Source organism: Leucopleurus acutus, assembly GCF_964270905.1.
Source record: "Leucopleurus acutus genome assembly, chromosome: 20".
Lineage (NCBI taxonomy): Eukaryota > Metazoa > Chordata > Mammalia > Artiodactyla > Delphinidae > Leucopleurus > Leucopleurus acutus.
The window spans coordinates 26,947,357-27,075,856 of record NC_139162.1 but is presented as its reverse complement, the minus strand read 5'-3'; the positions used below and the strand labels follow the sequence as shown (position 1 = coordinate 27,075,856).

General features: G+C 47.6%; 3 protein-coding genes across 7 annotated transcripts; 1 reads left to right on the top strand and 2 right to left on the bottom strand.

Annotated features, from left to right (window-relative positions):
• Positions 1 to 9,967: 9,967 nt before the first annotated feature.
• On the top strand, positions 9,968 to 29,065 carry MMP15 (matrix metallopeptidase 15; the record flags this gene model as incomplete). Its single annotated transcript, XM_082862899.1, has 10 exons — positions 9,968 to 10,129; positions 20,788 to 20,936; positions 21,605 to 21,730; positions 23,505 to 23,812; positions 24,149 to 24,310; positions 25,246 to 25,499; positions 25,861 to 25,999; positions 27,012 to 27,162; positions 27,295 to 27,410; positions 28,483 to 29,065. 10 exons carry the CDS (start codon positions 9,968 to 9,970, stop codon positions 28,947 to 28,949), a joined length of 2,034 nt encoding a protein of 677 aa, XP_082719025.1. The 3' UTR covers positions 28,950 to 29,065.
• Positions 29,066 to 68,321: 39,256 nt separating this feature from the next.
• CFAP20 (cilia and flagella associated protein 20) lies at positions 68,322 to 80,482 on the bottom strand. The gene is made up of 6 exons (XM_082862923.1): positions 80,205 to 80,482; positions 71,537 to 71,616; positions 70,713 to 70,824; positions 69,687 to 69,875; positions 69,220 to 69,330; positions 68,322 to 68,709 (listed from the first exon to the last, which is right to left on the bottom strand). Exons 1-6 carry the CDS (start codon positions 80,286 to 80,288, stop codon positions 68,704 to 68,706), a joined length of 582 nt encoding a protein of 193 aa, XP_082719049.1. The 5' UTR covers positions 80,289 to 80,482; the 3' UTR covers positions 68,322 to 68,703.
• A 9,135-nt stretch (positions 80,483 to 89,617) lies between these two features.
• CSNK2A2 (casein kinase 2 alpha 2) lies at positions 89,618 to 127,985 on the bottom strand. 5 transcript variants are annotated; one of them, XM_082862904.1, is made up of 12 exons: positions 127,872 to 127,985; positions 126,940 to 127,051; positions 118,249 to 118,350; positions 115,638 to 115,688; positions 106,028 to 106,087; positions 100,952 to 101,035; positions 100,030 to 100,140; positions 99,072 to 99,173; positions 98,099 to 98,199; positions 97,124 to 97,272; positions 95,608 to 95,701; positions 89,618 to 89,966 (listed from the first exon to the last, which is right to left on the bottom strand). In XM_082862904.1, exons 1-11 carry the CDS (start codon positions 127,973 to 127,975, stop codon positions 95,625 to 95,627), a joined length of 1,053 nt encoding a protein of 350 aa, XP_082719030.1. In that variant the 5' UTR covers positions 127,976 to 127,985; the 3' UTR covers positions 89,618 to 89,966; positions 95,608 to 95,624. The 5 variants fall into 5 exon arrangements, with proteins under 5 accessions (XP_082719030.1, XP_082719031.1, XP_082719029.1 ...); XM_082862905.1 differs by lacking the exon at positions 89,618 to 89,966 and adding an exon at positions 91,191 to 91,345; XM_082862903.1 differs by lacking the exon at positions 89,618 to 89,966 and having other exon boundaries at positions 94,476 to 95,701.
• Between the last annotated feature and the right edge of the window lie 515 nt (positions 127,986 to 128,500).

Below are 128,500 nucleotides of genomic sequence, written 5' to 3'. Positions count from 1 at the left end.
CCCGCGTGCCACAACTAGAGAGCCCATGTGCCGCAACTACCGAGCCCACGTGTTCTGAAGCCCGCGCACTGCAACTACTGAACCTGTAGAGAGAAGCCCACAACTATAGAGAAGCCCGGGCGCCACCATGAAGAACCCGTGTACTTCAAGGAATGATCCTGCGTGCCACACCTAAGACCCGATGCAGCCAAATTAATTAATAAGTTAATTTTAAAAAGAAAAGAATTTTCCTGAGTCCCGAATGAAAAAGGAAAGATTTCTTGAAGATTTATTCAGTCTTCAATTGAAGATTGTTCTGGGAGCATACTCTCCAGATTCCCCAATTTATGTCAACTTATCCACCTATTGGCTGGCCCTGGGGATACCTCCCTTTGGCTTGGAAAGGCCAAATGGAGCACCATCCCTGAAGACCCTCAAGGGTCTCAGATGACCCTGATTCTCATTGGAGAACGAAGGAAGTAAGAGGAAAGTTACCAGGAGCCATCCCTCGGGTCCCTCTCACCAAAACTGGTCGGCTGTGTATTCAAAATTGTAAACAGCAAAGAGATGAACTGTGGCTGACCATCACCATCAATTAGGAACAACAGGAAAGAGCATCTGGGGCTGGACCTGACCTCCCTAACAGCCTCTGCTCTGGCCACAAGCTTTGTACACGGCCTCAGACCAGAGCTTCATGACACGTTACAGAGAAATAATATTAACTGGCAAAATGCAAACATGTCTGAGCTCCAGACATTAGCCCAGCATTATGAAGATGTTATTTCCAGAAAATTGGAAAATACACAACACAAGCTTATGGCATTTCAGTTAAAAGAGCTAGAAGGACATGAAAATTTTAATCTATGGCAAGCTCCAAAATCACGGTCTCCTATGGATCAAGACCCTTGCTGAAATTGTAAGAAAAAAAGACATGGGTCTGGGAGTGGCCAGACCTCGAGAGGAGGGGGAAGCCTACCGCTTAAGATAGAAGTCGATCTTTCCATGCCCCTCCACAGGATTCCCCAATAGCACTGAAGGCCAGAAGGCGTTGAGAGGCTCTGCCCGATAATCCAAGATTAATCAGACAGGAAACGTCGAGTCCACTTGCAGTCCATGCACAACTCCCATTTGGATCATCAAAGCCCCCAATGGGCAAGGATGTTCATTAGTCCAGATCTGAGATTTATCAAAATCGTGAAACTCAGATTTGCCCTGGTGCCCAATCCTGGCCCTATCCTGTCTGCTATTCCTCCCAACACCCAATATTTCCCAGCCCTCAATTTGTGTTGCGCGTTGTTTAGGATTCCCCTTTATAAGGAATCCAGTACTTGTTTGCCTTCTCCTGGGATAACCAGTAATATACCTGGACTGTTATGCCCCAGGGATTTACTAAGGCTCCTACTTCCTTCTCACACACCCTGAACGCCAGTTTGAGGGACTTAAATTCCCAGGAGACTCCACTTTAATCCCGTATGCAGATGACCTCCTTCTATGTTCTGGCAGTTAGGATAACTCCTTTTGGACGCTGAATACCTTTTTAAGGCATTCGCAAGAAAGAGCCGTGAGGTGGCTAGAGACGAAATTCAGATATGCTCTCTGTGTGTCTGATATCTGGGTCATGATATTTCAGCTGCAGGGAAAATGATCACAGACTGAGCCTCTGCTATTCAACATTTTCCTCTCCCTGAAAGAGAAGGGCAACGGACAGGGTTTTGGGGTCTTGTGGTATATTGTAGGCCGTGGATACCTAATTCTCTATGATTGCCTTACCCCTCTATGCTGTGACTGGGGAGGCACCCCCCAGACCCAGTAGTCCAGGACCCCCTGATCCAAAGATGCTTTCAAGAACCTTAAGGGCTCTCTGCTTTCACCTCCCACCCTTGAACTTTCCAACGACTCCCTGTCTTTTTCCTTGTTTGTGCACGAATGAGAGGGTCATGCCCTCAGTGTTATCCTAGAAGCATAATGGACACCAAAGACCTCTGGGATATTATAGTTTGGCCTTTGACCCAGCAGCTAAGGCATATCCCCCTTGCCTGTGAGCCATGGCTACAACCACCAAACTTGTCCAGGCTACCTCTGACTGAGTATTAGGTCATCTGCTTAACATACATGTCCCTCATGCTACACAGACCCTATTGCCTAATGAAAACACACAGTACTTTTCTGCATCTCGACTTACCTCTTATGAAATCTTACTACTCTTGCCCTCTCACATCACAATACGTCACTGTCAAAACCTTAACCCTGCTACCTTGCTTCCTTTACCCACTGATGGGACGTCCCGTGACTGTGTCGTTAACACTAGATCATTATCCTGTCCTAGGCTAGATTTAGCAGAAAAACCCCTCCCGCAAGTTGACCTCACTCTTCATGTTGAAAGCTCCTACCTCCGGAAGGGAGATGGGGCCTTCCAGGCTGCATATGCCATCACTGATCAATATAAACCTCTAGAATATCGAGCCTTGCCACATGTCAGATCAGCCCACGTAGCCAAGTTAAGTGCTCTTACTTGGGCTTGCCTAAGAGCATAAGGAACGAAGGTGAACATCTATGCTGATAGCTGCTACGCCTTTGGGTTAGTGCTTGATTTTTGGTACATGATAGAAACAGAGAGGATTCATGACAGCAGCTGGTACCCCAGTCAGAAATGAGCCCCAAATAGCAGAACTTCTAGAGGCATTGTTATTGTCCCAGCAGATCATGACAGCTAAAACTGAAGGACACAGCACAAAAACTTTCAGATGAGGCCCAATAAATAACGATACATTAGCAGCACCTTCCCCAACCACCCAAGAAATCCAAGTGGTTTCTAAGCCTTGGGACCATGCCCCCTGCATCCTGCTTCAAGGCCCCAGACCCCAATGGGATTATTCACCTTTTCTTGAGGGAGAGCACTCATTTAGGATGACTCCTAAGGAAGTCTTAAAAGCGGTCCACATGGCCTAAATAACAGCTTCAGACTCAGAAAGAACTGGATGGGGAAAAGCTGGCTGTTCAAGCCATTCAGATGGACTTTGCAAGCACCCAGACGGCTGCTTGGTAGCTCTTAAGTATCTCTCTTGAGTCACTGTGTGTGGTTTATATGACATGACTCACATGCAACGGACAAGATGCAGGATGCATTACACAGACAGTAGTTTGGACCCTTTGGCTTTTATTTGGATCAAGCAGTTCACTTGCCTCGACTGCCAGTAACATGACCCTGGCAAACCTGTAAAGGTGGGGCAAGAAGGGAGGCACCACCCCCTCAGATCTTCCTTCACTAGCAAATAGATTTTATCCAGTTACCAAAAGCACAAGGCTACCAACGTGTTCTCACTGTCGTCTGCCTGTTTTCTAAACGGTTAGAGCCTTTCCCCTGCCCAAATGCCTCAGCAGCATCAGATGCCAAAGTGTTCCTGCAACAAAGCTTCCCCACTTGGGGCATCCCCTCTGCCATCTCTAGTGACAGAAGATCACCTTTCATCGGTAAAATTATACAGGAAATTGAAAAGGCAACACATTTAGTCAAAGACTCCACCATCCTTACCATCCTCAGCCATCAGGTGCCATAGGAAGAGCATAGAAACAGCATCCTCAAGACCAAACTGGCTCCACTGTCTGAAGGACTGGACTTACATGGCCACAAGCACTGCTCCTTGCTCTTAAGAGTCTCAGATCACCACCCCTCTCTCCAGGCAAGCTATCCCCTTTAGAAATGATCACAGGAAGGCCCACAAAGATGCCTTATTCATCTTGTCTAGTGGAAGAGTCTAACTTAATTCAATGCAACATCCTTAGATACTGTCAAGGATTAACAAAATATACTCGATCCTATAATCAACAAGTCGAGACTTCCCTTGATTGCCTTCCCTTTAGAACTTCCTGATCCCTCATGTGCTTTACAAGTAGGCCATCTGGTATTCTAGAAATGCCACCGTTAGAAAACCAATCTTGAGCCCAAAAGGGACCTTATACTGATTTACTCGTTGCTAACACTGCTGTCAAATCACAGGGTGTTCAACCTTGGGCTCATGTTTCACAACTAAAGAAACACAAGAGTCTTTTTTTTTTTTTTTTTTTTTGCGGTATGCGGGCCTCTCACTGTTGTGGCCTCTCCCGTTGCAGAGCACAGGCTCCGGACGCGCAGGCTCAGCGGCCATGGCTCACGAGCCCAGCCGTTCCGCGGCATATGGGATCTTCCCAGACCGGGGAACGAACCCGTGTCCCCTGCATTGGCAGGCGGACTCTCAACCACTACGCCACCAGGGAAGCCCAAGAAACACAAGAGTCTTATACAAATAACTCATACAACTCAATGTCAAAAAAAACCAAACAACCCAGTTAAAAAAAATTAGTAGAACTGAATAGACATTTTTCCAAAGAGGAAATACAGATGGCCAATAGGCACATGTAAAGATGCTCAACATCACTAATTATCAGGGAAATGCAAATCAAAACCACAGTGAGATATCACCTTATGCCTGTCAGAATGGCCATTATCAAAAAGAACACAAATAAAAAATGCTGGAGAGGATGTGGAGAAAAGGGAACGCTTGCACACTGTTGAGGGAAATGTAAATTGGTGCAGCCACTGTGAAAAATGGTATGGAAGTTTCTCAAAAAACTAAAAATAGAACTATCATATGACCCAGCAATTCTACTCCTGGGTATATAGCTGAAAAAAACCAAAACACTAATTTGAAAAGATATGTGCACCCCAGTGTTCATAGCAGCACTATTTACAATAGCCAAGATATGGAAGCAACCTAAGTGTCCATCAATAGATGAATGGATAAAGAAGACGTGGGGTATATATATATATATATATAATGGAATACTACTCAGCCATAAGAAAGAATGAAATTTTCTCATTTGCAGCAACATGGATGGACTTGGAGGACATTATGCTAAGTGAAATAAATCAGACAGAGAAAGACAAATACTGTATGCTCATATGTGGAATCTAAAAAATACAACAAACTAGTGAATATAACAAAAAGAAGCTGACACACAAGTATAGAATACAAATTAGTGGTTACCAGTGGGGAGAGGGGAGGGGGAGAGGTAATATACAGGTAGGGGATTAAGAGGGATAAACTATTAGGTATAAAATAAGCTACGAGGATATATTGTACAACGTGGGGAATATAGCCAATATTTTATAATAACCATAAATGTAGTGTAACCTTTAAACATTGTGAATCACTATATTATACACCCATAACTTACATAATATTACTGTACATTGACTAAACTTCAATAAAAATAAAATAAAATAAAAATTTTTTTAAAAGAAATACAGGGCTTCCCTGGTGGCTCAGTGGTTGAGAGTCCGCCTGCCGGTGCGGGGGACGCAGGTTCGTGCTCCGGTCTGGGAAGATCCCACATGCCGCGGAGCGGCTGGGCCCATGAGCCATGGCCGCTGATCCTGCGCGTCCGGAGCCTGTGCTCCGCAACGGGAGAGGCCACAACAGTGAGAGGCCCGCATACAGCAAAAGAAAAATCAGACTGTGGAAGTATTCCAGGTGGGACTTCAAACTGGGTCTCTATTGAGAGCCTCCATAAGCAGATGACAGCCAGAGCAGAGAGTTGCCCCAAGAACCTTGGAACAGTAAATGAGGTCAGAAGGGAGTCAATTTCCACTCAAGACCACAAAACAAGACCCACCTGGGTCCCTCCCCTTTCTCCTCTGCTTCTTACTCTTAGCATTTGCGTGGAGACCCTCCTGCTCTTCCCACAATAACCTTCTGCCTTAACTATGACTTCCTCACCTGAGATGAGTCTCCACCTTCATTTCTAAATTTATGAGTTCCTGCTCCTCTTCCACGCCCTGCTTTTCCCTCTCTCAGCAAGACTATTTTGCCCACAGAACCTGTAAGCTTGGCTAAACTAGTTGCCACTTCCATTAACGCCACAGACTATTGGTACTGTCCTCCCTTTCCTGTGCGCACATCTGATCTGGCATTTCCCAGATCCCTTGATCAATCAGGATATCTATTTTGCTAAAACCCTCCCTCTCTTTCCCTCCACCATTTTTTTTTTCGGCTGCTCTGTGTGGCATACGGGATCTTAGTTCCCCGCCCGACCAATGATGGAACCCCTGTCCCTTGTAATGGAAGTGCGGAGTCTTAACCCCTGGGCCGCCAGGGAAGTCACCCCTCCACCATTTTATACTGTAAGAAACCCCTGCACCTATTCCAGTCTATCCTCACAAGAGTCAAGTCTGTTGCCATCGTCATTTTACCACAGGCTCCCTTCTGAGAGTGAGCATTCACCATTATACTTCCTTAGCTGCCACTAGATCAAACATAAAACCCCCAAGCCACTATAGGAACCCTGGATATCCCTCACATGAGTGGCAATGACCCCACTGCCCCTCCCAGCCTAATTTCTGGGACCCAGACCAACCCCACACGACTACCTTCAAACAAATCTTTTCCCCACCCTAAATTTAGCACCCTTTGGTTACCCTCAGCCATCAGGTAACTATCTCTATGGCCCCTCGCTAACTCCAGATGATTCTTATTTTGTGCATGGAACCCAAGTTTATTGCTGTTACTTGCCAACTGGGCCAGATCTTTCTACCTTGCCAATCTTACCAATCCCTTCATCTTACTCTATTCCCCACAACCTCCTTCCTCTCTTAAACTGTCTCTAAAACAATCACTCACTCCCTCAGGTTCATCTCCTCTCACTGTAGGAACAAAAGGTATCCAGGATCATTGTAGATGATCTTGGTTCCCGGGAAGACAATTTAGAAAAAAACAGCTACAGAACTGGGCCTACATTCCATCCACAACCTCACTATTTTGGGGGGAACAGTTTGCCACCTTTTGGGTACCATTCCCAGGAATCTATAGCCTGGCTCAAGAAGTTAGACTTGGGACTTCCCTGGTGGCGCAGGGGTTAAGAATCTGCCTGCTGATGCAGGGGACACGGGTTCGAGCCCTGGTCCAGGAAGGTCCCACATGCCGCGGAACAACTAAGTCTGTGTGCCACAACTACTGAGCCTGTGCTCTAGAGCCCATGAGCCACAACTACTGAAACCCACATGCCACAACTACCGAAGCCCATGTGCCACAACTACTGAAGCCCACGTGCCACAACTACTGAAGCCCACACACCTAGAGCCCATGCTCTGCAACAAGAGAAGCCACCGCAATGAGAAGCCCGCACACCACAACGAAGAGTAGCCCCCACTCACCCCAACTAGAGAAAGCCCGTGCGCAGCCAAAACTAAATAAATAATTTTTTTTAAAGATGAATAAAAACAAAAGAAGCTTGACTCAATGACAGAATCATCTACTCATTGCTGAAGCAATTCACCCTGTCCCCAGATAACATCACCACTGGCCTGAAATCAGTGACTCACCAACAATGAGAAACCCAGTGTGCTGTTCTCCATACCTGCATTGCCCTTGATACGACCCAAAAAGGGGGCACGTGTACAGTGGTTGGAAGCAACTGCTGCACCTTTGTCCTCAGCAATCTACCTGACATCTCTGCCATAACCAGGAAGGTTCGAGCTGTGAACGAAGTGTGTGCATCACCGCGGTCGCGCTGACACCACCCACTGAGGAAGGACAACAGGTCCTGGGACTTCTGGTAGATCCCTGAAGGTCTCCAAAGTTGGGCACAAGGACCAATTCAGCCTCTAACCTTCATCTTTCCATTTATCTTCAAGGTATTCCTCTCATCAAATGTCTGTGGATCCTACAGTACAGCAATTAGCAACCATCAAGTCTCAACAGATGATTCAGCTGGTTCTAAATGAATAAAAAGCAATAAAATGAGAAATGGATGTATATTGATCAGAGGAAAGAATGCCTCTCCTTCCCTTGAATAAAAGTGGAAAGTGAAAAAGACCCTTTGCTTAACCAAACTTTAGTCAGTCTCCCTTGAACCTTCTCCCCAACACAACCCATCTCTGTACTTCCTTCCAGAATCCAGTTTTAGCAAGAATCTTGCTAAGTCAGTTTAGCTGAATGCCCCACCCTTGATATCTGATCAAACGCAGCATCCCCACTATGCCCCAGGGGATATCTGTTCACCCTCACCTGCCTTCAGCCAGAATCCCCCCAGACTTGATGTCTCCCCTTAGTAATTTTCCATCCACCAATGCCGCCCCGCCCCCCACTTGCTCCTTGGCAGTAAATCCCCACTTGTTCAGTTGTATTTTGAATCAGGCCCAGTTCTATATCGGAGTCTCTATTGCAATCTTTTTTTTTTTTTTTTTAATAAAATCTATCTTCATCACTTTACTGCCTGTTCTCTTTAACAGGGCTCTTTTTCTTCACCTGGCAGGTCGGTGAACAGGCCATTTCTGAAGCTCTGCCAGATCTCTGTGGATTTCCAGGACGTGAGGCCTGCCGGGCGACCTGAGGGCTTACATTAAGGAAACCCGCCCTCAGGTAAGGAAAGCTCCCATTTCCGGGGCTGGGAGGTGGCGTCGGAGAGGGACGGTCTCCGCCCTCCTGCCCTCCCGCGGGGGCCTTCACCTCAGGACTCTGCCCCTCCCGGACTTCCCTTGGTCTGGATGCGCAGCCTCTGTGGACCTCAGACACAGGCCTCCTACCTCAAGCCTTCAGCATCCAAACCGACCGGATCTCAAGCCGCTCTTGGAATAGAATTAAACTAGCACTTTAAGCTCCGCTCTGCGGGGAGTTTTGCCCACCCGCCCAGCACCCTGTGGGGCTGCATTGTCACATTTCATTTGCACAAAATAGTGTTCTTTGCTCGGAGACCTAATGTGTGCTAGGCCAGCAGCCAGAAGTATATCTAACCCCCCACCCCAGCCCTTTGCCCTGCGTTCCAGATAAGGACTTGGAGGCTCAGAAAAGTTAAGTAACTTGCCCACCTCCATACAGCAAGTATGTGGCAACCCAGGACTGCAACCGCGTCTCTGTCGCTTGGCACTGCCCATCCAAGGTACCCAACGCTTCACTTGGCAACTGAGAAAAGTCCTAAAGGGCCAAAGACACCCTGAGGCTTTTGAAAAGAGACCTCAGGCCAACAAATCTCTAGATTTTTATCTTTTTTCTTCTTTTTTTTAGCCTAAGACCAGACACTTGGGTCTCTCCTTCTCGGCTCTCCCTGCTCACCGCTGCCTCAGTGTCCCCACCCACCCACTAGGCGGGAGAAAGAGGCGTCTTCATTCCTTTTTGCCCCTCCCTCTGTGGGGCGGGCCTCTTGGGGGTCAACCCAGCTCCCCAAAAGCAAGGAGGGGAGTGACGGGGGCGGACTGGGGAGGATTCCCGCCGTCTGGGAAGAGTAAAAGGGTCGCCTGTCCGGCTCCACCGCCGGCACCTGCTACCAAGAAGCCTCTGGCTGAGGTACCGCCCCCGGACCCCGCCTGGGTCCGCCCGCCACGAGAGCACTGGCCCTTTAAGAGCGGCGGTAGTGCATCGCGGGGAGGAGGGCCGGGAGCGCTCGGGGTTGTGCGGAATTCGCCGGGAACGTCTGGCGCCGGCTCTCTGGCTCGCTCACTCGCTCCGACCGGCTCCCTGCGCCTCATCCCTGGGCTGCGCGGGGACCCGGGCCCGGTCGGGCGCGGGGCGAGCAGGATCCACGGGCGGGAGGCGCGCGCTCTGGGCAGCGCCTGGCCCCGGACATGGACAGAAGGAGCTGGGCGCGCAGGGGGCGCCGCGGGACCGGGCGGCCGGAGCGCTGAGCCAGACAAAGGCTCAGGAGTTGCGCTTGCTCTCGAGAGCCGGGCCGCGGGCGCCGCGGCTGCAGGACCCCGCGGCGGGCGGCTCCGGCCCGCCCTCTCCCCCGTGGGCAGGCTCCGCGCGCCCGGCCCTGCCCGGCCCGCTTTTCCTCGGGCGTGGGAATTTGCCGAGGAGACCTAAGCGGCTCCGCGGTGGCCGGGACCTGGAGGTCTGCCTCGCGCCCGCCGGGCGGGGAGCCAGGGAGCGTCGCAAGTTTCCGAGCCGCGTGCGTGGACCCGGCGAGCGGGCGAGCCGCGCGTGCAGCAGCGCCCCGGGCCAGGCCGGTCGCCGGAAGCATGGGCAGCGACCGGAGCGCGCCCGGACGGCCGGGCTGGGCGGGCAGTCTCCTTAGCGGCCGGGAGGCGGCTGCGCGGCCGCGACTGCTGCCGCTGCTGCTGGTGCTTCTGGGCTGCCTGGGCCGCGGCGCAGCGGCGGAGGACGCAGAAGTCAATGCCGAGGTAAGGACCCTCGCCCAGTCCTTTTGCCACGGCTTGGAGGACTTGGGGCTGGGGGACTTGGGGTGGGAAGGAAGCCACGCCCGCAGCCTGAAGCGTGGAGAGGAAGGGCGCGGAGATGAACCCCAGTCCCGGAGTTGGGGGCGGGGAAGAAAGGGGACCCGGCAAGCTGCCCCTCCCCAGCTAGCCCTTGGTGGTGCACCTCTTCCCAAACCCTGGAGGGCGTAGGGCTTGCGCCCGCTCTCTACCCCTACAGCCCCGCCCTGGGCACTGATCCTTCCCAGCCCACGTCCCGGGAGCCGCTTCTGCCGCCCCCAGCCCTTGCTCCTCTCCTTCCCTCCCTACCGGACTCCTGATTCCTCGAGAGCTCTGCGGATGCACGGTGACGTTCTTTGCGAATGGGAAGGGGGCTGCTCTGTGTGTGAGGGGGGTCTTGGGCACAGCAGGCAGCGCTCCCGCCTAGATAGACTCTAGTTTGGGTGACACTGAGCCTCGCGCGGCGGGCTGGGATAGGGGGAGGGGGTACGAACCTCTGAGGTAGCCCATTCGGGTTGAGGGGGCGCTTTGGCGACTTTCTCAGACTCTTGCGCGCAAGCCGCGCCACGGCCAGATGGCATCTAAGAGGGAGACCCGGTCTCACCCGGCGCTTCCTCCACCAGCGCCCCTACGCCAAGGCCCGGGCCGAAGAGGGTGGACCCCGAACATTTTTCACCAGGAGCCCGGCAGACGTCCCTACCGGGGCCCATCTCTGGAGCGGTCCCGTGGGTGATTAGGCGCCGCCTCCTGGCGCAGAGCTGCGTCCAGCCAGCGCCCCCGGCTCCATGGGGTCGCCGAGCGCCGTCCTCCGGATTAGGGACAGTGAGGGCACTAGCTCCGTTGACCCAGAGCAAAAGCGTAGCCGTTTTTTCCCGACTTCTAAGACCCTGCTCCCCGCCCAGGAGAAGGGGAGAGGTTTGGCATGGTGGGGAGACACCCCCCTCAGCGCGTCCCCGGTAGGCTCGGGCCTCGGTGCCCTTGCGCCGGCCTGGAGCCTCCTGCCGTCCGGGCTGCTGCCCTGAGTGACGTTTCTATTTGCAGCCAGGCCGGTGCTCCCTCCCAGCTCTCAGCGGCTTCCCCACCTCCCCGGCTGCCTGGGAGATTTTTCCGATGGAAGCCTGCCCTTCCCCGCCCTACTTTAATAAAAGCACTGAGGAAGGGCAGGGAATTCCTCCCAGCTCAAGTTACACCTCCCAGCCAGTTCCCCACCTGCTCTGCCCTCCCTCTTCGGCCCGGCCAGGGAAAGCTACAGGGAGCCAGGCCCTGGCAGGAGGCAGAGTGGGACCCCAGGCCATCCCCAGCCCAGCTCCACCACCCCACCCCCGATTCACACAGGCATGCAGGCAGGGGCTTACTGGGGACCCCTGCTGGTGGGGATTGCCCCTCAGCCTGCATCCAGGTACTAGGCAGAGAGTGCTGTTTGGGCCCACCTGCCACTCTCTGGAGTTGAATACCAAAGAATTGCAAGTCATAGACCCACCCCCGAGGAGTTTATAATCTATACTTAGAAACGGCATCTCCACACAGAAAGCAATTGCAGACCAAACTGGAATTTGGTAGCCAGGTATTGTGATTTGGCATTTTAGATGGCCAGGAGCTGGGGCACTGGGACCTGTGGTCTGAGGGCCTTTGTTCTCTCTTTCCTTTGCTTCTGCTCCTCCATCACCTCCTCCTCTCCCAGCTGCGGGAGTACCCAAAGCCCAGGGCCTGCACTGGGCCACAGACCATGGCCATGGCCCTATGCCTGTGTGGCACTGACTAGGGATTCTGTGACTGACCTGCAGCCCCTCCCCTCGGGAGAAGCTTGGGTTGGGCTATTGTGGGAAGAAACTCTGGAAAGTACAGGGCACCCTTGAGTGCTGGAAGCCAAGGCAGACGCAGGATTAGAGACCGGTGGGCTATCCCAGAGCCTAGAGTTGGCTTTGGAGTACAGGCTGTTCCATGGAGTCCCATCAAGTCTGGCCGGATCTGGGCCTAAAGAGTCAAATGGCTTCAGCAGCCAGCGCATTTGCCCGGAGGCTGTGAAAACTGTCCCCAGGTCCATGCTAACCAAGAACCAGCATCAGAGATTCCTGGGCCTGGCTGCACCCTGTTTCTAGAGGCTCTGTCCCTTGGAGAAGGGTTTTGGTTCTTGACCACAGCTCCAGACCTCCAGCCAGGTCAATGGCTGGGACTGTCTCTGAGCAGCTTAGAAACTGAGGCAAGGCCAGCCCCTCTCCCTCTCTCTCCCTCCCAGGGCAGAAACCAGAGGCATCTCATCAGACGTGTGCTAGGAGCCAGTAGACACCGGCAGCCTGCCAGGCCTCAGCCTGGAGAAGGCTGTCTTCCTTGGGGAAGCCACCACTGAGCTACTCTGCCCTGTCCCACTCCCTCCCTTGGCTGTCAGGTCCCAGTCTCCAGCCATTCTGGCCCACATAGACCCAGGCCCCACCTGACTGAGGTGCCAGCTGCAGCTCCTGGCCTCGCTGACCTGAGAGTCCAGGCTCTCCTTCAGATTTCTGTCTTGCTCTTTCTGGCTGTAGCGCATACTCCACTTAAGTGCCTTTGATTTTTCACCAGAGAAGCTTTGGCTCTCCCCACCTCCCCCTACCCCCCAGACACACCTCTAGGCCCTCAGCCCACCCACGCCTCCGCATGCAGGTGACTCAGGCCGCTAGAGTTCAAAGGTGTGGTGCCACTGCCACTAAAACATGGACACACCTACCTCCTTGCCCCTACCTGGCAGCTCAGCAGGAGAGCAAAAAAAGGGGTAGGAGTCAGCTGGAATTCTGCTTTTGACCTTCAGGTCTGACTGTGGCGCCGCAGCCCCAGGCTTCCTGTGCTCCAGTCTCTGCCCACGCCTCCATGCTGGCCGCTGGGGCCCCACCGTGTGCTCCTGTTAGTGCCCTTTCCTAACTGGAGCAGAAGCAGCAGGGGCCCCCGTGCCCACCTGCGAAGAGAAGGGGTTAATGTGAGGGCTTGTCTTTGGGAACCTACAGAAGCTGAATCTTCTCGCCTTCTTTCTCCCTTTCTGCTTTTTAATCTGTTCTCCTCTTATCACTAACAAGCTACTGCTCTCCATACTTTATTTCAAAACCCAGAGAGAACTGGGCTGACTGGTGCTGCCAGGAACTTGGGATCCGACTGGGCTGTGCCCTTCATGCCCAGCCCTTTGCCGGGGCCCTGTGTTAGGTCTGCCCTGGGGTCCAGTCAGTTAGCTTCCTCCTTGCAGAGAACAGCCCAGTGTGTGCTCCATGTGTGTGCATCACCTGGCCTGCCCATTCTGACCCCTGGACTCAAGACGCCTTCCTTTGCCCCACCTCAAGGAGGGTGGAGAGGAAGCAACCTAGAAACACACCCAGACCCCCCTTAGAAGACTTCCTGCAAATCCCTCCAAATACTACCCATGTTCTCTGATGCCAATTCAGAATAGCAATGCTGCCCGGCAAGGAAAATCCTCTCCCTGCCAAGCACTTGGTTCTGGTCACTCCTCCATGCCCCCTTTGTTGCTTGGTCCAGATGCCCCTTGCCATCGACGCCTCTGCCCAGCTGGAAGTTTGACTTCTGCCTGAGGCCAGCTTGCGGTGGTTGTAGTGGTGGCCACTGCTTCCCACCTCCAATTAAAGTTGGTGCTGTAGGCCTTTGGGAGGTGATTAGGTCATGAGGGCAGAGCCCTCGTAAGTGGGATTAGTGCTCTTATAAGAACTGCCTGAGGGGACTTCCTTGGTGGTGCGGTGGTTGAGAATCCGCCTGCCAATGCAGGGGACACAGGTTGGTGCTGTAGGCCTTTGGGAGGTGATTAGGTCATGAGGGCAGAGCCCTCGTAAGTGGGATTAGTGCTCTTATAAGAACTGCCTGAGGGGACTTCCTTGGTGGTGCGGTGGTTGAGAATCCGCCTGCCAATGCAGGGGACACAGGTTCGAGCCCTGGTCCGGGAGGATCCCACGTGCCGCGGAGCAACTAGGTCTGTGTGCCACAACTACTGAGCCTGCGATCTAGAGCCCGCGAGCCACAACTACTGAGTCCATGTGCCACAACTACTGGAGCCCGTGCTCCGCAGTGCATGGGGGCTGCCGCGGTGAGACGCCTGCACACTGCAACAAAGAGGGGCCTCCGCTCATGGCAACTAGGGAGAGCCCGTGTGCAGCAATGTGGAACCCAACGCAACCAAAAGTAAATTAAATAAATAAATTTAAAAAAAAAGATAAGGGGGGAAAGCTCCCTTGCCCCTTCTACCATGTGGGGGCACAGCAAAAAGTTAGCAGCCAGGAAGAGAGCCCTCACCAAACCAGACCATGTTGTCGCTCTGATCTTGAACTTCTTGCCTCCAGAACTGTGAGAAATAAATACTGTTATGAGCCACCCAGCTCATGGTATTTTCGTTATAGCAGCCAGGGTGGATTAAGGCAGTTGGCATCTTCAGTATCGTCCCAACATTCATGTAGTTCACACAGCTGACCACTCGGGCAGGGGTCAAGCCCCATGGTCAGCTCTGCCCTGGGCGTGGAGATGTGTTCTGTGAGTTAGCAGAAGCAGAGAGGGCTTGGGGGCTCTCTGCTTAGATCCTTCTCCAGCTCAAAGAGGGCCCAGGGAGGAGTCCACAGATGAATGTGAGGACCTGGGACCCTGCAGGTAGCTGAAGACTCCAGGCCTGAGGCACACAGTAGGTGCCTTCTGACTGGACAAGCCCCCGCTGAGTTAGAGCTCATATGAGGCCGTTCCCCAGAAGAACAGTGGTTCTGGGGATGCCTGAGCCCTTTAGGGGAGGTAGTACAGATTTTGCAGCCCCGGGCAGGTACAGCAGAGATGTATGAGGTGGTCCTGGATCAGAGAGACAAAGAGGGATGCCTCTTAACCAGATCCCATTTCCCTTGTGGGAATAGCAGGAAATGAGCAAAAAGACCCAACTCAACCTCCAGTATCTGGACAGACAGATGGGGACTTGAATCCCAGCCATCAGCCAGCCCTCAAAAGATGCCCCACAGCCACGGAGCCTGGAGGTCAGGGTCTGGAACTGCTCTCTAGGATTTGCCCTTAGCCCTGGACACCACCTGGTCCTCCCAGAAGCAGCTTCCCCCACCCCCCAGAGGGGTGGGAGCCCAGCTTCGTGTCCACCACACATGGGCCTGGCGCCTGGTACATAGGAAGCGCTTACAAAATGGTGACAAAATACAGTGACCATGAGAAGCACATGGCATTTGCTGTTGTGGGCAAGTCACTGACCCCATCTGAGCCTCAGTTTCTCATTTGTCTACAAAATGAGACTAGCAATAGTATCTACTGGATAGGGTTACTGGGGAAATTCGGTGCGTTTATGTGTAAAATGCCGAATGCTATGTACGATGCCCCTCACGTGGGGCCCATGGAGGATCAAGTGTTATTTTTGAGCACCTTCAACATACTTGCTGCTATCCTGGGCAGGGCCTAGGGGTGTTTTATAAGCATTTTCACATTTAATCCTGTATTAACTGTAAGTTTAGGTGCAGTCATGACCCCATTGTACAGAAGAGGAAGCTGAGGCCTTGAGGTGAGAGACATTACCCGATTCCCCAGCCTGGGTGGTGGCAGAGGAGCCTGAGCTCCCAGCCCCCAAGCTGGGTTAAAGGCTACAGGTCAGAGCCCAGGGTGTCATCCTTTGGAAGTGCCGCCAGGCAGGAGCCTGCGGGGCCTGAGCCAGGTGGGAAGGAGGGTGTGGAGGTAGAGCCAGGGCCCGCCCCCAAGCAAGTGAGCCTGGAGCCCTACCCCTGCCTGTCCAGCCACCCAGGCTCTGCCTGGAAAGCAGCCCCATGTAAGAGACGACACCTACAGGGGGTTTCCAGGTGAGGCCCCAGGCCTGGCCCTCGGCCAGCCCGAAACCACTAGCAAACAGGACCCTTTTCCCCAGCCCTGCCCGCCCACTGGCCGAAGGACCCAGCTGATTTTCCCTCCAGGTTAAGGAGTGCGGGGCAGGCTGGGAGGCCACAGGGTAAAGAAGTGGCATCCACTTCCTTCCTGCTTCCCTGGCTGGACGTCCCCCACCCGGCCTGCTCTCCCCACCACCCAGAGCCCCTTCCCCACCTGCAACTTTCCCGTCTTGGGGTGGGTTAGATTTGAGCCCCAAATGAGCAAGTGTGTTCTTCCAGAACTGCTTAAATATGGACTATGCTGCCTCTAAAGGGAGGAAATGATCCACTAAGGACAGGCTGGGCTGGCTTGGCGCCCCCTTCTTCCCTGGCCTCGGACTAGTTATGCCGTCTGCGGGCACAGTGAGGACCTCAGGACACCATGAAAGGTCTGCGTCCATCGCTGGCGCGCCTGACAAGACGCCTTTTGTGCCTGTCTGGGCAGCCCTGCTAGGGTCTGCTTGGCCTGCAGAGAGAGCCATGGGTGAGTGAAGCAAAGCAGAGCCAGGAGAGATTTTTCTTATCGCACAGGGTCTGATAAGGCCGGGTGGGAGGCGGCTTGGTTTGTCTGAGCCCCAAGGAGCTGGATGCGTCTGCAGCAGCACGCTCACCCTGCCCCCACCGCTGCTTAATGCACAGTATTGATCGGGCAGCTCCTTCCCAGACACGCCCACCCCGTGGGGAGGGCCTGCCTCGGGGTTGTCTCGGCAGTCCTGGGGGGCAGCCCTGCTGACGTGGCCCAGCGCCCAGACCCAGCCGGAGATGTGGAGTGTGGGGAGGGCTGGGCGCCCTCCCCCAGTGCCGTGCTGGGCGCTGTTCCCGAGAAGGGCCAGAGCCCAGTGTCCCCTGCCTCAGGCCCAGAGGAGCTGCTGCTGCTTCACAAACAGCCTGGTCCAATAGCACTGCTTATGGGCTCCGGTTCTAGCCATAGACCAGCTGCGTGACCCTGGGTGGGCCCCTCACCCTCTCTGAAACTTGCTGTCTGTGTAATGGGGATGGGGTACTTGTGAGCATTGAATGGGGTGACGAGAGTGGACAGTCTGGCCTCCAGCAGATTCTCAGCCCCTGGCTGCTGCATTTCTGTCCTCTCCTAGGGGCCAGGGGGCCAGGAATTCCCCCTCAGACTCTTGATGGCTCTACATCTCTTTGCCTGGGGCCAACCACTCACCTGAAGCCTCTACACACACTTATGGGATGGGGTCTGGAGCTTGAGAAAGAAATGGCTGAAAGAACCAGGGTGGGTGGGGTCTCCTGCAGCGGCCTCCCTCCCTGGGCTGCAGGCAGGAGGGGGACTCGTGGCCCAGAGCTCTCTCTGCAGAACCCTTACCTGCCTCCCACTGGACAGTGGTCCTCATGGAGGAGGGCCCACCACTCTGCTGCTTACTGACCTCCCTGAGCCTCAGTTTCCCCAGCTGAGCAACAGAGCTTCACTGCTTGGCTCACCCCACCTGTGAGACTCGAGGTGACTGGACAGAAAAGGAGACACCTTATGGAAGGAGGAGACACCTTATGGAAGGGACAGTCTACCGGTAGGAGCAGCAGGGGCTTGAGCACAGCCCCTCCCCGACTTTGAGACCAGGGGTCAGTCATGACCTTGGGAATTGCTTCCTGCTTTTGTCCCAGGGCTGCAGAGCCCCTCAGGAGGCTGGAGTTAGGGCAGCACCTGCCATGCACCTGTGCCCCCATGGTCTTTCCCCTCCACCCCCAGGGCTTGTCGAACTTAGCAGAGCAGTAAGGTGATGAGAAACTTCTCCTGGACACTGGGGGAAAGAAAAGCCCCAGCCCCGCGGGCAGTGTAGACTGACTGGCGCGTTGCCCGTCAGGCGGGCTCAGTCAGCTCCTTGTCTTCCGGGGCCTCAGCTGCTCTGGGCCAAGGCTGTATTTCAGCTTAGCCCACTCATGTCACCAGTCCTCAGCCTCAGCTTTTTACCCAGCAGTGGCCGAGAGACATTTGTCATCAGGAAGCCTTGGCTGATACCGAGATGGAAGCTTCTGGCTTCCCTGGGACTCAGAGGGTGTTTGTCTGTGTGAATGAGGGTCCACAGGCACCCTCGGGCCTTTCCCGTCAGCCCCCTGAGCTGTGCCCAGTATTGAAGGGGCCCCTCTGCCCCATCCCCCACCGGGCTCTGGAGCTCTTCACTGCAGACAGGCCCAGCTCCCTCCCCTCCCCAGGGCCCCAGCCTGAGCCTCCCCTGCCCTGCCCTCCTCCTGTCACTCGCCACACTGCTAATCAGTCCCTTGGTGGCCTGTGATTGCGCTCCCCAGGATATTTTTACCTTATGCAAATAGGTGATATAGAGGTGCCCTCATCTGTCAGCAGCAGCCCCAGTTCTCCCCCCACCTCCAGCTGGATTCCTTTCACTGTTAGAGCTGGCCGAGCATCACAGCCTTGCCTTCTAGATCTTTCCAGGCTTCTTCAGGCAAACCGTGTCCATTAAAGGTGGTGGACATCCCCCTTCACAGACACACAGGAGCCTCAGGAAAGGTTTCCATGCTTGGGAAGAATGGGGAGGGCGCCCGTAACACTGCCAGTGTCTGGTGGAACTGAAGGAAGGGGGCCCTGGGCAGGAGGGGTGAGGGGGGTCCATGGGGGATGCCACAGGGTGCTCCTGCCTCCCCCAACTGCCCTGCCCTCACCCAAGGCTGCCTTGTCGGAGCCTGGATCCTTCAACCCTGTCGACCGACACAACAGGCTGCCACTCTAGGAACAACCGGGCAGTGCCCCTGCCCCCACCAGCCTCTGTCATTAATACCATGTTGACTGAGCACTTTCCCCTGCCCAGCACAGTGCCAGGGGCTCCTGTGGACTTGCCCATTTCATCTTCACAGAAATCCATGAGATGAGGCAGGTCTTGATTCAACCCCCTTTTACGGACTGAGGCACAGCGAGCAAAGTGGCTGGGCCAGGATCTGTACCCGGAGCCGTGGTCGTTTCTCAACTCGGTGTCTGCTGCGTTGTCCTGCGAGGCCTCGAAGTTGTGGCTGGGCATCCTCAGGCCCTGGCAGTCTCCCCGCGCCGCCCTCGTTGGCTCAGCCTCCGCTCCCTCCAGCAGCAGCCTGGGCGGTGCTGAGCCGGGCTGTGTGGGCAACCCATCCATACCAGGGGCCTGGGCAGGTGCCAGGGCTGGGCTGGCGAGTGGCACTGCGGGAAGCCAGTACCTTTGGAGCTGGATGTGACCCTGGTGGCAGACAGATGTGAGCGTGGCCCAGGCCAGCTGACACATCGCTGTCAGCCCAGAGCAACTACCATGTCCAGCTGCCATCCTGCCCCGTGGGCCCTTGATGTGCAGCCCTCACCTTCCAGAGCATCTCAGAGAGCAGGCTTTTAGGTCCCCTCACTCTGGGGGTTTCCAGAGACCAAAGATAGACAAGGAAGGGTTCAATGGACATGCTTCCATGTAGCCCAGGCCCACAGCAGTCCCTGCCTCTGCTCACCAGCCTCCCACAGTGGTCACCATGTTCTCGTGGCCTTGGGAGCACCGGGTGGGCAGGGCAGGGTTCCCTTCCTTACCACCACTCAGCTTGGCTCACTGGGGATCCCGTCCACCGGTTTTGACTGCAGTGGTCCTGTCTGCTCACAGACTTGCCAGCGTGAATTCCTCACTCTGCGTGTGCACCGGGTCTCCCCAAGGAGATCATAAACCCCTGGAGGTCAGGACACTTCAGCCGCCTCCTCCACGGCCTCCAGCTGGCATGGCACCTGGCACCAGACAGGGTGCTCAGAAACACTTGGCAGGATGGCTGGCTGGGTGGGCCGACACACAGACAGATGGGGGTAGATGGATGAAAAGACTTGCCCAGCAAGTCTTGAAGGGGACGGGCACCTCCACTGTGTCCCAGCTGCTTTTCCCAGGTCCATCTCTCTCACCCCACCCCCTGACAACCCCATGGCTCCCGTTTTGCACACGAGGACACTCAGGCCCGGAGAGGAGAGTTTGTGGCAGAGCAGAGACTGGACTTCAGGCCTCCTGTCCCACCCTCCTGGGCCTGGGTGGGCGGCCTGAACCCACCTGCTTTCCCTCCGGAAGGTTCAGGGTCTGTTGGGGAGCAGCACCAAGGGGCGGGTTTTCCTACTTGGTGAGAATTAAAGAGCTTCTGAACCCTGTAGGGTCCCCAGTGGTCTGCCTGGAATGGTAGAAGGCCCCACCCTGGAGGGGCCGGCACAGTAATAAGGACGGCAACTGTGGACTGTCCTCAGAGACACAGCTTCTGTCCTAATGGGGGAAGGCAAATAATAAACACCTAAGTGAAACATACAGCGTGTCAGATGGTGACAAGTGCAGGGAAGCAGGAGAGGGAGTACAGGGTACAGCGGATGGGTGTCTTTTTTACATTTGTCAGAGAACACTCCTCCAATAAGGTGATGAAGCAGAGATCTGAAGAAAATGAGGGCATGAGCCATGCAGATTTCTGTGGGGAGAACACTCCAGGCAGCAGGAAGAGCAAGTGCAAAGGCCCTGAGGCCTCACAGGTAGTTCCTGTGAGAATTGGCTTTTCCTCTGAGATGGGAAGTCTTTGGAGGGTTCTAGACAGAAGACTGACCAGACCTGACTTGTAAAGGCCTTTTGTTCCAGCTCTTGTGTGAGAACAGACCGTAGGAAGTGGAAGCACGGAGAGCGTACAGAAGCTCACATGGTCACCTGGAGGGAGGTGGTGACGGGAGGTGATGGTGGTGGAGGTGAGAGGTGGTGGGATGCAGGCCATGCATGTTTGGAGGTAGCGGAGCCAGAACCTGCTGACCAGGTCATGGCCTCTCCTTTGCAGAACTGGCTGCGGCTCTATGGCTACCTGCCCCAGCCCAGCCGCCACATGTCCACCATGCGCTCCGCCCAGATCCTGGCCTCGGCCCTCGCCGAGATGCAGCGCTTCTACGGGATCCCCATCACGGGTGTGCTGGACGAAGAGACCAAGGCGTGAGTCCCTCGGTCGGGCCATTCCCAGACCCCACTGGCACCTGCCCTCCTTCTGGCCTGCTCTGATGAAGGCTTGGCATGTGGAGTTTCCAGAAAAGAGTGGCCTAGATAAGAGATGGCATATGGCTTGATCCTCCGTGCTAGCTCTGATTGGTTGGGAATGGCTGCCTGCTGCCTAGTGTTGAAAAAGCTCCTGAGGCCAAAGCCCAGTTCAGCAGCAAGGAGCATAGGATTGATTAGTGATGTCTGCCACAGGCATGGGAATGGGGAGGTGCAGCACACATGCACACATGTGGTTGCCTAGCTAGGCCTTGCTCTGAATCTGGCAGAGGTGATGTGACCCAAAGCCACATCCTTGATGAGCACGCACAGAGCATAAGGTATCAGGGATAAGAAGCCTCAGGGTAACTCTCCTCCCATTCCTGGGTGATAGTGCTGAAAAGGGGCTCACCTTTGCAGAGCCACTGCTGGGCACCCAGTCTTCTAGTACAAGGTCACTGTACCGTTTTCCTGATAAGGAGCTCGAAGCTGAGAGAGTCCCTCACCCCCTCCACACCCATATAAGGGGCAGCTGGAGGCCAGTGGGGGGAGGGTGGGAGACGGTGGACTGCCTGGAAGAGGCAGAGCCCAGCAGGCAGGCGTGTTGAGGGGAGGCTCTGTGCACCTAGGTGGATGAAGCGGCCCCGCTGTGGAGTACCAGACCAGTTCGGGGTACGCGTGAAAGCCAATCTGCGGCGGCGGAAGCGCTACGCCCTCACCGGGAGGAAGTGGAACAACCACCACCTGACCTTCAGGTAGGGAACCTGGCTGCCCAGGGTGGCGTCCCCCCAGGGTACCCTCCAGAAGCAGCTGGCCCCTCTCTGCCTGACCTGAGGCCTCAGGCTTCCCAGTGGGCTCCTCTGGAAGGCTTCCTTTCCCAGCAGCCCACTGCAGGGTGTCCGGCCTAGCCATCCAATCTTGCCAATCCCGCTCCTATGCTGATTAGATCGGTCACCCCACTCACCCACCCACCCCAGGCAGTCTCCCTCCAGAGAAGGGCAGGACCTTTGAACTGCTTCTGCTCTGTCCTCCTTCCCTCCATCCCCTGACCCGCCAGCAACCTAGGGCTGGCCTCACCTGCCCAGATGGGCTCCTGCACCAGTGCAAACTGGGGGCTTCAGGCGTCTGAAGGGTAAGGGAGGACTGGGGTGGCTGAATCCAGGCAGATGCAAGCAGGCAAGCAGCAAGTCACCTGCGCAGACCCTGGTTCAAGCACCCTCCTCCTTTCCACTGAGTCCTTTGGCAAGAAACCCCCCTGAGCCTTGAGCTCTGTGGCAGGCCCCAAGGGTTCCCCTTCCTGTTCCAATCCAGCCATGACCCCACCCGCAGCTCCATCTCCTGAGGAAGAGCAGCCCACAGGGTCACATAGACCCAGGCTGCCAGAGTGAATTCATGATCCATGAGTTGATTCGTGATCTTTGATGGAGATCTGTCCAGCACATGGACTCTTAATCTGCTTTATGTGGGAGATAACAGGCTTCATCATGTTCTGTGTGTGTGTGTGTGTCTGTGTGTGTGTGTGTGAGATGCTTGTTAATGTTTAACATTTACATGTTCTCAGAATAAAATTATGTAAGAAAGAAAAAGTCAGAATATGTACCCTTTATAGGCATCACAGTTTTGTTTGGGTCAAGTGTGAGGCAGAGTTGCCTTTAGTCTGTACTCTTCAAGGCTGTGGAAATCTAGAAGGACAGATACTTATTATTAGGGGCTGGTACATTTGCTTAATATTTATCTGCAAGAATGATAGAATTGTTTTTAGGAGAATATGCATAGTAGGGTAAAATATAAAGGGAGAAAGAGCTCTTTTAGAATTATACATAGATTTAACCTACTAAATTGCAGAACGCTTGTAGTAGAGAAACAGCATGGCATGTTGGAAAGAGGTATGTTCTGGAAGCCAGCAGTCCTGAGTTTGAACAGGCTTCATCATGCTTTTGTCATGTGCAGGCTCATATATGCCCATGTTCTACCTGAGTTCAGTCATTTAATCCTCCCAGGCGCTCCATGATGAAAGCGCTGTCCTCCTTTTCCCACTTTACAGGTGATGAAACTAAAATTCAGAGAGACTAAGTCACTTGCCCAAGGTCACACAGAAAATGTTAGAGCCAAGCCTTGAACTCAGGTCACCCTCACCCTGGAGCCCAACATTCAGAACCTCTTGGCCTGTGTTTCCCAAACCTCAGCCATTTGCATCCCACTTTCTAGGTCTTTCTCTTGGCTCTGTGTCACCTATACTTTTAATTACTTAATGTTTTTCTTTCTTAAAATAAGCTTATTTGGCACATTGCAACCTTATTCAGTAATCTCCTAATGAATTCCTTGGCTTCACGTTAGTTCTTTTTTTTTTTTAAATTCATGTCAAAGTAAACTAACAGTTGATATTGATGAGCATTGTCCGTGAACCAGCTCAGATCTTATCCCCTTTCCTTCAGACCGTGTGTCCCCGCCCCCAGCCCAGTGAGTGCTAGCAGTGGACAGCAGCCCCAGGCCCTGTGTTCACTCACACCTCTCTCTGCCCACCTGCAGCATCCAGAACTACACGGAGAAGCTGGGCTGGTACCACTCGCTGGAGGCGGTGCGTCGGGCCTTCCGCGTGTGGGAGCAGGCCACGCCCCTGGTCTTCCAGGAGGTACCCTATGAGGACATCCGGCTGCGGCGGCAGAAGGAGGCCGACATCATGGTACTCTTTGCCTCTGGCTTCCACGGCGACAGCTCACCGTTTGACGGCACAGGTGGCTTTCTGGCCCACGCCTATTTCCCTGGCCCTGGTCTGGGCGGGGACACCCATTTCGATGCAGATGAGCCCTGGACCTTCTCCAGCACTGACCTGCATGGTGAGAACAGCTGGTCAGGGTGACAACAGGGGAGGCGAGCTGGAGCCTCAGGGCTCAGAGGAGAGAGCATCCCCTGTGCAGTCCTCGGGAGCAGTGACGCTTGGTCTCAGTCTCCTGCCCATCATCTCCAAGGGGGGGTGGTAGGGAAGGGAAGGGATCATCGTACCCATTTTCCAGATGGGGAAGCTAGAGGCCCAGAAGTCAGAGCAGTTTAGCTTCTTCTAAGAGTAAAGCATGGCCAGGCTCTCTGGCCCCCTCAGCCCACCCCAGCCCTGTCTGGGGTGTCCAGGTCCTGGGCCAGGTCAGAGCTGACTGTGCTGCCTGCCCCCACTACAGGGAACAGTCTCTTCCTGGTAGCAGTGCATGAGCTGGGCCATGCCCTGGGGCTGGAGCACTCAAGCAACCCCAGCGCCATCATGGCACCATTCTACCAGTGGATGGACATTGACAACTTCCAGCTGCCTGAGGACGACCTCCGGGGCATCCAGCAGCTGTACGGTGAGCGGGCAGCATGGGTGTGGCCGTGGTCTCTGCACGCTGCTCTCAACTCCCAGCCCTATGAGGCGTAGGTACTACTGCTACCCCCATTTTGTAGACGAGGAAACTGAGGCCCAGAGAGGATTAGTGGTTGTCCACATCATTCAGTGAGTAAATGGTGGTGCTAGAAATCAAACCCAGGGCTGGCCAACTCCAGGACCTGGCCCTCCCTCAAGGCCCTCACCCAGAGCTTTCATGATGGCCCCAGGGCTCCTCACTGCCCCCCTTTCCTCCTCAGCCTGAGTGATATTCTTATTAAACCGAGGGTGTCCCTGGGGTCCCAGGACCCCATTCCTACCACTGTCACTCCCAGCCCGTGCCTGTCCCAGGCTCTCCACTGAGTGTTGCTGGTTTATCACTTCCCAGTGCCTTTGAGGCAGGTGGCATCCCTGCCGTCCCACTGCCACCAGGCCCCACCAGAGAAGGCCTCCAGTGGGGAGGTGTCCTGGGGGCCAGTTCGGTGGGTCAGGGCCACACTCAGTGCCCACCCTCAGCCCTCACTGTGTTCCTGGCCACCTGGGAACCAAGTTCTTCCCTCTGCTTGTGTCCACTGTTTCCTGGAGCCTCCACTGGAGCAGGCTGGCATCCTGAGGGGAACATCACCGAGCGGGGGTGGAGCCAGCGGCAGCCTCAGGGGCGCAGTGACCCAAGCCCAGTGTGGGGAGGTCAAGGAAGGGGCTGTGTGGAGGAGGATGGAGGTCCTCCCAGGGCTGATGGCCGTGCAGGGGAGGGGTCTGCTGTGGCCAGATAGGGCCTTTTGCCTGGGTGGGCTGCCCATGGAGCACAGGTCTCCCCAGGCTAGGGACCCCAGGCTCCCAGGGCTCTAAGTAGGAGACCCTGGCATCCTGGCTGAGTTCCAGGGCTACCCCCTCACTTCCCCCTGCTGCCCTCCGCAGGCACCCCAGATGGCCAGCCACAGCCCACCCGGCCTCTTCCCACTGTGACCCCCCGGCGGCCAGGCCGGCCAGACCACCGGCCCCCCAGACCCCCTCAGCTACCTCCCCCAGGCGGGAAGCCGGAGCAGCCCCCAAAGCCAGGCCCCCCAGCCCAGCCTCGAGCCACGGAGCGGCCCGACCAGTATGGCCCCAACATCTGCGACGGGGACTTTGACACAGTGGCCGTGCTGCGTGGGGAGATGTTCGTGTTCAAGGTCTGGCCCTGCCTGTGCCTCCCCAGCCCCTTGGCCCAGGCTCAGAGCAGAGAGCACCCGCCCACTTCTCCCCCAGACCCTTGCCGCGCCTCCACCCCCGCTTCACTGAGCTGCCCCTGGGGAGCCATCAGACCCTAGACCAAGAAGAAACCAGCCCGAGGGACAAGAGGATTGCCCGGGATCGTACAATAAGCCTAGGAGTCCACACCCCACCCGGGCTCTCTCCCTGGTGCCGCCCTGGCTTCCTAAGCCACCTCCCCCTGGACTCTCCCTGACCGGGGAAGGGGTGGGTCGAGGAGGGCCTCCCCCCAGGCCAAGGCAGCAAGCCTGCCATGCTCGCTCACACCCATGCCCTCCCCAGGGCCGCTGGTTCTGGCGGGTCCGGCACAACCGGGTCCTGGACAACTACCCCATGCCCATCGGGCACTTCTGGCGTGGTCTGCCCAGTGACATCAGTGCTGCCTACGAGCGCCAAGATGGGCGTTTTGTCTTTTTCAAAGGTGAGCTGGGGCAGGTAGGAGGGAGGGGACTGGGCGGCCTTCCTGCCCTGACCTCTGGCCTGACCTCTGACCCAGCCGGGACTGAGGGAGGAGGAGAGGGAAGGACCGTGCACATCTCGTCTTGTTGCCCACTGTGGGCTTACTCGGGGGAGCCGAGTCCTTCTGGCAGCAAGGCAGGGGCTGGGGATGTAGACAGAGACCAAAGGACTGGGCGGCAGAGGCTGCTCTGATTGGAGGCAAGCGTCCATCTTCTGCAGCACAGGGCCTCTGCCCCATCGCCCTCCTTCCTTGCATCCTGTGCCCCTTCCTTGCCCCTTCCTCATAAGAATGGGTCCCCGAGCCCACTCTGGGGCAGGATTCCTGAGTCTGTCTGTGGAGACAATGGCGCTCCCTCCCCTCAGCCCTCCCTCTGGGGCCTGCCTTCCTGGGGAGGGCCTCAAGGGCAGCACCCCTGATGGATCAGCTGTGTCCCTAGCCCCACTGGCCCGAGCCTCAACCAGGCAGGAACTCCCCGAGGACAGGGCTGGGTCCACACTAAAAGTAAGGAGCCCTGGGCCATGCACTGGGGTGCCCCAGGGATGCAGCCCCCAGACCCAGAGGCCAAGCAGGGCTCCCCCTCTTTCCTCTCTCTGTATAAGAACTGTGTGGGGGGTGGATGTTCAAGTGGGAATGGAGGCCCGTATACAGTGCGACTGTGTGTGGTGTGTGTACAGGTGTGACCTGGCAATGTGTATGTGTGTAAATGGGTGTGTCGCAGGTGTCCATGAGTGTCCACTGTGTGTGATGCAAGGGTGAGTTGTGCTGTATGTTGTCATGGGTGTGTAGGTATCAGTGCCTGTCCTGTGTACGAGTGTGTGTGTGTGTGTGTGTGTGTGTGTGTGTGTGTGTGTGTGGTGAGTGTGGTAATGGATGTGAACAGATTTGGGAGCCCAGAATATCCCTCCCGGTGCCCCCTTCCTGCACACCCCCCACTGGCCCCAGGCCTGTCCTCACCCCCACGCCCCTCCCACAGGTGGCCGCTACTGGCTCTTCCGAGAAGCGAACCTGGAGCCTGGCTACCCACAGCCACTGACTAGCTACGGCCTGGGTATCCCCTACGACCACATTGACACAGCCATCTGGTGGGAGCCCACAGGTCACACCTTCTTCTTCCAAGAGGACAGGTGAGCACCCCTCGAAAGGGAAAAGGCCCGCACTGGGCCCTCACCCTCAGGCCTGCCCAGAAAGAACCCATGGCCCGTGCGGACCGGGCTCCAGTCTCCAGCTGGCCCGCAGCCCGGTGCTTTTGGTCACAGGTATTGGCGTTTCAATGAGGACACGCAGCGTGGAGACCCCGGCTATCCCAAGCCCATCAGCGTGTGGCAGGGGATCCCCACCTCCCCTAAAGGGGCCTTCCTGAGCAACGATGCAGGTACCGGGGCCAGCCCCCTCCCAGTCTACCCAGCACTCACCCTCCCCCCTCCTCCATACACAGAGAACAGGGCTTGCCTGAGGTCACCAGCATCGAGATGGAATGCATGGGGGACACAGCTGTGCCAGACTACCATTTACCCCATTTACAGAGGCCAAAGAGAGCTTGCGTAAAGGGCCCCAAGTCCCGCAGTGAGGAAGTTACGGAGTCCAGCCAGACCTGCCTTTGTCCAGAGCTGGTGCTCAGAGCTGCCCCGATCCCCACAGAGCCTTGGGCCTGGCGGGGGTGGGCGGGGAGCTTGGCTCAGAGCGACGGGAGCGGGAGCCCTCCTGGGGTGCCCCCTTGCCCGCTTGGCAGGGAAGCGTGATCTCTGTCGTTACAACTGAGCAACAGGGAGCTGTGCCTTTTATCTCTCCGGCAGGGTCTCTGGTGAGTTTAAGAAAACCCATCAGCCCTGGTTCTCAGCCTCTGGGTTCTCGGCCTCAGGGGAGACCCGGCTGGCTTTGCTAATGCTCGGGTGGGTCACACAGCTGCCGTGCGTGTCACACAGCTTCCATGCGTGATGGTTTCACTCCGCAGCTGCTCTGACCTCCTTGTGCTCAGCTGAGTACAGACGCACCTGGTGGTTCAAACCTGGCCCTTCCTGGAGTTAAAAGGGATGTGGGTGGAGTGCCCAAGACCAGAGATCTGGTCCGAGGCGGCATCAGTCCCCTCTCCAGGTCTGATGCAGGCTGACTGTGTGGCCTTGAGCAAGACACTGGCCTCTCTGGTGCCGGAAGAAGCCAGGCCTGGGTCCCCTGACTGTAGCCCACAACCCAGCAGGCTACCGGACCCTTCTGTGCGCTGCCCTAGTCAATGTCAGCCCAGCCGGGAAGCACGGGATTCTAGTCGTGCCCCTGACCTAAACCCTGTTCTTCTCTGAGCATGGTCTGGCTCCTATAAGTTGGTAAGCAAGTGAGAAGGATGGTGTTTTAAAGCTGGGGCCCCTTCAGCTCGCCCTGGTCTTCTTCGAGGTCTCTGGCCGGTGGGTGGGCCCCGGCCTGACACCCCTCCGGTCTGCTTGCCCTCGCAGCCTACACCTACTTCTACAAGGGCACCAAATACTGGAAGTTTGACAACGAGCGCCTGCGAATGGAGCCCGGCTACCCCAAGTCCATCCTGCGGGACTTCATGGGCTGCCAAGAGCACGTGGAGCCGGGGCCCCGATGGCCTGACGTGGCCCGTCCGCCCTTCAACCCTGACGGGGGTGCAGAGCCCGGGGCGGGCGGTGACAGTGAGGAGGGCAACGAGGGCCACGAGGCGGGCCCCGGCAGCAAAGAGGGGGACTTCGGGGAGGGGACGGACGAGGACGGGGGCAGCCGCGTGGTGGTGCAGATGGAGGAGGTCACTCGGACGGTGAACATGGTGATGGTGCTGGTGCCGCCGATGCTGCTGCTGCTCTGCATCCTGGGCCTCACCTACGCGCTGGTGCAGATGCAGCGCAAGGGCGCGCCCCGCATGCTTCTCTACTGCAAGCGCTCCCTGCAGGAGTGGGTCTGACCCTCTGCACCAGCCCGTCCTGCTCCTCACGGTGCTAAGGGGCCGGGCTGGCTGCGCCTGTGGTTCTGAGACAGCTCCTGGGGCCTTTCATCCAGAGCCTTTAGTGGTTCCCTCAGCCCCTGGGTGGGGGCCCCTCCAGGCCCTCTAACATCCCTGCCAGGCCTGTCCCCTTGTTTATTTATGCCCAGGTATCTTTTTTTTTTTTTTTTTTTGCACACTAATTGAGCATTTCTTCCTACTTTCCTGACCAGGGCGGTCCCTCAGGGCAGGGGGTTAGAGTTTTCTAAATGTAGTTCTGCACCAGACAGGGAATTAGGCTCCCACCCGCTCTGGCTTAGCTAGAGGAGCAGAGGGTCAGAAGGCCCGGCTGGAAGAGTGGCCAAAGGACTGCTGGGCTGTGCTTCAGCCTGAGCCCCAGGGCCAGAACCGAGGGCTCTGCTGGCTTTGGAGCTTGGTGGGGCCTAACTGGTCTCCAGCCCTCTGAGTCTCTGTGGTCTTAGAAAGAGCTTTCACCCGGTGGCAGCCCCAGGCCAGAGGGGGCAGAGGGGGAGGTGGCCCGCTGATTGAGTCCTGTTGAGGTCTGGTTCCTTCCCACCCACCTCTGACAACTCCAGCAGCCTGGTTCCCTGTGCCTAAGAACCTACCCTGCCCCTGGCCAGCACAGGGCCAACAGCCCCCAGCTCCCCTGGACCCCTTGAGCCCACACCCCCTTCCCTCTCTGGAGAAGGGGCCCTGGGCCTGCCTTACCAAGGACCAAAGGGGGTCTGCCGAGGCCCCTTCCCCAAGGGTAGCACCAGCCTCGGCCCCAGGCTGGGTCTCCACCCCCGCCCACTTTCTCCTCTCTGAGCCGTGACCCGACTGGGCTCTTTCCGTGAGCCTCCTCCCTCCCTCTGTCACCCACACCACCATCCTCAGAGGTCTCAGAACCCCAGCAGCCTCAGGCTCAGCTGCCAGTGTCCTGGCTCTCCCGGGGAGAGACGGGCGGATGGGCGCCCAGGCTGGCACGGTAGGTGTCCACAGACACGTGCCCACCAGCCTGGGGGTGTTCCTCCCTGCCAGCTCCCTGTCCCCCAGGGGCACTGGTAGGGAGAGGCCAGCAGCTCATCCCCTCACACAGGCTGTGGGACAGGGCTGTGGAGCCCCCAGAAGAGCCCACTAGTGGTAGCCTGGAGATCCTCCCCGTCCTGGGCTCAGCCCTGAGCGTGGAGATGATTCCTCCCTCTTTTCCTTCCCAAAGTAAGCAGGAGGCGAGGCTGCTGTGGGAAATGGTACTGTACAGCCGGCTCTGTCCCCTCTGCTTCCCTGCAGCCCTGAGCAAGCAGGTCTGCCGCCCAGAATCCCTGAGGCCCCTGCGGGGAGGGGCTCCTCATGGGCTGGCCCCGGTGCGGGTCCAGCAGCTTCCTCCCCGCTCCATCCTCAGAACCACCGGTGAGCCAGCCAAGGGGGGTGGGGAGGGAGGGGGTCAGTGTCCACCCCCATACGTTTCTTTCTGTAAATAATCTGCACTGATTAAATCCTACGGCCGGCGAGTGTGCCTCCTTTGTAAGAGGCCTTGGGCTGGAGCTTACAGCTGGAGGGGCTGCAGGTGACTAGGGTGGGGAGGGCGTGGTCCAGGCTGGGATTAGGGGACTTGCCCCCCACCACGCCAAAGAGACCTCGTTCGCAGTTCTGCGGGGGCTCCTTCCCGATGGCCCTGGAAGGGGCAGAACTCGGGTAGAGTGGGAGGCGGCTGCCCTCAATAGACCAGAGGGTGAGGCAGGGGACCAGGGGTGGCCCTGCTGGGGTCCGGCAGAGAAGGGGTGGGGAACTTACTGGCCATTCCTTCATGGTGAGAAAGGGCACCCAGCTTCCCGCACACCCTGCACGTCTAGGAAGGGTGGGATAACCAGTCCAGGCCACCCAGCCTTCCCACCCATCCGGACTGGTTCTAGGCAGCCTGAAGACCCAGCTTGGACAGGAAGAGATGAGAAACGATGCCACTGTGGATTCCAGAAGTTCCCCTCATCCACAAGCTCTGCCCGGAAGGTGAGGGGCCACCCAGGACCTGCCCTCTTCGAAGAAGCAGAAAACCTCGCCCCGGGCAGGGGGCAAACGATGCCCAGGAGTGCAGGAGACGGGCGTCGCTGCCCTCGGGTCTGAGCTTGGCTGGTGAGCCTCGCACTCCACGCCCGACCTCTGGGCCCATCCTGTTGGGCGCCAGCCTGGGCACCCAGGACTGCGATGCTCAGCCCCGCAGCAGGCCAGGCCCCCAGAGCTCCTTAGGTAGGGTCCTCCAGCCTGCTCCAGGCCCACCCTCCCCCGCAGCTGCGTGCCCCCTTCATCCCGCCCTTTCCTCTCTTTGTGTTGAAAACTGGCTGAGGAGATTAGGAAACGCTGGCCCTCGGAAGCCCCAGAGGCCACTCAGGCTCAACTAGGAAACCGCCTGTGTGCTTCCCCCAGCCCAGGGGCCTTGGTGGGCGGCACGGGGGGGAGGGGAGATGCTGCCTCGTCAGCCTTCCTGTGGCAGCAGCCGCGGGGCCCCACCAGGTCTGCCTCCTGCCTGAAGCCTTAGGGTCACCCAGAAGCCCAGAGGTCACCAGGCAGGAGGAGGGCGGTGTGGGGCACGGGGACGAGAGAGGACAGGATGAAAGGCCTTCTCGCCGAGCTCTTCCGTAGCCGGAGGGGAGACTTAGCAGACGCCTCACCTCCTCAGGAAACCGCCTGAGGAGCCTTCCAGCCCCAGCTCCCGGCTAGAAGCTCAAAGAAACCCGTTGGCTCAAGGAACAGCCCATCTCACGAGCCCAGTTTATCCTTGCTCAGGGGCCCAGGTGTGTGGAAGTTTCTGAGGCACGAGGGGTGGGGGAGCGCCTGGGCCCTGTCTCCCCCTCCCCAGCTCCAGACAGCCCCGCAGCCCCAGTGACCCCTCCTCCCCAGGATTAAACAGAAGCCCACATCTTTAACATGGCTTGTTTTTTTAAATCAAGCTGTAACCTAAGCTCACCTTGGGCCCCTCCCAGCCCCCCATTCCCTCAGCATCTTTTGTTTCTTTATATTTTTGCTAATTCCCAAGTAAAACAGGCAAGACATTACAGATAAACAAAAAGAAGAAAAAGGTAAGTTGCCATCACTCCCCAGCCAGTGCGGACAGCTGGTGTGTTTCCTTCCAGCCTCTTTTCCTCTGCTTTTGCACAGCTTGGGGTTTTTAGAGTCCAGAACGTCATGGGCTTCAGCCCTGGTGCTACCGGTACTTAAACCTCAGTGGAGGGGATCACATGACCTACCCCACTGGCTGCTGGGAGGATGATCGGAGGACACTGGCTGTCAAGTGCTGGCGAGTGCTCAGTGTGTGATCACGACTCCAGTCGTCTTGCATGCTCCCTTGCTTACATTTCACTCCCGAGACGAGCGGGGCTCAGAGAGGTGAAGTGACTTGGCCAAGGTCACACAGCCAGGAAGTGGACGATTAGAACCCAGACAGAATGACTTGCACAGCAGCCCAGCACCCCCACCCCCACGCTGCTGGAGAATCCAGAAGGGATGAGGAGGCCCCTGACCACCCTGGCCTTCCCTCCTCACACGTTCTAGACATCGAAGACCCCAGAGCCACCAACAGAGCCTCCTTTCAGGCTGGGGCAGGGCTGAGCTGGCTGCTTCCTCCCCCTCCGACTTGGCAGAAAAGCCTTTTTGTTGTGGCCCACATAGAGGCCATTCTCCTCCGGCTCATGGGAAGAAATGGCCAGCTTCCTGCCCATCCACAGCCGCCCAGGCGTCAGTGGACTCCTTCGTGTACATCCAAGAGGAGCAGGGCTTCCTGCCCCTCCAGGTCCTCCAGTTCTGCCTCAGGGGCCCGAAGCTGCCGGACTTTGCCCCTCGATCCATGAAACCACACAAGGGGGTTGGACACAGCCTCCTCTCAGCTTTCCTGGCGAATGCTGGGGATTCCAGGCCTCAAGGCACTCTCAGGACACAGCAGTACTGCCCTCGGCCTACTGCTCAAGTGGCCTCATGACCCACAAAGCGCTGGCAGAGCCCCTGCCAGGCTGCTTGCTCTGTCCCAAATGTCCTGGCACTTGCTTGCCTCTATGCCTTTGCTTGTGTTGTTCCCTCCTGCTGGAAAACCCTTCCCTGCACATTTTATCCTATTCAAATTGCACAGATCCTTTAAGGCACAGGTTAAGGCTTGCCTTTTCCAGATTTTCACCCTCCCTCCTCAAGATGATTGTTTCCTTCCACCCTTGGCTCACCCAGCATTTGCATCCTAACCATTCCTTGCCTCTGAGTCCAGTCTGCCCATCCTAACAGGCACCCAGATGCTGAGTGTGACTCCATCACTCACAGGCTGTGTGTCCTTGGGCAAGTCACTTCACCTTTCTGAGCCCATCTGTAGAATGCGGCTAATAGCCATGCCTATTTCATTCAGCTGTGAGGCTTGATTGAGCGGATCCATGTAAACACTTAGAACAGCCCACAGCAGGCTCGCAATAGTTTGTTACTCAGATCTCTGTTTTAGGTGCAGGTACCTAATGGGCACTAAGGAGGCATACCTCCTTGCCTTCCTCTCCAGGAGTATTTGTGGGACGGGGTCAGAGGTCGACAAGCCCAAGGACAGGTGCCAGGAAGAGGGACATTCCTCTCCCACCAGCTCCCCCCCTCAGCTGCCGTGGCCTCACCCTGCCGACCCTGGCGGCCCAGCTCCTCCTCACCCGCAGCGCCAGCCCTTCTTTCCAAATCTTGAGCACGAGGCCCCGGCTCAGGTTTTCTCCCCAAGTGCTCCTGTCACCTCCCACCCCTACATTTTTCACCCACCTCACTCTGCCAGAAATAGCCTCCAAACTCCCCTTCTCTTGCAGCCAATCTAACAGGCCCCTCCTGGAAAAACTATATCATTCCCCTGCCAGCATGGATGACAGCAATAAACTGGATTCCATTAAGAAATTATTGAGTCAGTGGAAAGGGAGGGGCAGCTATACCCCAATAATTTCATCAGAAAATTACACAGCACCATCCTAAAACCTGTCGACTTCAGCTAGATTAAGGTTCCTTTATAGATGGGGACACCGAGGCCTGGACAGGGGGCGGATTTGACCACAGTCACTCACTCAGTCTTTAAACTGATGCCCAGGCAGGACTCCTCGACCCCCACCCTCTCTCTCCATGCACAGCACGCCACCTCCCCACCCCTCATGGGGCCTCCCTCTTCTGCACTTTGGAAGAACTGAGGGCAAGGTGTTGTGGTTAATCCAGCTTTCCTGATAAAGCCATTTCTGTGCTTCGTGCGCACATGAAGCACAGCCTTCAACAAGCTAGTGGAGAGATCTGCCCTCTGCAAATAGCCCCCCATTGTCCCATGAGAACAAGACCCCGCTTCCTCCCAGTCCGTGGATTCTGGTAGAGCTGGCCCTATTGCCTTGGTGGCCAGATGATCTCGTGACCCAGAATCCAGCCAATCACAACCCCAGTGCATGATCCAAGGGTGGGTAGAAAACCCAAGCCTGGCCAATCAGGGACTCCCTGCGACTTCTGGAGCCCCAAAGAGAGACAACCCCTCTGTCTGCTGGGATTGCTGAGCTCCTGGAGTGTGACTCTGGAGCTGCTGATGGGTCATCTCGCCACCACACAAAGAGAGCCTGCCTCAGAGCAGAGCCAGCAGAGGAATATAGAGCCTTGAAGATTCTGGAAGGCACCAGTTGAGCACCTGGATCCAGCTGTGCCTGAAGCTCTTTCAGTTACATGTACCAATAAACTCCTTTTATTTCTTAAGCCATTGTGTGATTATTTTGTTTGTTTGTTTGTCCTCACTGATGCCCAGGGTGCCCTGAGTTCCAAATTTGTGCTTAGCTTAACACATTCTTCTTGCAAATCTAGGACTCTTCTCAGGAAAGTGCCAAACCCCAGGACCACAAGCCACCCATCTCTTCAACACTTGAATGTTTACTGAGAATGTTTACTGGGGTCCCTGGCACAACTCCCAGCCTCAGTAATGCTGCCTAAGACAACACAGGACACCTGAGTCTTCACAAGAGGCCCTGGGAATCACGTAGCCAAATGGTAGCAGGTGAGGGGAGTGGGGAGGCTCACTTAACTGTTACATGGGCTTTTTCAGATTGCATAAGGTAACAGACAATGAGAAAGCCACAGGAAAGCCAAAGCTGTCTATGAAAAATGCCATCAATATCTACTCTATCGCCAAACAACTCAAACAAAAATTGTTTGTTTTTTTGGCTGAGCCATGCGGCTTGCGAGATCTTAGTTCCCCGACCAGGGATCAAACCCATGCTGGGTCTTAACCACCGACCACCAGGGAAGTCCCCAACCTTAACAATTTAAATGTAAATCCTCCAGGCTTCCCTTATGAGTACATATTAATATATTTTATTTTCTAAAAGTAAGCTCATACCAGGCATGGTTTTTTTTAACCTGCCTTTTTCATTAATATAGCATGAAATTTGGATGAGAAACTTCACCTGCAGGAGACTTTCACTTTATTTGTTGCTTGAATTTTTCTGAGGATGCATTGTATGCCCATCATGATGAAATAAGTGAGTAAACAGTATATCTTTAACCACTTTCATGTCCACAGGTTGATTTCTACAACATGCTTTTGGTGGATACATTCTGCAGATGCCCCAAAGGAGATTCTTCAACCCACGTCTGGACAGTTACAGATAATATTTTGGAAACATCCATAATTATAGCAAATAGTTTTTGAGGGCTCATAACTGCACCAGACTTTATATGCTTTACTGACATTAATCCTAATAAGAACCCCACAGGGCAGTTCTTCTATTTGTACTTCACACCAGAGGAGCCCAAGGCTCAGAGAGGTGAAGGAACTTGCTCAAGGTCACACAGCTAATCAGTGGTAGGACCTGAACTGAAGCCGCACCTGCTCTCAATTGTTCATTTATTCGATGAACATCTACTGCTGTCAGGGGGCAGGCCAAGGATCCAGCAGGGAGCTAACACAGAAACCCTCCCTCATGGGGCTCACATTCGAGGGAGATGAGCATCCCAGGCAGAGGAAGTAGCCAGTGCAAAGATCCTGAGGCTGGACAAAGCCTGACGAATGTGAGGAACAGAAAGCAGATAAGGAAGGTGAAAAGGAGAGAGAAAGAGAGCAAGGCCAGGCCACGGGGTCAGGAGTTGGATTTATTCTAAGCTTGACAAGAAGACTTTGGAGTATTTTAAGGAATGGGGGGGAGGAGGTGGGATCTATGATTTTAGAATATTTCTCTGCCTACTGTATGCTTTGCTAAACTACCTTTGCAAACATCCATGATTCTTGCCTTTAGAGAAAGTTCTAGATATGAAAACAAAGTGGAATCACCAGCCCACAGTGTTCTAAGCTTTTATTACATACTGACAAATTACCTTCCAGAAGGAGAGTAGTACCTGTTTCTACCCCTCCCACAAGTGGCTGAGTGCCCATCCCCCGACCCCTCACACACCTGGAATGAGATCACTTTTATCAACATGATTGGGGGAAGCAATATTGTTTTGTTGGTTTTACCTGCAGTTCTTTGATTGCTGCTGAGTTTGAACATTTTTCTTATCTTAGTTGTTAACTGTTTAGAGGATTTTTTTTAGGGGAGGGGAGGAAGGCCTGCTTATGCCCATTGCCCAGTTTTCTTTGGGAGCGTTTCTTCTCATTGATTTATGGGAACCTTTTATAGTGTGACAAAATTGACCCTTTGTCAATCAATCAGTTTTAGAGCCAGGAAGTTCCACAAATGGGTAAACTGAGGGCGGGACAAGAATGGGTACTGGCTCTCGTCCATGCTCTCAGTTCTCTGGGGCCATGCTCGTTCTGGGAAGATGCCTCTGCCAGCTGTGTTCATTGCCTAGAGAGATCCCCTCCACTCCTGCTGGCCCCTCCTGGTGTCTTTCCCTGCTCCACCCTCAACTCCCCACCAGAGCCTCTTAAGGGTTCCTGGTGGAGAGCAAAACATTCTGCAGACAATGGCTGTGTGTGCAGATGATGTCACCGATGGGGGAGTGGGTCCCAGAGAACAGAGCTTAGTTTCCTGGGCGGGTGAGGGTGAGGGAATGGTGCCCCTGTCCTCCCCTTGTCCCCAGTTACCAGGAGGGTCCACAGAATTTGATTGGGAGACAGGCTGCATACACACCCTGCCCCAGCAATCTTCCCTGGGCGATGCAGGACTGCAGGGGCATGAAACACGAAAGGGGCATCAGAGAAGGGCAGTGGGGTGAACCAGAAAAAGTCCTAGATCAGGGCTCAGAAATCCTGGGTCGGAGACCAGCTCTGTCTGAGCTACTCTTTGAGCTCTCAGCCTTTGCCATGAGATGGGGGTTGTTTCCAGAGCTGGTGCTAAGAATCGGTGAAATGATGCACTTAAAAATGTGCAAACATGAAGCTGTGCTTACTGTGGTGGCATCAGTGCTTTTGCCTGCCCAGCACCCATCCTCCCATCTCTTGGCTCCTTTAGGGAGCCATCCCTCTCCCACTCTGAGTTCATGAATTGCAGAAAGGCTGCCCCTCCCCCCCCAACTTCAGGGACAGGTGAGACCCAGGTGGAGGCAGTCCCCTATCCCCTCCTCCATCCCTACCAGGGATGGGCTATGTCCAAGTCATCTCTGGCCTTTGTTCACACATAGAACTACCTGTGTGAAAATGAGCAGCACACAAAGAAACAGAGACGCAAGACAGAAAGATGGCATTGTTTGAACCCCTGGATACAGCCAGACCCGACAGCCATCCCCCTTACTCTTGTGAGAGCCAATAAATACTCTCTTTGGTCAATTCAGTTTGAGTTGGAATTTCTGTGATTTGTAACTCAAAAAAAAAATACAACCGAACACAATTGTCACTTAATTCAGTCTTTCGTCACCCAAGTCTGGGGCTCAATGAGAATAGATTTGTCTCAGGTCACATACCACTTAGCTGTAGCGTGTTAGAAGCCCAGATGCACTCCTCCTCAGCCACATTCCCCTGCTGGCCTGGTCAGGATGTACAGCCCCGTCACTCTCCCTCACTTCCTTGAGAATTCACAAGTTAACAAAAGGCTTTATAAACAAGTGATCTTGCTTGGTTTCATAAACAAATCAAGCAGAGTTTGGGTCTGCCTCTAGGGTGGCAATAGCACCCCACTGGGCCAGTCTTGTGCCTCAACTTGCACTGTAGAGTCCAGTGGTCCTGACCACACCTCTGTAAGGCACTAAAACTACATTTTGTTGGTCCTGTGTGAAGTGAATTCTGTATCCTGCCTGGGCTCGAACTAATACAGCAGGAGAGAAGCTGAAATTCCCAGATCCCTGGACATGTGTGTTGTCTATTTTAATACTTGCTTCCACATTGCCCTTCCAGGTCGCACGACAGTTTGCCTGACTGGGCCACTGGGTAACCTTGCGGAGAGATGCGGATGTGGGGCTCCCCCCATGGGTCCGGGCACCTGCCCCTGAGGCGCAGCCTTGGGTTCTGAAGCGAGCGTCCTGGCTGATGAACAGTTGTACACTGGGGCACCCGCAGCCACCTCTGGCTGGACACATGCCCAAGAGCACATGAGGGGCCCAGGCCCTGCCAGCCACTAGCGGCCACTGCCAACTGAGACCAGCCTGGAGCGCCTTCCCCTCTCCTGTTCAGAGGCAGGACAGAAACCTGACAGGCGTGTTTTCACCAGCGTGAGAGTTTCGGCCCCTCTTTGGGGACTGTTTGTGTTTCGGGTCACGCTGTTGGTTGCCCCACCCCCTTCTTTCCTCTGCCAAAGTGACACTCCCTGGGCTGCCAGACCTCCAGGAAGCTGGCAGTTCCTGCCCTGAGCTGCCCAGTGGGAATCTCCTTTTCCTATTCCAGGCACTTCCATGTCCCCTGTTACATTTCATTCTCTCATCACAGTCCAGCAAATGGGAGGTATAGCCTCTACCTTACAGACAGGGAGCTGAGGCCCAGCAAGAGAAGGCAGCTTGCCCAAGGTCACACAGCAAGTTAGGGGCTGAGAACGTGAAAACTGACCCCCAGCCCAGTATCCACTCCCCACCACCCAAACCCAAACTCAACCACCAGACAAGGATCAGGCCTGGTAGCAATCCCCCCTCTCCAGTCCGTCCATTCATTCAACAAATACTGAAACTTCCCGGGCACCAACTGCAGAGGGTTGGCCCTGGACCAAACCCCGCCCACCTCCTGTTTTTGTAAATAAAATTTTGTTGGAACACAGCCATTCCCATCCATCTGTGTATGTCTATGGCTCCTTTCTGCTACAGGCAGAGTTCAGTCAAAACAGAGACCGTCTGGCCCCCAAGCTTAATATATTTACTATGGGGCCCTTTACAGAAAAAATGTGCCCAGGGCCACATTATGACTTTCTAGGTACTTCTGCACCTTCATGAACTCTTCCTTATAAAAAACTATACATATGCTTATATATATGTATGAATCCGAGTCCCCCTAAAACCAAATCCCCTTACTGAATTTATGATTAATCTCTCTATCCAAAACTTGATTCCCCTGCTGTCCCGCCTGATCTCAGTCCTATGCTAACTGAACCCTGATCAACCAGCGTCAGATGTCTAAGATTGCTGTTGTCCATAACATCGTTAATGTCCTAAAACTGCTGTTAGAGATTCATCATTAATGTACAAACTCGGGTTCTTTCTCCAGGGCAAGAAGAGCTCACAGACCAGCTCCCGCCACCCGCCTCAGCCATGGACCACCTGGCTAGAGAATCGTAAGCCAGAGACATCCTGACTCCCAAAAACACGATTAAGAAATGTCACAGAAACGTCACAAGATGATGACTAATCCCAGTTCCTTTGTCCTTAACCTTTAAAACATCCTTAACTCGAAGACCAAGATGGGGTGGATCTGAGACTTGTCTCCCACTCCCTTGCTTGGTACCCTGCAAATAAACCCTTACTTTGCTGCAGACACCGGCTGCACCGTGGGTACACGAGTCCTTGCTCAGTTACATACACATAAAATTATAGATATAGCTATAGATATATAATTATATTTTATGACTGCGTTGGTATAAAGACAAATATAATCCAGGCATGATTGTATTCTTTTTCTACTGTTTTAAATCAATTCCAACATTTCTATGCGCCGCTAGAACTCTTGTGGACCTCAGGCACTGCACCTGCTATGCCTCACAGAGACGTTAGCCCTGAGAGTTGGCCATAGGTGGGTCCCACACTGCTGAGAGTACAGCCCCAAAAGGAGACACCCCAGTGTTTAGCCCTCACCTTGGTCCTTACCCCAACAGTAGAGGTTGTAGGGAGAAGTTTTGACAGCTTTGAAGGGAACAATTCAGGACTCAAAGTGATTGCATACATTTCTTAGGATGAAAAATTTTATTCCCTTTCAAATTCTTATATTTTGTATTTTTCAATTTTTAAATTACTTTTGGGGGATAAATAATAAATGCACACAGCTTTAAAAATATTTTGAATGCCCCAAATGATTTGCAAAAGAATATAACGCTCCCTTCCACTCCTGCCCCCCCATCCCCTTCCTACCACTAGTGTGATTCCTTCCATGCAGACTGCATATTCAAGAAGAGATGTGTGCACAGTTTAATGCACATGCTGTTCCATTCCCAGCTTTTTTTTCATCTTAAGTCTACATTCTTATGCATAAATTCACCGTCTTTGTTGAATAGCTATTTAGTATGCCACTGAATGAATATGCCACAATTAGGATGTGCAGGTATTTCCAATATTTTTCTATTACAGCATTGGAACAGAGACTACTTCTACATAGACTGGCTATGCCTGGATATTAGGCAACGTTTTTTCCTCCAAAAAAATCTCTCAGAAAAGAGGGAGTTCCCTTTACTGTATATACAAATTCCCATTACCTGATGCTTTCTGATTCCTTTATTTTAAACAAGGAAGTACTACTTGCGGAAGATACAATAGCCTGAAATGACCTCAGTGAATTCTAATTTGGGATGTTTATGGCGGACACCCAACAAAATTGGTTAGAGGGGGAAAAGGAGGCAAAGGCATTTAACACAAATGCCATAATTTTTCCTGGGGATATGACTTCACAACTGCAAATGTTAAAATAACACTGTAAACAAATCTTTTAAAGATCACTTTAGAAAGCCATGCTTTAAAATTAAGAATGTCCCTTCATCAGACACCATTAAGAAAATGAAGAGGAAGCCACAGATCAGGAAAAGATACTTGCAATCTGTATGGCCAGCAGAAGACTTGTATGCAAACTATATAAAGAACTTCTACAAAACAATAAGGAAAAAAAAGCAGATGATACAAAAGAAAAATGGATAAAAGACTCGGTCAACACTTTATTAAAAAAGGATATCCCAATAACCAATAAACATATGAAAACATGCTTAACTTCATTAGCCATCAGGGAAATGCAAATTAAAACAACAATGCAACACTACTATCTACCCACCAGAATGGCCAGAATGAAAACAGAAGACAATACCAAGTGTTGACAAGGATGTGGAGCAATCAGAACTCTCATACCCTGCTGGTAGGAATACAAATTGTACAACTTTGGAAGACTGTTTGGCATCATCTGTGAAAGTTGGACATACGTATATTCTCTGATCCAGCAGCTTCGCTCCTAGAAATATACTTAACAAAAATGCTCGCACATATTCATGAAAAGGCATGTATAAGAAAATTCAAAGCAGTAGTACGATATTGTGATAGATAATAAAAAACATACCTTTGGGGCTTCCCTGGTGGCGCAGTGGTTAAGAATCTGCCTGCCAATGCAGGGGACACGGGCTCGAGCCCTGGTCCGGGAAGATCCCACATGCCGTGGAGCAACTAAGCCCGTGCGCCACAACTACTGAGTCTGCGCTCTAGAGCCCGTGAGCCACAACTACTGAGCCCGTATGCCACAACTACTAAAGCCCGCGCGCCTGGAGCCCGTGCTCCGCAACAAGAGAAGCCACCGCAATGAGAGGCCCTCGCACCGCAACAAACAGTAGCTCCCACTCGCCGCAACTAGAGAAAGCCTGCGTGCAGCAACGAAGACCCAACGCAGCCAAAAATAAATAAATAAAGTTTTAAAAAACAAAACAAAAAAAACATACCTTTGGTCTTCCTCTGAGTTCCTGGCACATAGCTCCTAAATTCCTTGGAATTTCCTAAGTGATGAGAGTGATAAAGGTATGTTGTTATGCTATTGAAGTGACTTTTGGAAAGCCCCTAGGTTAGGTAAGATTGGGGACAGGTTGCTAAGGGAACCAACCACATGATTGGAGGCTTGGAGTTTCAGTCCCACCCCAACTTCTGGGGAGGAAAGAGGAGCTAGTGATTAAGGTCAACCACCAATAGCCAATGATTTGATCTATCAAGCCTATGTAACGAAGCCTCCATAAAAACCCCAAAGGGTGGGGTTTGCAGAACTTCCAGGCTGGTGAACACATATAGATGCGGAGAGAGTGGTGTACTCAGAGAGGGCATAGACACTCCGAGTCCCTTCCCACATACCTTGCCCTATGCATCACTTCCATCTGGCTGTTCCTGAGTTATATCCTTTTATAATAAGCTGGTAATCTGGAAAGTAAACTGTTTCTCTGAGTTCTGTGAGCCACTCTAGCAAATTAATTGAACCCACGTGGGGGGTTCGTTAGAACCTCTGATCTATAGTTGGTCAGTCAAAAGCCCAGGAGACAACCTGGGCTTTTGATTGGCATCTGGAAGTTGGCCAGGGGAGTGGGGTGGGTTAGGGGAGGCGTCTTGTAGGACTCGGTCCTTAACCTGTGGGATCTAATGATATCTCCAGGTAGTGTCAGAATTGAGTTGACTGCTTGGTAATGTTGAAAAACACACATCAGAATTGGTGTCAGAATTTGTAATAGCCAAAGACTGTCAACAACAGTAAAATGGATCGATTGTGGTATCTACATACAAATACTATAGAGCATTGAAAATGAACAAATTATAACAGCATGCAACGGCTTGGAAGAATCTCAGAAACATGAGCGAAGGAAGGTATACATAAAGGAGTATAGGCTGTATGATTCCATTTATATAAAATTCAAAAATAGGCAAGCTAGCCACGAGGTAGAAAAAATCTAAGTGTCCATCGACAGATGAACAGATAAACAAAATTGGTGTATCGATACAATGCAATATGATTCGGCAACAACATGGATGAACCTTGAAAACACTACACTAAGTGTAATAAGCCAGACACAAAAGTGCAAAGACTGAATGATTCCATTTGTAAAAAATATCTAGAAGAGGCAAATTCATAGAAATAGGAAGTAGATTAGAGGTTACCAGGGGCTGGGGTAATGGAGAAATAAGGAGTTATTGCTTTGTGCTTAGAGTCTGGGGTGATGAAAAAGCTTTGGAAACAGATAGTAGTGATGGTCGCACAACAATGTGGGGGTAATTAATGCCACTGAATTCACACCTAAAAATGGTTTAAATGGAAGCTTTCTTCCCTCCCAGTTATATTGAGATATAGTTGACCTGCAGCACTGTATAAGTTTAAGGTGTACAACATAATGATTTGACTTACATACATCATGAAGCAAGTACCACAGTAAGTTTAGTGAACATCCATCATATCATGTAGATACAAAATTAAAGAAATAGAAAAATGTTTTTTTCTTGCGATGAGAACTCAGGATTTACTCTCTTAATAATTTTCATCTATAACGTACAGCCGTGTTAATTATATTTATCATGTTGTACATCACATCCCTAGAACTTATTTATCTTATAATTGAAAGTTTGTACCTTTTGACCACCTTCATCCAATTCCCCTTCTCCCCACTCCCTGCTTCTGTTAACCACAAATCTGATCTCTTTTTCTATTGTTTGGTTTTGAAATATAATTGACCTACAACACATTAGTTCCTATTATACAGCATAGTGATTCCATATTTCTATACATTTAAAAATGATCACCATGATAAATCTAGAAACCATCTGTTACCATACAAAGATATTACATAATTACTGACTATATTCCCCGCACCGTACATTTCATACCCATGACTAATTTATTTTGCAACAGGAAGTTCGTACCTTTTAATCTCCCTCACCTATTTTTCTCATTGCCCCCCTCTGGCAACCACTTATTTGTTATCTGAATCTATGACTCTGTTTCTGTTTTGTTATGTTTGTTCATTTGTTTTGTTTTTTAGATTCCACATATAAGTGAAATCATACCATATTTGTCTTTGTCTGACTTATTTCACTTAGCATAATACCCTCTGGGTCCAGCCATGTTGTTGCAAAGGGCAAGGTTTCATTCTTTTTTATGGCTGAGTAATATTCCATTGTATATATACACCACATCTTCTTTATCCATTCATCTATTGATGGGCACTGAAGTTGCTTCCATATCTTGGCTATTGTAAATAATGTTGCAGTGAACATAGAGGTGCATATATCTTTTCTAATTAGTGTTTTCGTTTTCTTTGGATAAATACCCAGGAGTGGAATTGCTGGATCCTTCAGTAGTTCTATTTTTAACTTTTTGAAGAACCTTCATAATGTTTTCCATAGTGGCTGCACCAATTTACATTCCTACTAACAGTGCATAAGTGTTTGCTTTTCTCCACATCCCTGTCAACACTTATTACTTGTTGTCTTTTTTTTTTTTTTTTTTTGCGGTATGTGGGCTTCTCACTGTTGTGACCTCTCCCGTTGCGGAGCACAGTCTCCGGACGCGCAAGCTCAACGGCCATGGCTCATGGGCCCAGCCGCTCCGCGGCATGTGGGATCTTCCCGGACCGGGGCATGAACCCGTGTCCCCTGCATCGGCAGGCAGACTCTCAACCACTGCGCCACCAGGGAAGCTCTACTTGTTGTCTTTTTGATAATAGTCATTCTGACAGGTGTGAGGTGATAGCTCATTGTGGTTTTGATTTGCATTTCCCTGACAATGTGATGTTGAGCACCTTTTCATGTGACAATGACAAAAAGTAGCATCAGCAGAAGTGTAATGCAAAAAGTAGAACATAATTGTTTAATGTGATAGAGGGGACAAAGCTGTATTTCTAAAGTGATGTTTTATCTAATATGTGATTTTTAAAATATATGTATAAAAATTAATACACTAAATATTTTAAGTATTTGACTATTTAACCTACATACCTAAAAGTTATAAATACAAGCTGGTCCATGAATGTGTTGTTGGTTTTTTAAAAATTATTATTATTTTTAGTTGTGGTAAAATACACATAACATAAAATTTACTGTCTTAACCATTTTCAAGTTTACAGTTAGTTCAGTGGTATTAAATACATTCACACTATTGTGCAAACATCACCACCATCCATCTCCATAACTTTTGATCTTGCAAAACTAAAATTCTGTCCCCCCAAAACAATAACTCCTCATTCTCTAGTTTCTCCCAATCACCATTTTACTCTCTGTCTCTATGATTTTGACTATTTCACATAAAAGTGGATCATACAGTATTTGTCTTTTTGTGACTGGCTTATTTCACATAGTATAATGTCCTCAAGGTTCATCTACATTACAGCATATGTCAAATTTTCCTTCCTTTTTTCAGGCTGAATAATATTCCGTTGTATGTATAGACCACATTTCGTTCATATATCCATCCATCCATCAGTGGACACTTGGGTTTCTTCAACATTTTGCTTATTGTGAATAATGCTGCTATGATCATGGGTATACAAATACCTCTTTGAGACCCTGCTTTCAATTCTTTGTGTATATAGCTAGAAGTGAAATTGCTGGATTATATGGTAATTCTATTTTTAATATTTTGAGGAACCACCATACTGTTTTCCACAGTGGTGGCACCATTTTCTATTCCCACCAACAATGCACAAGTGTTCCAATTTCTCCACATCCTTGTCAAAACTCATTGTTTTCTGGTTTTTGACAGTAGTCCTCCTAATAGGTGTGATGCTGTTTTTGGTTTTGATCTCTTTGGGAAATAGAAAATTGTCATATATTTGAGCAATATGCTACTTTCTAACATACATGCGCAAGTATGCATATGTGTGGAATAAATCCCTAGAAGTGAAATTCCTGGCTCAAAGGATGTGTGCACTTTATTTATTTTTTAAAAATAAATTTATTTTTTGTATTTACATTTTTTATTTTTGGCTGCGTTGGGTCTTCATTGCAGTGTGCAGCCTTCTCATTGCGGTGGCTTCTCTTGTTGTGGAGCACGGGTTCTAGGCCCAAAGGCTTCAGTAGTTGTGGCACGCAGGCTCAGTAGTTGTGGCGCACAGGCTTAGTTGCTCCACGCATGTGGGATCTTCCCAGACCAGGGCTCGAACCCGTTTTCCCCTGCATTAGCAGGCGGATTCTTAACCACTGCGCCACCAGGTAAGTCCATGTGCATTTTAAAGTCATCAAATTGCCCCCACTGAGGTTGCCCCAATTCACACTGCTACCAACAGTGTGTCAGAGCACCTGTTTCCCCACACCCGAGCCATCGCAGCACATGATCAATACTTCCATTCACTAATGCGTCTCCTAGTGCCTCTGGTTCTACTGTGGAATGAGGTCCCTCCACCCTTCCTTCTGGGCCACAGCAGTCACCCACACACAGAGCCCTGTTTCATGTCCCAGATGAGACCCCCCTCCTCAGTCTCATTTCCTCCATACCACCCTCCACACAGGCAGCCAAAAAGATTTTTCTCAGGTCCTGTCCTGTCTGCCTCTGGGGAATCCCACACCTCCCCATTCCCACCTGGTCCAGCTCAAATATACCTTTTGTGAATCCTGCTTAGATAAGACTCCAAACAGAATGATTTATTCCCTCCTCCTGTGCTCCTACTGTTTATAACTTTCTATTTAAAGCAGAGCTTGGTGCTCAATATGATCATTCACTCATTCATTTAACAGTTATTTACTGAGCATCTTCTGTGTTGCCAGCACTGTTTTGTGCATTAGGAATAGAGCAGAGAAAACTCTGTCTTCATGGAGCTTACATTCTAATAGGGGAACAGACAATAAAGATCTACATGTAAAGTAAACTACACATCGTATACCTGAAAGTAAGGACTAGGGAGAAAAATCAAGCAGAGAAGGAGGATTAGGAGAGCTGGAATGGTGTGTGTGTGACTTTAAATAACGTGTCCAGGGATGGGAATTTCCTGGCGGTTAGGACTCAGGACTCAGTGTTTTCACTGCCGGAGCCCGGGTTCGATCCCTGGTTGGGGAACTAAGATCCTGCAAGCCGCACGGTGTGGCAATAAATAAATAAATTAATTAATTAAACATCCAGGGAAAGTCTTTCGGAGAAAGTAAAATTTGAGCAAGGACCTGAAGAAGATTAGGAAGTGTGGTAGGTTGAATGGTGGCCCCAAAAGATATGTCTACGTCCTAGTCTCCAGAACCTCTGAATGGAAGCTTAATGGGGAAAAAGGTTTTTGCAGAGCCGTTAGAGAATGAATTTATGTTAAGTAACCAAATTTGTGGTAATTTGTTATGGAAGCCCTAGGAAACTAATACAGGAAGCAAATCTTGTGGAAATCTGGGGTGGGGAAGAATGTTCCAGGGAGAGAGACTCTCCAGGACAAAAGCCCTGGGGTGGGGATTTGGTAGTTTATGGACCACCAAGGAGCTGGAGCTGCTGAAGCAGACTGCACAAGGAAAGTGGTAGGAGTGAGGTTAGAGCCTAGGGAACCAGATCATGTGAGACCATGTAGGGTCTTGCTGGCTTTGACCCTGAGTGAAGTGGAGCCCTGGCCGGGTTTTGAGCAGAGAAGTGGCATGATCAGACTTACAAAGACGTAAATGAATGCATAGCAGCCACCATATTACATCCTAACTGTGTCCATGACTGCTAAACTCTGAGCAATTTGAGGGCAAGGGACTATAGTAAATTTTTTTGCATCCCTAGGGATCATCACTAATAATGAAAGAGTTCCTACAAATCAATGAGAAAAAGACCAAAAAATAGGCAAAAGAAAAATTCAAGTGTTTAACAAACATGAAAAGCAACCGGATCAATTGCATTCCTAGGAATTTATCCAAGAGCAATGAAAGCATGTGTTCACAAAATATTTGCATATGAATGTTCATAGCGGCTTTATTTATAATAATGAAAAGTTTAAGCAGCCCAGGTATCCATCAACAAGAGAACTATCCATACAGTGTATCCTTATCCATGTATGAAATGTATCCATACAATTGGCTATCCATTTGTATATCCATACAATATACATTCAATCAATATTGTATGGGTATTTGCATGTCCATACAGTGGAACATTATTCAACAATAAAAAGTAACTAACTATTGCAATGACATAGATGAATCTCACAAGACATAATGTTGAATGAAAGAAGCCACAGGGGCTTCCCTGGTGGCGCAGTGGTTGAGAGTCCGCCTGCTGATGCAGGGGACACGGGTTCGTGCCCCGGTCCAGGAAGATCCCACATGCCACGGAGCACCTGGGCCCGTGAGCCATGGCCACTGACCCTGCGCGTCCGGAGCCTGTGCTCTGCAACAGGAGAGGCCACGACAGTGAGAGGCCCGCGTACCACACACACAAAAAAAGCCAAACACAAACTAGTATGGGCTCTATGATCCCATTTATAGGAAGTTCCAGAACAGCCAAAGTTAATCTCTGATGAAAACATAAGAATGGTGATTGCCTCTGAGGAGTCAGAGCAGAGATTGACTAGGTAGGGACAAGAGAGAGTTTTCTGGGGGTCACGTTCTACAATATATCATAATAAAGGTCTGGGTTACACAAGTGTATGCATTTGTCATAACCAATCAAACGATACACTTAAGATTTTTGCATCACCATGTGTAAATTTTACATAGAGGTGAGGAGGGAGAGCGATAGACAAAGATTGAGCTCTAGTTAATGATATACATGCTCGAGTGTTTAAGATGAAGTGTAGTGACGCCTGTAACTTGCTCTGAATTGTATCAAAAAATAAAGACGGATGGATGGATGGATAAATTGATATGTGCTAAAGCAAGTCTAGTAAAATGTAAATTGCAGAACCTACATGATGGGTAAATGGGTGTTCACTGTACAATTCTTTCTACTTTTCTGTATGTTGAAAATTTTCATAATAAAATGTTTTTCTGGGGAAAGAGGCTCAATAATCAGGGATGTGTAAATTATGAGACTATCTTCCACCCCTGGGATCAAATTACAAGACTATCTTCTACACTCTGGACTGCCAAAAATGTTAAAGACTAGGGATACAGTGGGCACAAAAGTGTGGGGTTTCTCACACTGCAGGTGGGTGGAACCATGGTGGTGCCCCTGCAAAGCCATTGGCCCTGACACCCCACGTGCTTCCTTCCTGTCCCCTTCCTGCCCTGAGCTTCTTGTCCTTTACATACGTTGTATACAATGTTGTATCCTGTTTTCCCCTCAGCTTGGATTATCAACATTTCTCCACTTCTCTAAAAACTCTTAGTAAACATTTTACTTAAAAGAAAACAGGTATTGCAGGATTTGAGTGCTTTGTTTTGATTTTTTTTTTATGGTTACAAAGTTCATTGTAGAAAAATTAGAATGTTCAGAAAAGAACAAGGAAGAATAAAAATCCCCTGACACCCGTTGACATTCTGTTGGTCCTCTTTCTTGTCTCCTCTGTGCACATGCACAGGCGCGCAAACATACACATGCACACACAGAGATTTTTACATTTGTGTGCATTTTAACAAAATAGGGATCCTATTGGACATCATGTTTTGTTATTTGCTTTTCTTAATAAAATTCTTCTGGGATGTGGTTTTATAGGCTGCCTGGTTCTCTAATGAGGGACTCATTTTTCTCCATTGTTGGGGTCCAGGTAGGGTCAGCCTGCTGCTTGCTATGCCCTTTCAGAGCCCAGGGCAGAGACAGGCCCACCGACACCGGCTTAGAGATGTGCAGGCTCCTTGGGTCAGAGCGCCTGGCAGAAGTACCTTCTGATCCTGAGGGAGTCCCCCTGGCCTGGCCTCTGGCCCCTGGTCTGGCTGCCCCAGCTGCTCCCATCACCACCTGGTTCCAAGCTCAGCTGGGAGCGAGCCGGTCACCCCTCCTCCCTCGGGGTTCCGCTGCCAGTCCTGGCATGTGCTGGCCTGTCCTGAGTTGCCCTTGGCTGGGCCAGGTCGGGTGAGGGTGGACCCAGAGTCCCCCTGAGGACTGTGAGAAAAGTCAGGCATTTGAGGCCAGCGGTCAGGGTGTCTTGCTTCAGCAAGGCCTTTGGCTGAAGAAGCATCCTCGGTCCAGCCCTCAGCCTGGAGGAAACCCCTGTGCCCCAGGCTTCATTGTATTGTCAGGATTTCCTGTTTCCTGGCCACCTAACCTATTTATGGGCCACAATGGCCCCTTCCCTGGGGAGGCCCCTACTGTACGGGCCATTCTCCACAGGCCTCTGCGCTTGGCCCAGACCTCCCATGATGGCCCAGCCTGGCCTTTCTCTGGGGTAGGGACAATAAATGCGTGTCACCTCACGTGCTAATTCAGTAGATTGATAGAGCCTGCCAGGCACAGTGTGAGGCTTCTGAGGCTCTATCTGGGCTCAGCAAGTCTGACAGTCCATCAGCCGTGAGTGCTGTGTGGGGCTGGGTGACGTGAGCTTACAGCATGGTGACGGCAGCCCCCTGCCCAGGCCCTAACTCCCTTTCTTGTCTCATCTCCTACCTCACTGCCATGCCCCACCCCTCCAGCCACAGGTCCGCTCTCCCCTTTGAACACGATCTGCCTTTTCCTGCCCCAGGGCCTTTGCTTTTGTTGTGTCTCTGGCCTCTCATGTCCTGAGCAATTTAATCAGGCAAGATTTATCAAATGAAGCAGACACTCTTCAGCTCAACAATTCTTACTCAACCTTCAAGGCCCTGATTCTAATGTCACCTCTTCAGGGAGGCTTTCCTGTGCCCCTAAGACTGGTCCCCCATATGCCCCTTCCCCAGCCCTGGTACCATGCTATAGGAGAGGCCACCAGGTCAATTTTCTGGGTATCTGAGATCAAGTTCTCTAGAAGCAGAGCCTGAGATGCAATTTTTATGCAAGTGGTTTACTGAGATCCTCAATCCATGTGAAAGTGAGGGAAGCAGAGAATAGGGCAGAGAAAGAAGCCAGACAGGGTGTGGTTTCAGGAGAAATCTTGCCTCAGCCTGATCCCCGAGGACTCCAGATTGCGAACGGTACCAAAGACATTGTGGACTCCAGAGGCCAAGGGACCTGGCTGCTAACCGCCCATGTTGGTCAGTCACTGCTCATAACGTCCTGAACATCTCCAGGTGATGCGGCTCCCGTCAGCCAAGGGCAGCCTCTGGAGGGGGTGAGCTGAGAGCAGCCAATAGCACAGCAGCTCAGGGATGGGAGCACCAGCCCGGGGATCTGGGCGGACATGATCAGCGCCTGCAGCAGGGAGTACCCCACCAAGTGGGAGCTGCCCACAGCAGGTGTGGCATCTGAGGCACCCAAGAGCCCAGAACTGGGCACCCAAAGACAGACGTGACACGTGACATACTGCTGAACCCAGGGAGGGCAGCAGCTTCAGGGCTGGTACTGACTCTGTGGCCTGAGCCCGGGTATGTGGGGGTCACCCCCTGCCCCAGTGCCTTCCCAGCAGGCCTGGTGTCTGTGCCCCTGGGCCTCATCTCCTCTGGCTGTGTCCCACCTCCCTCCCCTGGGTCGTGTTGGTCGGCCCGGCTGTGTGTCCAGCAGGCTCTAGGGGGACCACAGGCCTCTGTGCCAAGGATGTTCTGAACCTCTCCCCAGCCCTGTCCACCTTCCACTCCTCTCTCTGCCCTGGGCACCATCCCTACACAAGTCACGTCTAGATGGGTAAGCAGCTCCCTAAATCCCTCCTCCTTTTGGAAGCCTCCCCAGACCTGGACTCAGGAAAAAGGTGATATTGGGGAAGGGGCACGGTTCTGGCTGCTTCCTGTGCCCTGGTGGTGGTAGTGGCGGTGGTGAGGGTGGTCTCCAGGCTGACCAACCAAGGAGCTGGTCTCAGGGGCCTCAGTCATCCAGCCAAAGGCCATGGTGTTTAGGCCATGATGAGGGGGTCAGGGTACAGAGCTGGGGTCTGGAGAAGAGCTGGCTCCCTTTGAGCAGCCTGCGGGAGGAGGAGTTCACCCGCTGGAAAGGGGTGGGACCAGGAAGGGTGTCCAGAAGCTTCACTCAGCATCCCTACCCTGCTGGGCCCTGTGTTTGGGGAGGGTGGTGAAATGTGGTGGGGTTTGGGCCAGGCAGAAGAGAGTGAGGAAGGGGAGTGTGCCTGTGTTGATAACCCCTCCAGGAACAGGTTCATGCTTACAGGAAGGAAGAGAGAAAAACAGCCCACAGCTGGGACCACCAGGCAGGAAGCTGGAATCCCAGCTCTGCTCCCTGTGCTTTGCAACCTGAAGCTCTGGGCCCCTGGGCCTCAGGCTTTTCAAATTAATGACAAGGAGTTGGACCAGGTGGCCTGCGGGGACTCTTTGGGCTGGAACAACCTGCCGAAAGTCCCTAAGTCAGGAAGGGCCCCCGGTCCCTGGGAAGAGGCAGCTCTTCAAGGGGCGGGACAAGGAGCCTCAAAGCCCAGGATGGAGGAAGAGGCACCCAGGGACCTTGTCAATAACTGCATCAGTCAGACCTGGGCTCCAGTCTCAGGGCAGCCACTTGCCCCCTGTGGGCCATTTACATCTCTAAGCCTCAGGCTCCTCACTGGGAAAGGGGGACAGTAATAACAGCACCTGCCTCAAGGGTCGGTATGAGGGCAACGGGTACCCAGGGCCCTCAGGGACATGTTCCCGCTCCCCCACCGTGGCTCTGTGATCCTTACATCAGCCCTATTAGGGAAGCAGGACAAGGCTAGTGCCTATATTTCAGATGACAAAACTGAGGCTCCAGGAGCTCAGTTCAGGCTGCCTCCTTCCCTTTGATGCACCCTGCCTCTCCCACCTCCATGGCTGCAGGCGATGTTGGCCAGGCCATGTGTGTGTGCACACGTGCACATTCACATGCACACACACTCACATGCACCCCCGCCCCCTCTGCAAGGCCACCCTGGGCTCAGCACTGCTGAGGTGGGAGATGGGAGCAGAGCATGGTGTTTCCCGCTGCTGGGCTCCTCCTGCCAAGAGGGGAGGAAGGAAGGAATGGCGCTGGTGGCAGGAGGGGGATAGGATGGGGGTGGAGGGGTGAAGTGGCTGCCTGTTCCATGGAAGGATCCATTTTTCCCTCGAAACACTCCTGCCTTCCACCCCCTCCCCCAGCTGCCTTTTCCTGGAACAAAGGCTGGGGGTGGAAAGGAGACGGTCCCAAGACCCACCTGGACAGATGCACTGTGACTTCACCAGCCCAGCTTGGCCCCAGAGCCTGGCCCCAACCCCATCCGGCAGCCCAGATCCCTGACCACCTCTCTGCCTCATAGAGGGAAACCGAGGCAGAAGGTCAGAAAACCACCTTCCTCCACATTGGGTCCTGTCAAGCCAGAATAAAACGGTGCAGCCCACACCCTTTGAGGGGTCATGACGGTCAGTCCCCTGCCTCAGAAAGGCCAGGGCTCCAACGAGGGGGACACTTCCCTTGGGGGCCTGTTTTGCTCTTCATCAAAAAGTTCCTGCTTATGTCCAGCCGATCATCCCCAGTGGAGGACAGACTAGCACCTGCCATGCCCCCGCCTCCCTCCCTGGCCAGCAACGCCTGGGGTGAGGGTGCAGGGTGTGGGCCGAGCAGTGAGAAGGCGAGGCCAGTGAGCACTGGGGAGAAGTTCTCTGGCTTTTCACCTGCTCTGCTCTCTGCTCCGCGTGGCTCTGGCCTAGCTCTCCCTCATCCTTTCTTTCCTCCCTATTCTCCCCCTCCCCCCACCCCCGCTTTCCCCCCTCCTGTGTGTCCTCCCTCTCTCTTCCTCTGAATCACTTCTTGTCCTCTCTTTTCTCTCTTGTGTATGCGTGTCTCTCTCTGTCCTGGGCGCTCTCTCACTTTCACTTTCCTTGGCTTTCTCCTTTGCCGCTTCTGCCCCTCTCTCTCCTCCTCTCTCCCTCCTTTGCTCCCCCCTCCCCGTCCCTCTCTCCCCTTGACTTTCCAGCACTCCCCTGTCACAGATGCAGCTGTCCTGCAGGCATCTCCCCAAGCTGTTCCACCAGCTCCTCAGCCTGCCCCTCCTCCCCCAGTGCTCCCCCAGGCTCTCACCATACCTGTGCAGCCCCTGCATGCTCCCCACTTCCTGCCTGTCTCCCTCCAAAGGCAGACCTCTGTCCAGCACAGAATGTCGGAGCTGGAGCTGCAGTGCGAGGGACCTGACATGGGTTAGGGCTGAGAAATCGAGGTAAAGACTAGCCAGGAGCTAACAGACCCAAGACGAGGCCAGTTGAGGCAGCACCCCAGAACAGCAGAGCTCGGGGGCTCTGAAATTACCAGCACAGCCCCTGCACTTTACAGCTTGTAAGTCGGGGCTCCCACTGTGGGCTCCTAAGTGGGCAGCCCCAGACTCAGCAGGGCAGAGCTCCCTATGCCAGGCACTCCTGGCTGGTCAGTGCCACCCCAGCAGGCAGCCCTGCAGCCCAGCAGCCCAGCAGACTGTAAATCACCACCATTGTCTGGCCTGGCCCCAGTCTCGCCTGTACTTTAAAAGGAAGACAAGAATCTCCCTGCACGCGGCCCCCCTGCCTGCCAGCCGAGAGAGGGCTGACGCAGCAGAAGAGAAAGGGGGTCTTTATGCCCACGGGCAGGAGGGCACCGCATCCCTTCCCAGTCCCCCTACAATGCCCTCTGGTGAAAGGAGCCTTTGTGATGCTCCCTGAGACTGGCCAGAGCAGACACAGTGCCCTCCCCAAACAGGAGACAGTAACAGGCAGCTGGGGGGCTCTCTGTCCTGTGGGGAGGAGGGTCACAGGCCATACTGGGGGAGGCCTCTGGGCCCAAGGACCTGAGGAAGAAGCCATGTGATGGCAGGAAAGGAGAGAGGAGACACTCAAATTGCAGCATGCGGAAGCGAGGTTAGAGCTGTCGTGTCCTGTGTCCACATAGGCCCTGACCTTTCGCAGCTGCGGAGGAGTGAATTCCTGTGGAATTGGTCACAGAGGAGGGGCAGCTCCCCTGCCACCCAGTCTCACTGACCACATTCTCACCTACTCTACCTCTCACCCACTCTGCTTTCATTGCTTCTTGAGTCACTTTGCACAGCCCAGGCAGGTACTTTGCAATGCTGTTCCTTCCACCTGGAACACTGTTCCCTCCGTCTGCACTGCTCATCACCTCAGAGGTGCCCACTTTGACCTCTCCTCTGCCCCTCTGGGCTAGCTCTACTTCCCCTTATCCCACCTCCTCACCTTCCAGCCTACCATGTCATTTGTTATGTCTGTTTTTTTGTGTTTTTTTTGTCAGTCTCCCCAGCTGGAATGTGAGTTTGGTGAGGAAACTTACATTCATTTTTCATTTATCTCTTGTCCCAGTGCCTGACACACCGTAGGTGCTCAATGAATATTTCTTCGAATGAAGGTATAGATCATTTCACTTCCCCTTTCTCCTACCCTGAGAGGGAGGCACAATGGTTCTCCACCTGGAACTGAGGGATACTTCTCAAGTTACGTAGTGAGAAAGAAGTGGAACTGAGGGACTTCCCTGGTGGTGCAGTGGGTCACTCCACGCTCCCAATGCAGGGGGCCCAGGTTCGATCCCTGGTCGGGGAACTCGATCCCGCATGCCAGAACTAAGAGCCCACATACGGCAACTCAGAAGTCCACATGCTGTGGCTGAGTCCGCATGCTGCAACTAAGACACGGTGCAGCCAATACAAATAAATAAATAATAAATATATTTTTTTAAAGTGGAACTGGGATTCAGATTCAAGGCTATTTGACCCCAAAAGCCATGCCGTTAACCCATAGCTCCCTATCTCCCTGTGACAGCCACCCTCATGTGCTGGGACCCTGCCTGGAGGGACCCCAAGGAAAGAAGGGCAGAGAGAAGGGCTCAGCCCTCAGAGAATGTTCGGATGGCCCAATCCCTCCCTTACAGGTCCAATGGGGGCCCAATGCCAGGTCCTCAAGCAGAGCTCTGTCCCTGTGAGAAGAGGGGAGCAGCTCCACGACTCCCCTGCACCTAACCCCTGCAAGTCTGACCCTGCCCAGCTGTGCATCATTAGGCAGGGTTCCTACTGCTTCTGGAAATTTAGTGCCCCCCCCCACCTCTCCCACCCTGTGTAAAGTGGGGCAGTAACACCTGCTCAGCAGGTGCGTCTGTGAGGAGCACAGGTGAGAATGTACAGAAAGGGCTCCTGGGACCCGACTGTAAAGCCACAGACCCCTCTGCAAAGGCCTGAAGCTGGCAGGAAGCTAGGGGTGGGAAGGACTCCAGAGAAAAGGCTTGGTTCCCTCAGCCCCTGGCTGGAGGAAAAGGCTGAGCTCGGGGCTGCCAAAGCCATGAGTCAGCCGTCCCTGAAAAGCCAGGCAGCCCAGGGCCCAGCAGGGAGTGGAGGGCCAGGGGCCCTGGGGCCTGCTCTGTGGATGGGGACAGTCTCCCCAGGGAAGGGCAAAGCCATTCAGGCCAGGAGCCATTGGAATCCATCTCTTTCAATCCTGATCCAAGGACCTGAGTGATGCTAACAGTGGTCCCTGAAAAAGGGACTTCCTCATAAAGGCCAAACGTGGGGCTGCCTGACCCCTCCAGACTGCCTTCATGCCCCCCTTCATCTTACCACTCCATCCCCATGAGCCCACAGTGTCCCCCAAGGCCCCTCCGAGCCAGGGCCCCCAAGGCCCCTCCGAGCCTTAGGGGACGCAAGCTGGGTCCTTCACTGTGCAGATGGGGAAATCGTCCCAGGGAGCAGCAGTGAAGGCCTGGGGCAGAAAGAGACAGGGCCCAGCTCTTTCCGCGCCAGGCCTCGCACTTGGCTCTGCTTCGAGGACAAGCCGCTCAAGTGCAGCTGTCCATCACAGTGCCCAGTCGGCTGCTCTGGCACAGGCAGGCTCGGAGCCCGGAGTGGAGACCCCATCCAGGGCGCCCTCTTGCCCCATCTCTCACCCCACCCCAGCCACATGGAACTTCTTGCAGTTCCTCAAACTGGCCAGGCTCTATCCAGTCCCTTCTGCCTGGAAGGTCATCTCCCCTTTCTCTTTCCTGGCCAACCTGTGCCCATCCCTCAGCTCTCCTACAAACAGTAGACACAGCTTCCTCCAAGAAGTGCTCCCTCTCCTTCTGCTTCCCTGAAGCCGGGGCTATAAGGCCCTCTCTGGGTTTATACCCATCGTAGAAGCCACTCTGTAGGGCTGTGGTTCAGCCCCAGATCCCAGCACTGTGGCCAGTACACAGCAGGAGCTCAGTGTTTGCTCAGTGAAGCGGACTGTGAATGAGGGGAATGAGCTCCTCATGATGGAGGGTCTCTAGGATGGGGGGCGGTCCCCAGGGAGCACTGCCTTCTTCTCTTTCGAACTTCCCCGCTCTGGCCACTTAAGATGGCTGGGGAGATGGAGGAATCCCTGGGAGAGGGAGGAGGCACCACTCTCTCCCCAAGGGTCGCCTCCCTCTTGGAAGGGCCAACTCCACCCTGCTCTGTTGGGCCCACTTCTCACTTCCGTTTCCCGGGCCCCTGCTGCTAACTGTCCCCTCCTCTATTCCCCTGTTCAGATTCGAGACAGAGGGACCTGATGGCCATGTCCTGGGTCACTGACCAGCCCAAGAATTCATCAGCCAGGGGCCCAGGCTCCATATCCCAGGCAGCCAATAATTCACTAAAAAAATCTGTTCATTCATTTATTCAAAAAATTTGCTCTGAGCACTAAATCTGTGCTAGGCACTATCCTAGGTGCTGAGGATACGGCAGGGAAGAAGACGGAAGTGGGCCCTAGCCTCTCGGGCACAGTCGAATGGGCTCCTCTCTCCTCCCCACATTTCTGGAAGCCTCTGCCTTCTCCCTGATGAAGATGTCTTCGTTTCTCCTCTCCATGGAACCTCTCTAAGCAGGCAGACACACCTGGGCCAGAAGGAGGCCAACCACAATGACACCCATGAGGCTGATGAACCGAGACAAAGACCGTCACCCTGACAACTCCCGCCCAGGAGTGCTGGGTCTTGCCCTAAGCACGGTTCCCTCATTCTCTCAGCAAACCCCAGCCACAGCACTATGAGGTGCACATCGCTACTGTAATTCCTGTTGCTGTAAAATGGGAAGGTCCAGTGAGGTGAACTGTAGCTGAGTTTACAGGGCCGGTAAGCAATAGAGCCAGGATTCAAGCCCACGCTGGCAAACGCTACAGGGAAGGGCTTAATCACTGGCCACTTGGCTTTTCCAGGCCCAGAGTGGGCACATCCATTCATCTCACTGCCCTACAATGACCCCGCAGGCGGGAAGGGCAGATGCCCCAGAGCATCTGGTCTCCATCAGACTTGCTTTCTGCTGGGAGGGCAGTGCTGGAGAGGGCCTGCCTGGAAGAGAGGGGACGGTGACCAGCCAGCCCAGTCCCTTACAGGAAGCTCATTCAGTGGGAGACCCCTCCCACCACAGCCCCAGTCTCGGTCACAGGGACTCCTGTGGCACAGGGGCCTATTTTGGGGAGGCTGTGTCCAACTTCCCCATCCTCTCCAGCCAAATCCAGAGTACACTCAAGACATGGGCTCCGTTTTTGCATCCCCCACCTGAGGCCTGCTTCCTCCCTGGTCCATCACTCTCCTCTACAGCCCCCATCTTGGTGGGGACCATGTCCTCCTGCCCAACACCCCCTATAATTAATCGTGGCTCTGGTCCCATTGCCAGGCCCGGACAGGGCCATCTACCTCTCCTGGTCAGAAGCCAGTGACCAACTCAAAATAACTATTTCCCTTCCCTCCAGCACAACTGTCTTTCCTGGGGAGGACAACAGCTGCAAGGGATTAGGTATGGGGAATGGAACCCCACCCACCGAGCTGGAGGCCGGGGCCGGGGGCGTGGTGTGAGGGTCCTGCCCCACCCCGGCATCCAGCACCCAGGGTCGCCTCGCCCCCCGAGTGAAGTCCTCTTCGCCAGGAGCAGGAAGTCAAAGAAGGGAGCTGAAGGACGGCTGCCTCCCTCAGCCCAGCCCACCTGTGGCCAGGACTGGGCCCCCAGCCTGAGGTTGCTGCTTGAAAGTCAGGCATAAAGGAACTGCATGCTCTCATTGCAGGAGGAAGCTGGAGTTCCCACTTCCGGGCCTTTGCTCCCACTGTTCCCTCCGCCTGGACCACCTTTCCTCCTTTGGCCTCCTGGCCACACAAAGTCCTCCTCCACAGAGCCTTCCTCGATCCCCCCCGCGCCTCCAACAAAACGCAGAGACTGGAAGTTACACCTTTTACCTGCTCACACAACCACCTCTAACGGTACTTCTGCCAGGAACAGACCCCCTGGTGAGGGCGACTCGGTGAGAGGGCAGAGACACCCTCAGCTGGAGGAGATGGGGGGCTCCCTTGGACCCCGGAGTTGAACTGAGCTGCATAGGCCTCACTCTGAGCAGTGACACCTCATCCAAGGCCAGCTCAGCCAAAGGACAAGGGGAGGTGTGACTGGGCTAGGGAGGGCCCCGAGAGAGCTCTGAGTCCCCAAGGCAGGGCTGTGTCACATGAGCGCCAGCCTCGGTGCACATCTCCCCACTACTTTTGGGGCTGCTGCTTCTCTCTCTGGATGGCCCCCCTGTACCTGTGCCACTCTGCCCTGGGGCCACTCGAAGTTCACCTCGCCCCCCCACTCCTCCTCCCTCTGCAGACACCCCATTGTCCCTGCGTCCCTTTCCTGAGGCAGCCTGATGGATGTTGCTTTCTCCCTGCAGATCTTGGTTACAAGGGCTCTCAAAGCCACACTTTCAGGCTAGCCCCTCCCTAAGCAAACTCGAAAGAGGGAGAGGGAGAGGGAGAGGGAGAGGCAGAGGGAGAGGGAGAGGGAGAGGGGGAGAGAGAGAGAGAGAGCGCGCGCGCTGGCGTGTCAATACACCTTCGTCTGGCCGGTCGCACTTCGCCCCCCCACCCTCAGCCTTTCATGTCTGAATGAGGTTACACAGTGGCTAAGGTCAGTGACCAAGGTCAGGAGTGAAAGATGATGCTCAGCATTCATACAGTTTTGAACTTGCGTCCCACTCCCAAGGCTCATCACCTAAAATGCACCCTAAGTGTTTGTAACTAATCCTACAATCCCTTGCGGGTCAAAGGGGGGTCCATGGCTCGGAAGCATTAGCACAACCTGTGACCTTATTAGAAATGCTGCACTTAGGGCCTCCTACCAGATCTGCTGAATCAGAACTTGTGTTTTAACAAAATCCCTAGATGATTCCTATGCACATTAATGTCTGAAAAGCCTGCTCAGATCCATTTTTAAGGAAGTGATTATATTACATTAAACGTTTTTTGGTAGTGGTGATAAAATCTTATTTTGTTTAATGCAAGCATTTGAAACAGCATTGTCCAATCAAAACTTCCTGTATCTGCACTGACCAACACGGTGGCCATTAGACACATGTAGCTACAGAGCACTTGAAATGTGGCTAGTATGACAGAAGAACGGAATTCTAAATTTACTTAAAATTAATTAACATTTAATTTAAATAGACACAGGTGGCTACTGGTTACCACATTAGCATGAATTTTCAATCCACTTCACTTTCTATAGGTCTGCCAACCTAGGAAACTGTAGCCTGGCTCCCTTCTCCGTCTCCACGAGGATTCGCACAGCCCTAAACTCCTTCCTTGTTACAGTGTGATATTGCCATATAGGAAGAAATACCTATCTTGGTTTTTATCCCCGGCTCCTGACCAGAGCTCCTAAAACCTTTGTAATTTCCTAAGCAATAAGGGTGCCAGGAACATCTTTTGTTCTGATATTTGGTCTTTGACCTCAGTTCCTGACACAGAGGTCTAAATTCCTTGGAATTTTCTGGGTGATAGGAACGTCTTTTGTTCTAATGAAGTGACTCTTGGTGGGTTCCTGGATGGGAGCTGTTACCTGAAAGACCAAGCCATAAATCAGAAGCTCGGAACTTTCAGCCCCCCTCTCCATCCTCTGGGGAGGAGAGAGGGGGTAGAGACTGAGTTAATCATGAATCACGCCTACATGATGAAGCCTCCATAAAAATGCCTAAAATACAGGGTTTGGGGAGCTTTTAGACTGGTGAACACATCCACTGTACTGGGAAGTTGGTGCACCCCAATTCCACAGGGGTGAGCCATCACAGCAAATTATCAAACCTGAGGAGTGGGTCAGGAGAATTACCAATTTGTAGCTCAGTCAGACAGAAGTGTGGCTAACCTGGGGACCCACTACTTGCAATTGGCCTCTGAGTTGCAGGGTAGGAAGTCTTGTGGAACTGAGTCCTTAACCTGTGGAATCTGATGCTAACGCCAGGTAGACAGTATCAGAACTGAATGGTAGGACACCCAACTGGTGTTGGAAAATTGGTTGGTGTCAGAAGTATTGTGTGAGTAGAGAAAGAAACAAATTTTTTCTTTTATATGGTTTCACAAATAAGGCAGGAAACTGGTGCCTCTGAGGCCCATGGAGCCACCAATGGGAGGGGAGGGTGGCAGCCACCATGGGTCCACACCAGGTGAGCTCAGCCTCCTGGGGAATGGGTGATGCCCTGAAGCACCCTTCAGGCCTCAACAGTTTCCTCAGGCAAGGGGAGTAGAATGGGACAAAGCTAATGTCCAAATTCCACAGGGAAGGCCAGTGGCCCCTCTGAGGCTCAGCTGCCTAAGGAAGCTCCAGCTTCTCCATTTCTCTTACTTGAGGTTGCTGGGATTTCCTGGGCATGAGGACTGGTGTAGAGCTTTGGGTGTAGGGCATCTCCCCTCCCCCACTCATCTGCCAGCACACGGACCAAAGTGAGCACAACCCTTGGGAATGAATATTTACTCCCTACAAGTAGTGCAGGGATATCAGAAATACCATTCCATAAGAAATAAATAAGATCCACACATGGCCAAAAAAAAAAAAAAAAGAAATATCTTTCCACTGGAGAAATGAGTCAATTCCAAAATACGTGACTGAACATTTTACAGGTATCTCTGTCCCCATTAAAATGGGGCATAAGAACTTGGCAAGTGCAGCCATCTAAGACCTTCAGAACAGTATAGTCTGGAACTCAGGACCAGCAGCTCATCCCTCCTCCTGCCCACACACTTAGCAGAGAATCCCCATGTGATCCTACTGTCCACATATCCCCACATTCCCCACAGAAGTGCACCAAGAGAGAGCGAGCAGACACTTCACCGAGCTTTGGCAACGGGTGGTATGAATCTTTTTTGCATGCTCACTTGTCAGTTTTGTACTTGTGTCCTGAGACGTGCTTTCATAGCACACCACAGGGTAGCCAGTTTGGAGGGGAGAAAACTCAGCTTCCCACTACCTGTGATACAGGCTCCTGAGAGAGACCAGGACCGACGTGTTGGCTTAGGTCAGTTTCCAACACCAAGAGAGGCCCCAGGCTTGCAAGGATGCTTTAGGCTTCAAGTGAACATGAGGACAGCCCTGGAGGAGGGGAGGCGGCTTTGAGGGTGACTTGGAACCCAAAGGCTAGTGTGTGTGTGTGTGTGTGTGTGTGTGTGTGTGTGTGTACTGATTCTACTGTATTTCCTGATTTTACTGTATTTCCTCCCAAATACCAGGAGGATTCACAACGTAAGACTTTATGGAAAAAAGGGTTGGGGGAAACCCATGTGATGAGAAAACTTATGAAAGCCCTTATTAATATTTATTACCCTCATGCAATAAAACAGCAGAGGCTCTCAGTGACATTTTACACCCTTTACTAAGGGGTTCTGTCCAATGTGTTTCCATATCCCACCCTTGCACACTGTTTTGCTTTGCTTCAGACACCATGGATACCAAGCACAATTTTTCCAAGGCTCATGCTCCGTCAGATGCTCAGCGTCTTATGGATTTACAATTTGGAGGGCCTCTATTGCAGCCCAGGGATGCTCATGATTTGTATTACAGGACTCCATATTTTCACGTTACGGAAAAGGTACCGAGATGTAAGTTACACACTAGAATTTTGTATAAAGGGAACTTAAGGATTTCAGAGGTAGTGGAGTTGCTATCTGCAAACGTGCCAGGGTGGGCTGCTTTACACTCTCCTTCCTTCCCGGCATCTGGCTTCTCAGCACTCAAGAGGTATCACATCAACTCTTGCTCGCTCCAACTTGGAGCAGCTTCAAGTGACAGAAACACCAAAAATCACCAGGGGACGACGTTAACATGCAGATTTCTGGGCCAGATTTAGATCTCCTGAAAGAGAATCTGCATTTTAATGAGCTGGGCCCCAAGAGCTGCATTTTAATAGATCAGGGCTAAGTAATCTAAATTTGACTCTTTTTTTTAATTGAGAAACATAATCGGAAGAATATATTCAACTGTGTGTGCAATTCAAATAGTAATGAAGCAAGCGTCCATGTGTAAACACTGCCCAGGTTAAGAAATAAAGCACTGATGGTCTTTGGACGCCCCCTAAGTGCCTCTCCCAACATTTGTATCCCCATCCCCAACCCCACACCTCTAGGCAAAAGCACACTCCTGAGTTTTCAGATACTCCGCCCTCCGCCTGTCACTAGAGTAGTCCCCAAAGGAATACGTTCCAAGACCCCCGGTGGATGCCTGAAACTGCAGATGGTACCAAACCCTATATATGCTACTTTTTTCCAATATATACATGCCTATGATAAAGTATAATTTATAAATTAGGCACAGTAAGAAATTAACAGTAACTAATAATAAAATAGAACAATTATAATGATACACTGTAATAAAAGTTATGTGAATGTGGTCTCTCTCAAAATATCTTATTGTACTATACTCACCCTTCTTTTTGCAATGTGAGATGATAAAATGCCTACATGATGAAATGAAGTGAGGTGGGTGACATAGCATTATGTCATTATTATACTACTGAACTTCTGACAATGTCAGGTGGAGATCATCTGCATCAGGTGATCTTGCATCATTGAGCCATGACAATGTCAATGGTGGGTGTTAAGAGCAAACCATGTTGATGGTTTGGGGATCCCAGGTAGGGCAGCACGAGATTTCATCATGCTACTCAGAATGCAGCACAAATTTAAATTTATGAATTATTTCTGGAATTTTCCATTTAAAATTTTCGGACTGCAGCTGACTACAGGGAACTGAAACCAGGAAAAGCAAAACTGCTGATAAAGGGGGACTACTGTATAGACTGTCGTTTATAAATGCATCCTAAACAGTATATTGTTTTGTCTATTTAAAAATTGTACAGAGGGTTTCCCTGGTGGCGCAGTGGTTGGGAGTCTGCCTGCCGATGCAGGGGACACGGGTTCGTGCCCCGGTCCGGGAGGATCCCACATGCCGCGGAGCGGCTGGGCCTGTGAGCCATGGCCGCTGAGCCTGCGCGTCCGGAGCCTGTGCTCCGCAACGGGAGAGGCCACAACGGTGAGAGGCTCGCATATGGCAAAAAAAAAAAAAAAAAAAAAAAATTGTACAGAAGTGGGCTTCCCTGGTGGCGCAGTGGTTGAGAGTCTGCCTGCCGATGCAGGGGACACGGGTTCATGCCCCGGTCCGGGAAGATCCCACATGCCGCGGAGCGGCTGGGACCGTGAGCCATGGCCACTGAGCCTGCGCGTGCGGAGCCTGTGCTCCGCCAACGGGAGAGGCCACAACAGTGAGAGGCCCACGTACTGCAAAAAAAAAAAAAAAAAAAAAAAAAAAAATTGTACAGAAGTGGAATCATCTTTACTATATTGTGCCTTGCTGTTTTCACTGCATTATGGTTGTGTGGTTCCTCTTTTCTTGCACCTAGCTGTAATTTGCCCCTTTTTCATCACCGTATAGTATTACACTGGGTGAAGATAATACAAATGATCTAATGTATCATTCACAGACAGACATTTCTTCCAGCCCAGCTCTGAGGTAAGTTTCTTGTGTTTTATCATAAGGCTAATTTTGTTAAGGAGGAAACGGCGGGTCAAAGAAGTCACGTGATTTAAGAGCCTAGCACAGGAGTTAAACAGCCTGAGTTTGAAACCTGCTTCTACCACCACTGTGTGAGCCTGGGCACATTAATCCCTGTGCCTTAGTTTTCTCATCAGTAAAATGACAATAATAGTTCTTGTTCCAGTGTTGTGATAATTCCGTAAAACAAATACATGTAAAGTAGTTAAAACCTGGCCTGGGGAAACTAAAAATAGAATTACCATATGACCCAGCAATCCCACTACTGGGCATACATCCAGAGAAAAACATAATTCAAAAAGACACATGCACCCCCATGTTCATTGCAGCACTATTTGTAACAGCCAGGTCATGGAAGCAACCTAAATGCCCATCGAAAGATGAACGGATAAAGATGTGGTATATATATACAATGGAATATTACTCAGCCATAAAAAGAAATGAAATTGGGTTATTTGTAGAGACGTGGATGGACCGAGAGACTGTCATACAGAGTGAAGCAAGTCAGAAAGAGAAAAACAAATATCGTATATTAACACATATATGTGGAGCCTAGAAAAATGGTACAGATGAACCGGTTTGCAAGGCAGAAATAGAGACACAGATGTAGAGAACAAACGTATGGACACCAAGGGGGGAAAGCGGGGGTGGTGGGGGGTGGTGTGATGAATTGGGAGATTGGGATTGACATGTATACACTGATGTGTATAAAATGGATGACTAACAAGAACCTGCTATATAAAAATAAATTAAAAAACAAAACAAACTTGGCCTGGCCCATTCAAACACTTTCAGTTCAGGAATGGGAACAGTTTGAATTTCCCATGAGCCTATGTTACTTTTATGATCCATTAGTTAAACACAAATCTTTGCCCCACAGCTTTCTATCCTCAGCCTCAGGCCCTGAAGTTCAGCTAATGTGCAACCACGACGGGACAAACCAGGCAAGCCCTCGCTGCAGAGGCAGAACTGAGTCTAGGCCTCCTGAGCAGCCAAGTCTGCCCTGGCCCAGCCTCCAGGCAGACATTATCTGACCCGTCAATGCCTCTACAAAAAGGATACAGCCACCACATAGGAAGCAGGGGGACGTCAGCACAAGGGAGGACAGGGATGGCATATGAGTCCCATCAGGTGATCCTCACCCGTGTTCTACTCCTGCCACTCTGACAGGAGCCGGCCCAAGCCTCTCTGGGCTATAGTGTCCTCATCAGTAAAACGGAAGAAGGGAGGGCTCAGACAAGAAGGGCTCCTGACACTTGAGGCTTTTGGCTAAAGCTGCCAAGGATCTAGGGAAATCACCTTGGGGGTTGTTCTCCGGCATACTTGCCTCCTTAAGAAATGCCCCGGGAGGGGGCTGGACTGGCACGGTCAGTATTATTGGCTTGGTTGCAGGCGAAGCAATCAACGTGCTGGTAGCAAATAAGGGCCACAGTGGATCTGCTCTCCCCCAGGATGGGCCCTGCTGAGAATGACTGCATGCCTGTCCCCTCAAGTTCATGCCAATTAACGAACACTCTCATTTGGAAGACAACGCCTCCTGCAACACACCGTGACTTCAGAGGAGCTGGGTAACGCAACTCTGCCTGCTGCAATTTCCTCAGTCTAAGGTCACTCTGGCTCCAGCTCCATGAAGGAGGAGGGCTCCAGCCCCTGCAGCCTGACCTTTCCTTCCTCCTTCCCTTGGCCTCATAATTAGTCGTCGTCATCTTCCTGGTGAGCTGGAAAGCTGAGGGCAGGGGCCATGCAGTCGTTGATGCCACAATTCACATTGGCCTGGGTCCAGCTTAGATAATACATCCCATCACCCTCAACGCCCCCTCACTTCCTCTCGGATGGATATGTGAAGCATCTGGGAAGCCAACAGCTGCCGCCTTATACCCCAAAGAGGGTGGTGAGGTAATCCCCATACATAGTCTGACAAGTGCCGTGGGGTGAAAGGGGCTCTGTGTGGAGGAGAGTGCATTACTGTATTTCTCTGGACTTCCAGGAGCACTCCACTGATGTCCTGGCACGGGAGAGAGATGAAAAGTTAACCGGGCTTTCTCGCCTCCACAAAAGCATCTTTCATCCCACAACAGACTCCAGATTGGAGGGAAGATTTCACCACACAGTGGCCAGAGACAAGAAGCTCTGTTGAAGTCCCTGACCACCCAGCCCCACCCATTTCTGAGGACCCCTCTGTAACCCAGAAAGCTTGGGAGACAGACACACGGAGTCTAACAATGGGAATGCTAATGTGTTTCAGGATGGAGAAGCGGGCCAATATTCAGATGTGACTGGAGTTGGCCCTGAGAGAGCAGGCTGTCACCTGGGCTGATGGGTGCTCTGCGATGCTGAATGATGGTGACTCTCCAAGGAGAGGGGCAGCATCCACGGTGAAGGCGGCTCCAGTGCAGCTGTTAGCAGGAAGAGGAAGGCAAAGTCGTCTTGACTGAACCCACCTAAGTGCCAGGTCCTGACGACTGCGAGGGGAAATGAGAACTCAGTGAGTGCCTAAGGCAGCAGTGGAGCACCTTTCCCTCCAGCCCTCCCACCACTGCAGCCCTGCCCTCCTCAGAGATTCGGTCATGCTTACCCAGAGCACACTCTGGAGGATAAGGATGCGGGAGAACAGTGCTCCTTGTCACTTAACTTCTCAGGAGGCAGCAACAGTAATGACGAATTCAGCACTGTGTTTTTACCTCTAGTCAAAGTCAAAACAGCCAGTGCCCACAATTCCAGCCTCATCCTGTGGGATGAAACCAAATCCAGAGGGAATGTCGGGGAGAGCACAGTATCCAGGATGGCCTTTTGTTCTTTTTTGACTTTGAAATTCTTATCACATAAATATTACCTTTCAAAGAAATCGTCTATAGTACAAAAAAAGTACGTAAATGATACAACCATTCTCTCCAGAAGTAATCACTGTACAGTTCTTACGTGTCCTATGAGATCATCTAGGTGTACCTACATATGCTCTTATCCACCCCCAAATGGTTTTCCCTCCAGAAATATTACATACAGTAGAGTTGTATCATATAAGTGTTTAACTTTTGTAAATTTAACTATTTGTGCCAGGGTCATTTCACTAACCAAGCACATGCCCCAGAATAAGCGTGAGCAGGGAGAGTGGTGCAAGATTTCAGTTCTCTCAAGTGAGTCCAGTGTTTAAAGAAACATTTTTCCTTCAAGTCCCTAAATTCAAGGCAAGTACTTCATCTGGAGCTCAAATTGGGAGATGGTGATCTGTTCCAGTGCTGAGGAACACTAGATGTGCTGATTGTTACAAAAGGGCAAGTGAGGCTCCAACAAGACACCTTCCTAAGGTGTTTAAGAGCAATCTGGAATATATGCCGTTTTGTCTAAAGCTCCACTTGGGACCCACCCCTCAGTAAGATGATTCCACTGGTGATACACTATTCAGTTTCTTTCCATTTAGTTTCTCTTGGAAGTTGTTCCAAATCAATTTCTATAGATGTCTTGTTCTTCAAGTGCTTATTGTAAGCTATTTCACAGCATGAATGTATGGGATGTTCTTTGGAAAGAGTTCTATTTTCATACCATAAAGAAAGAGAAATGTCACCATTAAAAAAGACACAAACTAAGAACAAATTTACAAACCAAGAATATAACATTTTATTCATTTCTGGATTATGAGTATTACACAGCATATACATATATTTAGATAATATATAAAACAAAGAACCAACCATAGGAAGAAATATTGGTCTGAAATTACCTTTACGGGACATCTTTAATTCTGTAAGTTCATGGTAAATGTATCTCCCCACACACAGAGGCAGGCAGCAAGATAAACTCTGGCATTCATGTATCAAAGGACAGCTTATCCCCCACTGTACTTACAATGCACGGCACGGTCACTGGTAGCCACAACCAGGGACGCCAAGGAGCAGGTAAAAGAACTGCAGCACAGTGAACTAATATAAATATTTGTTTTTTGCATTGTCCTCCAGATAGTTTCCTTTTTAAACTAAGAGTCACATCCAGGGTCTATCCCTTGAGTGGCATTCCAGTTATTGCTGAAGGGGAAAGAAAAAAAAATAGAACAAAGGCATCAGTTTAAGTTATTAGAAAACAGACGGTCAGTGCCACTGACCCCCTACCTCTAGTGACACTCAAGGGGATGCTGGACTGTGGGGAGATGCATGTGTGTCACCAGTGGGCAGGCATGTAAGCACCCATCATCGTGTCAGAGGGGACAGATCGGCTGATAGTAATTTGGGGCTGATGAAGAGGTTCAGATGGAGATATTCTGCAAGGAAGGCCTGGGAGCAGGAAGCAGAAGGATGCCCCCCAGGAGAGACGGTATCACTTCATGGAGGTGAGACAGCAGTAACAGAGCATTTCATGGGATCATTCCTGATTCAGTGCTGGTGGTGGAAGACCTAAGATCTTATGATGTAAAAGTCCTCCATACTCCATGTCAACACAGAGAGGCTCTGCAGCTGAACTTGTAGAACAGAGCACTTTCCAGGGACACAGCTTCTACAACTCACTGTCTGGCCTTCCTCTGAGGAAAGCTGGCTTACCTTTGCCTTATTCTGAACTGGGAGATACAGTTTGAACTCTGCTGGCAGTTCGTCTTCTGAGTAGAGTCTGTCTGAGAAGTAAACCCGTCGGATGCGACAGTTTGCATGGATCTGTGGATGCAAGACTTAAAATAAGTCTCAAAATATGATTGTCTTTCCTCTTTTCCTGATGTTCCTTGAGCCCCCCGCATGGTGCCGTCAAAGCTTCACCTCTGTGGCATCTCCTCAGCGTGGCTTAGGGGTAGATTTTGACAAGAGGGAGATTTTACTTGCTGTATTCTCCCACTGTATCTGAGCAGATTCCTGAGAAGGTCCTGGGCCTCTCTGAGGTGAAAGCCCCCTGGACCGTGACTTGGGAACTTTAGCCAGAAACCCGCACTGTTCTGTCACCTGGGTCACAAGCCAGTAACAAACAGAGCCTAGACCCCTCTCCCATTTGGGGCTCCATCTGGAAAAGGAGCCAGTACCTGCACCCTGAGGGTCTCAATGTAATTTGTGCCATATGCCCGCCGAGTGAAGTCTGACAGGTTGAACTGAATCTGGTTCCAGCCGTCATCCAGCCGCATGGGCATGGTACAGATGAAGGGTTTGACCCTGGTGGTGCTCTGGTAGTTACTTGCCCGAAACCGCCGACGCACATTCTTGTCATCTAGTACCTATGAAATATAGAGAAGAATCACATTAACTCCATCTTGGAAGAAGCAAACAACCTTGATAAGACGGGGACTTGAAACTCCCACAGCCTGGTTTCCCAAGGCTGAGACCCAAGGGAGAATAAACAAACCAGATATAGGTCACACTGGATGCAGACGGCCCGGAAGTAGCTAGTTTATCTTGTCTGTTGCCAAGACAACACCAGCTGCTTATGACATATGACACATGCATCAGGCCCCCAGACCATAGCATGATTCCATAAACATTCTTCCCTTTGAAAAATTAAAAAAGCTAGACTTGAGACCAACAATAGCCCAGTATTAAATAGTAACTTCCCAAATGGACACTACTCTAACCCTCAAGCTTTGAACTCTTGTAGCTATTGATTAGATTTTCTAGATGCTTACTGCTTCTTTTAAAACTTGGCATTAAACTTTGATTGATAATACCAAAATAATAATGCCATAATAATAATGCCATAATAATAATGGTTGCGGGCTTCCCTGGTGGTGCAGCAGTAGAGAGTCCGCCTGCCAATGCAGGGGACATGGGTTTGTGCCCTGGTCCGGGAAGATCCCACATGCCGCGGAGCGGCTGGGCCTGTGAGCCATGGACGCTTAGCCTGCGCGTCCGGAGCCTGTGCTCCGCAATGGGAGAGGCCACAACAGTGAGGCCCGCATACCGCAAAAAAAAAGGTTGCATCAAGTGTACAGCAGAGGCAGAAAAGAATACATACAAAAGGATAAAGATACTTTCCTGCGGCCACTTTTCTCCTATAAATTGACAGGACATCTCTTTGGTATAGCCAAGAGTGTAGAGATTCATGTGCACATACTTACCTGTACTTCAAAGGTAAAATATTTCTTCAGGTTTTTGATAATCATGACAAGGAAGGGAAGTTTAATTCCCAATGTTTTCTTTGGGTCTGCAGGACATGTGATATATGTGGTGCTGTAGAAAGAGGAAACACCAATAAACACACTACTTGCCTTTTCCTTTGTGGTATGCACAGCAATAACACTCAGTCCAAGAGGATAAATTGGAAGGCAGATCTAAAAGATCCAGATATGTCATCCAATGATCCCTCAACCCTTAAGTTAAGCTAATGTGTTAAAAAAAAGTGCTGGACTCTGAAACAAAAGTTTAACATAGCACTAGACATCAACAATAAAATATCTGAGAAACAAAGCCAGACCAGTGGATCTGCAAGTTCTTCCAGTGAAAAAAGATTTAATTCTGGTCTAAGAAACTATCAAATGATAGAAAACCAAAACTAAGACCATTGTAACACTGAAAACTACCCTGGCCATCCACTGGATGATTACTGTAAACCCATACCTCCACATAAACACATCTGGGTTAAATATTAATAACTAAGACTTATACAGCACTGACTAAGTGCTAAGCAGGTTTTAAGTGTTTTATACACATTCACTTACTTAATCTTCACAATAATTCTACAAGGAAGATGTACTGTCATTATCCCTATTTCACAGGTGAGGAAACTAAAGCCTGGGGGATTAAATAACTTGCCCAAGGTGAGCTCTAAGTAGCAGAGCTGGATTCACACCAGGCAGTCTGACTCTGCAGTCCATGCTATTAACCTCTATGAATGTACTACCTCCTGGCATTCCATGTCTCTGGGAGAAGAGTGGCAACCTACCTGACATTTGTTCCTTCAATCTCTAGCACCAGGGACTGGATGTCATTATCGGTGATTCTTTTGATGTGGCCATTCCGTACCTACAAGGGATGAAATTAAACTGGTTAGTACTGAAATATCGACAAATAACTCTGTTAAGATTTTGAAGGCTGAATGGGACTATTTAAAGCAGCGGTCTCCAACCTCTTTGGCACCAGGACCGGTTGTGTGGAAGACAATTTTTTCACGGACCGGGGTTGGGGGTAGAGTGGGATATGGTGGTTCAGGCGATAATGCCAGCGATGCAGAGCCGCAGATGAAGCTACCCCGGCTCGCCCGCCGCTTACCTCCTGCTGTGCGGCCCGGTTCCAAACAGGCAGCGGACCAGTACTGGTCCGCGGCCCAGGGGTTGGACACCCCTGATTTAAAGAAAACCACAGTAGCCCAAAGGGCATAACACAGAAGTTTGTGACACGATATGTGAAAGTAAGCCATGCTATTACCTCTGTACAGGGCCCAATCAACCACCACAGGAGTTGCAGGCAATTTGGCAATCTATAAATCAGGACAAATTTCTTCCCAAAGAAATCAACTCAATTTAGATCCAGCTAACGTTTACCAAGCATCTACTATACACTAGGAACATTCCTAACAACAACGAGCTCAGTCCTAACAACAACAACAAAAATCACAAGGTCGTTGGTGTTGCTTCCACTTTACAGACGTGGACACTGACACTCAGGGAGTGCAGACGACAGACCCTAAGTAAGAGGGGCAGGATTAACGCCAGGCTTTCCACTGCCCTCCACTGCCTCACATAGTTCTCTGGCCAGAAAGGTCAAGTGCTGAGTGTCACTGAGAGGGAGGGTAGCAACCAAAAACCGAACGTATTACTACCCCAGGTTTACTTCTACTTCATGCTTCCTTGTCTTCTTTTCCCTAAGTTTCTACTTTTTCAAGTATGAATTCGAGTCCCATCTGTGCCGCACACAGAAGCCTTCTTTAGCATTTTCAGCCTACACTGACCTCTCTTCTCTCTGATTCATTTTTCTTGCTCATGTAGCCTAGACTACATAATTTAGCACTTCATCCTACATTGTTTTGCATTGTTTGCTGCATATGTAGGGGGAATATGATGGAGAGGAATCAATATTCGATACGGATTCCTCCTCTCAAAACATATTTAGGAAAGCACAATTATCTTCAAGCATTACATCCAAGCACCTTATATGGACAGAGCAGAGACATGCAAAGGCACTTCTGAGACAGGGCTGGACTGTTAGGGCTGAATGTATTAACACATGAAAAAGATCAACCAGGTTTAGAACCTGATGCATCAGAATGACAAGCATGTGGTTTTTTACTAGGTATAGTGAAAACGGCTGCCTGTGCTGTCATATTCAACAAGTCATCATGTGGCTTTCCATGAGACTTGCATATGGGGAGAGAATACAGCGTTGAGTCTGATAGTTGTATTGTTCAACACAATTATTAATAACATGGCATTCTGTCTTTAGACATCAGTCTCTGCGTGCTCTGTTCCTGTTAATTTGATCCACTTGTGGTGTGCTTGGTATTCCCCAGGTAACATCTGATATCACTGCCCATCTTTTTCTGCCAGATGCAACTGAGTCTTGTCTCCTCAAAAAAGTATAAGCTGAAGGGTAAGGACCAAGTATTAAACATCATTTATATGTTCTATAGTGCTTAGTACTCTGCTAGGCATAAACTAAGCATTCAAATATTTGCTGACTTCTGGAATCTGTCATCCTAAGAGTTGGCACATATGAAGAGATTCAAGGAGGATTTTTCAAAAATTCCTGGCCACCATGGGCTATTATGGGAAGCCAGAGATCCTAAGGTATATCACGCTAGTGAGGTTACTAGCATAAAGAATGCCTTCCCACAAATCATCCTTTGGTACCCACTGTCAGAGACAGAATGCTGAGTGGATGGGCCCCAGATCTCTGCCAGTGTAGCATTTCTGGATTCTCAAGTCACAAACATCACACTGAAGTGCTTCTCAAACAAAGCTGGCGACATCCAATGCCCTCCTGCTTTGAATTCTGGGCCTCTTTCCAAGGGAGATTAAAAGCACAAAGACTTGGATCACAAAGACTTGTAGCACATGCCAACACTGCCCACCTCATTCCCCACATAAATGCTCCCAAAGTGGCAATATTCCTCCTCTATTTGCTAGCCCACAGCTGCTGTGGAAAATCAGGCAGACTTCTTGGTAAAGGAGGAATTCATCAAGAAATTTTTCCATATAATATGTTGCAGGCAGACTGATAAGAGCTGACAGTATCCCAACAAGATGCAAATACTAATTATATAACATACCACTAATTATTCTCTATAACTTCATTCTTTCTTAAAAAGGTACCGAATGCAACAAACCAAACAGATGGTTAAATTGAAAGGATTAAGTAATTAGGGTCCAAAGACTACTATTGTTAAAAGGCAACACGTTGCAATTTAGCCAACATTGTAAGTGGGACCTCAGATCTTACATCCTGGAAGGTCTCTCTGACTACAGTCATGGGAAGCCTCCCTCAGCTCCAGAAAACCCAGCCAGGTTTCACAGGGAGGAAATGTTAAGGACGTTTGCCTTCTGCCCATCTCAAAGTTTATAGCACTCCAGTAAATGTGACTACTCAGGTCTTTACAGAAGAAAACAATGCCTTACACTGCACACAGAAGCCAACAGACTAAAAGCCAAAACAGACTCTGTGTATTCTTACACTTCTGTCCCAGGGGCAAACTAACTTTCAGTTGGACTGTCAGTAACTTCTTAAGAGAAATTCCTTTCACAACACATAAACTACCACACGCACAAACTTAATTCTTACAAAATTAATTAACATAGCCCGTAAAACACGAGAACCCAGAGGGGGAAAAGGCAGCTTTTTCAAAGGAATGCCCAACAGTCTCTCTAGAGTTTTAACCTGCTTAGTGGTGAGAACAGTCTAAATAGAGCTTTGCCCAAGGAGAAAGTTCAGTCCTCAAAGAAGAAAAGTATTCTCATATCACAAGCTGCCAGAGCTTTAAAATCAAATTAAGGTGATTTCTTAGTGAATTATGATTTTTCTTCTTTATTAAGTTCAAAGGGTTGTAAATACAAATTCACTGGAAGAAGACTGGAGTGGGGCCAGGGGTGCAATTAACCAGAGATATGGGTGGGAAACATCCCCAAACTTCTCTCTAGGCTCTAAAACTACGATCAAAGGAGAAAGAGAGGTGGACAATTTGGGGCAAGGCCTCCCAACCACTCTGGCAATCTGGCTGTCACTGCCTTAAGTTGTAAAGGTCTTCCAGGAAGCAAGCCCCTCCCCAGTCCAGCTTCTGACAAACATGTATAACAAGACACATGGACTCAGAAAGTATCAACTTCCTTTCCTTAGCTTCTTCCAGTTCAGAGGCCACTAGGCAGGCCTGGCTTTGAAATGAAGATAAAATGAACTGGTCAGCATTTATTGCACATGGTGGAAGTAGGTTTTATTTTACTTCCCTCTCTAAATTAGAAAGTGCCTATTGTTTTTGACTTGCTAATTTTTTTATTTCATGACACATTCCTGTAGTGTGGCCTATGAGTGTTTTATTCCTCCAAAATAATGATAATAAATAAAGCCAATCTTACATTTTTTAATTTCATGATCTCCTCCCCTCCCCCACCCCCGGGCCCCAACCATGAGGTGGAGGTACTTTAGAAGCTTCAGAACCCAGGCTACTGGCAATTAACAATCAGAATGGTTCTCAGCCTCTGCAGGCACCAAGAAGGGAACCTTCAAGCCCTTTTTTGCAATCACTCTCCCAGGCTTTCCATGGTTGCTGGGACAACTAATAAAGAACACTGATTTTTTTCCCCCCAATGTAAGCCCCAGGGAGGAGAGTCAAAGCTGAGCGGGGAAAATACTACTGGGATAGGGAGGAAGCTGGCCAATGCTCTATATTTCGTCAAGTGCTTTAAAAATAACACGAGTTGTATCTGTTCCCCACTCCCACCTTTCTTTTTTGTGGCTCCACCCACTTATCCTGGCAGACAGCTGAGCCCTCAGCCATCTGGCATCCTAGTCTTAATGACACATGTTCCAATTTACATTAAGCCTTTAGAGCTGTCCATTTCAGCAGGAAAGTTTCTGCCCTGAGCTAGGGGCTGGGCTCTAAGTCAGAAAACAGGCAGAGGGAGACCTCTGTGGGGAGAGCTGGGCATAGCTCTGTCTCAAGCCCTGGGCCTTGTAGGCTCCAGTGGAGTAAAGGCTTCTCTTCCTTTGCGGCACGTAACAGGGACTATCCAAACAGCAGACAGGCAACTTTGGACATTTACAAACAACCCTTTAGTAAGAACAATTATATGTATTGCTAACCAGTCTCTTCCTAAGAATGCCTTGAAAGGGCAAGTGTAACTAAAACCCAGGCCTTTGCCCAATTATAGTAAAAGCTATTTTTTGGAAAAATGAATAACATCCTCAGATTGACCCAGGGATAATCTGAAAAAAAATAGTTTTAGTACTTTCATGTCCAAATGCTCTCAATTCTACTACTAGAAATTTAACATGTACCAACAAGGTTTGCTAATTAAAAGTTAGGGTGTGGGAACTTTTTTTCTGGAGAGAGACTTTGTTCATTTTTAAAATTAGGAACTGGGAATGGGAATCTAATATTTTCCAGCAACAGCCACAAAAACTCTGGTTCTAATATTTCGTTTGGGAATGGGAAGGATCAGCAGCAGAGAAAGACAAGGTGAGCAGAAAGAAAGAGAAGCTTGTATGAGTTAACAATCTCATGTAGTAGATTTTTAGGGTATTACCAGTAAAGTCTGAAAGTTACATGTTTTACACAGGCATAAGTGGGAAAAGAACCTCCTGGTATTTTCTTTACAAACCGGAAGTAATGTTTACATTAAACATAAAAAGTCCTTTAATAATGTAGTATTTGCTGATCCCGGAAGTTAAGGGAGCATTAAGAAATCCCTAATTTCTGCTAAACTCTTGGTTTGAAAAATTACAAAGGTCTCTATCAGGAAGCTTACTGTCCAGCCAGGAATACAGATCTTGAGAAGCTAATTTCAAGTATGATGAGAAGGAAGTAGAGGTTCTATAAGTGGATATAAATTAACTTAACCTGAGGAGGTACCTTTGAGCTGAGACCTAGAGACTAATGAAGAAGGGGTAGGAGTGGGTCCCAGGAGAGGGGCCGGCAAGTACAAAAGCCTAAAGCAGGAGAGAACAGACTTCTTTCAGTTCAGTAGGAGGTCAATACTAGAAGGGAGATCCTGGGGGACATCAGCCTGGAGAACTAATTAAGCAGGTACCAGACCACAGTCTGTGTGGCCTTAGAGCCATGTTAAAGTTTTGGATAGGGAAAGCCATGGTACACTGACTAAATTATTCTCATTTCAGAAGTCTGGAGTTACTGTACTTCCTATTCCTAGGCATCTGAATATTGGGCTCAGTTATAAATTTTTCACTTACTCTTGAGCAAATGCCTCAGTTCCCTGCCCTATTTAATAATGTGTGCCATAACTGTTGCTAAGCATTTATATACATCTTCATTTAATCTCCATAACCATGAGAAGGAGGTGGATTACAAGATGAGAGAACTGAGTAGTTGAGTACTTGCTCAAGGTTACACAGCACAGGACATATGACAGAGCCAGGACGCAAATCCAAGGTGTCTGACCACACTCTGGCACTGGAGTTTCAAGGTAAGATACTATTCTTCCCCCTAAGGAACCTGTAGTCTAGTGGGAGATATACAATAAATAGGCAACTGCCATTCAGCGTGATATAGAGCGCCACAGGAGCACACAGGAGACATAAACATTATTACATTGGGAACTTAAGTTAAGCTGAGATTTGAAGGATGAGATGGGGGGAGGGGCTGAGAACTTCAGAGTGTCAGATAAATGCAGGTATTGCAAATGTAGCCACACCCCCAAAATGAATTTGCAAATTAACTGTTATTATGAATATGGCATTCACTCCTCATATTCATAAGGAGACACAGAGCCTAAATGAAGCCAAACCTAAGTTTTCAAAGACTGCTCTTCACCGTAAACAAATAACAGAAATTCTCTCTCCATAAACTCAGGAAGGAGAATAGTAAAGTTTTGTGAAATCAAAATATGTAACAACTAAAAACAGGCACTTATAGCCAATATGTACCTACTAGCAGAGGGTAGGGTCATTTCTAGATAAATGTGGACAGTCCTTCCCTCCCTCCATCAAACTTTGCCCTTATTACAACTTTGCCTTATTCGGAATCATGGGAGTGGGGAAAATGTCTTCTCTTCCCTAACTTTGTATCTCCCCAAATCTATACAATGCCTGTCACTTTGCTGTTGCTCAATAAATCTTTGATAAGAATATCAGTTCCCAGTGTTTCCCCTTCTGGACTGGATTCCCAACACTTTCTGAGGACTTTATAATACAGCTGAGTAAAGGAACACATACACCAAAGCCTATGGATCTGGCCCCAAACTTTCCTTTCTTCCTCCCTTTCCTTCTCTTGCCTCAAGGGGGAAAAGTTCACAGATAAACACTTTTCAATCTAGTCTAAATAAGAAGAGTAGAAACATATAATTTATTTTTACTATTATGAGAATTTTGCTTAAAATGAGTGTTTGCTTAAAATGAGTGTTCCTCTAAAGGTTTTCTTTGCCAAAATGTCTGCTTAATTTACTCCATGTAACCCTGCCAGTCGATCTTCTAACAATGTTTTCACACAGGTTTATGTTATTAGGGTACCATCCGACCTCTAGTGGCGTTGTTAAGGGACACAGTGCACCATGGTTACTCTGCTTTTATATTCCGTGTGCAAACATGTTGACTACTCAAAAAGCTGCATTTGAAAAATAAAACACACTACAAAAGATCAAGCCCAGAAGGGTTAAAATGGGGCAACTCTGATAAAAGTTTCACCTGATAGAAATGCTGAGGCCTCTCTACCACTGGAATTCTTTGTGTTGGTAAGTTCTCTGACCTGCTCTGAAAACCTCTCCTCCTAGATCAAGCCCCATTCTCTATATCAATTGCCTCATATTGACACTTTGGTTACAATCCCAAATTCAACTGGCATACAATCCACTCTCTCCTTGCCTTTGGACAGTCCAAAATTAAGTCAAGCCACAGCTGAGAAGCCATCATCTTTACAAAGTTCCCAGGTACACTCATTCCGGGTTCTCTTTGTAGAGGTACAATTTCAGAGTTTAAAGTGTTTTTTATTCCAATGTGAACAAAACCATGGAACTGAAAAACTCAGTAAAATGTAGGAAAACAGTTAAGGAACTGCTCTCTTGGGTAATAAGTAACTCTTGGCATTAGCTCTAGTTTGTGGACAGAATCACTGTGAAAGAGGAGAGCTGGTCAGATTTCTCACACATGCATAAGGCCAAACTCATTACATTCAGATCTTTCAACTATCTTATAAAAATGACATTGTGAACACACCACCCCCAAAGCTGCTCTCAGAAAGCAGAATTCCCTAGTGACAACAGGCAGAAGGCTGTCCATGTTCTCTCCTCATCTCTATGTGGCCCCAAACCTTCATCTGTGGATAAGGGAAGACAGGGAATTGTTCTGAGATGATATCCAAAATTCTTGGCCTCATTACCAATGAACTGCTTATTTAGATTATCCTACATTCTTCTCTATAAAAACAGCATTCAACATACCACCTCTCTCCATTGTCCCCGAAGGAGTGCAGTACTAAGGTTATACCCTAAATCACCTGTCTTCCAATGTACAGTGCTTTATATTAACTTATATTCAAAAAAGGTACGGATGACTGGGAATTTGCATGAGAAAGGAAATATCAAAGTAATTAAATGCAGACCAACTCATAGATTGCTAGGCACACGTGCCCCCAATCAACATCTCCAAAAAGTGGACAGGGTCCCCATCTCCCAGAGTCAGTGAAAGTTATCATCTAGTGGATGCCTGAATAAAGAGGATGAGGCTTGTACCTGGCGTTCAGCTTGTTAACCCAGACAACACTTTATCACCATTTTGCAACCTCTCTGATGGAGATCAGCCACTGAAGGCAGAGTACAGACCCCAAGTCACAGTGAGTGTGGAGCAGGTGCCAAAGGCCACCGAATTCCGGCTTGGCTGGGATCAGTGGGAGGAAGGGAGCAAATGAATGAAACCCAAACATAACTGAGTTCAGGCTGTGCCTCTATAAGGGGGCCTGGAACAAAGGCTCTGTGTCTAGTGCCCAGCACAGTGCCTGGCACAACACAGGATATCAGTAAATATTTGTGAAATCAGTGAACAGCGGTTCCTTTCATCTGCGCGTTCCATTCCACAGCGGTTCCTTTCATCTGCGCGTTCCCGAAGCAACCTCACGTGAGTTTACGCTTTTCATGCCGTGAGACGCGCACTATCGACCCCACCATATAGATGCGGAAACCGAGGCTGAGGAACCGACGGGCCCAGTCAAGTCTGCCGCGAGGGGCAACTGTCCTAACCACACTACTGCCGCAGGACACTTAAACCCCAGGCACGCCCACCCCACAATGCAGCCCCCGCGGCTTACACGACGCCCCCACCTCGCGCCTCAGTCACGCCAGGCTGGGGACAGGAGACAGCAGAGACCGCCCGGCCTCCCCCAGGCGCCAGTTCGACACAACTACCCGCTACCCCGGGCCCAGCCCCGGGCCCCCGCCCCGCCGCCCTCAGCCCCTGACCTTTTTGTCCCAGATTTGCAGGGGCTTGCTGCCAATGCTGTAGAGGATAGAAAGGAAGCCGCTCTGGAACGTGTTCTTGAACATCTCGCCCGCGGCCTTCTCCTCAGCCGCGCCGAAGACGACCTAAATACTGGCACCAAGTGGTGAAGGGAAAACAGGGAGCTGGCCCTAGTCCGAAGAAAGGACGCTGCACTCCTGACCTCCCGATCGGTAGCCACAGACAGCTGGACTTGGACACGCGACGCTGCGTCCGTGAACTTCAGCTCCCATAAAAACTAAGCCACCTCAACACGGAAACCACAGCAACTGCCTCCCGCACCGTTCTCCCCTCCTTAAATGGAGGCGGTGGCCGCCCGCCGCCTGCGATGGATCCCTCCGCCCCCTGAGAGCGCTGAGCCCAATCCCGCCACAGGGCTCACAGACTTCCTGTTCCTTCCGCTTAAGCCCCGCCCTAGTTCCGCCTCCTCGTGAAAAGAACTCCTTTGCCAAGGGACTATTTTTCCATCGTGGTCCCATAGCTGCTTTTAGAAGGCGGAAGGAGACAGCATTATAGAATATCTCGTTAGAAGCTACGTAGTGTCATGGAAACCTGGCGGGGGTGGGGTCAAAGCGCGTAAAGGCCAGGCCCCGCCCCCTAAGGGGCTAGGAGGAGTTACAAAGGCAAAAGAAAAGTGACGAAAGGCACGGAAGGTGGCTCGGATAAGCTTACCTGGTGTCCTGAGAATGACAAATAAATACTTGTTGGCCGAGTACTGGATAAGGTTAAAGCAGCTAACCAGTATTGCGCACTAACTGTGCTAAATGCCTTATAGGCATCTGCTTTAATTATTGACAGGATCGTTATGTTATGAATACTCCACATAACTTGTGGGATGAAGTCAAAGCAATACTTGGAGGAAAATTTATCGCCTTAAATGCGTGATTAGAAAACAAGACCTGAACATTAGGATAAAAGCAGAAATTAATGCAATTAAAATAAAGTTGAGGGCTTCCCTGGTGGCGCAGTGGTTGAGAGTCCGCCTGCTGATGCAGGGGACACAGGTTCATGCCCCGGTCCGGGAAGATTCCACATGCCGCGGAGCGGCTGGGCCTGTGAGCCATGGACGCCGAGCCTGCGCGTCCGGAGCCTGTGCTCCGCAACGGGAGAGGCACAACAGTGAGAGGCCAGCGTACCGCAAAAAAAAAAAAAGTTGAGTTGGTTGAGTTGGATCAACAGCTGTTTTTTTTTTTTTAAATCAATTAATTCTTAGAATTTTTAAAAATAAATTTATTTTTATTTTTGGCTGAGTTGGGTCTTCATTGCTTCTCACGGGCTTTCTCTAGTTGCGGCAAGCAGGGGCTAATCTTCTTCGTCCCGGTGCACGGACTTCTGCTTGTGGTGGCTTCTCCTGTTGTGGAGCACAGGCTGTAGGCGCACAGGCTCACTAGCTGTGGCACATGGGCTCAGTAGTTGTGGCTCATAGGCTCTAGAGCGCAGGCTCAGTAGTTGTGGCACACAGTCTTAGTTGCTCCGTGGCAATGTGGGATCTTCCCAGACCAGGGCTCGAACCCATGTCTCCTGCGTTGGCAGGCAGATTCCTAACCACTGCGCCACCAGGGAAGCCCTAGAACATTTTTAAAAAGACATAAAATAAGCTATGGTATTTCAAGGGTGGAAGAAATCCCAAATGTTGGAAACCAGTCACTCACTGAGCACTTACCTGGATATTACTCTGTGTTCAGGCCTGTGTTGGGTATTGTGGCTGACAGAAAGGAGTTTGCAGCTAACTTCACTGTAACAACTAATGTCATCATTGTAATAACTAATAATTCCTAACATCAACTGAGAATTTATTTTGTGTCAGGCATATAATAGAGTGCCTTAGCCTTTATTAAATCATTTAATCCTCATGGCAATGCCGTGAACAGTCCAACCAGAATTTCCAGACAGAAGGAAAAATATGGATCTTATTACAGCAGAAAGTCAAAAATGTTTATACAAAGCTGTTATTTTTGGATGATTTCTGAGGACTCTGTATAATTCAGGTCAGTGAACAATTTATCCCTTAAGGTTATTAAATTTTTCAAAATATCCTAGGGGGAAACACAATTACTGTACATTAGATTTTCATGTGCACCTGAGTCTATTGCAGGATTTTTAAATTCTGCTCTCTTGAACGCAGACAACACCAAATGCTGGTTAGAATGTGGAACAACAGGAACAGGAATTCATTGCTGGCGGGAATGCAAATTGTACAGTCACTTTGGAAGACAGCTTGGAGATTTATTACAAAACTAAATATACTCTTATAGGATTCAGCAACGCCACTCCTTGGTATTTACCCAAAGGAGTTGAAAACTTATGTCCATATCAACACCAGTACACAGATGTTTATAGCGGATTTAGTCAAAGTTGCCAAAACTTGTAAGTGACCAAGACATCCTTCAGTAGGTGAACAGCTAAATAAACTGGTACACCCAGACAGTGGAATATTATTCAGCACTAAAAAAGAAAATGAGCTATCGAGCCATGAAAAGACATGGAGGAAACTTAAATGCATGTTACTAAGTGAGAGAAGCCAATACAAAAGGCTACATACTGTATGATTTCTACTATATGACATTCTAGAAAAGGCATGGAGTCAATAAAAAGATCAGTGCTTTCCAGGGGTAGGGGGGTGGGGAACGATGAATAGAGCACAGAGGATTTTTAGGGCAGTGAAAACATTCTGTATGATACTATAATGATGGATACATGTCACTATACATTTGTCCAAATCCATGGAATGTAAAACACAAAGAGTGAACTCTAATATAAACTATGGACTTTAGGTGATTATTATGTGTCAGTGTAGGCTCATTAATTATAACAAATGTACCACTCTAGTGGGGGATGTTGATAATGGGGGCCATGCATGTGTGGGGGCAGGAAATATATAGAAAATGTGTACCTTCCCCTCAATTTTACTGTGAACCTAAAACTGCTCCAAAAATAAGGTCTTAATTTAAAAACAACAACCTTAGAAATATCTTCAAGACCTTGAGGTAGACAAAGATTTCTTAAATAGGACACAAAATGTACTAACATAAAAGAAAATATTGATAAATTGAATGTCATTAAAATTTTAAAAGTCTGTTAATTAAAAGACAAGATTAAGAAAGTGAAAAGGCATACCACAATCTGGGAGGATGTATGTGCAATACATACACCAGACAAAAAAAATCTTTTATCCAGAATATATAAAGAACTCCCACAAATTAATAAGAAAAAGACAGAAAACCCAATTTTGAAAAACAAAAGAAAATATTCAAATGACCAATAAGCATATGGAAAGATGCTCACCATATCTTGTCATCAGGAAAATGCAAATTTAAATCATGAGACACTGCTGTAGATCAACCAGAATGGCTAAAATTAAAAGGACTGACAATACCCACTGATAGGGAGGATGTGGAGCAACTGGAACATTCATACCTTTTTTAAAAAAAATAAATTTATTTAATTAATTAATTTATTTCTGGCTGTGTTGGATCTTTGTTGCTGCACGTGGGCTTCCTCTGGTTGCTGCAAGCAGGGATTACTCTTCGTTGCAGTGTGTGGGCTTCTCATTGCAGTGGCTTCTCTTGCTGTGGAGCAGGGGCTCTAGGCACGCGGACTTCAATTGTTGCGGCATGCAGTCTCAGTAGTTGTGGTGTGTAGGCTCAGTAGTTGTGGCACACGGCCTTGGTCGCTCCGTGGCATGTGGTATCTTCCCGGACCAGGGATCGAACCCGTGTCCCCTGCATTGGCAGGTGGATCCTCAACCACTGCACCACCAGGGAAGCCAACATTCATACCTTCTTGATGGAAGTATAAACTGGTTCAGCCACTTTGGAAAACTATTTGATAATGTCTACTGAATCTAGACATACATATATACTCTGTGACTGAGAAATTCTAATGCTGGGTACCAAACAGAAATGCTTGCTTATGTCCATAAAAGACATGTACAGAAATGTTCTTAGCAATGTCGTTTATAATAGCCTTAAACTAGAAACAACTCAAATGTCCATCAACAATAGATGGGGACTTTCCGGGTGGTGCAGTGGTTAAGAATCCACCTGCCAATGCAGGGGACACGGGTTCGACCCCTGGTCTGGGAAGATCCCACATGCTGCAGAGCAACTAAGCCCGTGCGCCACAACTACTGAGCCTGTGCTCTACAGCCCGCGAGCCACAACTACTGAAGCCTGCGCACTCTAGGGCCCACGTGCTGCAACTACTGAGCCTGCATGCTGCAACTACAGAAGGCTGAGCGCCTAGAGCCCATGCTCCGCAACAAGAGAAGCCACCGCACTGCAACGAAGAATAGCCCCTGCGTGACACAACTAGAGAGAGCCCGCGCACAAAGACCCAATGCAGCCAAAAAAAAAAAAAAAAAAAAGAAGGGGCTTAGTTTGTTAACCTGCAGTTTGGGTAGAACCATTACAGAAGCAGCAAGGAATTCTATGCCCGGCCCAGAATCTCTGACCATGAACGAATCACAGTCCTGAGTTTAGATAGAATATCTCACCTTGGTGGGATAAGTGTCAGAATACACACAGAGACTATGGGAAGTGAATCAAATTCATAATATCAGTAATCCATGTCAAACAGAGGAATAAGTTTGATTATTGTGATATTTTGTTATTTAAGATATTTGAAATAGTTAACTCATTTAGAGGATTAGAGGATATGGTACTTTGAATTTAATTTGAAATGCTTAAAGGAATTTGAAATTAGGTCTGCAATTTTAGTTTTAAAATGCTAAGAAAATTTAACTACGTTTGTAAACAACGTTTGATTAAATCTATGAGTTTAGACTTCGATATGTTAGTATTTGAATGCTTAGGAAGATTTCAGCAGATTTTAGGCCTTTCATATTAGCTATTGGAAGTGTTTGTGCAAATCAGACCGATTAAATATGTGGTTTACTTTGAAATTGTCTAAGGAAACTAGATTAAGTATGTGAGCAATGTTTATGGTTTAACCCATTAAGTTTTGAATTAATTGAGCATCAAAGATTAACCAAAATAAATGTTCAAATTTACATACAAAACCAACCAGTTTGTAGTTATAACAAGATTTGTAGCCACAAGACAAAATAGATTTTTAAACATACAGCTTTTTCCTTTTTTTTATATAAATAAATTTATTTATTTATTCATTTATGGCTGCTTTGGGTCTTCGTTGCTGCGTGCAGGCTTTCTCTAGTTGCAGTGAGCGGGGGCTACTCTTTGTTGCGGTGCATGGGTTTCTCAATGCGGTGGCTTCTCGTTGCAGAGCACGGGCTCTAGGCACACAGGCCAAGTAGTTGTGGCTCAAGGGCTTAGTTGCTCCACGGCATGTGGGATCTTCCTGGACCAGTGCTCGAAGCCGTGTCCCCTGCATTGGCAGGCGGATTCTTAACCATTGTGCCACCAGGGAAAACCCAAAACGTACAGCTTTAATAACTAAGATATTATATAAAACACCCAGAACTCCAAGAATCCCTTTTAGAGCACAAAAACCCTGGTTACTTGCTAAAATCCAGTGGACAGCATCTGTTTATGTCAGTCGGAGACCAGAAACTCCAAGCACCTGGCCACTAAAGGACACAAGGGCCTTGCCACACACTGTAAGGCAGAGATTATTCTTCAGCCCTCCCTGCTGATGGAAATGGGGAGATATAGGAATGAGGTGAGGGGTTGTGCCTAGAGAATCACCCCTTATCTGGGAGCAAAGATGGAAGACTGCCCAAATGACTGGGGTGCTCAGCTAGCAGATGGAGGACTGCTGAATCCCAGCTCAGTGGTTATATCCAAAGACATCGTTAAAAGAGCCAGTGGCGGGCAGATGAAGCTCCTACTAATCTGAGAGTGAAGTTCAAAGGGGACTGTGTTGGGACCCTGCATGTTATTGTTATTTTTTAAAATTTATTTTTAAACTTAAATACAGGAAAATGTACTCTTTTTGGTATAGTTTTTTTTTTATAAATTTATTTATTTATTATTTATTTTTGGCTGTGTTGGGTCTTCGTTGATGCACTCCGGCTTTCTATAGTTGCAGCGAGCAGGGGCTACTCTTTGCTGCGGTGTGAGGGCTTCTCATTGCGGTGGCTTCTCTTGTTGCAGAGCACGGGCTCTAGGCGCTTGGGCTTCAGTAGTTGTGGCACACGGGCTCAGTAGTTGTGGCACTCAGGCTCAGTAGTTGTGGCTCGCGGGCTCTAGAGTGCAGCATCAGTAGTTGTGGCGCACGGGCTTAGTTGCTCTGCAGCATGTGGGATCTTCCCAGACCAGGGCTCGAACCCGTGTTCCCTACATTGGCAGGCAGATTCTTAACCACTGCGCCACTAGGGAAGTCCCTTTGGTATAGTTTTGAGAAAGGTACCAAGTCATATAACCATTGCCACATTTAGGATACAGAACAGCTCCATCACCCCCAAATTCCCTTATGCTATCCCTTTGTAGTCAAACCCCCCACCCCCCAACCTTAACCCTTGACAACTACGGGTCTGTTCTCCATCCCCACAGCTTTGCCTTTTCCTGAATGTCATATAAATAGAATCATCCAGCCTTTTGAGACTGGCTTCTTCACTTAGCACAATGCACTTGAGATGCACGTTATTTTAAAAGTCTGTAGAATATTCTGCAAAGAGTTGCTCATCCATTCCAACACCCAGACCATTCAGGCCAGGGATATTTTAAAACATTTACCAGCCCTCTGCATGGTTACTTTTGAAGGCATCCCCATAGCATTTCAAACATTAAAAGGCAGCCATTTTTCATATTTAAGATAACTTTTTTTCCCTGTAATTTTTTTGGAATTCTCAGTTCACAGGATCGGAGAGACATTTACTTACATTTATTAAATTTTTATTTTGCAACTTTCTTATGTTAGAGCCAACACTCTTTTTTCAAGTCTCAAATATTCTGTAGGTCCCTGGAAAGCTCATAGACCTTGGACACCATGCCCCAAGTGCCTGTCAGAGCCCCACAAGAATTCCATAGCTAAAGGCATCATGGTGCCAACCTACACCAGTGAGGAAAGCAATGGAAGACTACTTTCTCTGAATTTCAACAATGCCCTTGCTAAAAAAAGGAAAAAAGAAAAAAAGCATATGGCACAGTAATTCTTTTTTTGAAAAGATTTTATCTCACAAACATACAGACTGTGTAAGAATGTATGTGCAAATTTGTTCATTGCAACAATACTGGTAAGCATCTATCCATAAGGGATTGCTTCAACTGTGGTACATTACACAATGGAATGCTATACAGCCATGAAAAGGGGTGTGAGGTAGATCTATACATGATAACAGTAAAATTTTCCCAACTAAGTGAAAGCACAAGTTGCAGAAAAAGAATGTAAAATCTGACTACCTGTCAAATAAAAATCATTATAATTTTAAAATGTTAGTAAATGCATAGAAAATAGTCGAAAAATACATGCCAAATTTAACTGTGGTTTCCTCCAAGGCAGGGAAGAGTTTTTGGATGTGTGGGTATGTGGTTAGGGTGAGGCTGTCATTATTTACTTTTATGTAACATTTGAATTTTTTGCCATGAACATATATATTACTTTGGTAATCAAGAAAAGTCAATAAATATTACTTTAGACAATCCCAATACAAGCAGGACTACTGAAAGATGTGAACTGATGTTCTGAATTTCCAAGCACGTTGTGGATGAGCTTCAGACTGTTCTTGGTCTAGTGGGTTCCTTGTCTCCTTCTCTCAAGGCCAAAACAACCTAAGCAAAAGCTCTTCCTTCACCTTTTACCTACAACTGAGCACTCTCCTACCCAACAATTATCATCCACAAAACCCAAGTTTATCTTGGTTGAGAGGTTTTTGGAAAATAAGACTTTCCCACTGGTTGAGAAAGGAAATTGGATAAAGCTAGCGTTTCAGTTCTGCATGGCACCTAAAGAACTCCCAAGCCAATTGACCGTGTATGTGCTCTGAAGAGACCCTCCCTGTCGGGGAAGGCCCTCGAACGCCAGTGGGTCAACATGGTGATAACATGCTATGTAGATTAACACACACATATGAAGTACCACGTTACTAAGAGTTTCAGGGACATGCTCATTAAAACAAGGTATTGAGATGCTGTCTCAGACACGTGGGAGACCAAAAGAAGTTTACAGAGCCTTGGGTCAAAAAGGGCCTCATAGAGAGACCGCTTGAGAATACGAGGCCGGTGATGGAGCTGGAAGGGACCAAGTCCATATGTTCGGTGTCCTGTCACCTGGTTGGGGGCCTGCGGGCCCTCACTCGCTGGTGTCTGGGGGCAGGCACAGTCTTGAGCTCCCACACCTGAGGAATGGCTTGGATACAACAGGAGCTAGTCCAAGGGACACTGACGCCATGGTGGCCCTGAGGGACCTCTTTGCTTTCCCCCTATAATTGCTTCAAAAACTGTGAGTGTCCACACCTGGGTTCCCATAGTCACCTGTTCAGGACAAGCAGCAGAGAAGACAGGAGAAGGGATGTTGGGCAGACCAGTGGCTTTTGTGGAGAACTAGCGGGTGCCCCGTCTAGCTGCCCAGGTGTCGGGTCTGCCCGCCGCTTCTGCTTTACAGGCGGTGGGAGGACGCAGGCCTCAGCCAGACACAAGGCTGGGCAGCCACCAGGTTGTTGCTTTCACCTCCCCGTGGCACAGCTGTCCTGGGAGAGGACTGAGGGTGCCAGGGAATCTCATTTGTAAAACAGGTTTCGTTTTCTCACTTAACAGACACACCTGGTGCTTCTATTCCACCTTCTTTCACCTGTGAGTGGGCTGCTTCTCCTCCCATTCACGGGAGCTTCGGGATAATCTGAACCCCAGACCCAACCCCTTCCCCTGCCTCGGGGCAGCAAACTCAACCAGCCTCCAAGGTAAGATGCTTTTTCGGAAGGGGGCGTGGCGGGGTGGTGAGCAGTATTGGGAGGTGGAATGGAACACGGTGATGCGCAAAGGGAAAGCAAAGAATGGGCTAGGCAGCTTCCTGAGTTCACTAGAGGTGACATTTACCTACCACGTAAATGTCTGGTTGACTCACCTGCTTTGGAAGGAGGGGTCCAGGGAGACGGACGCGTTCAAGGCGAGGCCGAGGCCTGGCTTTCCTGGCTCGCCAAGTCTGCTGGAATCACCTGCGGTCCCCCACTGCCAGGACTGGTTCACATACCTCTTCAACTTCTCATCTCTGTCAAGAGCGTGCTGGAAATGGCCCTCCTCACCTCTGGGACTGGCCCTCTTCCCTCTGGCTAGAACCTGGCTCAAATGCCCTTCTCTCTCTCTGTCCTCTGTGGCCACAGGTCTCGTTTAATGGCCCCTTCCGCACTGAAAACTCTCCATACATTTCTTTTAAAACCTTTTATTCAATAATATATACTTTTAAAATTATAATATGTAACCGCCCATCATGCCATATACGCCCCGTGCCCCCACTGGAGTCTGTGGTCAGGTAGTTAACATGGTCTGCTGGAAAAAACAGGTGGCCACGGGGACGAGCCAGGGGCGCGGGGGAGCAACAGTAACCACCATTTCGCATACCCTTCACATTTCCCATGCTTTCTGGGTCAGGAGGAAGTCAACAGGAAGCCAAAGGCGTGTGAACCTTTTACATTCAGAAGTGAGGTTTGATATACGGTGGTGGGCTGCCCTTCGGTTGGTCTAGTTCGTGCTCGCCAAACCTGCCACCGTTTTGTGTCTGCTCACGGAACGTGATCTCTCTACACACGTTAAGACGTTTGATTTGGTTCTTGTTCTGCTTATGGAAAAGTGGGAGGAACCGCAACAGACCTGGGGAGAGAGATGGGAGGAGGGGAAAGATGGCATTAATCATTCTGACCCGGAGTGAGGACAGGCCTCCACTGGCGTGTGGCTCCCTTCTCTTGGGGAGCACTGGGAATGGTATACAAGCCTGACTTTCCCACGGCACTTCGGGGAAAACCAGGTAAGAACTGACCGGTTTCAGGTTTCAAATAGCACCCTTTTTCTTCCTCTTCTGATCACCACTCACAGAGGCAGTCTTGGTCCCAGCCTTACTGTGACCGAGTCCCTCCCCTTTTCTCGGGTCCAGGACGCTAATCTAGAAGCACCAAAGCCTCTTGTCTATTCTGTGTAAGCCAAGCTACAGGTCCAGCAGCCCAGCTCCAGATACCCATCAGACCTGAACCAACTTACTTAAGTCTTGGGACCAAGAATCAGATGACTGTATTTACAGAGGGAAAGGGCCCAGTTCACTAATAAAGAGCAAAAATGGAGCTCAAATATTTTTAACTCCCCCCTGGAAGGAGCTGTCTGGCATGGCCTGAAAACCTCGTTCCTCCTTCCATGTCCAGCACAGCGGAGTGGGTTGTGAGATTCCAGCAGAACTCTAGAAGCAGCAGCTCAGAACGGTGCCACAGCAGGGTACCGAGAAAAAGGACAATGTATCTGGGAAGCTGTCACACAGAAACATTTCATGACCCAAACTTTCTTTGGGTACGGGAAGGGTTCTACCGCTTAGTATTTGAGAAAGGCTGCATGGTACGTAAGGTTAGAAATGACTCTTCAGCAGATGATTTTCAAGCATCCCACTCCACAGAGGGATCAGTGAGAAGCAAGCGCACTGATGAAAGACTCCACCACCTGCCAAACAATGGCGTGTGCCCACTTGTGTTGCAAGAAATGGGGCTGGGGAGAGGTTTTCATAAGTGCAGAACACGCTCCCACAAGGTAAAGTTGTGCAATGAAATGGTCAATCCCAAGCAGGATTGGCAGGTTCTGAGTGATACAATTCAGAAGCAAGTACCAAGAAACAATCCCCACACCACCCTAGTCCCACCACTTCTGCTAAAGTCAAGTCTTCACACCAAGGTGATTAACTGCAACCACCCGCCCACACAACTTCACAGTTCACGGTTTATTCCTCCTCTCCCCCAAGAGACAGGAAATACAAGTTTAAGGTCCTCATAGCAGTGGCTTGTCTCCCACTTGGGAAGGCTGGTGATTCTCAACATGCTGGTGATTCTCAACATTTTTATTTATGAAAACAGGATTTAACACGGCATTTTTCTTTCCTCTAAAGGGCAGCAGCACATAAATCATACATCAGTCATCCAGTGATACAAAGAGGTGGTCAATTGTGTCTGAAGTAGTCATTAGTAAAGGATCACAACCCAGGCAGTGTTGCTTTTCTGCAAACAGAAGAAAATAGTCGGCTCCATGTTTCTTGAAGACTTATCCAAGCTTTCCACTGGGTGTCAAGATTTCTGTCCCAACCTCTTAGTCACCATTTACAGCAAGAAAAGCCAGCAAGTGAAAAACTGTTAATTTATTGATTCAATGAATTTTTTTAAAAAAAAAACAATCCCCAATACATGCAGTTCAGGATTAAGTATCACATTTGTAGCACATTGTTGATTCTCTACACAAAAGTATGCATCACCTGTATAATCCCATAACATCACTTCCCCCTGCCTCTACAATACCTGGTTGGGGTCATTTTCACTGACACATCCACATAGCTCCAAAGCATATGTTATTACTGGTTTTCTTAAGCCAGATGTTTCCTCGCCACCTCCCCTCCCCTCATCCCCACCCTGGGGTTAGTTTTAATGGCAAGATGTCACTCAGTCTTAGATTTATTAAGCTCACTGACAAACTCTGGCTTCTTGTGTGCTCATATGGACCCTGCTTCTGCTTTCGCGTTTGTGTCTCAATGGCCTTGACTCTGATCAGTTACTATCCACTCCTGTTAATCTGTAGGAGGGAAGATTGCTTTTTCCCGTGAGTGCTCATGCAGTAACACAGGTTCCTAAACGAATCATTAATCTGAACTGGCATTAAAGGAGACTGTCAACGGGGCTCTCTCAGGTCCATTTCAATGCATATGTAAAAATGCTTCCAATTGTTTGTGTCCCCAAATAATTTTGCTTCCATCCTCATCAAAGCAGCACCTGGGAGAAGCTAAGTCATTTCCCTGAGTAGACGCAGACTGAGATCCACGGCCATGGGCTGGCTCTCTCTGGGACTCAGCATCTGCCTCGAGAGCACCACCTTGCAGTCCCACTGGAACCAATCCTGGGGGCATTCCAGAACTCAGGGCACGTTCCAGAACTTGAACTTTGTGCTCCCTTGCTTTCTTCCCTCAAGAAGTCATGTTCCCCCACCTCAAGATCTACCTTTCAACTGTTTTTACTGATTCCCTTTCTTCTTTTAACAGCCCCCTCTCCTGTCCTCTCTCCCTGCCCCCAAGGATTATAAGCTCTTCCGTCTCCTCTAATCAATCAGTTGGAAAGCACCTTCCTTCTTTGCAAGGGAATACATATGCTTTGAGCCTCGTGAGTACCAATGTGCTGGAGAATGCCTGTGAGGAGACCCAGCAGAGTGACTGATGTTCACGTGCCTCACAGAACTGGCTCTGGCACTCCTCTAAGTGGTAAGATGACCCGGGAATGCTTGGTCTGCGTTATACACTCATTGGCTTCTCCCACCTGGTCACTTACCATGGGGCTAGGATAGGACAGGGGCAGGCCAGATGATAGGATCACGGGGAGAGTGAACTGCAAGCAAACCTGATGAAAATATTTGCACTTCATCAGTTCTGCTCTCGCCATGGGATTTCTCAGCTGAAGCAAAACCTTGCAGTTATGCTCACCTGTGGCCAATAACCTCTGATACACCAATCTGTATTTGGCACAGGAACCTTCCATTCTCACCATACTGGGTCTATGTTCTTGAACACAGGCAGTACCTGAGATGACAGTGTAACACTACCCTGTTCCCCACATTTTTTTGCTTTTCTTTAGGAAATAATAGGTCCTTATCATAGGCACTTTTAACCTGTTACAAGGTAATGAAGCAAACAAAATGTCTAATGAAAATTACTGAGATGAATTTAAGAAATAATATGCTAACCGAAAAGGATATTGGGTGGGTAAATCTACCACAGCTTTGTCTAAATATAAGATTAGACTCACTCACACACACGCACGCTCTCATCCCTCTTTTGGAACTCTCCAAGACTGCCTCCTAACCCAGGTAAATACTCTAAAATCTCAGGGGAGCTAGGTCCATCTGGACACAAAATGGTTTTGGAGATAGGTAAAAGAGGAAAGGTCTGGACGAGACTCAGTTCAGTTTGGGAAAGAACCACCCACAGTCAGTCAGCCAGAAGTTGGGTGTCAAGAACAGACTCAGAAAGGAGCATTTTAAACTCAGTTATTCTATATGTCTAAGGCATGAAGAGAGGTAAAAAGTATAGGTGGTGGAAAAGTAAACTGTACGCATAAAATGGAAGAATTACTCCTTTGCCAAGCTGCAGTCACAGAACCCAAGGACAGGCAGGTGAGCTGTTTTTGCACCTACTACATCATGACCAGAGGAGAGACAGAAGTCAGTCACCTGACTCTTCTCCAGCTGGTTTACTGCCTCTGGGGAGACCCAAGAGAAAGAAACGGGGTTACTACTTCACCAAGACCCTCCAGTAGGCTTCCTCTGCCTGGTCCAGACCGGCAATTAAAAAAAAAAAAAAAAAAAAGGGTGGGGGGAGGGAATGGGTGACAAAGGAGGAAATGGGTGGGGCAGGAAAGACACACAGTGGCACATCTCCCTGATAAATAATAACCAACAGTTCGGTGTTGCCTAGAAGGGCACATTAGAAGGCTTTTGATAATCCCAAACACTGAGTTTTGCTGCCTGACATATCAATATAGGTTCACTCAAGAGCTCCTGTCTTGTTTTTGATTTTCAGGTAGAGCAAATGTATACATTAATATACAGAATGTGCAATGAAGGCAGGTAGCATTGGTATGAGAACCTTAACTGAATGCATTTCCTGGCTTTGGGATCTTGTTTTATTTGAAGTTCCCACTGACCAAACAACAAAAATAGAATCTACATTTAGAGATAGGACCCGCTACCAATACCAATACGATTTTATTGGGATATGGAATGTAAACAGATGTTTTCAAACACCCTAACCTTATAAAAATGTACGGCATTATTAAATAGTAATAAAGGAGTCCTGAAGTGTGATGTGGTGGTAGACACCTTGAGCTCCAGCCTAGTGTGAGAGGTCCCCACAGCTGTAGCACGGCCCTGCAGCTGGGGTCAGGGGACTGCTTGCAAACCATGTTGATGACAAGTCCCCAGAGTGATATCAGCTCTACTTTTTTAAATTTTCTTAAACAAAATATAGCTTCCTTTGCCAACGTGAAGGCTAGCACAACGGATCCCAAGCTTTGGTACTTGCCCCAGCAGCTCCACTCCTCTCCCCAAGCCCCTTGTATGCTACTCTCTCCGGTCGCTCGGAGAGCGACTCCAGTCCCTGCACGTGAGAAAGACTTCTCTCCGCCAACACATTCATGTATTACCTATCAGAGCTTAAAAACGCAGATTACCCTGATTACAGAGGGAAACTGTTTCTCATGGGGATAAAAAGGGGTAAAGCATGGGAGGGGAGTACTTGTTTTTATCTCACCCAATCCGTCTTTCCTGAATAAATTCTAATAAGGATGCTTTTCTTTCTCCCTCCCTGACCTCCCTGAAGACTGACTTTCCAGCTTTAGTTATGGTTGTGAACAAAAAGTCTTTTGTTTCAGAGATGTGCGTTAAAATAGGTGCACACACAGGGATGTGCTGGGAAATGAAGTTTTCCTTAAGAGGCTGGAAAAAAAAGCTACATGAAAAAAATAGCAACAAGATTTTATGGTTAGGCAGATCAACGAAGGTTACACTGAGCTCCAAGTTATGCACTTCGCATCCAACTCTTGATGAGACAGATGGACCTGTCCATGGCATCAGAAGATTTAAAGTGATGCCTCCTGACATCAAAGGGGACTCCTGTGAGAGTGACTGCAGTTTGCTCCCAAATGAATCACTTAGAAGAAAACTGCAGGGATGAGGTACATTTCCCAGAGAGCTCATGTCATTAAAAAAAAAAAATACATAAAACATGAATTTGTAAAAGAGCTTAGAAAAAAAATACTGTCACTGTTTTAGTATCTCCTTTTCGTGAATGAGGCTGGTGTGTCACTATAGACTGCTGACATTTTGCTAAAACTTGAGCCTGAATCTCACCAAAGGAAACCCAGACCACAGTGGAATAGATAGGAAGTCAGATATTCAGAGCTTGTTGACTTGAACAGGTTAATTCAACAGTGGTCTCCTGTTAAATAAAGGTAAATGTACAACAACTCCGAGTCTCTCATCTCCCATGCATTCCAAAGGGAAAGTCCCCTCAGATACCCAACTATGTGCATCGTCAGGCTGCCAAACAGCAGTTCCCTGTAGACTAGTGCTGGGGAGTTTCTTTCTTTTTGACAGACTTTTAGGTCTTTACTCTTCTTTGCGTTTAGAAGGAATGGCTAGAATTTCTTTTTATCACACTGTAGTTTTCCTTCAAGGTTTGTGTTTGGTTGGTTGGTTTTATTGGCAAGCATCAATGCCGCATTACCCGTCGCTTTCCAGTCTTCATCGGGCCGCCGTGAGACCACTGGAAAGTACAGCATTATCTGCACAAGGCTGGGACTGCTCCTTCACCACGGGGTCTGCAAAGAAACAGGAGGACAGTCAGCAGAGGCAGGGCTGGCCAGTGCCAGGGGAGAACACCATAACAGACCCAACCTTCTTCCACAGTGACATAGACACAGGCTACCAGGAAGTCAGGGTCAGGAGGGCAACCAAAATTACAGACACTGAGGAATGATCAGGGGGAAATGCTCTCACAATCAACTTGTATACCTCTTCAGAGTACAAATTCAACTGCTAAGACTCAGGAAAAAGAGAGGCACAGAAACACCCATTTCCCACTGTTCAAAATTTCTACTGATTTTCTTATGTGTTGTTTTTCCTTGAATACTAACATCATATCCAACTCCCATTTCTTCAAAGTATATGCAATAGATAGTAAACACTTCGGAGGAAAGGGTGAATAAAAAGAGCTACTAGAAGAACTATCGATTTTAAGCAACAGTGTAAAAATTTCTTTATAGAAGTATAATATGTATTCAGAAAAGTAAACAGATCATGATTTGCATAATATAAACATCAGTGTTCTTAATTCAGTCAAACTCAGAGTGTAAAAATAGCTTTCTGTGACAGAAAGACAACCATTTACACTTGTCTGAGGTCTGGAAGAATGAAGGGTAACACCTTTTAAATCTGCTGTCTACTAATGCTTATGGGTTACCAGGCTCAAGACCACAGAGCAATGTATTCTTCAGGCAAGATTTAGTTAATCTCCAGAGAGGAAAAAAAGGAGAAGGAAAGAGCATATTGGTCAAGCAAGAGGTAGGCTGAAAGTTCTCATCTCACTTCAGACAGAAAATTGAGACAGATCACTAAACCTCCCTCACTCTCAGTCTCCTCTGTGACTGGACTAAATGACGTCACACTGCCTTTAATGAGAGGAAAGTCTGGGACATACTTTATCAGTGGGGAGAACCATACACATGCAGACCGATAAGCAAGTGCATAAACTGAATATACACACATACTTTAAAGTGAGACCTAGGAAGTCTGTAATTCAGACAGGATTTTAGCGAGGTCCTGCCATACCTGCTTTCCTTTCCTCAAATTCCTTGTATTTATTTATCTTATTTCCTTCTTTAAAAATATGCTATGGTCACCTTACTACTTTCAACAAATCACTTTTTTTTTGAGGGGGAAAAAATCTTTGATTAGGTTTCCACACAAATGTATATATTTGAAAACAAAACTTTAGATACTTGTCATCTATCAACTCAGGGTCATAGGCAATGGTCATACAGATCAGACTCAAGGGAACTACAGCGAACAAGCAAACACCTTTGGGCAACTAGAAACAGATCTGCAGAGCTGTTTCAAGAGTCGAACTAATGCGGCCAAATCCCAAGCATGATTCATCCAAATACCCAGAATTCTCTTGTCTGGCCTCAAAGATAAAGAGTAGAAGAATTTCCCTTTGACAGATCAGGTCCCTGGAAACTCACAGAAGTATGGGTGCTCCATGGCCTCTTTGGCAGTCAGTCTCTGTTGATGGTCATATCGCAGAAGTTTGTCCAGAAGATCTAGGGCCTCAGGGCTGACGAGGTGTCTGTTCTCACTATGGATAAAATTTTCCCAGCGTTTCCGTGAATGTCTGAGAAGAAAAGGAAAGCATTGGTATTCTGAGATTAAATTCAACAAGAATTCTTACATATTAGGGTTAAAGCCAACAAAGTCTTAGAACACTGTGTCGATTACAAGCTCATTAAATCTCATTCTTAATGTTACCTGTCCCCCCCCCCATAGTTATGATCACAGCATCCTCAAACAAAACAGTGCTCTGTGACTGATACACAGAATTAATTATAATGTCTGCATCTGATTTAAACTTTGTAGAACCTTTCTAGATAGTTTTTTATGCCCCAGACTTTTAGTCAATTCTGGGTGAGGCACGGAGGCAGCTGAGTAATCTTTATTGTTCAGCAGATATATTTAAAGAGCTAGCTTCAGAAACATGGAGGTTCCATAAAATTACTGTCTGAAAATTGTCAACACAACATCTACGTTTCAACACTATTGTACTGTATCTGAAAATATGCTTTAAAATTTGCTCCCTTACAGAAAATCCATTACACAGAAGAAGAAACTACAAATCTCTTACTGAAAGAAGAATCACAGCTTTCTAAGATTTTCCATTAAAATAAGCCATATGCTATTCCAGAAAGTTTTCTGTAGCATGATTTTGTCTTCCATTTTCTATTGATAAACAGGCTATCTCTTAGAGAAGTAAAATGATTAGAAGACACATGTAAACAATGCCCAAATTTCTCAAGTTAAAAAATATATGTGGGGAAAAAAAAGAATATTTCAATTCTGATATAATTAGAAAGGAGAAAGAGCTTTAGAAAGTGATTTCAGCTAACCTTTTCACTTCTGAATTGGGTAAATTAAGACCCTCTTTCTTTCTCTCTCTTACTTACTGTCCCAGGATATCGTTGAAGTGTGGATCTAGGTCTATGTGATACTTCTTCAGATACCCATACAGCTCATCTGTACCCAGAACCTTGGCAATGCGAACAAGCTGAAACACAAAACAAACTGACCAAATTACTGAGCACAGCCCGTGGGGATGCTGGACCAAAGAATTAGGAGACTTCCACATCACTAAATTTCCAGGGAACAGATACAGATCTGAGCCCGGGGCGGACAGGCAGCAGACTCACAGATATGAAGTTCACATGAATGCAAATTTCCAAAATGCCTTTAAAATGATAACACAACTTATGACAATAATATTCTAGAGGCTGATGATTATGGGAACATAAAACCTAATGATTAGAATCTTTTTTTTTAAAATAAATTTATTTATTTATTTATTTATTATTTATTTTTGGCTGCGTTGGGTCTTTGTCGCTGTGCTCGGGCTTTCTCTAGTTGCGGCGAGCGGGGGCTACTCTTCATTGCAGTGCGTGAGCTTCTCATTGTGGTGGCTTCTCTTGTTGCGGAGCACGGGCTCTAGGCACGTGGGCTTCAGTAGTTGTGGCTCTCGGGCTCTAGAGCACAGGCTCAGTAGTTGTGGCGCATGGGCTTAGTTGCTCCACAGCATGTGGGATCTTCCCGGACCAGGGCTAAAACCCATGTCCCCTGTATTGGCAGGCGAATTCTTAACCACTGCACCACCAGTGAAGTCCCTAATGACTAGAATCTTGTTTTATTAGACAAGGAGGTACCTGACTTCCTCATAGACACAATTTGGAAGTTGGGCAGAACACAGCACACTGTCTCTATCTTTGGGGACCACAGACAAGATTTTGTGAAACTCTTTACCCTGAAGAAAAGCTTATATGCAGATACTGGATGATATTTAGTGGCTCAACAACAGCATCCCTATCGAGATGCTATTTTCTTGGCATCTGCCCCCAAATGGATAGGAGCCAGATGATGTTTGCTTACCTGGTCATAGTTATCCTGTCCATGAAAGAAGGGCTCCTTTCGAAAGATCATGCTCGCTAACATACAGCCCAAACTCCACATATCCAGGCTATAATCATACATCTGAGGAAATAAAGACAACCAGTCAGTCAAGGGTGTTACAAATGTCATTTTTCTGATCTGAGTTTCTAGGTTTCTAGTCTTTAGTTGACCTCTTCAGATATTTTAAAATTCAAAGCCAAAAAAAAAAAAGTAGTCGAGAAAACTCCATAATTATCATTTTGGGGTAGAATAAAGACTGGATTTTATTTTATTTTATTTTATTTTATTTTATTTTATTTTATTTATTTATTGGCTGCATTGGGTCTTCGTTGCTGTGTGTGGACTTTCTCTAGCTGCAGCGAGTGGGGGCTACTCTTCATTTTCATACGTGGGCCTCTCACTGTGGTGGCTTCTCTTGTTGCGGAGCATAGGCTCTAGGTGCGCGGGCTTCAGTAGTTGTGGCACGTGGGCTCAGTAGTTGTGGCTCATGAGCTCTAGAGCACAGGCTCAGTGGTTGTGGCACACGGGCTTAGTTGCTTCGCAGCATGTGGGATCTTCGTGGACCAGGGATGGAACCCTTGTCTCCTGCATTGGCAGGTGGATTCTTAACCACTGTGCCACCAGGGAAGTCCCAAGTCTAACTTCTTGAGCCAGGTGACAGATTCCTGGGAATGGTACCCAAAAGGTGGCAAACCTTTTCCCCAAAAGTAGTGAGGTCGTGGATGGAATGTAGGCCCAGTTCTGTAGCTGTTTTTTCCTAAACTGTCTCCCCGGGAACCAAGATCATCTACAATGATCCTGGATACATACCTTTTGTATCCAAGACTGGCTTTTAAATGTATCCAAATTGACTAAATAAAAACCAGGAAAAAGAAAAAGCCAAGAAAAGCCCTAGCAAAGGTAAAAAGAACCCAGAGGTGCTTCACTAACATTTTACCTGATAGTCCACAAGGAGCTCTGGTCCCTTGAAGTACCTGGAGGCTACGCGGACATTGTACTCCTGGGCGGGATGATAAAATTCCGCTAGACCCCAGTCTATCAGTCGCAGCTATAAATACGACAGAAATAAAACATGTGAAAGGAGTGTCTCCAGATGCCTGTGTCTTACAACAAGGCCACATCTAATTAGATAACAATTATTTGGCCACATAAAAAATGTTAGCAAGTGCACTGGTTAAAAAGATACACTTTTCAGCAACTGCTAAGAGGTCATTTCTAGAGCAGAGCACTTGGAATCTTATTTGCTTTTTCTTTTTTAAAATTTAAATTATCCTGGCTTATCATTCTCTCTAGATCAATAAAGCTTAAGCTTGTCTTCTGCCTCCATACCAGCTGCATGTGTTAACATACGCCCTCATTACTGACAGCTTTCATTATAAGCTCTAGTCATTAACAGAAAAGGTTGGGGACATGTGCCCCACTCCAGGATTGAAGCATTGCTCTAGCTTTTCATTAATCTAACACTAGCTGCTTCATTTACTCACCAGTCAGGGACAATCAGAACTGAGAATAGAAAATAGGAGGGAGCCAAGTATACTTTTTAAGGCCAGGCAGGTTGGTCTGAGGGTCATTAAGAAAGGAAGTAAAAATCACCAGCTGTAGTTTCTGTCTTGAGGCCCTCCAGAAAATCATGACCAAAGTAAACAAGTGACTACAGTCAGGGTCAGCTGTCTACTCTTCTTGTGTACTATGCTTATGTGAAGTAGAAACCAACACTGGAGACTAGAGAAACAACAATATCACACGTCTGCCAAAGAAAACAGCATGGGTCTTCAGAAACTACCTAGGTACTGGCCAGAGTTTTGATTGGCTCTAAGCCTTCCAATGAAAGGCTTTTCACTGCCTGGCTGTAATGGTACCTTTTTCTGTTGGTGATCTATCATGACATTGTGAGGTTTCACATCCCTGTGCATGATTCCCTTGCTGTGGCAGTAATCCAGAGCCTATTAGATAAGAGAGCACAGAGAAAAGTAAGCAAACCCTCTACCACCCCCCAATGCAAGCATATTCTTTTTATTTTTTTTGATTCTGAAAGCTTTTATTGAGCATTGTCAAATTTGTAAGCTTCATAGGTATGGACATCATATTTATAAATGCCCTTCTGTAAGTGCTACCATAGATGTGAAATTCTTGCCTTTAATATCATCTTTGAAAATGTTAAATTGAGAATTCTGTTAACATTTTAAGAATTGGCATATTGTATTACTGCAAGAGATCTGATTTTCAGCATCTGCAAGCATATTTTTATTTGTTTGTGACAGCTTGATCTGAATACAGCCTCTCAAGGGGCAGCCTTACTGTCTGTAACAAGAGAAAAAACATGCTTCAGAAGGCACCCCTTGCTCTCTGAGCACACTATGCTGGCAGCTGGTAGAAAGGGGGCTGTGGAGAGGACACCAAGGGCTATGATGAAGGTTTCTTAAAAAGAGGGAATGATATACTTCTTTAGGTGCTCCTCTCCTACTTGTAGCTCGTAGCAATAAATCAGCCACCTCGATTTAGAAATCATACATTAATCTGTTGGTCTAATTTGATGAGTTTAAAACCAGATCTAGGAACCAAACTGGAGTCACTTCTCTTATGAGTTCAACGACATGAAAAGAGTACATGTGGACATGAAGAATGACATCCAAATATATCTGCAATATGACTTGTCTTTTAGATAAGTGTCCCATGTGGGTTTTCTAGATTAACATATATTCTAATATTAGTATTTTCCTTAAAAATAATCCCTGAGCCAGTTGGTCTTTAAGAATTGTTATGACTCTACAAGTCAGTGATTTTTTAGTAAATTCCTCAAGCTGTGCCACCATTACCACAATTCATTTTTAGAAGTTTTTCATCATCCCAAGAATTTCCCTTAAGCCTGCCTGCAGTCAACCCCCAATCCCATCTACCTCCTACCTTCTTCCTTCCTTCCCCTCTCCTCCCAACCACTGCTCTACTACCACCTGTTGCTACAGATTTGCCTCTTCTGGACAGTCATCAAATGAAATAATACAACACACAGTACTTTATCTTCTTTTGCGCAGCATACTGTTTCTAAGATTCATCCATGTTGCTTTTTTCATTGCTGAGTAGTATTCCATTGTATAAGTATACTAGTTGATAGACATTTGGTTTGTTTTAACTTTTTGGCTATTGTGACTAATGCTACTTATGAACATTCGTGTACAAGTCTTTAAGAGGACACACATTTTCATTTCTCTTGGGTAGATTCCTACGAGTGAAGTGCTAGGTTGTATGTACGTTTACATTAAACTTTTAAAGAATCTGCCTAATTGTTTTCCAAAGTGGCTGCACCATTTTACATTCCCATCAGCACCATATGAGAGGGTTCCAGTTTCTCTACATTCTTGCTAACACTTGTTATTATCTTTCTGATTACAGCTGTTCTAGTGGGTTTGATGAGGAATATCATTGTGGTTTTGATTTGTATTTCCCTCATGAGTGATCAAGTTGCATATCTCTTCATATACTTTTGGGCTATCTCATATCTTCTTTGGACAAATGTTGATTCAGATCTTTCACCCATTTCTTATTTGGGTTAAGTTTGTTTTTTGTTTTAAACAATATAAAACTTTGCTCCTAAATCTCCCTTTTCTAACACAGTAACTATTTTCATAAATTTCAATGTTGGGCCCTTTGGCTTGTCTTAAAAAGCACTTGAAGCCTACATGAGGCCCATAATATACTCTTTGAATAATGATAGCAACCCATAATCGTATGGTACCTACTATGTGCTTGACACTGAGAGCTCTTGCAAGGTGGAGTTTTCCATGGGACAAGATTAGGGTTTCTCAACGTCAGCACTGTTGACATCTGGGACCAGATAATTCTTTGTTGTGGGGAGTGGTCCTGTGTATTATAGGATGTTTAGCAGAATCCCCAGCCTCCACCCATGAGATGCCAGTAGTGTCCCTCCAACTGTGACAACCAAAAATGGTTCCAGACATTGCCAAATGTCCCCTGAGGGACAAAGTTAACCTGGTGGAAAATCACTGGACTAGACTAGCAAGGGCACTGTACCAGGCATCGTTAAGTGGGAGGGAATATATAATCCAGAGAATGATCCATAGAACCAACAATCCAAGAATAAGCAGATTTTGCTTTCCCCAGACACAAAAGAGTATACAGTGTACAATGCTTTTCATATGAAGGTCAAGAACAGGGAAAACAAAGAGATATGGGAACATATGTATATGTATAACTGATTCACTTTGTTATAAAGCAGAAACTAACACACCATTGTAAAGCAATTATACCCCAATAAAGATGTTAAAAAAAAAAAGAACAGGGAAAACTAAACTATGGTGGTAGAGGTGAGAATATAATCTATGCAAGGAGAGAAACAGTCTATTTTTGCACTATATGGTAGCCACCAGCCACATGAGGCCATTGAATGCTTGAAATGTGACTAGTGTGACTAAAGAACTGAATTTTTTATTTTACTTAATTCAAATAGCTACCTCCGGACAGCAGCTACTGTACTGGACAGCATAGTTCTGTGTCAATGTGGGTGAAGGTTTCACACTTAAGTAAAATCAAAAAACTATACCCTTAGGATTTATTCATTTCATCTATGTAGGATCTACTTCAATTTAATTTTTCTCTTTGTCTTATTTTATACCAACAGTTGCAGCAAGATTCCACAGTGGCTCTGTGGCAGTGCTGTAGAGAACCATGGCTCCTGAGGACACACCTCCCTAAATCTGAATCAGGAGCTCAGACCTGGTGGGAAGCCTCAGCGAGTCACTGAGCAATCACTCTGCAGCCCTCAGCCTAGTTCCTTCTGCATTTTCTACATTCCACCTACATTTCCTCTCTCCCATCCCCGTTTTTTTTTTTTTTTCTTTTCTATGAGAAAATTTAGCAAGTGTTGATTCTGTTATTTTGCCTGGTCTTTGTCCAAAGGAATAAACTAATTAGGACCACAGTACCTGAGGTGTGACAAATACCTGATGAAAGCAGAGGCTGAGCAAATACAGTAAGGGAATAAATTCTTTTGCCACTAGTCAGATTCCCTGTGGAGTTATTAACTGCTTTTAAATTCCTTGGGGGAATTATTTCAATTTAAAAATCTGATCGTTTCTGACCATTAAGCATGAAAGAGGTTTTTCAAGTTTCATCTGGGGCTCTGCCTCATTAGCACAAAGTATGACCCACCGCATAGCTGCTACCCCCAGAAGGCAGAGAGGACATCAGACACTGCCATCGGAACGACCAGCCTGTATCACTGCTATGCTGTTACCTGATCTGAGGACAACTGCACTAGGTCATATATCTTACCTTTGGTGTGCTAGTTAACCACAAAATCTTAATACCTTACTTAAAAAAAATAACCAACTGTGAGATTTGGATTGCTGCTCTCACGGAGTGAATGCCTGGGATTTTCTGAGAAGCCCTAGGAAACAGACTAGCCTGACAGTTCACAGCACTGCAAACCTCTGCCCACCAAGGCCTTCCATTCTAGCCCGGAGGGGATATGAAGAAAGGTAGCAAGGTGTGATAAACCAAGCTCAACTTTCTTCATCTTTCTGATCTTAATGACAAAGACTCATTCGCCATAGGAGTGAATCCACCACCTTGGCTCGAATGATTAGTTTGTGTAAGTGCTTGTAAGAAAACACATTCACTTCACATAAAGCTAGTCCTTCAAATTCCCATTCCTTAAAGCCTAAGCCTTGATTTAACTTGTATTTTCTTCGAGCAGCTGTTCATAATCCCATCAAAACTCCATCCTGACAATTTTCTTCAATAATACCAATACCTTAGACACCTCTATATTCTTATAGAGGTTCTTAAATTGAGACCCATCCATTCCACCCTATAACTTTATGTAATGATGTATATTTTTACATGCATTGGTGGCGCGGGGGGCGGGGCGGGGTTCATAGCTTTCATTAGATTCTTAGTGATCCATGACCCTAAAAAAACACTGTATTCCATTTTACAAACCTTTTTAGAATTCTTTACTTAAGCATTTACCTAACCAAATTAAAAAAGATCATTCCTCTGTCAATCAATAACACTTGAAAATTTCAGTCTCCTAGAAGGTCCACCCGTCACCTCTTCTTGCATGTTAAGGTTAACAAGCCGGGGCTAAATGGGTGGGTTATCTCATACAAGAAGGGGACTATGAGAAATGGCAAGAAAAGGATGTAAAATGCCGTAAAATGCCCACCATCCCTGTATGCATGTCCTTCCACGATGTGACTTCAATGCTCTACCCATGAAAAGTGGAGTTTACTTCTCCACACTTTGATTCTAGGTTTGGCCACATGACTTGCTTTGGCCAACAGGGCATTAGCAAACGTGACACAAGCAGAGGCTTGAAAAGTGCTTACATATATTGCGGTTTGCCCTCTCTTGCTCTTAGGACCTGATGAGACCACCATGGGAAGCAGCCCAGACCATCCTTCTGGAGAATGAGACCTCAGCTATTCCAGCTGCCATCCCAGATACGTGAATGAGGCCATCCTGGACCATCTTGCCCTAGTCAAGTTGACCCAGACCAAAAGACTCACTCAACCTACTCACTGAATTATGGGAAATAATAAATCATTTTTAAAAAGTCACTAAGTTTGGGGTGATTTGTTATGTAATGAAAACTAGTAGTAGTAAGTATTAATTAAGCAGCAAAAACAAAACAAAATGAAAAACAGTAAACAAAAAACCAAGGACCAACAAGAGTTATGTTCTAACCTCTGGTATAATGTCCCCTGTACCACTAACTTAAACCATTTTTCTCAGTTCCACTGAAGTTTCTATGTAAAGAGTCCACAATGGAGGCCTCATTGTAAGTTAACCCCCCATCCCAAACCAAAAAACACCACTAAATTCTCTGGGTATCAAGAAATATTCTTGAGGTCTCTGTGTCCTCTTGAAAACTTCAATGAATAATCCTGAAAAATTTCACAGTTTATGTCACTTACTTTAAGTAGTTCATACATATAAAACCGGATATCAAAGTCTGTCAGGATCTGGTAGAGTTGCTGAAACAGATTTCAGAAAACATTAAGTTAATTTAGTCTTATTGCATCTTGTTATCCAAAGTTGGTCATTATTCTCTGTAAACTTAGTGCTTAAGTCACTGAAGAATCCCACCACTTTTTACTATGTGATCTGGAACAAATGAGGGCAAAGACTAAAGACAAGGGTCTAACACTTTGGTTTTCAGAAGAAAAAACGAAAGGAATTCCAAGGGGAGAAGAAAAAAAACCATTTACACCAACTTGGATCTTTTAAAAACCTGTGTAATGCTCCATGATATCAACACCCACAATTACATTTTTATGAAGTCCAAGTTGTCCAATTGTCCTCATATTCTTACTGAACTTCAAACAAACTATCCCCACTGCAGCACCACAGTTTACTTTAGAGAACCAGGTTCCGAGCAGATAGCAGAATCTGAAAAACTTCATCAGCCCACATGGTAAAATGATGGCAAGATAGTCTGTTCATGAAACCCAAGGAAAATGAACTGCTATAGCATTTGGAGATGGCAAGAGACTTTAAAAAAAATCTATAACCTCCACTCCCTCAAAACCACTTCCAGGCTGGAAAAAAGAACACTTCATAGGCAAAAACTGATGGGAGCTAAAGACGTAAAATGTTTAGGGGGGAAAAAAAGGAGTGGTGGAGTGAGATGTTTAAAAAAAAGGAAGGAAGGAAGGAAAAAAGGGATGGATGGATGGATGGATGGATACCAGTTCTGAAAATGATTCCAGGCCTAAATGACATACCAGTGTAAGTTTTTGTAATTGGTAATCCAAAGACCCACTCACTGGGAGTTTTGTCTGTTTGTTTAATTTCAATTTCTAAGAGACGGAGTAGAATTTACGCATCCAGGTTCATTTAAATCATCACAAACCCCATCAGAAACTATATTATTATTTTAGACAATCAATTCCAAGTAAATCTCTTTCCCCATCAGTCCAAGCAGCACCTTCCGTAAAATTAATCAGTACACCTTTATTAAACCTATTTTGTTTCTCTCTTTACTGGAAGACTCAAGCCATGTAGGGAATCTCTCCAAGGAGCACAGAGCAGCGTATACAATGCGTTTGTGTAAAAAAGGAGGGGAAACTAAAACTACACATGCATATTTGTATCTGCAAGAACGACTTTGCACTGTGTACCACTTTATATTTTAGATCCATGTAAACATACTACCTGTTCAAAAAAATTTTTTTATGAAAAACAACAGATTTACCAAGAATCGAATCCAACATTTTCGAACACCAGGACTTAGCCTCTTTCTCAAATTTCCCCTTTTAAGTAAGAGTAATTCTCCCTCCAGCTTAGTAAGAGTGTCTGATTTCACTCATGGCACTGTAGAAAATGAACACATACTTTCCAGTATACTGGTGGTGGCTTGGAGCTGCTCCACTACTGAAGGCTGACCCTGCTTGGGACTGAATTGCATTTAGGCCCAACGGCATGAACGTGCCACCACTTCTGCTCCCGAGAGACTCAACTGCATAACAGCTAAACACCCAAGTGTTTTGTTCTCCCCCAGCTCTGCATAGCGAGAAAGGCTTCTCAGCAGCACACTGACAGTCTGTATGTACAGACACAGGCCGAAGATAACATCTCTTCGGGTGCCAAATCAGCTCTTCCTCTGAGAGTTAAGGAGATCACTCCCAGAGACTGTGCCAAGTTGAACCTCAAGTCAATAAACAGACAATGAAAGTGAAAAGGGCATTTTCTAATAACCCTCAGAGGGCTAGAATATTCTATTTCCAGAAAACAAACATGGGCTATTTTATTATTTGGACCTTTATCCACGGAAGGCTTTCCTCTCATACCATGCGGTATCTATCCCAAGCATCCATGCGAGTATTAAGGGATAAAAACAAATGTCCTTGGGCTGCCAACACAGTATTTCTAGCTACTCTAACCAATATCAATTTTATGTAACACAAAAAACACTAGCTGACTATAGGGTTTAGGCCTAATACATTACAAAGTCTTGAGTGACAGGCTGATATTCACTTTCGGTTTTCAGGAGCTCTGGGAAGGAGACCAAACTACACCTGTAACATTTTACCACCCGGGCCTGAAATTTAGGACTCACCAGAGTCCAGGGAGTACCTTCCTCCAACTTTTGTAGCTGTTTCTCCACTGCAGCCCCCAGGAGTTCCCCACTCTGACCAAAGAAACCTGTCTTTGCCACCTCTGTTCTTCCCTCCCCCATATCTAGAATGCCTGCCCCTCCCCCTTAAGCTGGTAAAGTCATAACCATCCCATCCGGGTGCCACAGAGCCCACAGTGGTCTCTTCCTTCTCTGAACCCCCCGGCTATTCACTGTTCTCTGGGGCGCTCACAGGACACCTACAGCAGCAGCGTGCCTGGAGTTAATGTTCTGCACTCGGGTACTGGCGGTGACCCGAAGTTCTCAGGATACTTTCTCACTCTGCTGTGAACAACAAGAGGCTTCTTCACCTTGCCCACACGCCAAGAGCCCCATGCCACCGCCCCTGCGTATCGAGGCATATGCATGCTGGGGAGGAACGGATGCCACAGCTGCTGGCAGTCACTAATTTGGTGATTAAAGATCTCTGAACTTTCCCTCCCTCAGGCATGTCAAGGGTCCACCTTACAACTCTGTCTGTGGACAGCAACTCTGTCTGTGGACAGCAACTCTGTCCTTGCACAGCAGAATAACATGTTTTATTGCCACCACGTGTGGCAATTCTGTGCTTGTACACAGAAGGCAGTCAGTCAGTGTCTTTGACGATGCTCACTAGTCAATGGGACAAAATTAAAACTGTCTTCAAGAAACAGAAGTACTAAGATTCCATGACAAATTAGGAAGGGAAATTTCACAAGCAGCACACTTCTCCTCCATTTTTCTTAGCTACGTGGAGAACATCCTTAACCAACCAACTGCAAAATGTTGTCAGGAAGTTAGTTTTATTTACATTTTCATAAAGTAATTGACTTACCAAAAACAAAACAAGCCTATACTTCCCGGAAGATTACAAAGGTGCTGAGAAAGAAACTATTCACCAATCCTAGTTTGGTTCCAAAGCCTCAAACACACTGGCATTTCCCTAGAAGTCAGTTATACTCCAGGACTATTCCAAGGGCCCAAGGAAGAAATCTCCTGGGACTTTTAATTAACCTCAGAAGGTCTGAGAAGAAGAATGGGAAAAATGCAATTTGACCAAGAGAATCAGTGCCTTCTTGGTCTAAAATCAACATCCAGAAAGGAATGGCCACCAGTGGGCCTCACTCACGCTGTCTACACACAGTTCTTCAGGCTCCAGTCGTGGTGCAGCTAGATTCCAAGGCCCCATCCCTAACGACTGTCATTCAGGAGGACTTCTCACTTCAAGAAGGTTCCCAGCCAGATGTGGGAATCACCAGCACAGCAAACTCTCACGCTGCACACACAGCTTGCATATTCCCTGCCATACACAGCTCGGTCTACGTCCAGAAACCAGTGGTCCCCACGTAAAAGGAGAAGAAAAAGTGGGGGGAGTGCGAAATAAAGTAAAAGTGAAAGGTGCTGAATGCAGGAGGCACCCATTTTAGCACTGTTCGCACATAACCCCAAGATCCAGAATGAAACCAAGGGCAACATTTTTAGAAACTTATGGAAGCAGAAAAAATCATTAATCAAGAACATCAAAGTTACTACAAATCACCCGAAAATGTCTTACAAAGAAATGACAAAATAATGTCAGTGATCTATAATAAAAGTAAATTTTGTTCCCCCAATTAAGGAAACTTTATTTAGTCTGTGAATGCACCATCTCCACATCAGACCCTAACAGCATTAACAAGGCCTCAAGATAATCAGGTAGTCAAGGCCTAATTCTATGTGAAAGATATAAAATTTTCTACAGATTAATATGGGTCCACCATCTTCTCAAGATGGAGCCCATTTGGGATGTCTTAAACATTTTTTAAATGCCCAAATTATATACATTTTACTTAAAATATATACTTATTTTTATTGATACTTTTCCAAAGGCATAGAAAACAGAGAGGCATGTCTCAACAAAAACTCTTTCTACCTTAAAACAGTACCTTAGCTTCCTTGAGACAATTCTGAGTTTGGAAGTTTTCTGTAACTATTCATTCCAACTTTTAGAAACTGGCTTTTCCTATTCATTTGCTTTCAAATTTTGTCTTTTGTTCTAAGTATCACCATGTATCTTTTATTATGACTTTGACATATATGAAGCATAACTGATGATTTTAAGGAGAAACTGACCAAACCAGTACCACTACCACAAAATAAAATATCAAGGGAAAAAATTATCAAGGCCATAGAAGATCTGAACAAGATTTAAATTAACAAGCTTGATATAAAAAAATGACTGTGCACCAAAGCCACAAAGCAACCATCAACAAATTCCAAATAATCAACATTATACAGATCATGTTTTCTGGACACAGTGCAATCAAATTAGGAACCAACTAAAAGAATCAATAAAAAAAAAAAAACAAAAAAATACCAAGTGGATCCTGAATGGACATTCCCAGGACAATAATTACTGGGAAACTTTTGAATATAAACTCTATACTATATATTAGATGGCATCATAATATAAATATTAAATTTCTTAAGTGTACTAACAGTATTGTGGTTATACAGGAAAATGTCACCTAGTTCCAGTGATGGCATATTTAAAAGTGAAGTATCATGATGACTACAACTTACTTTAAGATGACTTCAACAAAAAGAAAGACAAAGAGGGGAGGGTGAGGAAGAGGTGAGAAATAACTACAAATGTGGCAAAATAATAACAGCTAGTAAATCTAGGTAATGTAAGGGTATTAACTGTGCTACTCTTTCCAATTTTCAGTAGATTTAAAATTTTTCAAAGTAAAAGATTTGGGGAGAAAAACCCAAATCCACAAGTTTGGAATCTATACTTGTAATTTGAAAACTACACAGAAGTGAGTTACATAACCATGGAATGTGGCTACAATGGTGCTTGGGGTTGTACAGACTTAAAGCACACTTACTACTAATTAAGAAATAAACAAATCAAATGAGCTGACTTCAACTCAAGAAGTTAACAGGAAAAAACAGTGAAAACCCAAGAAAGAAAATAATTAAGGAAAAAAGAAGAAAAGCTGGAACAAAATAATTAAGACAGGAGCAGAAACAGAATGAAATAGAAAACCTAACATAAACTCTCTGAGCACAAAACCAAAAGGCAATTCTTTGAAAGCATTAATTAAGAGATCTCTAGCAACACTGATTTAAGAAAAAAAAAGAGAGAAAAGAGAGTAAAGGTACAAATAATATTACAAATGTAAAGGAAAGCATAATTACAGTCATATTAAGTTTTTAAGTCCTAAGAGAATTCTATTAACAGCTTTATAATTTAAAGTAGACAACTTTAGAAATTTAAAGTAGACAACTTTAGAAATAATTATTTAAAGTAGACAACTTTAGAAATAATTATCCAAATAGACTCAGGAAGAGATAGAAAACCAGGATAAAACTTTAACCAACAGTATGTTTTAAAAAGGAAAGTGTAGTTCAAAGTCTCCCTTCCCCACCTCAGAAGATATCTACTACCTAGGTCATCCCTATTTTATATAAACTTTCAGAGAATAGAAAGGAAAAGCTATCTAACTTATGTTATGAAGTTAGTAGAACCTTGATACCAAAATCAGAAAGACTCTACAATAAAAAGAAATTATAGATCAAAATTTATTATCAATTGTATCAATAAAAAATATAGAAAAGAATAGACTGTGTCACTGTTGATTCACCCCTGATATTTAAACCAAGGACAAACCTTCTCTGGATGATACCTTAAAACCAGTTATTAATACACTTAACAGTAAAATTTTAAAAATACATAAAAACATCTTTTCCTAATAAGATGGACACAGGACAAAATAGCCTGAAGGACACTGGACACTAAATAACTGATTTCCCCACTTATGGCCTGTCATACTATCTGGAAAAAAAAGTAATTTTCCTGTTATGATTTGCTCTTCCAAAACACACGTCTACTACCTGATATTTAAGATATTTTAAGTTAACTAAAATGGCATCGTTTGAACATTCAAAGGGGACCTACAGTTTAATAACATGGCAGAACCAACCCATCCTACCTCTGTTTCTTCCGAAAGCTCCTCTAAAATAACTGTAAGATGGACTTCCCTGTTGGTCCAGTGGTTAAGAATCTGCCTTCCAATGCAGGGGAGGCAGGTTTGATCTCTGGTTGGGGAACCAAGATCCCTCATGCCAAGAGCAACTAAGCCCACGTGCCGCAACTACTGAGCCCGTGCGCCACAACTAGAGAGAAGCCCAGGCGCTGCAACGAAAGATCCCGCACGCCACAACTAAGACCTGACGCAGCCAAATAAATAAATATTAAAAAAACAAAAACAAAAACCGTAAGAGGAACGGGGGGATTTACTCACAATGCTAAGAGAATGGAAGAGACAACACACTTTGAAGCTATAAAACAGATGTCCAGTTGACTTAGCAGACCAAAAAAGCTGAGAATTCTCCCAACATTCTGCCAGCGGAGGGGGCCCAGTAGCAAACACTTCACAATGAAAAACTACAGAAAGGCTCAGGAATTGGTGAGCCCAGGTATCACTGAAAAAGGGCAAAGAGACTGAGCTGAAGACAGGAAAATGAGTTTAAAAACATGACACTGAAAAGGGGGAATTAAGTGAAAGTCTACATGGCACTCCCTACAGCTCTCCTCAACTTGAGGCAACTAGGGATGCCGGCAGCCAGGCTTGCACTCTTGAGACGGGAGCTGACAATCAGTAATCAGTAATTTCATTACTCTACAGAGGGAGCAGACATTCAAAAACTGTGACATTTCAGACAACTGTAGCAGAGACAAAACCCAAAAACACCCCCCAAAAAGGAATTTGGAAGGAAAACAGAAAAAGACATGAAGAAGAAAACATAATGGGAAAAAAACCCCACATATTCTCAGTGAGAAAATAGAAGATATTACATAAAACATAAAAGAACAGGATACTATTTTTAAAATTCAGAGAAGAAAATAGAACGCCAATATATGAAGTCTAACATTCGAATGAGTTCTAGAAAGTGAGAACAAGGAAGAAAGGGAAAAAAATAAAAGAACATTAAAAATATTTTTTCAAAATGGAAGGACATGGGTTTCTATACTGAAAAAGCCCAGTAAGTCCCCAGAACAAAGGATGAAAGCAACCTGTATGAAAGCACATCACTGTGAAATTTCAGAGACTGAGAATAAAGAGAAAATACTAAAAGCTTTCAGAAGAAAGAAAACAAAAAACCCAGATTACATATAAGATGAAACCAGAATGGCTTCAGTGGTAATAGTGGTAACAATCTCTTCAAAATTCTGAGGAAATTATTAATTACAACCTAGAATTCTATATCATGGCAAATGTATTAATTGGGAGGATAAAATAATGCAAGCCTCAAAAAACATCAATTTCCCATGACCCTTTTAAAGGAAGCTCCTAGAGAATATATGCCACCAAAACATCCTCTTTGTAAGAAGTAAGATTTCTCTAGGAACTAAAAACTGATCCTCTGTACGTTACTAAATCAACAGAACAGCTGTCAATTTAAAAAACACAAAAATACTGAAGTGAGGGACTTCCCTGGTGGCGCAGTGGTTAAGAATCTGCCTGCTAATACAGGGGACACGGGTTCCAGCCCTGGTCCAGGAAGATCTCACATGCTGCGCCACAACTACTGAGTCTGCACTCTAGAGCCTGCGAGCCACAACTACTGAGCCCACGTGCCACAACTACTGAAGCCTGTGCACCTAGAGCCCGTGCTCCGCAACGAGAAGCCACTGCAATGAGAAGTCCGTGCGCCGCAATGAAGAGTAGCCCCCGCCTGCCATAACTGGAGAGAAAAGCCCGTGCACAGCAACGAAGACCAAATGCAGCCAAAAATAAATAATTAAAAAAAAATACTGAAGTGAAATTTTTGCATCTGTGGCTAGATAACTGGTAAAAATTCATTAAGGAAGCAGAAGCACTGAAACCTGAGGGATCTGAAACCTGAGGGATTTCACTATGAAGTTCCATTGAGACCAGCTTTTAAACTTTTGCATTAGGAAAATGTTTGGTTTCATTAAAGCCTACTTCTTAAGAAACACATTCGCAATCATGTACATCTTGATAAACCTCAGTTGTTCATAGCAAAAGTGTGATCAGTTACGTGTATCAGCACAGTACTCTACCAGCTAAGCACTGCTCTCCTAGTTAATGAAAAAATTTACATCCCACTTTTTAGAGTTCACCTTTAAGGAGTCACATCAACAAGGAAACTTGTTACAAGTGGGAAAAGTCATCCAATTGTCCCTCCATATCTGAGGATTCAACAAACTGCGGATTGAAAAAAAAAAAAATTCCAGAAAGTTGAATTTGCTGTGCTCCACCAACTATTTACATACCACTTACATATTAGGTATTACAAGTAATCTAGAGAAGATTTAAAGTATACAGGATGACATGCATACGTTACATGCAAATACGATGCCATTTTTATTAATATATAAGGGACTTGAGCATCCTCGGGTTTTGGTATTCCTGGGGCTCCTAGAACCAATCACCAATCACCAATCCCCTATGGATACCAAGGGATGACTGCACTGAATATAAAACTTGCTTATTGTTTTATAAGTCATAATATCCACTTTTGCTTATTTTCACTAATTATTTTAGAGTGATTACCAAAGAAAAAGTAAATGTGAGGATAAGATTCTTTTATTTTCACCCCGAAGCATCACTCCCCATAGAATCAACTTTCAACTGCTGATTTGGTTTTGTCCTAACTTCTGTCAAAACAAAACCACAAGCCTTTCAAACACTGACAGAGAATTATATTCACCTAAAAGTTCTCTAAATGCCCCTAAAAATCAACACCACTATTTGTTTTTATATTGGTTTTCATATTATGCTCTACCATGTCCGGTATGCCTGGCTCCTTATCAGAAGGTTGCAGTGTTTGAACAAAAATAAAAACAAATTCACAAAAAAACAGCTTAAAACCACGCTTTTGGAACACTTTAAAGTCTAAATTAACACACCTTATAAACATAAGAAACGTAAATAACCCAAAATAGGGCTTTTCTAAAGCACCGTGACTCTGTCATCTGCTCTGTACAGTGTGCATGAATATACCTGCCATCTGACAGCTTGAATCCAAGGTACTATACTGACTTGTTTTCCATACAAGTCCCGTATCCATTTATCACTTCCTATCAGTAATATAAGATTTGTATGAAAATTAAAGTTAACACCTACCTAAAACTATGTTGTCTACAACAGGAGCGTTATAAATGAGGCATTAACTTAGACCCAGCCCAGCAGCCCTCCCCAGAGTACGCAAGGCAAAGAGTGATGAGTAATTCCACCTGTGCAAGAACCTAACCACTTTCTGCATTCTGTAGTAATGCTTTAAGGAATCCAATGTTATTTCCTGCTCTCACCAATGACCTTTCCCGGCCCCCTTGTGTTCTAGAGTATCAAGAGTGCTTATCGCCACCTCCCCACTCCCCATTAACCCCATGTCCGAAAGAAAAAGTATATACGCACCTTAAAATCTGTATTATTGATATATTCAAATACCAAAGCTGGTGTCTTTGACTGCAAGAGAGAATATTAATGCTTTGTAAGTTTCAAACAATAAATGTAATTTGCTTCTGTTGTACTGGTCCACCCCCAAATCCCACTTAGATGAAAGAGATTCACTCATCAGGGAGAGCCTATTAAGAAAGAATCCTCTTGAAATTTTAAGTTTGGAATTTGCTTCACAACAACTGGGGATGGTGGTTGTTGGGAAGTGGGTGGAGTATAGATGGAAAAAAGTTGGCCACAAGCTGCTGGGTGATGTGTGCCGGGAGGTTCATTATACTATTCATTTTATTTTGTAAATGGTTGCAAAAGTTCATAATAAAGCTTTTGTTTTTGTTTTTTAAGAAGAGTTGTATTCTCTGACCAACCTGTCAGTGGGCCTGGCACATTATGTGAAGATTTATACTCTGCAGTGTTCCAGGTTGCCAACTACAAAAGGAGTGTTACGTTTTCATCTTGGGTTAATGAGCCAGATGCATTTTACAGAATTATCATAGGTCTTGGGAATTTATTACTGGTCTTTTTAGGATCCAGAAAAGTCTACAATTATCAGTAAGGTAGAATGTGAAATTATTGCCTTGGCTAGGGACAATTAGAGAATGTCTCACTTTACAAAGATGTGTTTGCCCCACAAATCATATAAAATCAAGTATTTTTGAGTACTATAATCTTTAATGCAATGAGTACAAAATGTTCAGTATTTCCTTGTGTAAATACAGATGTTCAAAAGTCACATCTACCTAAGTAAGGTAAAATAATGCTAACTGGCAGTAACAAGCTTTCAAAATTGAGAGAAAAGCAGGGGTTTAAAGGGTTATAGGAAGAAATAAAATCATCTTGGAAATCTTTACAGCTGTGAAGTTTTGCTCAAGGAAGCAAGTAAAAGTTACCTAGGAAATAGGCCACAGTGCATGCATGCAAGTCTTTGAGCAAGCAGCAGACCTGGTGCAAGGATTCCTCACTGGCCCAACGCTGAAAGTTTCAACAAGACCACCAGATCTCTCTATAGGCTGGGAGCAAGCCTGTCCCCCTACAAGTTAGGGGATGAGGGTTCCCTATTGGTTTTCGTTCACCTTGATTTACTTGCGTTACATATCATGTAAAACACATACATGCTTTGAGTAACGAATTACAAAAATAGTAAGACAGGAATCATTAAGGTCTGTTAACTTAAAAAAAAAAAGCAAAATGAAGATGCTCTAAGTATAAAACTACACACTGGCCCACACTGCAGGCCATTTTCAAGGATTATGTAGTCCAGAGTTAGTCAATGTAAAATCAATCTGAGCTGATGAGGCTGGGAAACATTTTTAATACCTCAGATAGAATCCAGCATACAACCATCCTTCTCAATCTTTTCAGGGTCCAAAAGGAAAAACTTTTTTTTTTTTTCCAATTCAATGATACTGTGTAATCTTGGCAAATTACTTAACCTCTGCAGACTTCAGTTTTCTTATCTATACAATGTGACAACGTGGACAATAATGTTACCCACCCCACTGAACTGTTGTGGGGATTAAAAGACATGATACCATTAAACACTCAGAACAGTGCCTGGCACACAGTAAGCATTCAATGCATGTCAGCTACATTTTTATGTGGATGTCTTTAGCAGACAGAAGCAAAGACCTACTTCTTAAAAAGCTATCATGGGAGAACAGGGAAATATTCGAGGTAGAACAGGTAAAGAACAGAAATTGAATGGGAAGCTTGGCTAATCATAAACACTTAAGGTTACGTTACTCCCGAGGGAGAGAGAAAACAAAATTAAACAGCACATCTAAAATGGCTAAAAATTAAGCATTTTAACAAAAATATTTAAATTGCATCTGCGTATACAACGTGAGCCCCGATGGTGGATGCAGAATTAAAGACCAGTATGAGAAATAGCAAGATAGTGACCTCAAGGGGTCTGTGGGGCTGTTCAGCTCTCTATGGCAAGTGTCCACATGGAGACACTTCTTATTTCCTTCTATAAACCCAGATTTTCAAATGTCAGGCTTACTTAAGTGAGGTAAAATAATGTTAATTGGCAGTAACAAGCTTTCAAAGTTGGGAGAAATGCAGGGCCATAAGGAAATATTCAGCAAACGTTTGTGGGCCAAATCAAAATAATGAGGTAATAAACCTGGGACAGGGATTTTTTTCTACATAAACTTTTAGGTTCCATAAAAGTGGTGGTGGCGGGCTTCCCTGGTGGCGCAGTGGTTGGGAGTCTGCCTGCCGATGCAGGGGACGCGGGTTCGTGCCCCGGTCCGGGAAGGTCCCACATGCCGCGGAGCAGCTGGGCCCGTGAGCCACGGCCGCTGAGCCTGCGCGTCCGGAGCCTGTGCTCCGCAATGGGAGAGGCCCGCGTACCGCAAAAAAAAAAAAAAAAAAAAAAAGTGGTGGTGGCTATTTTATCATTGGGCCACCATGACTTTTTCTGGTTTTCAAAATCAGTTAGTAGTAAAGACAAACACAATCATTCCCACTATATTATAATGATGTTTCCCATTATTTTCAGGTTTTGTGACTTGACATACACAAACACACACACACACACTCTCTCCCGCAACCACCAGGCACCTACCACAGGGTCCTTCACGGTGTCAATCAGCTTAATGATATTTGTTCCACCACGAAGGTTCTCCAGAATCTTAACCTCTCGTTTTATCTTCTTTTTCTTCACTGGCTTAAATACACAAGAGTAATCAGAAGTAAGACTCCTTTTGAAGTTAATAAATAAAACTTTAAAACAATGTTTATATCAAATGGATATTGTACTATCTTGCACGCTGTGTTATGCTAAAGGGCATGTTTAAATTAGAAGAAAAAAAAGAAAAGAAAGAAAGAGATAAAATGGGCCTTCTCATAAGAATCAAATAATTCATGGACTCATATAGCTTATGTGTCAAATCTTCAAGTAGTTACATTTGGGGCACATAAAATTTTGAATACCCATGTCATACTTTAAAAATAAAATGCTTACTAGATAACTAACTGCCAAATGGAAACTGTTATAGCTCTGAACAGCTGTCTATCATGCACTCACAAATGGAAAAACCGAAACATAATGGTGAGACACCTGCTCTTCCAACGGGTTGCATGTAATTTTGTCTTCTAGGAGCGAAGACCAGTTCACTGACATCAAGTTACAAACTTGTTTCCCAGCTGCTGGCTCCCATGCCCTGTCTCCACTCCCATTTCCTTAATATCTAGAATCTGAAATCAGTTCAGAGCTAGTAAAACTTCCCAAGATATCCCATTCCTAAAGAAAGAGATGATGGGTCAGCAAAGGAGAAAACTGACCTCTGACACAGCAGTGACTGAAAACTCCCACTACCTACAAACCTTTCAATCTGCTGGATAGAAAAATCAAAAACCTTAATCAGAAATACTAGCATTATGTATGTTATTTCTTGTCTTAAATGGGCTAAAGAGTTTGAAGAAGAATAAAAGTAGTTATGGAAAAATAAGCATTATCATAATCAATCATGCTTTTTATAAAGTACTTAAACAGTGACTGGCATATAGGAAGCAGTCAATAAATGTTAGCTTTATTATTTTCAAAATTTTAGTTAGTAATAAATCATATTTCATCCTCACAAAATTCCTATGCAGTAGACTCAGGCAAGTTGAGCTATTTGCCCAAGGTCGCACAGCTAATTCTAAAAAGTGGGGGCAGGATTCTAATCTAGACAATCTGACTGTAGGCCTCACTCTTAACCACTGCACTTTCATTTCCCAAGTGTGGCTATGGAAGAAACATAACTGAGGAAAAGGAGTATTTCACCACTGAGACACCGTTATAAAAGCACAGGCAAAGAGAGTCCAATGGATTAGCCATGAAACAAGACTGAAAAAGCCTGTGTGTATGTGGTGCTGGTGGGATGGGGGAGATGTAATATACACACATGCCAGAGAAACCTCTTGTTGGTCACCAAGCTACAGCTTGAACACACAACAAAACAGAGGGATTATGAAATACAGAACACCTGTATCACCTGTAAGAGGGTGCTCAATTGAGAGACTGGAATCTGGCTGCAACCTTCCAAGCCAGCTGCCACAATCATGTCCACTCCCCTTTGTCAGGATTTTCAGTAGAATGGATCTGGCTACTGTGGTTCTTCCCCACGTCCACTTAGGAATTTTACTCCTTACCTCCCTCTTTCATAGTTACAGAGCTCAATACTTTGGGAAAATGAAGCACTTGAATATGAAGTACAACTTGGTCAGAAAACAGCCAGAGAAGGATATACTACGAAATAAGTAGCCTATAAGCTTCAAAAATGTCAATGTCATGAAACACACAGACTGAACAACTATTCCAGTTTAAAAAGATATGACAACTGAATATAACACATGGTCTGGGATTTTCCTTTGCTATAAAGAACATTGTAAGGACAACTGGCAAATGAGAATGAGAGCTGTAGATTAACAGCACTGCATCAATGTTAATTTCTGATTTCTGATCATGGCATTGTGGGTTATGTAAGCAATTGTTCTTGTTTTTAGGAAATAGAGGAAATTAGGGATGACTGCAATTTCCTCTCAGGCACTTAAGACATGTAAAAGAAATATAATTATTTATATGCACACACATACACATCTATGTGTGTGTGTGTGTATATATATATATATATATATACACATGTGAGTATATATATGAAAGAGTGAGAGAGAAGGGTAAAGCAAATGTCAGTATTTGAAAAATCTGGGTGAGAGATACAGCAATTTTTGCAATTTTTCTGTAAGTCTGAAATTTTGTTAGTAAGTTAAAAGAAAAATAAAAGCTGGCTATCATATCTAAAAATTTAGCCGATACCAGTATATTCAATGTAAGAAAATTCTAGAGTCAATAGTGTAGAATTCTAGAGTCACTATTGGAAAGCAGTTACACATCTGTGGGAGTGGCAACAGAGGGAGAAAAACACAACGGCCAGAAGAAGCCTGTGTTCCCCAAAATCCCTCTTCCCCTCTAACAGGGAATTAGTACAGGGGTAACCCATTAAATAAGTTGCTCCTATGACAATGCCCCATATAAAGCCTTGCATTGTTCTCCCATTATGCAGCAACAGATCAGGCAGGCACCCAGTTCCTAGACAACCCAGTTAAGATGAACATATTTTTCATTATGTCTAAAGGTAACCTATCGAGCATGTGAAGCATATTTTGTTACCCAATTGTCACCTGTCCAATAACTTCCCAAACTAGAGACTGGGGACAGCAGGACAATTCTGAAGTGGCACAATGGAGTCACACTGCAGCTGGAGTTCTCACATACTGACAAAAGACCAAGAGACTGTAAGAAAAAGGAGAGTGATGTACAGCTCAGGACACTCCCCTCCAAAGCAGGGGCACCAGGTCTCTACAGGACCCAGGCTACGGGTAACACCCTTTAGCCTCAAGCTCACTCTGAACCTAAGAGATGCTCCAGAAGCTGAAAAACCAATGAGCTCCTAGGGAGTGAAAGCAAAGATTTAAATTCTATAAAAAGAATTGAAGAGAAAAAGTTAGGATTTATAAGGGAGGATCATTGCATCCGAAGGAAAACAGACCATGAATTTTTATAGAAATAAGGATGCTCTGACCCTCTAGCCCACTGGCTGCATTCATTCACCATCACTAAAGTGGAGAATACATTTCCATCACAATCTCATCATTTCACATTTCATCCTGCATGCTAGAAAAAGCCTCTGTCTCACCTAAGGTTCATTTATTCCAATTCAGAGAATATCTGGTTCTAACTGAATCAGTTTAGCTGTTTAACAAAACAAAAAAATTTAAACTCAAAGTCTAGTAGATAAAATGGCAAAAAAGCTAAAAAAGAAATTAAAGTATTAAATCAAGTTTCAATAATAAATTAATTTTGGCACACACCTAGAGAGAATATTTAAAGGGGAAAAACTCATTTAAAATGTTCTGTGGGGCTTCCCTGGTGGCGCAGTGGTTGAGAGTTCGCCTGCCGATGCAGGGGACAGGGGTTTGTGCCCCAGTCCAGGAAGATCCCACATGCCGCGGAGCGGCTGGGCCCGTGGGCCATGGCCACTGAGCCTGCGCGTCCGGAGCCTGTGCTCCGCAACGGGAGAGGCCACAAAAGTGAGAGGCCCGCGTACCACCAAAAAAAAAAAAAGTTCTGTGCACGGGCTCTGAAAACAAAGAAAAACAGATTTTTTTCAGAAGGTTTCTGCTCACAGGCGAAGACTCCCAGCTATTCAGGAGAACCTTGTTCAATGTAATCCAAGAGTAAGGTCCTTTTTCTCTTTCCCTATTCACCAACATTAAACATTTTAAAACAAAAGACCAATTTAGTACTGGCTGCTTAGAAAGACAAAAGTTGATAAGGCCAGTAATCTGTCCTATTTACTTACAGCAGATTTTTAAGAAGCCAGATCTGAGAATGATTTCAATTACCAGCATTTAATTGTGACTGAATTTGCAAAGTAATGTCTACCAAAGGCATAAGAATTATGACCTCAATAAATGCCAGCAAATGTTAACAGGCAAAGTCCCATTTTAATTTCTTTCCAAGCATAACTGAACTAATAAATTCAAGGAAGGCAGGAATATAGCTCAGAACTTTCAAATCTGGGATTACTTTTATTCCACTACCAAAGCAACAACTGCCCCACTAAGATTAATTTCATCACCTGCAATAAACAATTACAATGAACAATGGTTGTCAGGAATGTAGGATAGAGGAGAAAGAAAGCTCAGTCTGGATGATGGCTTTTATTTTATTACCCTGGTAGCATCTCTAAAATCCATCATGACTGACCTAAATATAAACATTATCTGAGCAGTGTTTATTTCTTCACAGCAAATTTGCCCCTAATCTTTCAACTCTCATCTTCTCAATTACATTATCAACGTCTTGAACTGTTTATTCTAGATTAAAAAAATTTTTTTATGTAAAAATGTGAGGCACATAGCAGGCCTTTTGAATCTCATGGAGAGGATGGTGCGGTCCTTTCTACTACTGGTTCTGCTCTCTGAGCAAGTGATCAGGATGAGACTTGGAAGAACTGTATGGGTTAAAAAAGTATAAAAACACTGGTTCTTGTGGTATCAAACAAGAAAAGAAAGTAACATTTCACTTACACATTAAACATGCTGCTGTGGATACACACCAGAGAACCCAAGTCTGGGTCCCTATAGCTCTCTGGGCTTTAACCTATCCCACACTTCAACCAGCAACACTCTGATGTCAAATATTTCCCTTCAGAAGAATAACTCCCAAAATCATTGGAAACAAATTAATTCCATTTGACTTCCAGTGAGTGTTTGGCCATCTTTCCAGTACAGTTCAGAACATCCAGCAAATGTCCTACTTGTTTCCCTCACATCTACCAAGACTCCATGGGAGGGACCGAAGGTCGTGAACCTAGTGCTTCTGCCCCCACCAGCCATGGGACCCTGAGCAAACTGCAGGTTCCCCTGGGTCCGTAAAAAAGAGGCTGGGTTCTAGTAATATCCGTGCTCCCCTATCCTGTGACTCTGTTTCACAGGTTAACCACACTCTCAATGTCTGACCCCACAACCACAATATTAGAAACAGCACTGACTAGTTCACAATTTTTAATATTTTTATTTTTTTTAAGAAAATATTCATTTATTTATTTGGCCGTGCCGGGTCTTAGTTGCAGCACGCGGGATCTCTGTTGCTGTATGCAGGATCTAGCTCCCTGACCAGGGATCGAACCCAGACCCCCTGCATTGGGATCGCAGAGTCTTAGCCACTGGACCACCAGGGAAGTCCCCAAATTTTTATTTTTAATACTTTAATAATACTCTTTAACACTTTTTATACCATGAGACGTGTGTAGAAACTAGAAATCACCAAAATATTTAGATAAATTAGTATCAATGTCTTGTTTCAGAACAATGATGTCTTGGCACACTTGCCTAATAAAGTAAATGGAGGGTAAAAAACCTAGCAGCTGATGAAGTAGAAATAAACGAGAAAGCACAGAGCAAACATCATTTTGATATAACCTAAACAGCCACCAGCCCACTATGAACTAACTAAAAAAATCTGTAATCAACAGTCATCTCATCCTTCTTTTAACACTACCTCCTGCAAGTACAAAAATTTAAATATACCTACAAACAAGTAGGCTAAACATGCTGAAAAAATAAACTTGTATTACCATCATTCTTTGTCTGAAGCTTGATAATTAATTTCTGGAGGGCAAAAATGGACAGCCAAGCTCTTTGTATAAAATAAGACTACCAACAGGAAACCTAATATGAGGATTTCCAGTCCTTGCAGCATGGGTCCAAAAGCCTGCACATTTGTTTTTTAAAAACTGGTATTGCTCTTAACTTCTACTTAGAAAATAGCAGCTGAATTTGAAGGATCCCAAGGACTCTAAGAAGAGATGAAATCCATACATAGGTGATACTCACAAAGGGCTAAAAGTTGTCCAAAATGGCCAAATGTTTTTATTTGTCCATGCCTTCCTAAGAGGTACTAAAAAGGAACTGAAAAGTTGACTTTTCAAGATCAACATGAAACCTCAGGCACAAAAGTGGTTTTCTGCCCTGCTATATTAACCCTTACCATCCACCCCCTCCCCACCTCGGCCTTTTCTCCTCAAAACAATTTCTGTCAAAAAAAGATATAACCTCCCTATTGATTGGAAAGTTTTCTTTGAAGATTTCCAACTCAGGATCTCACTTCAGCATAGACAGAAACATTTTGCTCACCAATTTCTAAATTCCTAAAACCTCTTAATAGCCCCAATTTCTTTTGATCACAAAAATATTGAGAAATCTACTGATGTAAATTAAATGATATAAAATCCCTCTGTGGTCATTCATCATCCAACCATTGTCATATATTGAAAAGGACTGGATGGAATGTTCGCCAAAAAAGCAGGCAGCCCCTGTCCTCAAGGAATGTACCCTCTGTCTCAGTCACAATGTGCACATCAATATATAATTCCTTCCTGAAGTTGAAATACAGTACGCCTAGATGAAGAGGAAGCTTTTTCTGGATTCCCTCAAATTATGAGCAACTGGCACTCTGTTAAGGAACTAATTTCCTGTGGCCAAGCACCACAACAGTAGGTATTAGTCATAACTTTGACTTATCTGAATAGGGGCACTTTACTGAGTAAAGACCCTATTCTTTTTAAAAAACAATACTTTCAATCTACTTTAATTCAGCCTGTCAGAACAAGAAAACCCGACAATACCATTAGTAGTTTCTTACCCCATCCTTCAGACAGAACAAAATCTGGAGAGAAATGTCACAGGGCTTTGAAAAACAGAAAGTGAGTGTAGTTTTCACCAGTGGAAACAAGGTGGTTCAGGCTGCACTCTGAGAAGAACTTGTGTGGAAAAGATACAAGAAACAACACTTCATTAGCCAGAGCATCAAGGGGGCCTCCCAAGTCTTATTCGAGAACACTGGTACTTACTCTGTGCTCAACGTTAAGATCTTATAGCCCAGTGCTAAAATGAGCAGTAAGAGACAGGAAGAATGGGAAACAGGAGTTCTGGCTAAGGGTTATTTCAACATAGTGATGTTAGATATGTTTCTTTGTGCCTACAATTCTTGTCGGTTAAAAATAACCTTCAGCTTCCATATTGGGTTCCCTAAACATATCCTCCGAATCTTTAGAGCAGGGGAAAAGCTATCCAGCAACTGAGGCTATGAAGCTCTCTACAAGGATGACTAAAGGGCAACGTGATGCTTCCCTAAATGAACGTACTGTTATTTACATGTACACCTGAATGCTGTTCCTTCTCAAAAAAGACACTACAGGAAGTTGCACACTTACTCTAAAAATGCTACCATCACACAAATGTTTAGACATTTTTCTGGAATTGCTTTAGAGTCAGCAGTTCATTCTTCTGAATGTACAGCAATGGAATGTGGATATTCCTAATTTCAACTTATGCCTTGCTTAAAATTTCCTAAAGAGATTTTAAGCAGCTTATATTAAAAACATTTATGCTAATGTATAAAGAAAAAACTTGTATGCCTTTGCCAGGTGATTTCTCTGAAGAGAACATTTCTTTCAATATTTATGCTTGTGAAGAAAAACAAACAAAAAAGATCACATGACAATTCATACTTAGGGAAGAGGAGAGTCAAAAACTCCACGTCTTCAATATCAGTTCCTCACTTCTTACCCCAGTGTTTCTGACAGCACAAATAATTTGCTTATTTCTCTCAACTGCAATCCTGCCTCTTCATCACTAGGCCAGGATGGTACTGCGTAATAGAGATGATCACTTTTCGGAAAGGTGATTTTCAGACAGTCTAAGCCTGACCCCTCTTTCTAAATAGGGACACAGCTGCCCTCACTCTACTTAAGATACAAAAACAGCTTTTCAATCCCACATTCTTATTCACAAAGCCTCTTCAAAATGGCCACAATGTAACTCTTGTATATGTAAAAGTGCTTATATTAACTAACTCTGGTCATCTCAAGATTTCACTAAATGACATGCACACATATTGAATAATCTAGCAATGATGAATACCCTTCACAGATTCTAAGAATTACTTTTTAGTACACCCTATAAAACATTATCAAAGCTACACAATCAGTCACCTGGAAGATAATTTAGCCAATCTTCATGCTCATTAAGATCATGCCTTCATTCAAGAGATGACAAAGGTGTATGTTTAACAAACTTAGGCTGCTAAACCAGATTCAGGCTGTTTTGTTCCCATTATTATTTGTGATTACAAGTGTATCCCCCACTGCTCCCAACTTCACTTTTACTAGCTGATAAGCAACAACGAAGCTTCCTGACACTATTGACTCACTATATCCACCCCACCTGAAACTTTTATCACCAAAGGAGAAAAAACAATGATTATCCACTGAGGTGTTTCCCTCCGCTCAGGCTTCAAGCTCATCTTCAAAGAAGCTACTCTAATTGTTTCCAACTTCCTCTCTGGAATAAGAAGCTCAGTACTCAGGGAGCTCTTGGAGTGACAGGATCTGCACGAAAAGGCTCTTCTTGCTCCCGAATACCTATTTATTTTGTAACAAATGGAGCCCCTTTGGAATTTTCACTTTGGGACCCCATAATTACATTTCAGAACACGAACGTTCCTGAACTATCATGATTTGAAACAGGTCTGCGTATTTTCTTGAAAGTTCACAGGAAAACGGGGTGGGAGGAGTAGCAGAGAGACATCAGGCAGAAGATATGTAAAATGAGAGCTTGTACTACTCATTCTAGTATGTGGCTGGAGTAGTTTATATCCTCCTGACCTGTGAAAAAGAAATTTTAACGCCACTCATAAGACACTCACCTTGAGAATTTTGACAACCACTCTCTCATTGTTGGTGATGTTAATGGCCTCAAATACTTCACTATACTTTCCCCGACCAAGTTTTCGAACCAGCTGATAATCGTCTTGATTACTGTGAAAGGCAAGAAAGAGCGACACATAAATGCCAGGACTTGGGATTAACTGAGCCTATGCCCACTACACACCCCCATCCAGCCACTTCCATTAATCAAGCACTTGGTACTGCCTATATACATCATGCCACGACTCATTACCTAAATGAAAGCCACAACATAAACTTGGCTCCCTTCACTGGATGCAGCTCCTAACCTAACTGGTCCCTCATTAACTTGGGGGAGATGAGGTAGGAAGGCAAGGGTCTGAGCCAATCTAGAGAGGTGAGCAAAGCATCACCATCCTGGAGGCTCAGAAGTGCCCCTCTGCCCACAGCACCTGCCTTATACTTCACACGCCGAAGGTAGACAGCCCCTCCTTTGAGAGCCTGGACGTCTTTAAAAAATTTCCTCCCACCCAGCCTCATTTCAAAAAACTAAAAAGGCAGAGAATTTTAATAGCTCAAGAGTACAGCTGCTGACTTCCCACCCCAATAGAAACCCCAAAGCGTGAGAAGGGCCGCTCCCTCACTTCCACCAGGCTCTGGTCCCTGGACCCCTACACTTGTCAGTAAGAAAGCATTCCCTGGGGTGAGCGGGAGAGAGGGGTGCGCACGGCGGAGAGGAAGGAACGAGAAGGGGGGAGAAGGAGACGAGAACATAGTGTGTGTGTGTGTGTGGGGGGGGTCTGCCGCCCACCCCAGACCCGAGGAAGCACGGGCCCAGCGGGGAGACAGATCGCTGGGGGTCAGATCGCGGGGAACGAGTGCGGTCTGCGTCGGGGGGCGGCCGGGCGGGGGTGGGGTGAGAGGGCCCGGCGGGGGACGGCGGCGGCTTTACCCCCAGCTCGGGACGTGAGCCTCATAGTCCCAGTACTCGCGGCTTCTCAGGCTGTTCACCTCGGCGTAGACCCGGGCCCTGCTGCCCGCGGCCGGGCCGGGCATGGCGGGCGGGACCGGGGGGCGCCGCGGGGCGCCTAAGGCGGCGGCGGCGCGGCGGGGGTCGCGGGGCGGCAGGCGGAGGAGGCGGCGGGCCGCGGACCGCCGGAGGAGGAGGAGGAGCGCGGCTGCGGGCGGCCGCGCCAGGCCGGGCCCGCGGGGGCGGGCGGGCTGGGGGCGCTGGGGGCGCCGGCCGAGCCGGCCCGGCCCTGGAGCGACCGGCGGGGCGGCGGGGCGGGAGGCTCTCGCGTTCCGCGGCGGCCTCCGCTTGGCTCGCGGCCCCGCGGCGGCGGCGGCGGCGGCGGCGGCGGCGATGGCTGCACCAGCAGCGGCAGCCGCCGGCCGGGGAAAGGGTAGCGGCGGCGGCGGTGGCGAAGAAGGAGAAGGAGGAGGAGGAGGAGGAGGACACCCGGAAAAGGGGCCGCGCTCACTAGGAGCGGCCGCCGCCCGGCCCGGGGCCTCCCGGGCTCACAGCGCCCCCTGCTGCGCGGGGGGACCCGCCCGGCGGCCCGGCCCCACCCCCGGCCCCGC

What these genes read in the sequence shown, in the direction of transcription:
- CFAP20 (XM_082862923.1), bottom strand. Translation starts at nt 80,288, where the DNA reads ATGTTCAAGAACACGTTCCAGAGCGGCTTCCTTTCTATCCTCTACAGC. An exon ending in TGCAAATCTGGGACAAAAAG is followed by an intron (nt 71,617 to 80,204) that starts GTCAGGGGCTGA and finishes CATCCCTTGTAG; the next exon opens with GTACGGAATGGCCACATCAA. An exon ending in ATTTTACCTTTGAAGTACAG is followed by an intron (nt 69,876 to 70,712) that starts GTAAGTATGTGC and finishes TATATTTCATAG; the next exon opens with GTACTAGATGACAAGAATGT.
- CSNK2A2 (XM_082862904.1), bottom strand. Translation starts at nt 127,975, where the DNA reads ATGCCCGGCCCGGCCGCGGGCAGCAGGGCCCGGGTCTACGCCGAGGTG. An exon ending in GCTCACGTCCCGAGCTGGGG is followed by an intron (nt 127,052 to 127,871) that starts GTAAAGCCGCCG and finishes TGCCTTTCACAG; the next exon opens with TAATCAAGACGATTATCAGC. An exon ending in ATATGTATGAACTACTTAAA is followed by an intron (nt 101,036 to 106,027) that starts GTAAGTGACATA and finishes CTTATCTAATAG; the next exon opens with GCTCTGGATTACTGCCACAG.